The sequence below is a fragment of the Salvelinus namaycush genome, chromosome 22, assembly GCF_016432855.1.
Source record: "Salvelinus namaycush isolate Seneca chromosome 22, SaNama_1.0, whole genome shotgun sequence".
Lineage (NCBI taxonomy): Eukaryota > Metazoa > Chordata > Actinopteri > Salmoniformes > Salmonidae > Salvelinus > Salvelinus namaycush.
Window position 1 is genome coordinate 29,365,236 of NC_052328.1, and position 144,179 is coordinate 29,509,414.

The 144,179-nt window shown below is 43.2% G+C and overlaps 5 protein-coding genes across 6 annotated transcripts; 2 read left to right on the top strand and 3 right to left on the bottom strand.

The window, feature by feature from the left end:
• The first annotated feature begins 3,335 nt into the window (after positions 1–3,335).
• Positions 3,336–9,198, top strand: LOC120017732 (zinc finger protein 883-like). Of its 2 annotated transcripts, none has more exons than XM_038960686.1 (2): positions 3,336–3,445; positions 5,383–9,198. In XM_038960686.1, the coding sequence occupies exon 2, from the start codon at positions 5,528–5,530 to the stop codon at positions 7,172–7,174; it is 1,647 nt and encodes a 548-aa protein (XP_038816614.1). In that variant the 5' UTR covers positions 3,336–3,445; positions 5,383–5,527; the 3' UTR covers positions 7,175–9,198. The 2 variants fall into 2 exon arrangements, with proteins under 2 accessions (XP_038816614.1, XP_038816615.1); XM_038960687.1 differs by lacking the exon at positions 3,336–3,445 and adding an exon at positions 4,293–4,402.
• An 845-nt stretch (positions 9,199–10,043) lies between these two features.
• Positions 10,044–68,035, bottom strand: stox1 (storkhead box 1). Its single transcript, XM_038960688.1, has 4 exons — positions 67,343–68,035; positions 14,812–14,964; positions 11,689–14,557; positions 10,044–10,745 (listed from the first exon to the last, which is right to left on the bottom strand). Exons 1-4 carry the CDS (start codon positions 67,665–67,667, stop codon positions 10,592–10,594), a joined length of 3,501 nt encoding a protein of 1,166 aa, XP_038816616.1. The 5' UTR covers positions 67,668–68,035; the 3' UTR covers positions 10,044–10,591.
• Positions 68,036–80,266: 12,231 nt separating this feature from the next.
• On the bottom strand, positions 80,267–116,153 carry LOC120017734 (cell division cycle and apoptosis regulator protein 1-like). The gene is made up of 27 exons (XM_038960689.1): positions 116,031–116,153; positions 114,849–115,012; positions 114,378–114,556; positions 111,163–111,291; positions 106,935–106,964; positions 106,604–106,636; positions 106,285–106,311; positions 104,821–105,041; positions 104,404–104,530; positions 103,300–103,422; positions 98,713–98,902; positions 98,298–98,589; positions 97,687–97,912; positions 94,407–94,520; positions 94,099–94,265; positions 93,110–93,320; positions 91,777–91,860; positions 90,944–91,132; positions 90,488–90,679; positions 90,254–90,385; positions 89,663–89,885; positions 87,689–87,906; positions 86,648–86,768; positions 86,207–86,404; positions 85,660–85,865; positions 82,029–82,107; positions 80,267–80,423 (listed from the first exon to the last, which is right to left on the bottom strand). Exons 2-27 carry the CDS (start codon positions 114,958–114,960, stop codon positions 80,356–80,358), a joined length of 3,891 nt encoding a protein of 1,296 aa, XP_038816617.1. The 5' UTR covers positions 114,961–115,012; positions 116,031–116,153; the 3' UTR covers positions 80,267–80,355.
• A 718-nt stretch (positions 116,154–116,871) lies between these two features.
• Positions 116,872–126,475, bottom strand: LOC120017735 (NFU1 iron-sulfur cluster scaffold homolog, mitochondrial-like). The gene is made up of 8 exons (XM_038960690.1): positions 126,314–126,475; positions 125,609–125,706; positions 125,305–125,440; positions 123,740–123,806; positions 123,255–123,366; positions 120,803–120,866; positions 118,796–118,970; positions 116,872–118,233 (listed from the first exon to the last, which is right to left on the bottom strand). Exons 1-8 carry the CDS (start codon positions 126,376–126,378, stop codon positions 118,162–118,164), a joined length of 789 nt encoding a protein of 262 aa, XP_038816618.1. The 5' UTR covers positions 126,379–126,475; the 3' UTR covers positions 116,872–118,161.
• Positions 126,476–128,408: 1,933 nt separating this feature from the next.
• On the top strand, positions 128,409–138,976 carry LOC120017736 (transmembrane protein 150A-like). The gene is made up of 7 exons (XM_038960692.1): positions 128,409–128,600; positions 132,759–132,806; positions 133,445–133,507; positions 133,816–133,883; positions 134,288–134,418; positions 136,333–136,510; positions 137,094–138,976. The coding sequence occupies exons 1-7, from the start codon at positions 128,536–128,538 to the stop codon at positions 137,279–137,281; spliced, it is 741 nt and encodes a 246-aa protein (XP_038816620.1). The 5' UTR covers positions 128,409–128,535; the 3' UTR covers positions 137,282–138,976.
• Positions 138,977–144,179: the final 5,203 nt, after the last annotated feature.

The following is a 144,179-nucleotide window of genomic DNA, read 5'->3' on the forward strand; positions in this document are numbered from 1 at the left end:
AAGCATTTTTCTACGGCTGGCCATGCTTTCCACCTGGCTACCCCTACCCCAGTCAACAGTCCTGCTCTCCCCACAGCAACTCGCCCACTTCTCCTTCACCCAAATCCAGATAGCTGATGTTCTGAAAGAGCTGCAAAATCTGGACCCCTACAAATCAGCCAGGCTAGACAATCTGGACCCTCTCTTTCTAAAATGATCTGCCGAAATTGTTGCAACCCCTATTACTAGCCTGTTCAACCTCTCTTTCGTATCGTCTGAGATTCCCATAGATTGGAAAGCTGCCGCGGTCATCCCCCTCTTCAAAGGGGGAGACACTCCAGACCCAAACTGCTACAGACCTATATCTATTCTACCCTGCCTTTCTAAGGTCTTTGAAAGCCAAGTTAACAAACAGATTACCGACCATTTCGAATCTCACCGTACCTTTTCCGCTATGCAATCTTGTTTCAGAGCTGATTATGGGTGCACCTCAGCCACGCTCAAGGTCCTAAACGATATCATAACCACCATCAATAAGAGACATTACTGTGCAGCCGTAGTCATCGACCTGGCTAAGGCTTTCGACTCTGTCAATCACAACATTCTTATTGGCAGACTCAACAGCCTTGGTTTCTCAAATGATTGCCTCGCTTGGTTCACCAACTACTTCTCAGATAGAGTTCAGTGTGTCAAATCGGAGGGCCTGTTATCTGGACCACTGGCAGTCTCTATGGGGGTGCCACAGGGTTCAATTCTTGGGCTGACTCTCTTCTCTGTATACATCAATGATGTCGCTCTCGCTGCTGGTGATTCTTTGATCCACCTCTACGCAGACGACACCATTCTGTATACCTCTGGCCCTTCGTTGGACACTGTGTTAACTAACCTCCAGATGAGCTTCAATGCCATACAACTCTCCTTCCGTGGCCTCCAACTGCTCTTAAATGCAAGTAAAAGTAAATGCGTGCTCTTCAACCGATCGCTGCCCGCACCTGCCCGCCTGTCCAGCATCACTACTCTGGACGGTTCTGACTTAGAATATGTGAACAACTACAAATACCTAGGTGTCTGGTTAGACTGTAAACTCTCCTTCCAGACTCACATTAAGCATCTCCAATCCAAAATTAAATCTAGAATAGGCTTCCTACTTCGCAACAAAGCATCCTCCAATCATACTGCCAAACATACCCTCGTAAAACTGACCATCCTACCGATCCTTGACTTTGGCGATGTCATTTACAAAATAGCCTCCACCACTCTACTCAACAAATTGGATGCAGTCTATCACAGTGCCATCCGTTTTGTCACCAAAGCCTCATATACTACCCACCACTGCGACCTGTATGCTCTCGTTGGCTGGCCCTCGCTTCATACTCGTCGCCAAACTCACTGGCTCCAGGTCATCTACAAGTTTCTGCTAGGTAAAGCCCCACCTTATCTCAGCTCACTGGTCACCATAGCAGCACCCACCCGTAGCATCCGCTCCAGCAGGTATATCTCACTTGTCACCGCCAAAGCCAATTCTTCCTTTGGCCGCCTCTCCTTACAGTTCTCTGCTGCCAATGACTGGAACGAACTGCAAAAATCTCTGAAGCTGGAGACTCTTACCTCCCTCACTAGCTTTAAGCACCAGCTATCAGAGCAGCTCACAGATCACTGCACCTGTACATAGCTCATCTGTAAATAGTCCATCCAATCTACCTCATCCCCATACTGTATTCATTTATTTATTTATCTTGCTCCTTTGCACCCCAGTATCTCAACTTGTACATTCATCCTCTGCACATCCTACCATTCCAGTGTTTAATTGCTATATTGTAATTACTTTGCCACCATGGCCTATTTATTGCCTTACCTCTCTTATTAGCACATGCTGTATATAGATTTTCCTACTGTATTATTGATTGTATGTTTGTTTATTCCATGTGTAACTCTGTGTTGTTGTATGTGTCAAACTGCTTTGCTTTATCTTGGCCAGGTCGCAGTTGCAAATGAGAACTTGTTCTCAACTAGCCTACCTGGTTAAATAAAGGTTAAATAAAATAAAAAATATATGTCTCAAGCTTTGAGGGAGCTATTGGCTATTGCTAACTGCAGGAATGTCCACAAGAGCTGTTGCCAGGGAACTGAATGTTAATTTCTCTACCATAAGCCACCTCCAACGTCGTTTTACAGAATTTGGCAGTACGTCCAACCGACCTTACAACTGCAGACCACCTGTATGGCGTCATGTGGGCGAGCGGTTTGCTGATGTCAACGTTGTGAATAGAGTGCCCCATGATGGCAGTGGGGTTATGGTATGGGCAGGCTTAAGCTACAGACAACGAATACAATTGTATTTTATCGGTGGCAATTTGAATGCACAGAGATACCTTGACGAGATCCTGATGCCCATTTTCATGCCATTCATCTGCAGCCATCACCTCATGTTTCAGCATGATAATGCACATGTCATCCATGTCGCATGGATATGTACCGAATTTCTGGAATGTCCCAGTTCTTCCATGGCCTGCATACTCACCAGACATGTCACCCATTGAGAATGTTTGGGATGCTCTGGATCGACGTGTACGACAGCGTGTTCCATTTCACCTCCAATATCCAGCAACTTCGCAGAGCCATTGAAGAGGAGAGAGACAACATTCCACAGGCCACAATCAACAGCCTGATCAACTCTATGTGAAGAAGATAAATCACATTGCATGAGGCAAATGGTGGGCACAATAGATATAGACTGGTTTTCTGATCCAGGCCCCTACCTTTTTTTGTGACCAACAGATGCATATCTGTATTCCCAGTCATGTGAAATCCATAGATTAGGGCCTAATGAATGTATTTCAATTGACTGATTTCCTTATATGAACTGTAACTCAGTAAAATCTTATAAATGTTTGCATGTTGCATTTATATTTTTGTTCAGTATATTTGCACATCACTTCAACACTGTACATAGCCATAATATGACATGTGAAATGTCTATATTCTTTTGAAACTTTTGTGTGTAATGTTCACTGTTTACTGATTGATTATTTCACTTTTGTTTATTATGTATTTCACTTGCTTTGGCAATGTAAACATTCAGAGGGAGACTTTCACTTGCTTTGGCAATGTAAACATATGTTTCCCATGCCAATAAAACCCTTTGAATTGAATTGAGAGAGATAGAGTGAGAGAATAGGGGGGATAGAAGAGAGGAGGGTAGTGAAGGCGACTTTGTACAGTAGACAATCGGCCTAAACCTTAGTGGCCTGAATCGATGTTTTACTCCGGGGCTATAGAGGGCAGTCTTGAGTGATGTGCCAGTGACAAGCTACAATGCGTTGTTGGCGCCAGAAGATCAGTGGCGCAAGCTCTACAGAAAGCGAGAGAGGAAGACATTGCAGACAGTCGCAAGCAAGCATCCAGGAGAAATCGGTTGTGCAGAGCCCTTAAACTTTTTGTTTCATCATACCCCGAAGACAAAGAGGTGGGTACCTACACTAATTAATATCCCAATCAGCTGTTTATTTTGTCTGTTTAGGTTGACTATTAACAGGCTATAGGATAAATTGATAATTGTGTTCCCGTTTATTTTCTATTCAGATATCTAGTTAAGTTATATATTCCTAAATTCTGCATAAATTGAAAATATTCCACTATCAAATGTTATTTTACTTCTGTGACTCATTTTCACCCAGTGACGGTCCCAAGAAAATGGACCTCGGGCCCCGTATGTACTTGCTGGCTAGGAATATAGCCAGCTAGTTAGCTTGACATCTAGGCTAGGTAGCCTGCTAGCAAAGTACGCTAGCGCAGTAGCTCGCGAGGCTAGGCCATATTGAATGTGGGCTGAAAATATGCTCATGGAATGCTGTCGCATCTCGAGGATATTTGGGTAGCTTGGTGCTCGAACGTTCTCAATCTTGCAATACATTGGTAAATTGAATTAACTAATATTATAAGTCATTCGTCTTGTGTGTATTTTATGATTTCGAAGGCATTTGAGCCGTGCTTTGTTATGCATTGTTATATAAAATGGGGTCGCCTTTCCCGGGCTTTTTAGCGAGGCGAAAACTCCTCGCCCGGATAATGTTAGCCATCTTTGTTTCAGGCTGATTTATCGGATTATGGCGAAAAACTACCCCATCTGCACCTCGGTGTTGTATATTTGGGTTGTATACAAATTTATTTTCTGCCTTTGTGGCTCATCCTACCGCTACTTAAATATGGGTTTTGTAATACTTTTGGAAACCCCCTCGTAGTTCTGAAATGCGCTTTGAAGGGCGGAAGCTAGCGTAGCGGCAGCCATCTTATGTTTCCTGGCTAGCTGGAAAGTGGTGGTGTGGCATAGACAAGATGGCCTGTTAAAACTGCGCACAAGCTGTGTCAGGGTTTCCGCATTCGTTATTGTATTCGTAACCGTGGAAAAATGACTTTGGTGAATGTAAGGTTTGTTGCACATATGAGGGGGAAACTCTTGATTTGTTGTTCAGCCATGCGGCTAACTAACTAGCCAGCTAGTTATCAGCTACAAAGCTAGTTAGCGCGCTAACTCGACAAACATTAGCCGCTAACAATGCTGTGTCGTCAAGTTGTTTTCCCCTCCCCTAGCCAGCTAACTAGCGGGCTAATGTTGGCTATGTAGCCAAGGTGGTTAATGTTATGTTGGTCTACCTAGTTAAAGAATGTGTTTAGACTATTTTCATGCCATTTCACATTTTTCGTGAACTTAAGGCTTATGTGAAACTCTCGTCCATCTTTTATATCGGTTAGTCAGTAATTGCATGATATCCATTCTGCATCTGCCTAGATACCCAGGTAGCCTCAGCTCTTGCGCATAACTTTGGTGCTAAATAACATTTAGCCCGCTAGATAGCAATTTATAGCCAGCTAACGAAGTATTAATGTATTTCAACTGTTTAAAATAATTTCAAAATTCGTGAAATGTTTGCCCTTTGTTAGATTACGGAAAACACCCTTTGTCTCTGCAGAATAAATACAAGTATTTTGTAATTGTATTTTGTTCTGTGTATTGTTGACACTGGTACCCTGGTCACTTGGCTAGTTAGCCTTAAATTATTGCTAGCTGGGGGTCTTGGCTGGCTAGATATCTGGCTAATAACAAGTGTGTCAGTGCAGAAGCTATGGCTCCTTATAAAGTTTCAGATGTTTTCTTGGTTTGTATTGCACAAACTGAACAGCATTCTGCCTACTTTTTTCACCCCTTTTTCTGCGAGGACAAATACCTATAATTTAATCTATTACTGTTACACCAGCAGCTCTGTGCTTTAGTATCAGTAGCATTGAAACTGTTCTACAGTACTACTGTTCACGTCATTAGCATGGAAACACTTAGTTGAGATGTAAATGATAGCTCAATGTCACATCACTTAATCTGTATCTTATATTGCTTCTACCTGACAGGTCTCTGACTGACTGACTGAGAATCTAAGCACTACTACCAACCCTGTTGTGCTAGCCATACTAAGTGGATCTCTTCCTACCCCAAGTCCCTCTAAGCTTCCCGTCCGGCTCTAAAACGGAGGTCGTCGGGCTGGAGTGTGTTCTCATGGCCGATTCAGAGACTGAGTGTGACACACCCGGCCTTGACACGCTGGGGTCGGAGTGTGTCATTGCCCACAGCCAGGTTGACCTGCATTATGCGGCCGAGACAGAGATCATGACGGAGGAGAAACGTGGCCTGGAGCTGGAGATCCACGGGGGCGACCTGGCCAAGATCCAAGGGCTCACTGCCGTGGCCTGTGTGGATGCCATCGTCACAGAGACTGACCACGACTACGTGACCAAGCCGGACCACCACGGGGAGATCCAGTGCTTCACCATGGGGGGCGAGGGCAAGGGGGAGGCGCTGCTGGGAGAGGTGCTGCTAAAAACCGAGACTGAACATGTGGTTAAGGTGGAGTCGGACCACGTGGGCGGTGAGCTGACGGTCGAGTCCGAGAATGGCGTGGTTATCCACGAGGCCCACGGCCTGCAATGCAACGAGTGCGGAGAGATCTTCGGCAGCATGGCCGACCTGCACCAGCACTTCGAGATCCACAAGGCCACCAACCCTTATATCTGCGTGCACTGTGGCGATAGCTTCGCTGTGGAGTCGAGCCTCAAGCAGCACATGAAGATCCACATGAAAGAGAAAGCGTATGCCACCACAGGCGTGGAGATGGTGGGAAAGGGGGTAATCGACGCTTTCAACCTCAAGTCTCACCAGATGATCCACAGCCCGGAGAAGCCCCACCGTTGCTCGGAATGCGGCAAGAGCTTCGCGGCGGCCATCACCCTGCGGGAGCACATGAAAATGCACTCGGAGGATAAGCCGTACAAGTGTACCCAGTGCAGGAAGAGCTTCATCCGCCGGCGCCACCTCAAGAAGCACCAGGAGCTCCACGCCAGGGAGAAGCCCTTCACCTGTTCCCAGTGTGGAAAGGGTTTCACCACGGCCTCTAGCCTGAAGCAGCACCAGAAAACCCACGCAGGGGACAAGCCTCACCGCTGCACACAGTGCGGGAAGTGCTTTGCCGCAGCCGCAACCCTGCGGGAGCACCAGCGCATCCACTCTGGGGAGAAGCCCTACAAGTGCAACCAGTGCAGGAAGAGCTTTGTCCGCAAGCGCCACCTTAAGAAGCACCAACTGGTCCACTCGGGTGGGAAACCCTACTCCTGCGCCCAGTGCGACAAGAGCTTCAACCACTCCTCCTCGCTCTCCCGGCACCACAAGGTCCACCTGGAGGCACGCATCTACTCCTCCCCTCCCCAGGGCAAGGCATTCTCCTACGGGAGCACTATGAAGCAGCAGTCAAGGATGCACCAGGGGGGGGGAGGCGCGGGAGACAAACCGTACACCTGCAACCACTGCGACAAGAGCTTCAATCATTCCTCCTCCCTGTCCCGCCACCAAAGAGTCCACTCGGAGGGGAAGAGCTACACCTGCGGCCACTGTGGGAAGAGGTTCAACCACTCCTCTTCCCTGTCCAGGCACCAGCGTGTTCACCAGGAGGAGAAGCAGCAGCAGCAGCAACAGGTAGTGGTGCAGCAACAGTACAGCGCAGTTCCCTCGACGAAGGGATTCCCCCACACCACCATCCTCAAACAGCGTATCCTGGCCAGCGAGAAGCCATACAGGTGCTCCCAGTGTGGAAAAGGCTTCAACCATTCATCCTCTCTCTCCAGGCATCATAGAATCCACATTGACCAGTGAGATCCCTACACACACCTACTCTGTCTCTCACTCACACACAGCCCTGACCGACACCCACCCCTGTGATGTTTGTTCTACCAATCGGTCCCGAGCTCCAGACGACAAGGACTACAGCCAATAAAACCCGGGCAGCTCTCCCAGTAACAGTGTAGTGGTCAGGGGCAGAGTTTAATTTGTCTCTGTGTGGATCAGTCGATACAAATGGACAATGACACAACCAAAATATCCTTTTCAAAAGGAGAAAAAGAGAAATACAAGTTCTAGCCTGAACTTATAATAACCCTTTACAGACGAGCTGTTGAAGTTGGGTTGCTTGACGAGTTCCTAGGACTTTCAGATCAGTTAGTTTTGAATAAATTGTGAGACATTTTGAATGAGCCTGTATTTCTCCTTTGTGATTGTGACTCGCTCCAGAACCCCCTCTTTTTGATTGATTGCTTTTAAAGAAAAGAAAAATGATTTGATAATCTAGAGATGATAAATGTTACCTGAATAACGGAGAGAAACACTTGTAGTTATTTCACTCTTGCATAATTCTCCCCCTACTAAATGGAGTGCATTTCCGATTTAACCTTCGTTGAGGTCAATCTCCCACTCTTGGCTACTGATACAACTTGCGATCAAGTCATACTGTCTTGATGGCATACATTAGCAATTTTTCAAATGTGCATTTTTTTTAACCCATAATACCACCTGTAAACTCATAGGGGGAGACAAATCCTATGTAAATAATTGTTGATTTATCCTTTTTTATATATCTGTATAGGTGACTACTGTGCAGTTTTGTTCCAGAAATTAGATGTATTTTTCTTTTATAGTAACATCCAGGTAATCTCTCACCTCCCTTCTCCATATTCCTTTTCATTAATTGTTTTTGTTACAGAGCTACCAGGAAATGTTGCTACTGCTCTCGTATGTACATACTGTCATATCTGGGTTTCCATCCAGTGAGATGCAGCTCTATGTGGATGGGTATGTACCCGGTGATGTGGTCTGTACTGTACAGCTAAAGTGTGGAGAGCAATACTGCCTCAAGCCTCTGTATTTTTGGGATGCAATTAACAGTCATGAAAAGGAGAAATGGACAAAATGCATCGTAAAAAAATAAACTATCTGGTAGCATTATCTGAAGTTGACTTGCGTCTGTTTTTAATTGATTCCCTATCCAGTTCTCTCTGTTTCAGCACCAAATGTAACATCATTATTAGATAGACGATGGACTCGGATGTTCAAGAGTTATTTCTTGCTATTTCTTTACTCATTCAATTAGCAGTGTATAGAATTATAGTTGATTTCACTGAATGGTTTTGGGAGTAGAAGTGACCAAATTGGACAGTGTAATAATAGATTGTGTTTACTACCTATCTAGATGACTATAGGTTGCTTTTAGTGACACCACTCTTGATTTTGAACTTCCAGGTTTTCCAAATTCCTTGATTACACTTATTTACTGTTCTGTGTATATATAAAAAATAAAAAAAACTTTATTTTTTTTAATGTGGTTTGAGTCATTTTGAAAGGGAAGAATAGCTATTATACTGTTTTTTTGGAAGGATTTTTAAAAATTGAGCAGCCTTTATTCTTTTACCCCTTTTTGAATAACAGTTGTGCTTCAAACGGTAGCATAGGCTTATTCCTTGTGTTAGATAGGTGCCTTACTGCATGCTGTAGAAATGTATGCCGAACTGTCGTAAAACAAACAACAACTTTTATGTTTTGGCAACTCCTTTATTCTTAATTTACACCCATTATTTTAAGTTGATGTCATTACTTTATTTGTGGGCTTCTATGTACATTGTGTTTGCACACTGTTACATCTTCATTGTCATTTCATTTTCTCTCCTGTCTTTGTTGATTGGCCTTCAATGTAGATTTTCTTCAAGGTTGAATTAAGGAAGTGAGTTAGAATGTTTTTGATCCCTATATGACTCTGCTTACTGTAGAGGTCCCACCCAGCTCCACCTCTCCCCACATTTCTGACTGCTACATATATGGATAAATAAAAGTTGACTGTCAACATTGCATCAATGGTTTCTTGTTTGATTTGTTATTTTGATATAAATCTAAGTCTGGTAATGAAACCCACATGCTTCTTGTTACATGTTGACTCAGTTTGGGATGCCCTAAAAATACAATAGTGGGCAGGGCCAATGTAGAAGTTTAATATTCATTAATCCATGTGATTTGAAAACTTCTATCCACTTAAATATTTGTGAGAATTTCTGAGTTATGTAAGTGAGACGCTTTTGCCTCCCCCACAGACTACTGTAACCATTGGCTCATTTGAGTTTTCAAACATACCTCCATTTCTTTTTTACTGCGTCCAATTGGGGGCAGCCTTGTCTAAGGTTTGCTTACCTCATTACCAACAAAAAGTATAGCCGTCCCTTCTAGTTGTAAAAGTCCCAATGTTTAGCAATGACCTGATTTTAAAAAATGATAAAAAAAAAAAAAAAGTTAAACAACCCACGTCATCTCGCAATCACCCAACACTAAACCACCTCAATTCCTAACCCGAGCTCTCCCAGAGCCATGTTGATGTGGCTGGGATTTCTCTCCATGTACACCTTGTCCCTGGAGCCTCCACCTACACCCAGGACTTAGCTTATCACCTCTGTCTGCCAGGTTCTGGTTTGTATCGGCCGTTACTGAGCGACGTCAATGAACTTGTTTACTTACAAGAGGAAATCCGGTGAAAGGGTAGGTAGGTACTACTATTAAATACAAAAGAGCCTGGCAGATGGAGCTGAAAAGCTAAGCCCTAGATGCTGGTGGAGGAAGGGTTACATGGAGAATGAAAAGGTACTACTTAATTTCTTAAATGTCAACAAAACATTCAGTGAGGCGGTGGCTTGTGTGGTACATAAATATTTATTTGTGTTACACATGGCTACAAGGAAAGGTATGAAAATTCAATTTCAGGCCTAGTGGAAGGACCATGCAAACTCATAGTACTTACCTCCTACATCCACACCACCTATCGATTGATCATGCATTCATTGCAGCAGATTCACTAGTCGTTAGCCGAATACGTCTCAGGATATTCCTGTTAAATGTTATATACAGAAAGGGGAGGAATATAATATACAAGGACATCTACTGGGGCAGGTCTGGGTTGAGCACCCACAAGTTGCTCTTATACACTATCCCGGGAGGACTGGATAACTAACCAGCATAGACAATGAGGAAAAGCTAGATGTTCACAGCAAGTTTATGACAGCAGTGAAACAAACATGCTGGAAGTCCATGAAGATAGGCTGTGAACCCCATATCTGATTGCACATTCTTCTTACTTCCCACGCTTTCTGATGGCGGAACAGACGGAGCTGCATCAGGGGACTCATGGGCCCTCACACAGAGCTGCGTCAGGGAACTCATTGTCCCTCCCTCGGAGATGCATCTTGGGGCCTATGGTTTCTATACGTTCATGACTGGTGTGAGCTGTAGCAAAGAGCTCTGTGGTCTCATGGCGGAGCTCTTGGAGTGCAGTTTCTCCAGGTTCTGTAGGAAACCTCTCCTCTTTAGACCCTCCAGAATCACTGTGTTGTTGGTTGCCAGAGTCACACGGGTGCTGTAGGGAGAAACATAGAAGAACCGAGTGTAAATGCATAGTATAAATTATAAAACGCACACAACAAGCTCCTGTGGGGAGATGAACCATATCAGTAGGATAGAAATACAATATGGAATACACTGATAGACACACATTCACATTCAGGGAAAGGGGATACCTAATCAGGTACTAACTATACTGTGAAATTCAGGGTGAAAAAAAACTACTCTTCACCACAAAAGGGAAAAAGCCAAGTTCTTATAAAGTTCATTCAAAACTTTTCCCCTCTTCAATGTTAAACGTGAGGGTTTACCCATTCATTATTCACAGTAATCATCCCCCTCTGTATAAATACTGCCTGGTCTAATTGGCTACGGGGTGTTTGTTCAGCTTTATATCCATTTACATGAAAAGGGAAGAGAGGGAAGGCACACCGCCTACCAGGGCCATGGGTCATCTAACTACCTCCAGCCTCAGCTTATTTTCACTGCAGCTCCACATTCCTCCACCCTCCCTGGGCCAGCGCTATAGGCAGCTGGCCCTGTAGGCCCTGTTGCCTCTACCTCAGCCACAGAGAGAGGCTAGGTTTACAGCTGGAGAAAGGGGTCTAGGTCACAGGTGAGAAGACAAATAAACAGGGGATTTAAGGGCCAAATGCCTCTATGTGTTTCTGGCAGACTGGGACCTTAGAACAGGAGAGGAGAGTATGGGAGGAGGATAGGTCCTGCTGCCTGGAACAGTTCCATTCCTGGGGCATATTCATTAAGGGAGAAGAGAAGATATAAGAGTATTTTGTCTTTCATAAAAAAGACTAATGCTGGTGAATATCACGGTCAATTAATAATAAATAGGTAGTGCAAATTGTCACAATCCCTTCACAAAATATAATGAGACCTTTTGTTAAAAGTGTTATAACTGCAATCCATTGATGTTCGATGATGATTAATACAAAGAAACTAACCGTGGCGAGTCTATCCCGCTGTCTCCTGTGTTGCTCTGACTCTCCCCTGCCTCCCCCATCATCTTTCCCCCTCCAGCTCCACTGGACATGCCCAGACTGATACTTGAGCTCTGAAGGCCTCCTCTCTCCCTCAGGGTCTCACAGCCCCCCTTTTCCTCCCCGTCTTCCTCTACTCCGCAACCCCAGTGAGCCGACTCCCCGTCCCCCTCGTCTGCTGACTTATGGAGGGTCTCAGCGTCAGACTCCACCTCGCTGGTCTGGCAGTAGTCAAATATGCTGCTGTCTGCCGCCCCAGCATGCTCCAAACCCTCCAGGGAGAGGCTGGCGTCCTGCCGTCGCTCCCCAAGGATCGGGGCTCCTCGCCTGGGGCTGGGATCGCTGTGGGTCCCTGGTGACGGCTGGCTGAGGTGGCTAAGGGTAGAGTGGCTCACTCTGACGCACCTCTCCTCATCCTGTCCGTGGGGGCTGTGAGGGGACAGAGAGGGGTATTGGTGGATGGTAGAAGAGTGCTCCTCCGCATAAGTGCTATCCCAGTCTCCTTGGAGAGAATGGGGGTCGGGGAAGTGGGGTTGGGGCTCGTGGTAAGAGGAGTGAGGTTGGTCCTGGTAGTGAGAGGAGTGAGGTTGGTCCTGGTAGTGAGTAGGGTCTTGGTGGTCGAAGTGAGTGTCTTGGTATATGGTCTGAGGATCATGGTAGAGGGACTGAGAGTCATGATAGTGAGACATTCGTGTTTGATAGATCTCTCTGTTGTCAATGACTCCCTCTTCACTCAGATACAGAGAACTACAGGCATCCTCATCTTCTTCCTCTGCTCTCTGGTAAAGCCTGTGATCATCTTCTATAAACTCATCACTCTCTATCATAAAGCCATTACTCTCCACCATTAACCCATCAATGTCCTCATGCTCATGACCTGGACTCCTGTGCTCTCTACTGCCACCACTGCTGTGTACCAGACCATGCTGGTTGGGGGTGGTACTGCAAGCCTGTTGGTGAGAGGAGAGCAGGTCAGGCCTGTGGGTTAGGTCTCCCTGTGTGTCTGTGTGTTTGAAGGAGTGCCTGCGATGCACAGCAGGCTTTGGCCAGGGCACGGCCGGGTCGCACGGATGGGCAGGGACTGGGTCATAGAGGTGGGTACTAGGGAGGTTGGCATCAGAGTCTAGGGTTTGGCTTGTTACTGCTGGGTGTCTATGGTCCGTTGTACTGCCATATTCTGCTTGCTGTGTCGTTCTATGCTTTCCCTCCTTCTCCTTCCCTCCCTCCCTGCTGTCCCTCCCTCTGTTCTTTCTCTCCCTCTGATATCTAACCTTGTCGTCTATCCTTAGTGTGCTGCTCTGGGGGTATGCCGAGCTGTAGTCTGACGGTAATTCTCTGGGGGGTTTGGTGTCAGAGGGGTGCAGGAGTAGGGGGTCGGTGGTGAACACCCTCGAGTGGAGACGGTCACATGACCTGTCCTCGGTTGTATGAGACTTTCCAGCATGCTCTGTGTCATCAGCGGTCGCTTTGGCTTTGTGCGGGTCCCAGGATTTGGAGCGGTGTCCCACTCGTTCTCTCCTGCCTCCTCCTGAAGTCTTCCTCTCTTTCCCCTCCTTCGCTTCCTTTCCCTCTCTCCTCCTCTGTTCTTTGTGGGTCATGCTAGGGGCCACAGTCTGGGTTGGGGTTGTATCTTTCCCAGGTGGTTGACCCTCAAAGGGGTTGTCAATGCGTTTCTTATAGAGGCTTTTCCCCTCCACCGCTCCTGGATCATCTCTATGGTCTGGTTCATGGATAGGGACCTCAGGTCTGAGGCGAGAGGGGACCAGGTCATCCCTGTCTGGGTCCACATCCACACACACTGGGGCCTTAGTCTTCAACCTGTCTTTCTGTTTCTCCCCGGAGGAATGCGTTCTCTTGCTGCGAGAGACCTTGGAAGTAGATCTCCTTCCCCCAACCCCTGCTCCGAGTACGGGCCGGGAGGAGTGTTGTTGTCTGGGCTTGGAGCTGGTCAGGATCTCAGTGGACATGCCCTTGTCCACCACCTTGTCCCCTCTGTCTACCCTGTCCCCCTTGTCCAAACCTTTATCCCTTTCCACCCCTCTTTCCCCTCGTCTTTCTGTTTCCGTCCCTCTCTCCCCCAGTTTCTTCATAAGTACAGTGTGGCGTGTCAGGTTGTCCACAGTGAGCTCAGGGTTGATGCGTCTGATGATGGCATGCTCCAGGTCTCTGGGCAGATTGTTCAGATCCTCCTCGTCCCTCACCGGCCACTCCTCCGGAGGGAACTGATCCGAGAACAAGGCATATTCTTTCTTCACTTTCTCCTTCTTCCCTCCATTCCTCCTGAAGAGGCTGAGGCCAAACCTCCTCCCCGGTTTGTCCTTGCGGCTGGCGGCAGTAGCCGTAGTGGTCTTGCTGACCTCGCTAGCCTGGTAGTCTGCGGCCGTCGAGGTCGACTGGTGCTGGACTTGAGGCTTGTGGTCCCGGGACCACTTTAGACTCTTCCCTGTGCACTCGCTAATAGAAACAGAAACCGAGTGCTGGTCTGGGAGGGATGGAGGAACCATGGTGGCTGTAGTGGCTGTAGTAGCAGGATTGGTCACGTTCTGGGCAGGGGCAAAGCAGCTGCAGGACTTGCAATGGGCCACCAGAGGGAGCTGTGAATGGCTCTCCAGGGTGTCATTACTGAGCAGGTAGGTGATGGGGGGAGGGGATGGCAGCTCGTTGTCTCCAGACCCTGAGGTCCACCAGCTCTTCTCTCTCACCAGGCTGTTGGTGATAAAGTAGGTCTGAGGAGTGACAATGAAATAGCCCTCTCCTGTGTGGTAGATCTTCCTCTCTTTGATCAACGAACCCAGAGCGTTGTACAGGATGTCCTGAGTAGGGATGGTCATACCTGGCAGGAAGAGAGAGAGAAGATCAGCCTCATTAGTTAATACAGTTTATCTCCTATAAATCTCATAAAAGTTACTGTATATCGGCAGATGAACTCAACTAGTTTACAGTCAGACTTAAAACTGCACGTTAAGCATTAGTACACTAGATATAATTCTCCCCTTTTTGACACCTACAATTACTCTATTGCAGGAGCACCTGTGGTTGAATGTATGTAGGGATATGAAGCTCTCCCTATACATCTGTATAAGTTACCTGGGTGAGCCTTGGTCATGTGACTGATGAGGGCTTCCTGGTTGACGGTGATATTGGAGGAGTTCATGTCTGAGATGACACAGCAGAGGACCTCGGCTAGAGGGAGGAACTGAGACTGGGCCACTGGAGACATCTGCACCGGGGACAGGTCACCTGGAACGCACACATACGCACACACACACATACATTGTTAGACTGGTGTAAAACACACACCTTAATTAGGCAGATCACCAGCAATACACACCTTGAATAGACTGTTGTAACACACACCTGGTTACACCAACATCTGTTGGCAACTTTTACTTTGTAGTCTATATCCTTTTCCCAGTAAAAATATTAATGTCATGCCCAAGATGAATTAGTTGATAATGCGGGTGTTCCAGTGAATATTGTAGACCTGACTTCCATTAATACTGGGATGGACTACATCATTCCATTAATACTGGGATGGACTACATCATTCCATTAATACTGGGATGGACTACATCATTCCATTAATACTGGGATGGACTACAGTAACCATTAATAATGGGATGGACTACAGTATTCCATTAATACTGGGATGGACTATAGTATTCCATGAATACTGGGATGGACTACAGTATTCCATTAATACTGGGATGGACTACAGTATTCCATTAATACTGGTGTGGACTACAGTATTCAATTAATACTGGGATGGACTACAGTATTCCATTAATACTGGGATGGACTACAGTATTCCATTAATAATGGGATGGACTGCAGTATTCCATTAATACTGGGATGGACTACATCATTCCATTAATACTGGGATGGACTACAGTATTCCATTAATACTGGGATGGACTACAGTATTCCATTAATACTGGGATGGACTACAGTATTCCATTAATACTGGGATGGACTACAGTATTCCATTAATACTGGGATGGACTACAGTATTCCATTAATACTGGGATGGACTACATCATTCCATTACTACTGCGATGGACTACAGTATTCCATTAATACTGGGATGGACTACATCATTCCATTAATACTGGGATGGACTACAGTATTCCATTAATACTGGGATGGACTAATACTGGGATGGACTACAGTATTCCATTAATACTGGGATGGACTACATCATTCCATTAATACTGGGATGGACTACAGTATTCCATTAATACTGGGATGGACTAATACTGGGATGGACTACAGTATTCCAATAATACTGGGATGGACTACATCATTCCATTAATACTGGGATGGACTACAGCATTCCATTAATACTGGGATGGACTACATCATTCCATTAATACTGGGATGGACTATAGTATTCCATTAATACTGGGATGGACTACAGTATTCCATTAATACTGGGATGGACTACATCATTCCATTAATACTGGGATGGACTATAGTATTCCATTAATACTGGGATGGACTACAGTATTCCGTTAATACTGGGATGGACTACATCATTCCATTAATACTGGGATGGACTATAGTATTCCATTAATACTGGGATGGACTACATCATTCCATTAATACTGGGATGGACTATAGTATTCAATTAATACTGGGATGGACTACAGTATTCCATTAATACTGGGATGGACTACATCATTCCATTAATACTGGGATGGACAACAGTATTCCATTAATACTGGGATGGACTACAGTATTCCATTAATACTGGGATGGACTACAGTATTCCATTAATACTGGGATGGACTACAGTATTCCATTAATACTGGGATGGACTACAGTATTCCATTAATACTGGGATGGACTACATCATTCCATTACTACTGCGATGGACTACAGTATTCCATTAATACTGGGATGGACTACATCATTCCATTAATACTGGGATGGACTACAGTATTCCATTAATACTGGGATGGACTACATCATTCCATTACTACTGCGATGGACTACAGTATTCCATTAATACTGGGATGGACTACATCATTCCATTAATACTGGGATGGACTACAGTATTCCATTAATACTGGGATGGACTAATACTGGGATGGACTACAGTATTCCATTAATACTGGGATGGACTACATCATTCCATTAATACTGGGATGGACTACAGTATTCCATTAATACTGGGATGGACTAATACTGGGATGGACTACAGTATTCCAATAATACTGGGATGGACTACATCATTCCATTAATACTGGGATGGACTACAGCATTCCATTAATACTGGGATGGACTACATCATTCCATTAATACTGGGATGGACTATAGTATTCCATTAATACTGGGATGGACTACAGTATTCCATTAATACTGGGATGGACTACATCATTCCATTAATACTGGGATGGACTATAGTATTCCATTAATACTGGGATGGACTACAGTATTCCATTAATACTGGGATGGACTACATCATTCCATTAATACTGGGATGGACTATAGTATTTCATTAATACTGGGATGGACTACAGTATTCCATTAATACTGGGATGGACTACATCATTCCATTAATACTGGGATGGACTATAGTATTCCATTAATACTGGGATGGACTACAGTATTCCGTTAATACTGGGATGGACTACATCATTCCATTAATACTGGGATGGACTATAGTATTCCATTAATACTGGGATGGACTACATCATTCCATTAATACTGGGATGGAGTACATCATTACATTAATACTGGGATGGACTACATCATTCCATTAATACTGGGATGGACTACATCATTCCATTAATACTGGGATGGACTAAAGTATTCCATTAATACTGGGATGGACTACAGTATTCCATTAATACTGGGATGGACTACATCATTCCATTAATACTGGGATGGACAACAGTATTCCATTAATACTGGGATGGACTACAGTATTCCATTAATACTGGGATTGTCACGTTCCTGACCTGTTTTCTGTTGTTTTGTATGTGTTTAGTTGGTCAGGACGTGAGCTGGGTGGGAATTCTATGTTGTGTGTCTAGTTTGTCTGTTTCTATGTCCAGCCTAATATGATTCTCAATCAGAGGCAGATGGTAATCGTTGTCCCTGATTGAGAATCATATATAGGAGGCTTGTTTTGTGTTGGGATTTTGTGGGTGTTTGTTTCCTGTCTCTGTGATTGTCTGCACCAGATAGGTCTGTGTCGGTTTTTGCACATTTGTTATTTTGTATTGTTGTTTGTAGTGTTTTACTTGTTCTTTATTAAACATGTTTAACACTAGCCGCGCTGCACTTTGGTCCTCTCCTTCACCCCTGGAAGAAAACCGTTACAGAAACACCCACCAAACCCGGACCAAGCAGCGTGGCAACGGGCAGCAGCAACAGCAGCACCGGTACAAGGAGGAATGGACATGGGAGGAGGTTCTGGACGGAGAAGGACCCTGGGCAGAGCCAGAGGAGTGTCGCCGTCCCAAAGCGGAGCTGGAGGCATCAAAAGCGGAGAGGCGGCATTATGAGGCGCTTGCAAGGCAGAGTGGCTGGAAACCCGAGAGGCTCACCCAAAAATTTCTTGGGGGGGGGGGCTAAAGGGGAGTGTGGCGAAGCCGGGTTGGATACCTGAGCCAACTCCCCGGGCTTACCGTGGAGTGAGAGGGCGTCGTACTGGTCAGACACCGTGTTATGCGGTAAAGCGCACGGTGTCCCCAGTACGCGTGCTTAGCCCAGTGCGGGCTATTCCACCTTGCCGCACTGGGAGGGCTAGGTTGGGCATCGAGCCGGATGTCATGAAGCCGGCCCAACGTATCTGGCCTCCAATACGTCTCCTCGGGCCGGCGTACATGGCACCAGCCTTACAGGTGGTGTCCCCGGTTCGCCTGCATAGCCCAGTGCGGGTTATTCCACCTCGCCGCACTGGCAGGGCTACGGGGACCATTCAACCTGGTAGGGTTGGAGAGGCTCGGTGCTCAAGAGCGCGTGTCCTCCTTCACGGTCCGGTATATCCGGCGCCACCTTCCCGCCCCAGACCAGTACCACCAGTGCCTACACCACGCACCAGGCTTCCAGTGCATCTCCAGAGCCCTGTTCCTCCTCCCCGCACTCGCCCTGAGGTGCGTGCCCTCAGCCCGGTACCTCCAGTTCCGGCACCACGCACCAGGCCTACTGTGCGCCTCAGCAGGTCAGAGTCGGCCGTCTGCTCAACGCCGCCTGCACTGCCTGTCTGCCCAGCGCCGTCTGAGCCATCCGTCTGCCCAGCGCCGTCTGAGCTGCCTGCCTGCCCAGCGCCGTCTGAGCCATCCGTCTGCCCAGCGCCGTCTGAGCCATCTGTCTGCCCAGCGCCGTCTGAGCCATCTGTCTGCCCAGTGCCGTCTGAGCCATCCGTCTGCCCAGCGCCGTCTGAGCCATCCGTCTGCCCAGCGCCGTCTGAGCCATCCGTCTGCCCAGCGCCGTCTGAGCCATCCGTCTGCCCAGCGCCATCTGAGTCATCCGTCTGCCACGAGCCATTAGAGCCGCCCGTCTGTCCCGAGCCATTAGAGCCGTCCGTCAGTCAGGAGCCGCTAGAGCCGTCCGTCAGTCAGGAGCTGCCAGAGACGCCAGCCAGTCAGGAGCTGCCAGAGACGCCAGCCAGTCAGGAGCTGCCAGAGACGCCAGCCAGTCAGGAGCTGCCAGAGACGCCAGCCAGTCAGGAGCTGCCAGAGACGCCAGCCAGTCAGGAGCTGCCAGAGACGCCAGCCAGTTAGGAGCTGCCAGAGACGCCCTACAGTCATGAGCTGCACTACAGTCATGAGCTGCCCTACAGTCATGAGCTGCCCTACAGTCATGAGCTGCCCTACAGTCATGAGCTGCCCTCCAGTCATGAGCTGCCCTCCAGTCATGAGCTGCCCTCCAGTCATGAGCTGCCCTCCAGTCCGGAGCTGCCCTCCAGTCCGGAGCTGCCACTCAGTCCGGAGCTGCCACTCAGTCCGGAGCTGCCATTAGTCCGGAGTTGCCCCTCTGTCCTGAGCTACCTCTCTGTCCTGAGCTACCTCTCTGTCCTGAGCTACCTCTCTGTCCTGAGCTACCTCTCTGTCCTGAGCTACCTCCTAAATCATGTGGGGGCCTTGGGGAGGATTCTTAGGCCAAGGTCGTGGGCGAGGGTCGCCACTCAAAGGACGCTAAGGAGGGGGACAAAGACAGTGGTGGAGTGGTGTCCTCGTCCTGCGCCGGAGCCGCCACCGCGGACAGATGCCCACCCAGACCCTCCCCTTGAGTTTTAGGGGTGCGCCCGGAGTTCGCACCTTGAGGGGGGGGTTCTGTCACGTTCCTGACCTGTTTTCTGTTGTTTTGTATGTGTTTAGTTGGTCAGGACGTGAGCTGGGTGGGAATTCTATGTTGTGTGTCTAGTTTGTCTGTTTCTATGTCCAGCCTAATATGGTTCTCAATCAGAGGCAGATGGTAATCGTTGTCCCTGATTGAGAATCATATATAGGAGGCTTGTTTTGTGTTGGGATTTTGTGGGTGTTTGTTTCCTGTCTCTGTGATTGTCTGCACCAGATAGGTCTGTGTCGGTTTTTGCACATTTGTTATTTTGTATTGTTGTTTGTAGTGTTTTACTTGTTCTTTATTAAACATGTTTAACACTAGCCGCGCTGCACTTTGGTCCTCTCCTTCACCCCTGGAAGAAAACCGTTACAGGGATGGACTACATCATCCCATTAATACTGGGATGGACTACATCATTCCATTAATACTGGGATGGACTACAGTATTCCATTAATACTGGGATGGACTACATCATTCCATTAATACTGGGATGGACTACAGTATTCCATTAATACTGGGATGGACTACATCATTCCATTAATACTGGGATGGACTATAGTATTCCATTAATACTGGGATGGACTACATCATTCCATTAATACTGGGATGGACTATAGTATTCCAATAATACTGGGATGGACTACAGTATTCCATTAATACTGGGATGGACTACATCATTCCATTAATACTGGGATGAACTACAGCATTCCATTAATACTGGGATGGACTAATACTGGGATGGACTACAGTATTCCATTAATACTGGGATGGACTACAGTATTCCATTAATACTGGGATGGACTACAGCATTCCATTAATACTGGGATGGACTACAGTATTCCATTAATACTGGGATGGACTACAGTATTCCATTAATACTGGGATGGACTACAGTATTCCATTAATACTGGGATGGACTACATCATTCCATTAATACTGGGATGGACTACAGTATTCCATTAATACTGGGATGGACTACATCATTCCATTAATACTGGGATGGACTACAGTATTCCATTAATACTGGGATGGACTACATCATTCCATTAATACTGGGATGGACTACAGTATTCCATTAATACTGGGATGGACGACAGCATTCCATTAATACTGGGATGGACTACAGTATTCCATTAATACTGGGATGGACTACATCATTCCATTAATACTGGGATGGACTACAGTATTCCATTAATACTGGGATGGACTACAGTATTCCATTAATACTGGGATGGACTACAGTATTCCATTAATACTGGGATGGACTACAGTATTCCATTAATACTGGGATGGACTACAGCATTCCATTAATACTGGGATGGACTACAGTATTCCATTAATACTGGGATGGACTACAGTATTCCATTAATACTGGGATGGACTACATCATTCCATTAATACTGGGATGGACTACAGTATTCCATTAATACTGGGATGGACTACATCATTCCATTACTACTGTGATGGACTACAGTATTCCATTAATACTGGGATGGACTACAGTATTCCATTAATACTGGGATGGACTACAGTATTCCATTAATACTGGGATGGACTACAGTATTCCATTAATACTGGGATGGACTACAGTATTCCATTAATACTGGGATGGACTACAGTATTCCATTAATACTGGGATGGACTACATCATTCCATTAATACTGGGATGGACTATAGTATTCCATTAATACTGGGATGGACTACAGTATTCCATTAATACTGGGATGGACTACATCATTCCATTAATACTGGGATGGACTACAGTATTCCATTAATACTGGGATGGACTACAGTATTCCATTAATACTGCGATGGACTACATCATTCCATTAATACTGGGATGGACTACATCATTCCATTAATACTGGGATGGACTACAGTATTCCATTAATACTGGGATGGACTACATCATTCCATTAATACTGGGATGGACTACAGTATTCCATTAATACTGGGATGGACTACATCATTCCATTAATACTGGGATGGACTACATCATTCCATTAATACTGGGATGGACTACAGTATTCCATTAATACTGGGATGGACTACAGTATTCCATTAATACTGGGATGGACTACAGTATTCCATTAATACTGGGATGGACTACATCATTCCATTAATACTGGGATGGACTACAGTATTCCATTAATACTGGGATGGACTACATCATTCCATTAATACTGGGATGGACTATAGTATTCCATTAATACTGGGATGGACTACATCATTCCATTAATACTGGGATGGACTATAGTATTCCATTAATACTGGGATGGACTACAGTATTCCATTAATACTGGGATGGACTACATCATTCCATTAATACTTGGATGGACTACAGTATTCCATTAATACTGGGATGGACTACAGTATTCCATTAATACTGGGATGGACTACATCATTCCATTAATACTGGGATGGACTACAGTATTCCATTAATACTGGGATGGACTACATCATTCCATTAATACTGGGATGGACTACAGTATTCCATTAATACTGGGATGGACGACAGCATTCCATTAATACTGGGATGGACTACAGTATTCCATTAATACTGGGATGGACTACATCATTCCATTAATACTGGGATGGACTACAGTATTCCATTAATACTGGGATGGACTACAGTATTCCATTAATACTGGGATGGACTACAGTATTCCATTAATACTGGGATGGACTACAGTATTCCATTAATACTGGGATGGACTACAGCATTCCATTAATACTGGGATGGACTACAGTATTCCATTAATACTGGGATGGACTACAGTATTCCATTAATACTGGGATGGACTACATCATTCCATTAATACTGGGATGGACTACAGTATTCCATTAATACTGGGATGGACTACATCATTCCATTACTACTGTGATGGACTACAGTATTCCATTAATACTGGGATGGACTACAGTATTCCATTAATACTGGGATGGACTACAGTATTCCATTAATACTGGGATGGACTACAGTATTCCATTAATACTGGGATGGACTACAGTATTCCATTAATACTGGGATGGACTACAGTATTCCATTAATACTGGGATGGACTACATCATTCCATTAATACTGGGATGGACTATAGTATTCCATTAATACTGGGATGGACTACAGTATTCCATTAATACTGGGATGGACTACATCATTCCATTAATACTGGGATGGACTACAGTATTCCATTAATACTGGGATGGACTACAGTATTCCATTAATACTGCGATGGACTACATCATTCCATTAATACTGGGATGGACTACATCATTCCATTAATACTGGGATGGACTACAGTATTCCATTAATACTGGGATGGACTACATCATTCCATTAATACTGGGATGGACTACAGTATTCCATTAATACTGGGATGGACTACATCATTCCATTAATACTGGGATGGACTACATCATTCCATTAATACTGGGATGGACTACAGTATTCCATTAATACTGGGATGGACTACAGTATTCCATTAATACTGGGATGGACTACAGTATTCCATTAATACTGGGATGGACTACATCATTCCATTAATACTGGGATGGACTACAGTATTCCATTAATACTGGGATGGACTACATCATTCCATTAATACTGGGATGGACTATAGTATTCCATTAATACTGGGATGGACTACATCATTCCATTAATACTGGGATGGACTATAGTATTCCATTAATACTGGGATGGACTACAGTATTCCATTAATACTGGGATGGACTACATCATTCCATTAATACTTGGATGGACTACAGTATTCCATTAATACTGGGATGGACTACAGTATTCCATTAATACTGGGATGGACTACATCATTCCATTAATACTGGGATGGACTACATCATTCCATTAATACTGGGATGGACTACAGTATTCCATTAATACTGGGATGGACTACAGTATTCCATTAATACTGGGATGGACTACATCATTCCATTAATACTGGGATGGACTATAGTATCCCATTAATACTGGGATGGACTACATCATTCCATTAATACTGGGATGGACTATAGTATTCCAATAATACTGGGATGGACTACAGTATTCCATTAATACTGGGATGGACTACATCATTCCATTAATACTGGGATGGACTACAGTATTCCATTAATACTGAGATGGACTACAGTATTCCATTAATACTGGGATGGACTACATCATTCCATTAATACTGGGATGGACTACAGCATTCCATTAATACTGGGATGGACTAATACTGGGATGGACTACAGTATTGGACTATAGTATTCCATTAATACTGGGATGGACTACAGCATTCCATTAATACTGGGATGGACTACAGTATTCCATTAATACTGGGATGGACTACAGTATTCCATTAAAACTGGGATGGACTACAGTATTCCATTAATACTGGGATGGACTACATCATTCCATTAATACTGGGATGGACTACAGTATTCCATTAATACTGGGATGGACTACATCATTCCATTAATACTGGGATGGACTACAGTATTCCATTAATACTGGGATGGACTACATCATTCCATTAATACTGGGATGGACTACAGTATTCCATTAATACTGGGATGGACTACAGCATTCCATTAATACTGGGATGGACTACAGTATTCCATTAATACTGGGATGGACTACATCATTCCATTAATACTGGGATGGACTACAGTATTCCATTAATACTGGGATGGACTACAGTATTCCATTAATACTGGGATGGACTACAGTATTCCATTAATACTGGGATGGACTACAGCATTCCATTAATACTGGGATGGACTACAGTATTCCATTAATACTGGGATGGACTACAGTATTCCATTAATACTGGGATGGACTACAGCATTCCATTAATACTGGGATGGACTACAGTATTCCATTAATACTGGGATGGACTACATCATTCCATTAGAACTGGGATGGACTACAGTATTCCATTAATACTGGGATGGACTACAGTATTCCATTAATACTGGGATGGACTACAGTATTCCATTAATACTGGGATGGACTACAGTATTCCATTAATACTGGGATGGACTACAGTATTCCATTAATACTGGGATGGACTACAGCATTCCATTAATACTTGGATGGACTACATAATTCCATTAATACTGGGATGGACTATAGTATTCCAATAATACTGGGATGGACTACAATATTCCATTAATACTGGGATGGACTACAGCATTCCATTAATACTGGGATGGACTACATCATTCCATTAATACTGGGATGGACTACAGTATTCCATTAATACTGGGATGGACTACAGTATTCCATTAATACTGGGATGGACTACATCATTCCATTAATACTGGGATGGACTATAGTATTCCATTAATACTGGGATGGACTACAGTATTCCATTAATACTGGGATGGACTACATCATTCCATTAATACTGGGATGGACTACAGTATTCCATTAATACTGGGATGGACTAATACTGGGATGGACTACAGTATTCCATTAATACTGGGATGGACTACATCATTCCATTAATACTGGGATGGACTAATACTGGGATGGACTACAGTATTCCATTAATACTGGGATGGACTACATCATTCCATTAATACTGGGATGGACTAATACTGGGATGGACTACAGTATTCCATTAATACTGGGATGGACTACAGTATTCCATTAATACTGGGATGGACTACATCATTCCATTAATACTGGGATGGACTACAGTATTCCATTAATACTGGGATGGACTAATACTGGGATGGACTACAGTATTCCATTAATACTGGGATGGACTACATCATTCCATTAATACTGGGATGGACTAATACTGGGATGGACTACAGTATTCCATTAATACTGGGATGGACTACATCATTCCATTAATACTGGGATGGACTAATACTGGGATGGACTACAGTATTCCATTAATACTGGGATGGACTACAGTATTCCATTAATACTGGGATGGACTACATCATTCCATTAATACTGGGCTGGACTACATCATTCCATTAATACTGGGATGGACTACAGTATTCCATTAATACTGGGATGGACTACAGTATTCCATTAATACTGGGATGGACTACAGTATTCCATTAATACTGGGATGGACTACAGTATTCCATTAACACTGGGATGGACTACAGTATTCCATTAATACTGGGATGGACTACATCATTCCATTAATACTGGGATGGACTACAGTATTCCATTAATACTGGGATGCAGTGGCGTGCCGTGGGCCTGGGGCCTGGGCCTTCAGTGAGGTACTACACAGTCCCACCCGAATTAATCCACCTCATTATGATGCCATGGCTCTAGACACTATACATTTAGACAGAAACGCAGTATAACCAGGCGTTGCGTCACCTTGAAATTGACAAATTGACATTTTTGGGTAAACAGTGTTTACCCAAAAACATGACACAATCAATGAGTCTTTTCAATATTTCCCTTCACCTTTTCATTGTGCAGCTCCGTTGCCCTGCGCGCTTGTTCTTTGAGCTGTAGATCCACTCCGGTGTCCCCAAAAGTTTTCAAAAGCACCATTGCTTGTTAGTGCCCAGCCGTACTTTGGTGTCTCGTTGCTGCCTTGGTTAGACAACTCAAGTTTGCAAAGCCAGTGTGGCTCCAAACACCAAATCGATCACTTGCAAATAATAGGCATTCCCAGCAGTACAGTTTGCAGTGCTTCTCGGAGCCAAGGAGCCTGTGAGCCATTGACAGCGCTCGTAGTTGAAACTTTGAAAGTGGCGAGCGAACGAAGCCCTTTCCCGCCTGTGACAGGCTTTGTGGCGTCGGGCGACCTCTCCTTACAATGTCTAACTTTTCTTGAAAAGTTCGTCTTGAGAATGGCGTTATAATTATATCCTCGACCAAATCGATATCTTCTCCTCCTTCCGCCATTGTGGGTTGAAAAAACAGCTTAGTAGTACGCGAATTAATTCGTTTATCAAATTCAGTTTCCTAGATCTCCATAGGACCTGCCTCTCAATATTGGTAATCAAATCAAAAGACGTGCACGCACTACGCCTGCTAGCTGGCTCCTGTGTAACACTGGAGCCAGCCAGCAGGCGTACAATAGCCAACTCTAAAGCTGATTGGTTGACACTAAATTTTCATTTCCATTCACTATAAGCTACAAGCGCCCGCACTGTTGATTCTGAAGGCCTGAGGGCAGATTTTAGACCCCTGGCAACACATGATGGCTGAATATGATTGGAAAAAAGATCTAACATAAAGACCAGCCCTCCAAATCTCAACCTGGGGCTGGAAGCAGTGCAACCAAGAGGAAAGCTATGAAATGAAGAGTATAACTCTTACTCTGGGGAATAATTTAATACATATTTGTGGGAAAATATATATTTTTTTAAATTATATTCTGATGATGTTTAGGCCAGCAGAGAAGGCCTTGCAGGCCCTGACGGCCCACCACTGCTGGGATGGACTACATCATTCCATTAATACTGGGATGGACTAATACTGGGAGGGACTACAGTATTCCATTAGAACTGGGATGGACTACATCATTCCAATAATACTGGGATGGACTACAGCATTCCATTAATACTGGGATGGACTACATCATTCCATTAATACTGGGATGGACTACAGTATTCCATTAATACTGGGATGGACTACAGTATTCCATTAATACTGGGATGGACTACAGTATACCATTAATACTGGGATGGACTACAGCATTCCATTAATACTGGGATGGACTACAGTATTCCATTAATACTGGGATGGACTACAGTATTCCATTAATACTGGGATGGACTACAGTATTCCATTAATACTGGGATGGACTACAGTATTCCATTAATACTGGGATGGACTACAGTATTCCATTAATACTGGGATGGACTACAGTATTCCATTAATACTGGGATGGACTACAGTATTCCATTAATACTGGGATGGACTACAGTATTCCATTAATACTGGGATGGACTATAGTATTCCATTAATACTGGGATGGACTACAGTATTCCATTAATACTGGGATGGACTACAGTATTCCATTAATACTGGGATGGAATACTGTATTCCATTAATACTGGGATGGAATACTGTAGTCCATCCCAGTATTAATGGAATACTGTAGTCCATCCCAGTATTAAGCCTGTCAGGCTTTCACATATCACCTCTACTGTGTCTTCAGCTAAGAGAGAGGCTAGAGAGGGGGGGGGGTTAACAAAACCCTAACAACCACCCGGTCCTCCTTTAACAGGGCTTATAATCAATGGACTTTGAGGTGATTTAGGTAAACCTTGATTCAAGTCCACAGTTAATAGTTATTTTTTCTGTTGCTCTTGAATGGTTTTATGTACCACCTACACTGCCTGGTGGAAACTACCACAGTGCTTAATATTTAACTCTAGGTTACATTATAATAGGTTAAGTAATCACAATCTTGGATGGCCACTTTAGTGCTCTCCCACCCTAAGCTGTTAAATGATTAGCCTAACCACAAGCCTGGTAGGCCTAGTCTACTCTCCTTACTATCCAACCCCAGACACAGAACAGTCACTAACTGACATGACCATGACCTCAATAAGACCTGGGATATTGGTTTTCATTCACAACAACACATGCTGTTTCAACAAATTCTTGGTGTTAAACCATATGGTGTGTTTGTGTGATTCTCCCACCGCTCCTTAGGCCAAAAAACAGTGTCTGGCAAACACATCTCTCCCTGCAGAGTAAACATTCACCTCCCTCACACACTGAAACCACTCATGTCAGGGAAAATAAACCACTAATCAGATGGTTGGATGAGACACACACACCCGAGGCAGTCTGCAGAGGAGCTAAACCGCAAATAAAGTGCACTCAATGCATTCTATACATCCTGTAAGAAACAACGTGAAATGTGAAAACAATGACTTCTTCACACTGACATCCCATGCAAAAATGCCATTTATTTTGCCAAGCTTTAAATTCCAAGGAGACCTCAGTCTGAGAAGCTATCTAGATTTATTAAATGACAACAACAAGGCTATTTTGGCCTCACCACAGACAACAGACCGTTAAAACTCAGTCTAATCCCAACCCCCCTACACCATCACCACAGACCGTTAAAACTCAGTCTAATCCCAACCCCCCTACACCATCACCACAGACAACAGACCGTTAAAACTCAGTCTAATCCCAAACCCCCCTACACCATCACCACAGACAACAGACCGTTAAAACTCAGTCTAATCCCAACCCCCCTACACCATCACCACAGACAACAGACTGTTAAAACTCAGTCTAATCCCAAACCCCCTACACCATCACCACAGACAACAGACTGTTAAAACTCAGTCTAATCCCAAACCCCCTACACCATCACCACAGACAACAGACTGTTAAAACTCAGTCTAATCCCAAACCCCCTACACCATCACCACAGACCGTTAAAACTCAGTCTAATCCCAACCCCCCTACACCATCACCACAGACAACAGACCGTTAAAACTCAGTCTAATCCCAACCCCCCTACACCATCACCACAGACAACAGACCGTTAAAACTCAGTCTAATCCCAACCCCCCTACACCATCACCACAGACCATTAAAACTCAGTCTAATCCCAACCCCCCTACACCATCACCACAGACCGTTAAAACTCAGTCTAATCCCAACCCCCCTACACCATCACCACAGACAACAGACCGTTAAAACTCAGTCTAATCCCAACCCCCCTACACCATCACCACAGACAACAGACTGTTAAAACTCAGTCTAATCCCAACCCCCCTACACCATCACCACAGACAACAGACCGTTAAAACTCAGTCTAATCCCAACCCCCCTACACCATCACCACAGACAACAGACCGTTAAAACTCAGTCTAATCCCAAACCCCCTACACCATCACCACAGACAACAGACTGTTAAAACTCAGTCTAATCCCAAACCCCCTACACCATCACCACAGACAACAGACTATTAAAACTCAGTCTAATCCCAAACCCCCTACACCATCACCACAGACCGTTAAAAATCAGTCTAATCCCAACCCCCCTACACCATCACCACAGACAACAGACCGTTAAAACTCAGTCTAATCCCAACCCCCCTACACCATCACCACAGACAACAGACTGTTAAAACTCAGTCTAATCCCAACCCCCCTACACCATCACCACAGACAACAGACCGTTAAAACTCAGTCTAATCCCAACCCCCCTACACCATCACCACAGACAACAGACTGTTAAAACTCAGTCTAATCCCAACCCCCCTACACCATCACCACAGACAACAGACTGTTAAAACCCAGTCTAATCCCAACCCCCCTACACCATCACCACAGACAACAGACTGTTAAAACCCAGTCTAATCCCAACCCCCCTACACCATCACCACAGACAACAGACCGTTAAAACTCAGTCTAATCCCAAACCCCCTACACCATCACCACAGACAACAGACTGTTAAAACCCAGTCTAATCCCAACCCCCCTACACCATCACCACAGACAACAGACCGTTAAAACTCAGTCTAATCCCAAACCCCCTACACCATCACCACAGACAACAGACTGTTAAAACTCAGTCTAATCCCAACCCCCTACACCATCACCACAGACAACAGACTGTTAAAACCCAGTCTAATCCCAACCCCCCTACACCATCACCACAGACAACAGACCGTTAAAACTCAGTCTAATCCCAACCCCCCTACACCATCACCACAGACAACAGACTGTTAAAACTCAGTCTAATCCCAAACCCCCTACACCATCACCACAGACCGTTAAAACTCAGTCTAATCCCAACCCCCCTACACCATCACCACAGACAACAGACTGTTAAAACCCAGTCTAATCCCAACCCCCCTACACCATCACCACAGACAACAGACTGTTAAAACCCAGTCTAATCCCAACCCCCCTACACCATCACCACAGACAACAGACCGTTAAAACTCAGTCTAATCCTCAGAGCTGATGTTTCACAGAGTGGTCCTTCCCTTAGGTCTTAGCTCTCTATTGTGTTCACTTCCTACGGCAATGGCTGCCAGGCTGGCTGCATAGCATCAGCTAATGGCTGGGACTGACACAGTCTTGTGGGGGGAGATGGAGGAAACATTCATGATGAAGAAGGTGTTAGTGTGGCATCTTGAGCAGGGCTGGGTGCACTATCTTCTGCGCCACAAAGGTCCAGACCTCCTGGCAGGTGTTGTAATGTAGCCTACTTAGAAAGGGAGATAAGGATATCCTGTCTGAGACGGTCTCATGGTCGGTCTTCTATAGAGACATCAACAGAGAAAAGGAAGGATTGCCATAGGCTGCAGAAATTAGGTCCCCTAGCAACACAATCCCTTCCCTGGGGAGAGGGAGAGAGAAGAGAGTGAGAGAGAGAGACAGCGAGAGAGAGACAGACAGAGAAAGAGAGAGCGAGAGACAGATAGAGACAGAGAAAGAGAGACAGAGAGAGAGCGAGAGAGAGACACACAGAGTGAGAGAGACACAGATAGAGAGAGAGAGAGAGAGAGAGAGAGAGAGAGAGAGAGAGAGACAGAGAGAGAGACAGAGAGACAGAGAGAGAGACACACAGAGTGAGAGAGACACAGATAGAGAGAGAGACACAGAGAGAGAGAGAGAGAGAGAGAGAGAGAGAGAGAGAGAGAGAGAGAGAGAGAGAGAGAGAGAGAGAGTAAACAGGGGTTAAGGCAGAGGACAAAGGATGAATAGAAGAGTGTCCTTATGCTTCAGGGATATCTTCCTCCTTTATCTCCCTTACTTTCTATTCATTTCTCCCACTCTCCATTTCCTTTCTCCTCTCAGTCTTGAGGCCTATAAACACTGTTGTCTAGAAGATCACACCCTACCTAAAAAGTATATTATTGAGTTGAACATCAACAGGTTGGAAAAATAAAGGATGTCTATAGTACAGTATCAGACTGGACCAGGATGTCTATAGTACAGTATCAGACTGGACCAGGATGTCTATAGTACAGTAACAGACTGGACCAGGATGTCTATAGTACAGTATCAGACTGGACCAGGATGTCTATAGTACAGTAACAGACTGGACCAGGATGTCTATAGTACAGTATCAGACTGGACCAGGATGTCTATAGTACAGTATCAGACTGGACCAGGATGTCTATAGTACAGTAACAGACTGGACCAGGATGTCTATAGTACAGTATCAGACTGGACCAGGATGTCTATAGTACAGTATCAGACTGGACCAGGATGTCTATAGTACAGTATCAGACTGGACCAGGATGTCTATAGTACAGTATCAGACTGGACCAGGATGTCTATAGTACAGTATCTGGCTTGTCTCTTTCTCTGGCTTGTCCCTCTCTCTGGCTTGTCCCTCTCTCTGGCTTGTCTCTCTCTCTGGCTTGTCTCTCTCTCTGGCTTGTCCTCTGGCTTGTCTCTCTCTCTGGCTTGTCCCTCTCTCTGGCTTGTCTCTCTCTCTGGCTTGTCTCTCTCTCTGGCTTGTCCCTCTCTCTGGCTTGTCCCTCTCTCTGGCTTGTCTCTCTCTCTGGCTTGTCCTCTGGCTTGTCTCTCTCTCTGGCTTGTCCCTCTCTCTGGCTTGTCTCTCTCTCCACAGATTCTCTATGTGCATTTATTGTGGAACACCAACAGGTGTGAAACCACCAAGCTGCCTGTACAGTAGCAGATGGACCTGGTTGTTATTATTTAGTCTAACATTAGAAAGTGTGACCAGCCCTCTAATAGAGCTCAGTGCTCTAGCTCTCTTTTCTTCAGGGGAAAGGAAGGGACTCTATGTTCCTGGAACATTACACCGGGACACGGACATTAAACCCTTTGTCAAACGCCACATCAATACCCCTCTGGGTACCATGGCAACAGCACCCCGTGCCACGAGGAGGGGAGACAGTATTCTAGTGAGTAGAACAGGAGATGGAAGCAACAGGAATATTAACATTCTAGACTACCTTAGAATGTTCATTGGTGTTAGTTTTGAACTAGGCCTATGTCAGGTGTACTTGTAATGGTATTAATGTAATTACTGTACGAAATCACTTATCAAAACAAGCAATGTACTGTACGAAATCACTTATCAAAACAAGCCATGTACTGTATGAAATCACTTATCAAAACAAGCCATGTACTGTATGAAATCACTTATCAAAACATGCCATGTACTGTACGAAATCACTTATCAAAACAAGCAATCTACTGTATGAAATCACTTATCAAAACAAGCAATGTACTGTACGAAATCACTTCTCAAAACAAGCAATCTACTGTATGAAATCACTTATCAAAACAAGCAATCTACTGTATGAAATCACTTATCAAAACAAGCCATGTACTGTACGAAATCACTTATCAAAACAAGCCATGTACTGTACGAAATCACTTATCAAAACAAGCAATGTATACAATCTTCTGATCTAGGACATATTTCTTCTCATACATCAAATAGTTTCTCATAGAGGAAAAATGGACAGAAAAATCTAATCTCACACATAACAAGCTATAAATAAGGTTTATTTAAATCATACAGTACTCATACAGTACTCATACAGTACACATGCATATACACACACTCTCATTCAAATAAACACATACAAGAACACACACATACATGTAATAGTGCCAGACATGCACACAAACATATACAGCTGGCATTGCTGTTATGATTTCAGTTGTCCTTGATGTCCTTTGTTTTAAATGTATTATTATTATATTTTTTAATTGCATTGTTGTTTGCTGTTTTCTTCTGTCTTTTCCTTTTTTCTCTTTAGTTCATTCTCTTGGTTGTTGGTGCATTGGGGGGTTCATTCTCTTGGTTGTTGGTGCATTGGGGGGTTCTTGGGGGAATGGAATTAATTGTATTTTTAAAAATGTTTTTCTTCCGGGGGGGACTGTGGGAGTGGTCTCGAATGGTTGAGGGACAGCTATTGGGGAACTGTGGGGGGATCTTGGAGGGTTCGGGCTTCACAAGATTGTGATCATGAAAAAGGAAACTATGACATATATTTTAAATCACTATCATGCACACATAAGGATGGCTCTGTTGCAGAAAGACTGATACATGTTTGATAGTGTATTGATGCTGTATTGTTTGTCCTTCATGTTCTAATACTTTAATGTTACCCCTTCCTTGTGTTTTTTGTAATAAATAATTATTTTAAAAAACAACGACAAAAAAACAACAGATGTAACGAATTTGGACCAAGGGATCAGTGGAATAAGTTTAGAGGGTGTAATACAATAGAATCTAATATTATTAATCTACAATGTATGTTCTTAACCCTGGGCAACATGGGCCTGGGAGGCTCGTAATACTTCTTGTATTCCCCCAAAAGTTTGTATTTAATTTTTTATAAATGCACTGTACATTAAGCTTTAAAACTGCAAACTGTTCTCTCTGTCTCATGGCAAAATGTGTAGAATTGCAGGATATTACCTTTAAAGCTGCAAAATGAGCTCAGATGCCAAGAGGTGGGCCTTTAAAATGTTCCTTCCCAGGGCACAAGACTTGGTTCTTCCGGCCACACACTGCCGGAGTCATAGTGAAACTCCTTGTATGCTATTTTTATCTCACTCAAGTTGTGTTCTGATTACGAGGGGGTCCCTGATGAATTTGCTATCACAAAGGGGATATAGAGAAAACACTGTTCTCTCCTATCTCTTTTCTGCCTGAGAATGAGGTTGATAAATGCCACATGTACTCTATTCACATGGCTGTGCTTCTGCTGCTTTAGCCCCGTCGGGTCAGTCACATGAGTCCCACTAGACTAGACCTGTGATTACATTACAGCCTAAAGGCCTAAAAACATATCTTACAGCCAGGCCCCTTCTGACTGCCTATACAACATCAGAGATAACACGGGGCTAGTCAGTAGTAATTACTACACTACACCAACACCACTAAGGAATGTATACTGGATTAGAGACATCTATTCAAAATGAAGATGTCTGGAGTCAAATCAAATCAAACTATATTTGTCACATGCGCCGAATACAACAGGTGTAGACCTTACAGTGAAATGCTTACTTACAAGCCCTTAACCAACAATGAAGTAAAAAAATATATTTAAAAAAGTTACGAAAATATTTACTAAATAATAACATTTTTTTTTTTTTAAAGAAGTAATATACAGGGTACCGGTACCGAGTCAATGTTCCGGGGTACAGGTTAGTCGAGGTCATTGAGGTAATATGTAAATGTAGGTACTGTAGGGGTAAAGTGACTAGCCCTGTTGCCTGTGTGGGTTTCATACTCAAACCACTGGAACCATTATCTTCCATACGCTCTGTTGATTTCACTCTCTCTTACACACACAGACACGTATGCACACACAAACATGCGCAGTCGTGCACACACATGCATGCTCGCACGCACACACACAGTCCCCCCCCCCCCCCCCCTTCTAATCTCCAGATCCTAACGATGTGGTCCTCATTCCACATTCTCACCAGCTACTGAGGCAGGAGACTCTTCTACAGACACCGTTCCCTCTGGTTCGGCATTGATCGTCCTCTACATGGACCAGCGGTTCCAAACTTGGGGTCGCAACCCCTTGTGGGGTCGACTGATATGAAAATGGGGTCGCGGGAGAATTTGCAAACTCCTGGAAAAAAACTTTACTTTTTTCACATTTTGTTACGTTACAGCCTCATTCTAATATTGATAACATTTTTTCCCCAGCAATCTACACACAATACCCCACAATGACAAAGCGAAAACAGGTTTTTAGACATTTTTGCACATTTATTAAAAATAAAAAACAGAAATACCTTATTTACATAACTATTCAGACCATTTGCTATGAAAGTCGAAATTGAGCTCAGGTGCATCCTGTTTCCATTGATCATCATTGAGATGTTTCTACAACTTGATTGGAGTCCACCTGTGGTAAATTCAATTGATTCAACATGATTTGGAAAGCACACACCTGTCTATATAAGGTCCCACAGTTGACAGTGCATGTCAGAGCAAAAACCAAGCCATGAGGTCGAAGGAATTGTCCGTAGAGCTCCGAGACAAGATTGTGTCGAGGCACAGATCTAGGGAAGGGTACCAAAAAAATGTATGCAGCATTGAAGGTCCCCAACAACACAGTGGCCTCCATCATTCTTAATTTGGAAGAGGTTTGGAGCCACCAAGACTCTTCCCAGAGCTGGCCCCCCGGTCAAATTGAGCAATCGGGGGAGAAGGGCTTTGGTCAGGGAGGTGACCAAGAACCTGATGGTCACTCTGACAGAGCTCCAGAGTTCATCTGTGGAGATGGGAGAAACTTGCAGAAGGACAATCATCTCTGCAGCACTCCACCAATCAAGCCTTTATGGTAAAGTTGCCAGACGGAAGCCACTCCTCAGTTAAAGGCACATGACAGCCCGCTTGGAGTTTTCCAAAAGGCACCTAAAGACTCTCAGACCATGAGATACAAGATTCTCTGGTCTGATGAAACCAAGATTAAAATCTTTGGCCTGAATGCCAAACCACACATCTGGAGGAAACCTGGCACCATCCCTACGGTGAAGCATGGTGGTGGCAGCATCATGCTGTGAGGATGTTTTTCAGCGGCAGGGACTGGGAGACTAGTCAGGAATGAGGCAAAGATGAACGGAGCAAAGTACAGAGAGATCCTTGATGAAATCCTGCTCAGAGCTCTCAGGAACTCAGACTGTGGAAATAGTTCAGCCAGAGCGCTGACTTGAATCCGATCGAACATCTCTGGAGAGACCTGAAAATAGCTGTGCAGCAACACTCGCCATCCAACCTGACAGAGCTTGCGAGGATCTGCAGAGAAGAATGGGAGAAACTCCCCAAATACAAGTCTGCCAAGCTTGTAGAGTCATACCCAAGAAGACTCAATGCTGTAATCCCTGCCCAAGGTGCTTGAACAAAGTACTGAGTAAAGAGTCTGAATACTTCTGTAAATGTTATATTTCAGTTTTTATTTTTAATAACTTAGCAAAAATTTCTACAAACCTGTTTTTGCTTTGCCGTTATGGGGTATTGTGTGTAGATTGATGAGGGAAAAAACTAATTTAATAAATGTTATAATAAGGCTGTAACGTAACTAAATGTGGAAAAAGTCAAGGGGTCTGAATACTTTCCGAAGGCACTGTATATATATATTATATTGTCTTTGTATCTCAAAATCATTATAGTGTGGTTAACCTTAAAAAATTGAATGAAAATTGTTCAAATCTAAAAGATAATATTCAACAAGAGAGCGCCCTTAGATCATGGGAAAAGGCTGCACTTGACCGTTGCACTTGAATCATTCCCACGGTGAATGGCTAAGCCTGCTACGCTATGAAACCACACACTATTGCAGAGACTTTGACATTACCAGCTGCAATTGATATGGTGAAAACAATGTGTGGGGAGGCAGAGGTACAGAAATTCACATCAATACCTTTGTCAGATAACAATGTTAAACAAAGAATTTATGCTCTTAGTGAACGACTCAAAAGGTCCCCAGTTTATGCTCTCCAATTGGATGTTAGCTGTGAGGGCCGACATGACCATGCATTGACTTACATGTCGGAGGATGCTATACACGAGGACATATTGTTCTGTCTCACGATTACCGAGCATGAAACGGCATATTGTGCCGCGTGGCTATATTGACGAAAAACAGATTCCATATGGGATTGAATGGTGGGATTTTGCACAGATGGGGCTCCATCTATGGCGGGACGGCAGGCAGGCCTCTGCACTTAAGTTATGAATGTGTCTCCCTCTGCCATATGGACGCGGCAAAAGAGCGGAGCACAGAACTCATAGATATACTGCAGCAGGTAACTTTGATTGTAGACTACATCAAACCACATCCACTGCGCACACGCCTGTTGGCGAAACTATGTGGAGATATGGGATCAGAGCATGACAATGTTCTATTTCACACCGATGCTTGGTGGTTATCGAGGGGGATTGTTGGAAAGATTTTTGCAATTGAGAGAGTAACTGTTGTCCTTCACAATGGATGTAAAGAAAAACAGTCTTGGATGACTTTCTGTGTAATGACTCCATATCGTTTTCTTTATTTTAACACAACATATCATATAAATACCTGATGCCATTAGAAAACGGACACTCACCGGACAGTTTATTAGGTACACCACCCCGTTCACGAAAATTGATAACTCCTACAGACAGTGAGTCACGTGAAGAAAATAATCTCGGGAACGCACATCTCATTGACCCTTGTCACGGATGGGCTATTGCAGCAGACGACCACACCGGGTTCCACTCCTATCAGCTAAAAACAAGAAGAAGCAGCTCCAGTGGGCACACGATCGCCAACACTGGACAATTGAAGAGTGGAAAAACATTGCCTGGAACATGACAGCTAGTTCAGTTTACTTGAGCGGCCTGCTCAGTCCCCAGACCTCAACCCTATAGAGCATCTTTGGGATGAGACGGAACGGAATGATCACAGCATGAACGTACAACTGTCCAATCTGCAGCAACTGTGTGATGCTATCACGTCAGCATGGACCAAAATCCCTGTGGAATGTTTTCCTGACACCTTGCAGAATGCCCAAAGAATTCAGTTACTACTACTGTTACTACTACTGCTACTACTACTACTACTACAACTACCACTACTACTACTCCTACTACCACTACTACTACCACTACTACTACTACCACTACCACTACTATTACTAATACAACTATTACTACTACTACTATTACTAATACAACTATTACTACTACTACTACTACTAATACTATTACAACTACCACTACTACCACCACTACTACTGCTACTACTACTACCGTTACTACTACTGCTACTACTACTACTGCTACTACTACTACTACAACTACCACTACTACTACTACCACTACTACTACTACTACCACTACCACTACTATTACAACTATTACTACTACTACTACTACTATTACAACTACCACTACTACCACCACTACTACTACTACTACCACTACTATTACTAATACAACTATTACTACTACTACTACTACTATTACAACTACTACTATTATTACTAATACAACTACCACTACTACCACCACTACAACTACTAATAATACTATATTACCACTACTACCACTACTAATACTACTACTACCAATACTACTACTATTACTACCACAACTACTACTACTACTACTACTACTGCTACTACAATCACTAATATTACCACTACTACCACTACTACTAATACTTCTATTACTACTACCACTACGACTACTATTACTACTACTACTACGAATATTACTCTTTTACCACTACTACCACTACTAATACTACTACTACCAATACTAATACTATTACTACTACTACTACTGCTACTACTACTACCACTACTGCTATTACTACTACTACCACTACTACTATTACTAATACTGCTACTACTACTATTATCACTACTACTACTACTACTACTACTATTACTACTACTGCTACTACTACTACTAGTACGATTACTACTACTACTGCTACTACTACTACTACTATTACTACTACTGCTACTACTACTACGATTACCACTACTACTACTATTACTATTGCTGCTACTACTACTACTACTACTGCTACTACTACTATTACTACTGCTACTACTACTATTACTACTACTGCTACTACTATTACTACTATTACCACTACTACTACTATTACTATTGCTACTACTGTTACTACTACTATTACTACTACTACTGCTACTACTACTATTACTACTACTACCACAGTTCCAGTTGGAAAAGCTTCAAAACCAATGCAATGACTGAACACCACTCCCTATAACAAAAACAGTAGGTAACTGTGATACAGTTCCCCAGCATGGTTGACAAGACCCTGTTTATGTTCCCCCTGCATACCTCCATACTATCACATTCTAGATCTAATGGAAACTTAGGCTAAATCCCCCATGATCCTTCACTCTGTGGACTTTGTGATACACACCGAACACACTGAGTACATGCATTGCATTCACGCACACACATATGCATGCACACACACATGCATGCACACACAAGCACTGAACTCACACACATTTCAACCCCCTCCATGTTTGTAAGTGTAGACTCTTTCCTTATCTCGTCTCTAATCTTTTCTGTTCCAATAAGCAAACAGGCTAATCTGTTCCTCGGCTAATTTAGGACAGACAGAGGTGGAGTCACAAATTACACCCTATTTCATATAGTGCACTACTGTTGATCAGAGTACTATGGGCCCTGGCCCAACGTAGTGCTTTACATAGGAAATAGGGTGCCATTTAAGAAAACTGATCTACTGACCAGACTCCCCCTCCCTTTTAGAGAGACCCAGTCAGACAGACCCTCCCTCCCTCTCACAGACATCCTGACATTCCCTCCCTCTCACAGACAACCTGACAGACAGACCCTCCCTCCCTCTCACAGACAACCTGACAGACAGACCCTCCCTCCCTCTCACAGACATCCTGACATTCCCTCCCTCTCACAGACACCCTGAATAGCCTCCCTCCCTCTCACAGACACCCTGACAGACCCTCCCTCTCACAGACACCCTGATAGACAGACCCTCCCTCCCTCTCACAGACATCCTGACAGACCCTCCCTCCCTCTCACAGACACCCTGAATAGCCTCCCTCCCTCTCACAGACACCCTGACAGACCCTCCCTCTCACAGACACCCTGATAGACAGACCCTCCCTCCCTCTCACAGACATCCTGACATTCCCTCCCTCTCACAGACAACCTGACAGACAGACCCTCCCTCCCTCTCACAGACACCCTGACAGACCCTCCCTCTCACAGACACCCTGATAGACAGACCCTCCCTCCCTCTCACAGACATCCTGACATTCCCTCCCTCTCACAGACAACCTGACAGACAGACCCTCCCTCCCTCTCACAGACATCCTGACATTCCCTCCCTCTCACAGACACCCTGAATAGCCTCCCTCCCTCTCACAGACACCCTGACAGACCCTCCCTCTCACAGACACCCTGATAGACAGACCCTCCCTCCCTCTCACAGACACCCTGACAGACCCTCCCTCCCTCTCACAGACACCCTGAATAGCCTCCCTCCCTCTCACAGACACCCTGACAGACCCTCCCTCTCACAGACACCCTGATAGACAGACCCTCCCTCCCTCTCACAGACATCCTGACATTCCCTCCCTCTCACAGACAACCTGACAGACAGACCCTCCCTCCCTCTCACAGACATCCTGACATTCCCTCCCTCTCACAGACACCCTGACAGACCCTCCCTCCCTCTCACAGACACCCTGAATAGCCTCCCTCCCTCTCACAGACACCCTGACAGACCCTCCCTCTCACAGACACCCTGACAGACCCTCCCTCCCTCTCACAGACATCCTGAATACCCTCCCTCCCTCTCACAGACACCCTGACAGACAGACCCTCCCTCCCTCTCACAGACATCCTGACATTCCCTCCCTCTCACAGACACCCTGACAGACAGACCCTCCCTCCCTCTCACAGACATCCTGAATACCCTCCCTCCCTCCCTCTCAGACACCCTGACAGACAGGCCCTCTCAATTCAATTCAATTCAAAGGGCTTTATCAGCATGGGAAACATATGTTTACATTGCTAAAGCAAGTGAAATAGATAATAAACAAAAGTGAAATAAACAATAAAAAATGAACAAAAGTTTCAAAGGAATAGAGACATTTCAAATATCATTCAGTATTATGTCTTTATACAGTGTTGTAATGATGTGCAAATAGTTAAAGTAGAAAAGGGAAAATAAATAAACAGGTCACAAATTTAGCTGCTGCTCACTCCCTCTCTCTCACAGAGACCCAGACAGACAGACCCTCCCTCTCTCTCACAGAGACCCAGACAGACAGACCCTCCCTCTCTCTCACAGAGACCCAGACAGACAGACCCTCCCTCTCTCTCACAGAGACCCAGACAGACAGACCCTCCCTCTCTCTCACAGAGACCCAGACAGACAGACCATCCCTCTCTCTCACAGAGACCCAGACAGACAGACCCTCCCTCTCTCTCACAGAGACCCAGACAGACAGACCCTCCCTCTCTCTCACAGAGACCCAGACAGACAGACCCTCCCTCTCTCTCACAGAGACCCAGACAGACAGACCCTCCCTCTCTCTCACAGAGACCCAGACAGACAGACCCTCCCTCTCTCTCACAGAGACCCAGACAGACAGACCCTCCCTCTCTCTCACAGAGACCCTGACAAACCCTCCCTTCCTCTCACAGAAACCCAGACAGACCGACCCTCCCCCCCTTTCACAGAGACCCAGACAGACCCTCCCTCTCACTGAGACCCAGACAGACCCTCACTCTGTCTCACAGAGATCCAGACAGATCGACTCTAACTCCCTCATTCCCTCCCTATCTTTCACAGAGACCCAGACAGATCCTCCCTCTTACAGAGACCGACAGACCCTCCCTCCCTCTCACAGAGACTCAGACAGACCCTCACTCTGTCTCACAGACACCCAGACAGATCGACTCTCCCTCCCTCCTTCCCTCCCTATCTTTCACAGAGACCCAGACAGACCCTCCCTCTTACAGAGACACAGACCCTCCCTCTCACAGAGACCGACAGACCCTCCCACCCTCTCACAGAGACCCAGACAGATCCTCCCTCCCGCCGTCTCAGAGACCCAGACAGACTCTCCCTCCCTCCATCTCACAGATACCCAGACAGACCCCCCCTCCCTCCCTCCATCTCACAGAGACCCAGACAGACCCTCCCTCCGTCTCACAGAGACCAGACAGAGGTAATGTGTCCCTCTCACAGACACCCAGACAGAGGGACCCTACCCTCTCACAGAGACCCACTGCCTTCAGTGAATCAACAGATTAAACTGTTGACTGAATAAAAATCTACATATAAATCTCTCCAATGTCACCCCTCTCGCTCTCTCTCAATTCAATTCAATTCAATTCAAAGGGTTTTACTGGCATGGGAAACATATGTTTACATTGCCAAAGCAAATGGAATAGACAATAAACAAAAGGGAAGTAAACAAGGGAAATAAACAATCAGTAAATATTACACTCACATTATAAAAGTTTTAAAATAATATAGACATTTCAAATGTTATATTATTGGCTATGTACAGTGTTGTAACACACACACACACACTGTTGTAAATGGTGAAGGATGTCTGTTATTACCACATCCTCCCAGGGCCTCTTCTTCTTTGCCTTTGTGTCGTTGCTGGGCTTACAGGGCTCCCTGCCACACCCTTTAGTGTGTGTGTGTGTGTGTGTGTGTGTGTGTGTGTGTGTGTGTGTGTGTGTGTGTGTGTGTGTGTGTGTGTGTGTGTGTGTGTGTGTGTGTGTGTGTGTGTGTGTGTGTGTGTGTGTGTGTGTGTGTGTGTGTGTGTGTGTGTGTGTCTTTACGAGCAGAGTGTCTGTGTCTGCCATGGAGAACACAGATGTGGAGCCAGCAACAGTAAAAACAGACCCATAAAGACACTGAAAAGAGTCCTTCTACCAGCCCAGAACACACCAATGTCACCCCATCTCAGCCTGGCTCTCTGTGGGGTAGGCCCTTGGGTTCTTCTTTTCTCAAAGACTAAAGGGCGCATCTCAAAAATCTGAGTGACTTCCTCTCCTTTACTTCTTTACTGATGTGAAAGAGCTGGATGGCTGAAAGCAAAATCCCAGTAGACATCATCCACCATACTGTTTTCACTAACCCTGTGTTTTCAGATCACATTGATACAGTATTTCTTATTAAGAGGTTTTAAGTGCAAAAAAAATAGTACATTTTCTTAAGGACTGTGAAACAGTAGGAACCATTGCTGGAATGTCCATCTACAGCAGGGATTAAAAAAATAAAAGTTAATTTAAAAAAATGATTTCACCTTTATTTAACCAGGTAATCTAGTTGAGAACAAGTTCTCATTTACAACTGCGACCTGGCCAAGATAAAGCAAAGCAGTGATGGTGTGTAAGTAGTGATACTGATGTGCAAAAGAGCAGCAAAGTAAATAAAAACAATATGGGGATGAGGTAGGTAGATTGGGTGGGCTATTTACAGATGGACTATGTACAGCTGCAGCGATCGGTTAGCTGCTCAGATAGCTGATGTTTAAAGTTAGTGAGGGAAATGTAAGTCTCCAGCCTAAGCAATTTTTTCAATTTGTTCCAGTCACTGGCAGCAGAGAACTGGAAGGAAAGGCGGCCAAAGCAGGTGTTGGCTTTGGGGATGACCAGTGAGATATACCTGCTGGAGCGCGTGCTACGGGTGGGTGTTGTTATCGTGACCAGTGAGCTGAGATAAGGCGGAGCTTTACTTAGCATAGACTTATAGATGACCTGGAGCCAGTGGGTCTGGCGACGAATATGTAGCGAGGGCCAGCCGACTAGAGCATACAGGTCGCAGTGGTGGGTAGTATATGGGGCTTTGGTGACAAAACAGATGGCACTGTGATAAACTGCATCCAATTTGCTGAGTAGAGTGTTGGAGGCTATTTTGTAGATGACATCGCCGAAGTCGAGGATCGGTAGGATAGTCAGTTTTACGAGGGTATGTTTGGCAGCATGAGTGAAGGAGGCTTTGTTGCGAAATAGAAAGCCGATTCTAGATTTGATTTTGGATTGGAGATGTTTGATATGAGTCTGGAAGGAGAGTTTACAGTCTAGCCAGACACCTAGGTATTTGTAGTTGTCCACATACGGGCAACTGGCGCCTTTTGAAGGCCCGCAGATCAATATATATAATTGATCTGTTGACAGGTAGAATAGTAGAATACACAAGGTCAAATTTTGAAATTTGGTTGTGCACCAACAGTTTCTCTCTTGTTACATTATGTCAGTCACTGACAGTCACTTAATTAGCCCATCGAGAGCTTGGGACTTTAACGTTCGATCTGGATTTTTGTCCATTTGTTACTGACATAGCCTTGTTCTGTTCAGTGTTCTCTACCTTCGGAAAGTAGCTTTATTCAAAAATTGATTGTTTTTAAATCCTCAGCAATCTACACACAATACCCCATAACGACAAAGCGAAAATAAGTTTGTAGATTTTTTTTGCACATTTATTTCAAATAAAAAACAGAAAAACAGCTTATTTACATAAGTATTCAGTATTTGCTATGAGACTCGAAATTGAGCTCAGGTGAATCCTGTTTCCATTGATCATCCTTGAAATGTTTCTACAACTTGATTGGAGTCCACCTGTGGTAAATTCAATTGATTGGACAGGATTTGGAAAGGCACACACCTGTCTATATAAGGTCCCACAGTTGACAGTGCATGTCAGAGCAAAAACCAAGCCATGAGGTCGAAGGAATTGTCCGTAGAGCTCCGAGACAGGATTGTGTCGAGGCACAGATCTGGAGAAGGGTACCAAAACATTTCTTCAGCATTGAAGGTCTCCAAGAACACAGTGGCCTCCATCGTTCTTGGAAGCCAGCTCACCAGCTCACTACCTCTCACCAGCTCACCACCTCTCACCAGCTCACCACCTCTCACCAGCTCACCACCTCTCACCAGCTCACTACCTCTCACCAGCTCACCACCTCTCACCAGCTCACCACCTCTCACCAGCTCACTACCTCTCACCAGCTCACCACCTCTCACCAGCTCACCACCTCTCACCAGCTCACCATCTCTCACCAGCTCACTACCTCTCACCAGCTCACCACCTCTCACCAGCTCACCACCTCTCACCAGCTCACTACCTCTCACAAGCTAACTACCTCTCATCAGCTCACCACCTCTCACCAGCTCACCACCTCTCACCAGCTCACCACCTCTCACCAGCTCACTACCTCTCACCAGCTCACCACCTCTCACCAGCTCACCACCTCTCACCACCTCTCACCAGCTCACTACCTCTCACAAGCTAACTACCTCTCACCAGCTCACCACCTCTCACCAGCTCACCACCTCTCGCCAGCTCACTACCTCTCACCAGCTCACCAGCTCACTACCTCTCACCAACTCACTACCTCTCACCAGCTCACCACCTCTCACCAGCTCACCACCTCTCACCAGCTCACCACCTCTCACCAGCTCATCACCTCTCACCAGCACACCACCTCTCACCAGCACACCACCTCTCACCACCTCTCACCAGCTCATCACCTCTCACCAGCTCACCACCTCTCACCAGCTCACCACCTCTCACCAGCTCACTACCTCTCACCAGCTCACCAGCTCACCAGCTCACTACCTCTCACCAACTCACTACCTCTCACCAGCTCACCACCTCTCACCAGCTCACCACCTCTCACCAGCTCACTACCTCTCACCAGCTCACTACCTCTCACCAACTCACTACCTCTCACCAGCTCACCACCTCTCACCAGCTCACCACCTCTCACCAGCTCACCCCCTCTCACCAGCTCACCCCCTCTCACCAGCTCACCACCTCTCACCAGCTCACCACCTCTCACCAGCTCACCACCTCTCACCAGCTCACCACCTCTCACCAGCTCACCACCTCTCACCAGCTCACTACCTCTCACCAGCTCACCACCTCTCACCAGCTCACTACCTCTCACCAGCTCACCACCTCTCACCAGCTCTCCACCTCTCACCAGCTCACCACCTCTCACCAACTCACCAACTCACTACCTCTGTTAAATAAGATACAGACTACACAGTGAGATCAGATGAACCTTCACCACAGGATGGAAAGGGGAAAGGTCATTAAAACAGCATACAGGGGCACTGGGGAGGGTGAGAGCCACCCAGAGTGAATCCTAAGAAGGCCTTGCTGTCATGGAGAACACCAACAGACAGACAATGGGAGCTTGGGCATAGCCTATCTGTCAAACTGACAGAGACACCCACAGACAGCTTTGGCTATCTGAGAAAATAGTGAATAAACCAGACTAAAATATTAGAAACCAGACTAAAAGATTAGAAACCAGACTATTTCTATGGACACCTGACTCATACACTACATCCCTTTCAGATTCAAAACATCACTGAATCAAAGGAACATTTGAACTTTTGCCAAAAGTTAGGTGATTTTCTTTAGCAGCAACTATTGGCTAGTGGCTAGTGGGAGAGAGCTAAAGAGAAAAATGAGAATTACATTTCCAGGGGAAACCACCATCATTATTTTTCTGAATGTGCCACTATCGGCTGCAATGACATCACAGAAGTTGGTACAGTTCACACAAGAGTTCTGAGTCGGAACAGAGGCACGCTTTGTTAGGAGTTCAATCACCATAGAAACACATATAGAACTACGCCACACACTCTGACTTTAGGTCAGAAATCAGAAGGACCCGGTGGTAGAAATAAAAAATACAAAGTCCCAAAACCAATACATTACTTTCATGTTTTGAAGTTTAAAAGATAGGAGTTATGAGTCTGTGAAGTGAACATCTAACCACGTTTGATGACCAAAGACCCAGACAAACAGACCCACTGTTGTATTGGGATGCCAAGGTTGCTTTACGGAATAAATAAGAACATTGTGTGAGAACTGAAAACAAAATGCATAATCATGACATGGACACTCCCACACCTTCAGGATAAGAGCTGTGAAGATGCTGCCCTTCTAGTTAGACCCCAACACGCTGAGGGATAAGAGCTGTGAAGATGCTGCCCTTCTAGTTAGACACCAACACACTGAGGGATAAGAGCTGTGAAGATGCTGACCTTCTAGTTAGACACCAACACACTGAGGGATAAGAGCTGTGAAGATGCTGCCCTTCTAGTTAGACCCCAACACGCTGAGGGATAAGAGCTGTGAAGATGCTGCCCTTCTAGTTAGACCCCAACACGCTGAGGGATAAGAGCTGTGAAGATGCTGCCCTTCTAGTTAGACACCAACACGCTGAGGGATAAGAGCTGTGAAGATGCTGCCCTTCTAGTTAGACCCCAACACGCTGAGGGATAAGAGCTGTGAAGATGCTGCCCTTCTAGTTAGACACCAACACGCTGAGGGATAAGAGCTGTGAAGATGCTGCCCTTCTAGTTAGACCCCAACACGCTGAGGGATAAGAGCTGTGAAGATGCTGACCTTCTAGTTAGACCCCAACACGCTGAGGGATAAGAGCTGTGAAGATGCTGCCCTTCTAGTTAGACCCCAACACGCTGAGGGATAAGAGCTGTGAAGATGCTGCCCTTCTAGTTAGACACCAACACGCTGAGGGATAAGAGCTGTGAAGATGCTGCCCTTCTAGTTAGACACCAACACGCTGAGGGATAAGAGCTGTGAAGATGCTGCCCTTCTAGTTAGACACCAACACGCTGAGGGATAAGAGCTGTGAAGATGCTGCCCTTCTAGTTAGACACCAACACACTGAGGGATAAGAGCTGTGAAGATGCTGCCCTTCTAGTTAGACACCAACACACTGAGGGATAAGAGCTGTGAAGATGCTGCCCTTCTAGTTAGACCCCAACACGCTGAGGGATAAGAGCTGTGAAGATGCTGCCCTTCTAGTTAGACACCAACACGCTGAGGGATAAGAGCTGTGAAGATGCTGCCCTTCTAGTTAGACACCAACACGCTGAGGGATAAGAGCTGTGAAGATGCTGCCCTTCTAGTTAGACACCAACACGCTGAGGGATAAGAGCTGTGAAGATGCTGCCCTTCTAGTTAGACACCAACACGCTGAGGGATAAGAGCTGTGAAGATGCTGCCCTTCTAGTTAGACACCAACACACTGAGGGATAAGAGCTGTGAAGATGCTGCCCTTCTAGTTAGACACCAACACGCTGAGGGATAAGAGCTGTGAAGATGCTGACCTTCTAGTTAGACACCAACACGCTGAGGGATAAGAGCTGTGAAGATGCTGACCTTCTAGTTAGACCCCAACACGCTGAGGGATAAGAGCTGTGAAGATGCTGCCCTTCTAGTTAGACCCCAACACGCTGAGGGATAAGAGCTGTGAAGATGCTGCCCTTCTAGTTAGACACCAACACGCTGAGGGATAAGAGCTGTGAAGATGCTGACCTTCTAGTTAGACACCAACACACTGAGGGATAAGAGCTGTGAAGATGCTGCCCTTCTAGTTAGACACGAACACGCTGAGGGATAAGAGCTGTGAAGATGCTGCCCTTCTAGTTAGACCCCAACACACTGAGGGATAAGAGCTGTGAAGATGCTGCCCTTCTAGTTAGACACCAACACGCTGAGGGATAAGAGCTGTGAAGATGCTGACCTTCTAGTTAGACACCAACACGCTGAGGGATAAGAGCTGTGAAGATGCTGCCCTTCTAGTTAGACACCAACACGCTGAGGGATAAGAGCTGTGAAGATGCTGCCCTTCTAGTTAGACACCAACACGCTGAGGGATAAGAGCTGTGAAGATGCTGCCCTTCTAGTTAGACCCCAACACGCTGAGGGATAAGAGCTGTGAAGATGCTGCCCTTCTAGTTAGACCCCAACACGCTGAGGGATAAGAGCTGTGAAGATGCTGCCCTTCTAGTTAGACACCAACACACTGAGGGATAAGAGCTGTGAAGATGCTGCCCTTCTAGTTAGACCCCAACACGCTGAGGGATAAGAGCTGTGAAGATGCTGCCCTTCTAGTTAGACCCCAACACGCTGAGGGATAAGAGCTGTGAAGATGCTGCCCTTCTAGTTAGACCCCAACACGCTGAGGGATAAGAGCTGTGAAGATGCTGCCCTTCTAGTTAGACACCAACACGCTGAGGGATAAGAGCTGTGAAGATGCTGACCTTCTAGTTAGACACCAACACACTGAGGGATAAGAGCTGTGAAGATGCTGACCTTCTAGTTAGACACCAACACGCTGAGGGATAAGAGCTGTGAAGATGCTGCCCTTCTAGTTAGACACCAACACACTGAGGGATAAGAGCTGTGAAGATGCTGACCTTCTAGTTAGACACCAACACGCTGAGGGATAAGAGCTGTGAAGATGCTGCCCTTCTAGTTAGACACCAACACACTGAGGGATAAGAGCTGTGAAGATGCTGACCTTCTAGTTAGACACCAACACGCTGAGGGATAAGAGCTGTGAAGATGCTGACCTTCTAGTTAGACACCAACACGCTGAGGGATAAGAGCTGTGAAGATGCTGCCCTTCTAGTTAGACACCAACACGCTGAGGGATAAGAGCTGTGAAGATGCTGACCTTCTAGTTAGACACCAACACGCTGAGGGATAAGAGCTGTGAAGATGCTGCCCTTCTAGTTAGACACCAACACGCTGAGGGATAAGAGCTGTGAAGATGCTGCCCTTCTAGTTAGACACCAACACGCTGAGGGATGGTTTCCTGGGCCTGGATTAAGTTAAGACCTACTGTCCATTCCTTTACTCCAATTAGGGGACGGGTAATAGGGTTAGGGGAAAATAATAAAGGAAAATAAATTAAAATATATACAGTAACAGTCAAAAGTTTGGACACACCTACTCATTCAACATCAACTTTTCAGAGGCGACTGCGTGAATAAGGCCTTCATGGTCGAATTCCTGCAAAGAAACTAATACTAAAGGACACCAATAATAAGAAGAGACTTGCTTGGGCCAAAAAACACAAGCAATAGACATTAGACCGGTGGAAATCTGTCCTTTGGTCTGATGAGTCCAAATGTGAGATTTTTGGTTCCAACCGCCGTATCTTTGTGAGACACAGACTAGGTGAACGGATGATCTCCGCATGTGTGGTTCCCACCGTGATGCATGGATGAGGAGGTGTGATGGTGTGGGGGTGCTTTGCTGCTGACACCGTCTGTGATTTATTTAGAATTCAAGGCACACTTAAACAGCATGGCTACCAAAGCATTCTGCAGCGATACGCCATCCCATCTGGTTTGAGCTTAGTGGGACTATCATTTGTTTTTCAACAGGACAATGACCCAACACTCCTCCAGGCTGTGTAAGGGCTATTTGATCAAGAAGGAGAGTGATGGAGTGCTGCATCAGATGACCTGGTCTCCACAATTACCCAACCTCAACCCAAATGAGATAGTTTGGGATGAGTTGGACCGCAGAGTGAAGGAAAAGCAGCCAACAAGTGCTCAGCATATGTGGGAACTCCTTCAAGACTGTTGGAAAAGCATTCCAAGTGAAGCTGGTTGAGAGAATGCCAAGAGCTGTCATCAAGGCAAAAAGTGGCTACTTTGAAGAATCTAAAATCTCAAATAAATGTAGATTTGTTTAACACTTTTTTGGTTACTACATGATTCCATATGTGCTATTTCATAGTTTTGATGTCTTCACTATTATTGTACAATGTAGAAAATAGTTAAAAATAAAGAAAAACCCTTGAATGAGTAGTGTGTCCAAACTTTTGACTGGTACTGTATATATTTACAAAAAATGTATATAGGGGATTGGAAATGACACAGACATTGATGGAAGCCACGATCTATCTGCAATATTAAAGCTGATCTACCCGCTAAAAAAAGATATACAGTATATAAATATATATATATATATAATTATATATATATATATATATATATATATTTAAAATGTTTAGGCCTACTCCTGCACTAGAACGTATCCTCATTCCTCACTGCATGGAAATGGAAATGCATGAAAATGGGCCAATAGTGACCAAAATCCTGACACTTCATTCCCCAAGCAATGAACCCTGTTATGTTCCTAGGAAGATGGAACCAGACACAGCAACCAGGTGTTAGACTGAAGACTGATTGTAATGTAACAAACATTTTGTCCCAGTTCCCAAAGCGCTCACTATAACCCGATACTCAGACAACGTTTACATACCTCATCACTCTGATCCACTGACCATGGAGGCAGGTAGCAGATAAAAACATTTTGACTACATTCTGACGTTTTCAGAATTAAATAGTGGGAGGAAGGTTGGCATTTGTTTACAAGCTATTATGCGATATGATAAGGGGTGGAGCATGGGTTAGGCCTAGTCGTTAAAATGGCATATTATGGTTCTAAAGCACAGTGCCTCTGTTCTCTCTAGCATGGCCTCCTAGTGACCACCAAGCACTGAGGAATGCACAAGTCTTCCCTTCCCTGGGAAGTGTCGAAGTTCCATGTGTTTCCAGCACGCTCCATCCTAAGAGCCTTAACCCCACTGAGAATGAGTGATGGTTCACACGCACACACACAAACGCATGCACTCACTCACACCACACACGCTTGCGCACACATACACGATCATGCTCGCACAAACAGGCACGCAGACACACACACAAACATAAACGCATGTATGCATGCACACACACACACACACAGTCCTAACCTTACCCCTGGGAGAGATGGATGGTTTACAGTACTCCCACCCCCTCTAATCAAGTGAGCTAGGTTGGCGGATGGGTCATTGAGCCCAGATGAAACCCATTTCCTCTCTAGTCTAACCCAACGTGAGCTACGGCAGATGCCTGGTCTTGTTAATGTGTGTATATGTAGGCTAGCAGACAGCCCTCTAATGCTCCAACCAACTGAGCCATCAGAACCAAAGACAAAAAACGGTATCTTTCAATAAATTCTTAATTCATAATCTGATAATACCAAGCTGTGTTTTTATCTCTGTGATCAGTGTTTTATGAAGCTAAGACTCCCATCAGGAAGTTGACGCTTCAATAATACCAGAAATACTGCAATATTACATCACCTGAGGACCTGTCTTTAGTGCTGATTGATTCGTGCTTTTTGAGGTCGGTTTGGTTTCGGGTCGATTATTAAAAAATAATAACGGTTTCTATTTTGATGGTTTTTTTTACATTAAATGCACAATGCATTATGTGCATCTGCTTATCACTAATCAATACAGATGCACCAATATGACATTTTTGGCCGATACCGATATCCGATATTTTCCTTGACAAAAAACCTGATACAGATAACCAATATTTAACATTTTAGCAGCCTTTTAAGCATTCTAGTACAGTTAAATAGTTGAAACACACACACACTGACCAACAAGTTATTTTGTTGGCATATACGCATTACCAGTAAAACATAATCAAAATCTATTTCTTTCACTTACTTGCTGTCCTGTTTCATTGTTCATTTGTTCAGTCGTTTCATTCTCTACCAGGATTTCATCATACAGTACATGTCAAGCAGTGAAGTTTCAGCTCTGTCTTTCCATGGCCTCTTCTGTCGTGGGTCCTCTTCTTCGGTGCGCACCGTCACTTTGTCCGTTTTCATCTTGTCCAGCTGTGTCTTTAACATTTCATGTAAACCCTGTTTCTTGTCAGCATCGAGTAGCGGTCCTTGTACCTAGCATCAAGCATGGTGGCGACACAGTAAAGATGCTCAGAGAGAATGCCACCGAATCGCTTGTTCACAGCCTCTAGTAGAGTACTTTTGCAAGTTTTAACCCCACGGTCTGTCGGCAGTTTTGTTGAGCAGGCGTTTCAATGCCATGACAGATGGTATCACGTCTGCCTCAGACGCAGTTGATGAGCTTATTTCTCCAGTCAGTTGTTCGAATGGAGCTAGGAGTGTGTTCATGTTTCCAAGTTTAAAACATGTTCTCAAATGCCACTGAAATGACAGCAGCGGTATGAGAACCAGCACATTCTTGAGCATGCAATATGGCTTTCTTCAGTACGAAATCCTCGTCTACCCCCTATGCTGTCAGACTCAGCATGCTCATTGGGCTGACATCGCTGGTCCAAATGTCAGCCGTGAAGCTACAAGCAGTGACGCCCATAGCAAGTAGCTCATGGATGTGCGTTTCAACAATACTGTGTAACTCCGGTAGCACAACATCTGAAAAAGAGTGCCTACTTGGTAGTGTGTACCGGGGCTCGAGGTGCTCGGCCAGTCGGCGAAAGCCAACATCATCCACGACAGAGGACGGTTGATTGTCAAGGGCAATGAATTCCATTATCTTGGCATTAATGGATTTCACCTTTGATTGTCTCACTGAAATGTTCTTACTCTTTCAAATGACTGCTGGACTTGAACTTGTTTAGTTGTTGGAAGTGTGCGCTTAGTTTTTTTCTGCTTTTGTTCTAAGTAGTCGCTGAACGTCTGGGGGTGATGCACTTTCAAATGAGTCATTAGGTTTGTGGTATTGAAAGATTTCACTTTCTCCCCTCCTCGGGAAACAATAGCAACACAAACCTTGCATATGACCTTTTTGTTTTCTTCCTTTGAAACTTCCAAATAGATCCACACAGCAGACATTGTGAGCTAGGTTAGGAATGCTGTGGTGCACGTGTAGCGCAATACTTTTCATGACGTCATTACGTCATCTACCTACGTTATATAGGTATGCACGTCAGCTTTGACATCGGTTTTGTACATTGGGGTTAAACTAGACATCAGGCCGATGCCGATGTTGGCATTATTAGCTAATATTGGTGCGATTCCGATATGCTTACCGACATATTGTGCATCCCTACTTACTAACCATAATTTATTCACATTGCTTTACTTTAATAAAATATTTCAGTTGTTGTGTACATTTAATTTGTTTTTTGACTTTATTATTATTATTATCTCATTCCAAGTCATCATCTCATCTCTATAGAGCTGCTGCCTGACAAAATCAATATTTTAGTAGTTCTTCAAAGTAAATAAGACATACTTTTATGACTGCTGAATACCAACCTCTAATCACTTAGATCATATATTTTCAGGTAGAGATACCTCGCGAAGCAACTGCCCTCTACATCTATTTTCTGTCTCTTCTGTCCCACTCAGTGTCTGCTCCACACTAACTCAACATAGCAGGCGTAATAGAAACACACAGACCGGACAAGTAGGCACGCAATGGATTATGGTCATTGTAGTTAATACCATGTTTGACACTAAACTATGTAGAATATCGGCCTGTTGGAAACAACTCCCTACTACACCGCATAGTTCGGGCTTGATCTGATTTATCTCTAGAGAAACTGCACATTGAGCTCACAGAAAACAACTAAATGGAATTCAAATAATTGAACCGACGTCGGTCAATTAGTTGTTTAAAAAACGAAAAATAAGCGGAATATTGGTTGATAGCAGTACCTGTCCTCCATCTCTGAACAGCAGTGAGAGAATAATGTTAAAATCGAATAAAAGCAGTCGACACACACACGCATTAACACAGGTATGCACAGGCACGCATACACACTCTTACGCACACATGCACACACCCACACACCTGCCAGTGTGAATAAGCTGAGGGGTGCTGGTTGATGTGATATTGTTGGCTGTGATCCAGTGCTGTGGGTAAACTCTACAGGTCAATAAATGGGCCAGTCTGTGTGATTCTCACCTAGGGAGAGTTTCCTGCTGAATGGGGGAGGATGTAGAGGATGTAGCTAACAAACGATCAGGGACAAAGACAGAAGCATGCACACACAGCTAGAGAGTCTCACAGCGAGAGGTCATGTTAGAGAATGGAGGGCGAGGTTGTCTCCTCTCTGGACTAATAACAAGCAACTGAGGAAATAGCTATCAAGACACCACACACACTGTCACGCACACACAGTTTCCTTTCTCCATTTCTCACACTATGGGTCTCCATGACCAGGACTGAGATGAAGTCAGATAGAGAGAGAGAGACAGACACAGACAGACGGACATGTTTACGGACATATTCAATCAATCCCTATCCCAGTCTGCTGTCCCCACATGCTTCAAGATGGTCACCATTGTTCCTGTTCCCAAGAAAGCTAATGTAACTGAAATAAATTACTATCGTCCCATAGCACTCACTTCTGTCATCATGAAGTGCTTTGAGAGACTAGTCAAGGATCATATCACCTCCACCCTACCTGTCACCCTAGACCCACTTCAATTTGCTTACCGCCCCAATAGGTCCACAGACGATGCAATCGCCATCACACTGCACACTGCCCTATCCCATCTGGACAAGAGGAATCTCTTCAACTTCAGGAGGCTGAAAGAATGTGGCTTGTCACCGAAAACCCTCACTAACTTTTACAGGTGCACAATTGAGAGCATCCTGTCGGGCTGTCTCACCGCCTGGTACGGCAACTGCACAGTCCACAACCGCAAGGCTCTCCAGAGGGTGGTGCGGTCTGCACAGCGCATCACCGGGGGCAAACTACCCGCCCTCCAGGACACCTCCAACACACGATTACACAGGAAGGCAAAAAAGATCCTCAAGGACAACAACAAACCGAGCCACTGCCTGTTCACCCCGCTATCATCCAGAAGGAGAGGCCAGTACAGGTGCATCAAAGCGGGGACAGAAAGATTGAAAAACAGCTTCTATCTCAAGGCCATCGGATTGTTAAACAGCCACCACCAGCACAGAGAGGCGGCTGCCTACCTACAGACTTGATATCATTGGCCACTTTAATAAATGGAACACTAGTCACTTTAATAATGCCACTTTAAGAATGTTTAATTAACTTTATCATTACTCATCTCAGGTGTATATAATGTATACTGTATCCTTCACTATCTATTCTTTACTATCTATTGCATTTTAGCCGCTCTGTCACTGCTCATCCATATATTTTATACTTACAGTTGAAGTCGGAAGTTTACATACACTTAGGTTGGAGTCATTAAAACCCGTTTCTCAACCACCACACATTTCTTGTTAACAAACTATAGTTTTAGCAAGTCAGTTAGGACATCTACTTTGTGCATGACAGTAATTTTTCCAACAATTGTTTACAGACAGATTATTTCACTTATAATTCACTGTATCACAATTCCAGTGGGTCAGAAGTTTACATTCACTAAGTTTACTGTGCCTTTAACTTCTTATGGCTGCAGGGGCAGTATTGAGTAGCTTGGATGAAAGGTGCACAGAGGTGCCCATAGTAAACTGCCTGCTCCTCAGTCCCAGTTGCTAATATATGCATATTATTATTCGTATTGGATAGAAAACACTCTGAAGTTTCTAAAACTGTTTGAATGATCATATTGCAGGCAAAAACCTGAGAAAATATCCAAACAGGAAGTGGGAATTCTGAGGTTGATAGATTTTCAACACAGCCCCTATTGAACAAACAGTGGGATATGGATGAGTTTGGACTTCCTACAGCTTCCACTAGATGTCAACAGTCTGTAGAACCTTGTCTGATGCCTCTACTGTGAAGTGGGCCGAAGGAGACAGGAAATAGTCAGGTCTACCATGACCTGGCCATGCTCTGACCATGCGCGTTCACATGAGAGGGAGCTATGTTCCATCGCACATCTGAAGTCAATGTAATTCTCCGGTTGGAACGTTATTCAAGATTTATGTTAAAAACATTCTAAAGATTGATTCAATACATCGTTTGACATGTTTCTACTGACTGTTACGGAATTTTTGGACATTTCGTCTACTTTTAGTGAACGCGCTTCCTGATGTTGGATTTGTTTACCAAACACGCTGACAAAAATAGCTATTTGGACATAAATGATGGACATTACCGAACAAAACAAACATTTCTTGTGGAAGTGGGAGTCCTGGGAGTGCATTCCGACGAAGATCAGCAAAGGTAAGTGAAGATTTATAATGCTTTTTATGAGTTTTGTTGACTGCACAATTTGACGGGTAACTGTATGGCTTGCTTTTGTGGCTGAACGCTGTTCTCAGATTATTGAATATTGTGCTTTTGCGGTTGCATTAAGAACAAGTGTATCTTTAATTCTATGTAAAACATGTATCTTTCATCAAAGTTTATGATGAGTATTTATGTTATTTGGCATGGCTTTCTGCAATTTCTCCGGATATTTTGGAGGCATTTCTGAACATGGCGCCAATGTAAACTGAGCTTTTTGGATATAAATATTAACTTTATCGAACAAAACATATATGTATTGTGTAACATGAAGTCCTATGAGTGTCATCTGATGAAGATCATCAAAGGTTAGTGATTAATTTTATCTCTATTTCTGCTTTTTGTGAGTCCTGTCTTTGGCTGGAAAAATGACTGTGTTTGTCTGTGATTTTGCGGTGACCTAACATAATCGTTTGTGGTGCTTTCGCTGAAAAGCCTATTTAAAATCGGACACTTTGGGGGGGATTAACAACAAGATTACCTTTAAAATGGTATAAGATACATGTATGTTTGAGGAATTTTAATTATGAGATTTCTGTTGTTTGAATTTGGCGCCCTGCACTTTCACTGGCTGTTGTCATATCATCCCGTTAACGGGATTGCAGCCATAAGAAGTTTAAACAGCTTGGAAAATTCCAGAAACTTATGTCATGGCTTTAGAAGCTTCTGATAGGCTAATTGACATAATTTGAGTCACTTGGAGGTGTACCTGTGGATGTATTTCAAGGTCTACCTTCAAACTAAGTGCCTCATTGCTTGACATCACGGGAAAATCAAAAGAAATCAGCCAAGACCTCAGAAAAAAAATTGTTGACCTCCACAAGTCTGGTTCATCCTTGGGAGCAATTTCCAAATGCCTGAAGGTACCACGCTCATCTGTACAAACAATAGTAAGCAAGTATAAACACCTAGAGATGAACGTACTTTGGTGCGAAAAGTGCAAATCAATCCCAGAACAAGAGCAAAGGACCTTGTGAAGGAAACAGGTACAAAAGTATCTATATTCACAGTAAAACGAGTCCTATATCGACATAACCTGAAAGGCCGCTCAGTAAGGAAGAAGCCACTGCTCCAAAACCGCCATAAAAAAAGCCAGACTACGTTTTGCAACTGCACATGAGGACAAATATCATACTTTTTTGAGAAATGTCCTCTGGTCTGATGAAACAAAAATAGAACTGTTTGGTCATAATGACCATCGTTATGTTTGGAGGAAAAATGGGGAGGCTTGCAAGCTGAAGAACACCATCCCAACCGTGAAGAACAGGGGTGGCAGAATCATGTTGTGGGGGTGCATTGCTGCAGGAAGGACTGGTGCACTAAGCAAAATAGATGGCATCATGAGAAAGGAAAATTATGTGGATATATTGAAGCAACATCTCAAGACATCAGTCAGGAAGTTAAAGCTTGGTCGCAAATGGGTCTTCCAAATGGACAATGACCCCAAGCATACTTCCAAAGTTGTGGCAACATGGCCTAAGGACAACAAAGTCAAGGTATTGGAGTGGCCATCACAAAGCCCTTACCTCAATCCTATAGAAAATGTGTGAGCATAACTGAAAAAGTGTGTGCGAACAAGGAGGCCTAAAAAACCTGACTCTGTTACACCAGCTCTGGCAGGAGGAATGGGCCAAAATTCACCCAATTTATTGTGGGAAGCTTGTGGAAGGCTACCCGAAATGTTTGAACCAAGTTAAACAATTTAAAGGCAATGCTACCAAATACTAATTGAGTGTATGTAAACTTCTGACCCACTGGGAATGTGATGAAATAAATAAAAGCTGAAATAAATCATTTTCTCTACTATTATTCTGACATTTCACATTCTTAAAATAAAGTGGTGATCCTAACTGACCTGAGGGAATTTGTACTGGGATTAAATGTCAGGAATTGTGAAAAACTGAGTTTAAATGTATTTGGCTAAGGTGTATGTAAACTTCCGACTTCAACTGTATATATTCTTATCCCATTCCTTTACTAGATTGTGTGTATTAGGTTTTGTTGTGGAATTTGTTAGATATTAGGTTTTGTTGTGAAATTGTTAGATACTGCTGCACTGTCAGATCTAGAAGCATTAGCATTTTGCTACACTCGCAATAACACCTGCTAACCATGTGTATGTGACCAATAAAATTTGATTTGACACAGATAGACAGACAGTGTGTTTGGTTACCTCTAAAAAACATTCCTCTGGTGTTATTGGTGGGAATCAGATCCAGGTCGACTCCATGAGAGACATAGATCCAGTCATACAAACCTCAGGGTGCCTCTGGGTTCAAATGTCAAACAGCATCCATATACGGTCACACTGGACTGGTTATTCAATTATTTCACCCACACTGCTCGCACGCGCCAACAAGCGTCTGCGACGCCAAGGGCTAAAATAGAACTCATTCCTATTTCTGATGCAGATCGCGCTGCAAGTCCTGCCTCTCCCATCTCCTCATTGGTTTATAGAAGCAGGTACCCACGTGCCATCTCCTCATTGGTTATACCCACGTGGGTGATTGAAAGACGAACTGTTTTGCCGGTAGTTGTGGTATGAAAGTTTAGATGCGATCACCATATAAATTAAACGATGAAAAAGCTTGGAAGGAGGAGAGATGACTAGAAACGATTCGGTTGGCCGTTTTATGTGTGGATTAATTGTCGGAGTAGAGGTCCTTGTGCATTTCAGGTAAAAGAACAACTCAATGTGTATATCCCAGGACAAATTAGCTAGCAACAGCAAGCTAGCTAAATAGGTCAAATTAACGTTAGCTAGCAAGTGCAAGCTAACTAGCTAAATTGCCATACATGTTTAATGTTTCTCGATCTGTCCCCAAATTAATGACATCGGTTCAGAGTTTGTTTTGATATTTTAACCTGCGTGTAGTGATCGCTTTTGGTGTGGGGAGGCAAAATAAATGTATGCACGATAGCGCACGCGCGCAGCCGGTTTGGGTTCCGTGTAAGCACGACTGGTCTTATGTTGCATGCTGTGTTGAATGCACAGCCCCTGCCACTTGAAATAACATGTAGTTTGGAGCTCATCACCCCTCATCTCCACTCAGGAACACTCCCTCTGCACTGTACTAATGAGAGAGAGAGTGCTCTGCTACAGGCATTTATGGTGGCTGAACTGGGCCTCCTCTGTGTGCGAAAAACACCTAGAAACAAAGCTTGTGCAGAGACACAGAGCGCTTCTTCAGTATATAAGGAACACCTAGAAACAAAGCTTGTGCAGAGACACAGAGCGCTTCTTCAGTATATAAGGAACACCTAGAAATAAAGCACACACACAGAAGTGTAAGGATGGAACACCTGGAGACGCTGAGATTATGAGAGCCGGTTGCCTTAACAACGACCCCTGTGAAGCCCGGTGATCCCGCGGGGGCTAGTTAGCCCAGAGGTCACAACCTTTGACCTTAGCCAGTTGATCATGACAAGCTGGCCGTTTAACACCCCACCGCACACACACTTTCTTTCTCTCTCTCTCTCTCTCTCTCTCTCTCTCTCTCTCTCTCACACACATCAGAACAACAAGGTGGACAGTTTAACCCCAGTAAGTCCCAGTGAGGGGATGTCATGGCTAATAAGCTAACATCTGGGAGAGTTACGACCACTAGTTGAGCTCTGAGACTCGGACCAAACAACCCAATGAAATCAGACTCCCTATGTCTTAAAGTATACAAACACCTTCATCTCCAAGATGTGAAGGAGGAAAACACGTTGTCTGTATTGAGATCAGGATTCAAGAGGGAAGCATTTGAAAAATGAGCTGGAAGCAATGCATACAGTTGTGTTGCACGTATACACTCTCACCATATCAAGTTATAGGTCTAACACAATATTTCTCCAATTACTTTTTTCTTTATCTATTTTTTATTTTAAAAAGGTATAATAAATTGAGAACACATTCTAATTTGTTGAGAAGAGTTTCATTAAAACAAATGCTTCAATTGAAAGCTCCACATTTAAAATCAATACCACATCACTGACAGTGACAACATCCAGTCTCTTGTTGCCCATGATGGTGGAAGAGGAGGGCTCAATTGTGTAGGAGGACATAGGATACCTCATTGCACCACAGGGCGGCTCAGCATAAATGTTTTACCCTGCGTATCCCTCCGCCTGGCTTAGCCTCATACCAGGAACTATATCCACAGCGAGGGTGCATCCCAAATAGCACCCTATTCCCTACATAGTGCACTACTTTTGACAAGAGACGTATGAGCCCTGAACAAAAGTACTACACTATAGGGAATAGAGTGCCATTTAGGATGAATGTTAGCCTTCTCAATTATGCAAAGGCAGCTAACAGACATTTTGATGGTTGAGGGAAGCCTCCTATTTCACCTGTGGAGAAGAGTGGAACAATAACTATATCCTTCCACAGTGGTGACCCGTCATTCAGACAGAGCCCCACCTGTTTTGAGCCCCACATGTTTGGGGTGGGAGGCTTTCCTGTTTTGCATGTTATTTTGGCATTAATAGGTGTCACATATCAGTTTGCAAACAATGTAAAAAAATATATAATTGAGTTAAGAAAGCCGCACACAAACATGGTCTCTTTTTTGTTTTCTTGAGTAAGGCAGCTCCAAAATGCAGGTGTTTCAGTCTAGCTCAGTGCTTTCTGTGGTCGTAGGGCAAGCCGGCAGAAAATATGGAGCATTGCGCCGTGATTGGCTCAGTGTTCTGTCACTCATGGGGACACTACTTCACCGCCAAGGGTAGAGCTAGAAATTTCAAGCCCCTTGGGTGCTGCCATAGAGTTACATTAGAAGTGCACATCCAAGAAGGCTCAAGGTCATTGGCCACAGATAAAATTATGTCAAATCATGTTATATCTACAGTAGCTTTGATTGGACATCATACTTTCAAAATCTTAGCTATCAGTCATCATCATGAATCAAGTCGACAATCTAATGGCAAATCCTTTTTAATCCTTGTCATATGAAGATAAATAATGGAGAAATTATAGATAAAACGTATCGGTGCTCATCGGCCATTGGACAAACATTACACAACAAGTTGGAAATCGTAAATTCAACAATGAGTGGTTTGGAAGGAATCAGTGGCTAACTGCAAGCATTGAAAAGCAATCATTAGCCTGCTATTCAGTGGACTGTCTGTATGGTCGCAAGTCCAAGATTAAGGGTCTCTTTTCCTAGTTAAAAATTAGAAACATTCAACATGGCCATGCTGTCAATGAAGCATGATTTGTGCCTCGCTCAAAACAACTGTTAACTCGGAAATGAAAAATCTGACTTTAGTGAGTTCAAGACAATTGGGAACTCGAGAAAAACGAGCTACGAGCTACTTTCATCCAACTCGGAATTGTAAATCCGGAACTCTGGCCTTTCTAGAACTACGGCCTGAAGATCACTGACGTCATCATGATTCAGCCTTGATTTTTTCAGAGTGCCCAAATCCAGAGAATGCCAGACTTTGATGACAAAGTTTGATGACACAATTTGCTCACGAAGGACTGCCGCACCCCCTTCCTGTTCAAGTGAGCACAGCACAACAAGGTGAGTCCAAAAATGTCTTGTATGCTGCAACATAGATGATGTAATATGCTAGGGAGATATGTATACTGTAGCTAAGAAAGTAATACTAAGGGTATGTTGTGTAGTAAGCTGTTCGTATCACATGTGCCTCACCCTAATAATTTAGTCTATTTTTACCTCTTAATTTCGTCTACTGTTCTGACTTGGTGGTGCACATGTGGCCTATAACCTGTTTTTGAGAAATGTAATCATCGAATATTGTAAGAGCTTTCATTGTCTGCTTATATGCCCCCTTTATTTATCCTAAAGTTCTGACTTGGTGTACAGGGAGAATATTGTAAGAATGGCCCATGTTCTGAATTCTGTCACTGTACACTTCAAAAGTGCTGAACAAATAGTTATATTGAGTACGTCCGTCCTAGCTCGCTCGTTAATGTCTTAATCGAAATTACGGATTGCCTCTTATCCGCTTGTCGTCCCCTTATGCCATAGTTTGTACATCTCAATTGTCAGTAGAAATCACATTTGTTTAAGCAAGTCAGCCATATCAGCTATGTTTTTTTAAAAGGCAGTAAATGAGGCTGAATTAACTGTTTCTCTGCCAGACAAGGCTCCGCTGATAGCCAGGTGTAGCAGTGGTAAGGTGTCGGGACTGCTGTTAGAACTCTGCTGTTGGGACAGCTTTATGTAGGCAGTTTGTTGGCACAGTTTGTCACCATTATAGTGCAATTAATGTATTGTTTAGTGTTATGTAGTGGCTATGCTGCCATGCATCCCATATATTTTTCTGCCCCACCAAGATGTACATGCTAAAATCGCCCCTGTCCTTCCATGACAAGGCTATTAAGACATAAGACTCTGATTAACAGTATAGTTACACCATATTCTATTTATATGGTGTACTGGCACCATTCTCTCAAAATACCTTCTTCCCTACAACTTCATATCTTAACTTTAATATAGTTTAGGATCCCTGAGGTCTAGCTAACACCAGTCCTAGCCACTCTTCAGCACTCTCAGAAAGTTCTGTTCTGATAAATATAGATTACATCAATCATTCACCAGAATGATCTAGACTAGTGTTGTTCTCTAACGCATCAAACACTGCAGACTAGCCTATATCTCATCCTTATCCAATTTCAAATGTTTTAACAATCTTTCTTCAACAACTCTATTAAAACCCTCTACAGATTTTGTACCCCTTGGAAAGAAAAACCTCATGATTTCATACGCCTCTAGCCTGAATCTATGAAAGAGAGAGAGACAGAGAGTGAGAGACAGAGAGAGACAGAAAGAGAGAGAGAGCGAGAGGGAGAGAGAGAGAGAGGGATAGAGGCAAACAGACAGACAGAGAAAGAGAGAGAGATAAGACATTTGAAATGTATTTCTTCTTTTGGAACTTTTGTGAGTGTAATGTTTACTGTTCCTTTTTTATTGTTTATTTCACTTTTGTTTATTATCTATTTCACTTGCTTTGGCAATGCAAACATATGTTTCACATGCCAATAAAGCCCCATAAATTGAATTGGGTGGGAGAGGGAGCGAGAGATTCCAGTGTGAGAGGTCAACTCCAGTACCAGGGAGGCCCATTCCCAGAAAGGCATAACAACAGAGCCTGTTCATCCTCCTAGTCTCACAATCCACCCCGTCTCCTCATCATTCCTTCACCCAGTGTCTCCCTCACCTCATCCCCTCCAAACACCCCACCTCCTCAATTCCGTTCCACTGTAACCAGCCACCCCAAGCCCCTTATCTCCTCACCCATTCCCGTTCATCGTCCTCCTCCCCCCCTCACTCTCTTCCTCTCCTCCTCTCTCCCCTCATCCAAAGAGTGTCGGCCCCATGAACCATCAGTCTTCTCCCTCCATTAGCACTGACACAGTGATAATCAGACAGACAGAATGAGGAAACTAACCCAGTCTTATAAATGACTGTGCTCATAGTCTCTATCTATCTCTCAATTCAAAAGGCTGTATTGGCATGGGAAACATATGTTTCCATTGCCAAAGCAACTGAAATTAACAATAAACAAAAGGAAAATGAACAGTAAATGAACAGTAAACATTACACTCATAAAAGTTTTAAAAGACATTTCAAATGTTATATTATTGGCTATGTAACAGTGTTGTAACAATGTGAAAGTAGTTGAAGTATGAAAGGGAAATAATAAACAGATGGTGTTTGTGCTCCCTGTTTGGGTTCTCTCTCTCTCTCTCTCTCTCTGACAGTTCGGCATATCAATTTCTACCTCTCCCCTCCTTCCCTTCCCTCTCCACCTCCCCCCTCCCTCCGTCCTTCCCTCTCACCTTCACCTCTCTCCACCTCTGTCCTTTCCTCTCCACCTCTCAGTCACTCCTCCATACCCTTCCCTCTTCCCTTCCCTCTCCCTACCCTACCCTTCTCTCCTTCCTTCTCCACCTTTCCCTCCTTCCCTTCCCTCTCCACTTCTCCCTCATTCCCTTCCCCTCCCTTCTTCCCTCTCTACCCCTCCATCTCCCCTTGTGTGGTTTTCTCTCCCTTTTCCTCTAATTCCTGCCCTCTACCTCTCTCCACACAGTGCACCTTGACATACAGACTGAAATGGGGAACAGCTCTGAAGCACACACACACTGCTGACCTGTGACCTGCCTCCTTACCATGTGTCCAAGGCCAACAAAGCAGGCTGTATTGAAAGTGACTATACTTTTGTGTGTGGGTGTCTGTTTTGGACCTGCATGCTGCATAAACCTTGTTTCAAATCTCTCAATTCAATTCAAGGGCTTTATTGGCATGGGAAACATATGTTTTCTCTCTCTCTCTCTCTCTCTCTCTCTCTCTAGTATCTTCTGAGCTTACCATAATTAGGTGTAAAATCCACACAGAGCTGTCATTTACACCTACTAGAACCAGTCTTCTCTGACATTGTACAAGCCATGAGATCATGTTGTCATAGATACGGTATGGATGTTCAAAACACCATGCACAATATAGCTGCCTGAAAAGGATCAAATGATAGCTTTCTGAAACTCATATAAGGGCTTTTTGAATATTGACAAATTGCAAATAAGTACAAAATTAGATTTCAACACCTGTTGTTCATTTAATTTGGCTACCTAGTTAGTTTTTACACCAATGTGCACACTGTCCACAAAATGAGGTGGAGACTGAGCTGCACTTCCTGATCTCCTGCCAAATGTATGACCATATTAGAGACACATATTTCCCTCAGATCACACAGTCTCACAAAGAATTCGAAAACAAATCCGATTTTGATAAACTCCCATATCTACTGGGTGAAATACCACAGTGTGCCATCACAGCAGCAAGATTTATGACCTGTTGCCACAAGAAAATGTCAACCAGTGAAGAACAAACACCATTGTAAATACAACCCATATTTGTTTATTTATTTTCTATTTTGTACTTATTATTACAACACTGTATATAGCCATAATATGACATTTGAAATGTCTTTATTCTTTTGAAACTTTTGTGAGTAATGTTAACTGTTCATTTCTGAATGTTTATTTCACTTTTGTTTATTATCTATTTCGATTTCTTTGGCAATGTAAACATGTGTTTCCCATGCCAATAAAGCCCCGTTGAAATGAATTGAGCAGAAGAAGAAGAGAGAGGTCTAATTGTGGTTGTATTGAGGTTTGTAAACAGGCTTTGCCAAACAGACAGAATGTGTCAACACAGTCAAAAATATGTGTAAGACCACCAGGCAAATGTTTGAGCAAGCCAATGTTTATTGGACATCGCCTCTGAAGCTTTGTGACAGAGCCAATAGATAGTTTACCAAGGCCTGCATTTCAAAGCTTTGACTTCTACACCAATCACCACATGAATGAAACAGGCAGGGTATAGTAGACCTAGACTTGAACATCCTCTAGCACTGAAGACAACATTCTCTTTTTGTTGGATAATGTTATATCACAAACAAATGATATGGTAGGCCAGGCCTATTTCTTATCATGTTAATAGACCTACTGAGTAATATACATCTAAATACAGTATTGAGGACCAATAGCCTAACTGCATCATATAATATAGAATATAATAAAATGACCTTAGGCTATCTTTTCTACAGGGACTATGAGCAATACATGCTCAATCTCAATGTTGCTCTTCAAGTGTCCAATGCAATAAGCTTTTTTTTTTTAAGTATAAATTCTTCAGGAACATGGCAAGAAAAAAAGGCTGACCCGAAGACAGGATCAGATCACATGTCATTGACATTTTCTCAGGCTTTTATTTTCATTATCTTACACATTTTCTCTCTCGAAGCTGCTAAGTGCTGTGTAAACAAAGCATTTCCCAAAGAGTCCCTAGAAATTCTGGTGAATGGGGACTCAAGTCCATACTTAACAATACTTAAACCCATTATGAGGTTAGATAATTTTCTCATGAAATAAAATCCTAATTTATTGTGCGCCAAGATGGCAATGGGCATTCCATTTTTTATTGTTGCACGGGCAGCATGTTTTCTCAGACATGTCAATAAAAATAAACACATTAAAACAACTATAAATAGTGACGTTAGAATAATCATTCGTGTACATACCTACTGCTTTGATGACAAACCCTTTGGGTGACCTCAGCGCTCGGCGCATCCAAGCTTCCCTCAGCACCTCTAGGTTGTTGGCATTCCCATGGACGAACAACACCAAATTCTCCATCCATCCTTGAAAGTAAACTTCAGCTATAGCTTTCACAAGTCTTTTATTCCAAAAACTGCGCAGATTTTGCGCTTTAAAATCGGCAAAAATCTCCTGCCCGCTTGCAGCCTTGTATTTCTCTCCACCCGTGGCTCTCGAGCTCTCCTCGTCCTTGCCGAAGACGAGCGCGAGCGAGGCGGTCGACAGTTGGACGACCCGTTGTTGTGACATTTTCGTTATGTCGGATTTGCGCGATTCCAGGTGAGAAATATCATGCTACAGACACTATCAAAAATTGAAGCTCTTCTTCCAACTCGTAAAGTGATGCTATTCCCCCATACTCTCATTGGAACGCTAGAATTTGTAAAACATTCCGACAGTGGCTGTGAGCTGTGCCTGTAATTTAGCAGAGCGCAGACTGGGAGTTTCTCCTGCTTCCAAGGTAACCAGTGGTGACACTGGCAGAGGAGGCGGAGGGATGCTGATAATCAGCTAGTTGTGACAGGGCCAGTGGCGACCCGTCATTCAAGGCAGGCCCCACATATTTAGCATTAATATTTTGGCATTAATAGGTGTCACATATCAGTTTGCAAACAATGTAAAAAATATATATATATCACTGAGTTAATAAAGCCGCATACAAACATGGTCTCTTTTTTGTTTTCTTGAGTAAGGCAGCTCCAAAATGCAGGTGTTTCAGTCTAGCTCAGTGCTTTCTGTGGTCGTAGGGCAAGCCAGCAGAAAATACAGAGCGTTGCGCTGTGATTGGCTCAGTGTTCTGTCACTCATGGGGACACTACGTCACCGCCAAGTCTACGGGTAGAGCTAGAAAATTCTAGACCCTTGGTTGCTGCCATAGAGTTACATTAGAAGTGCCCATCCAAGAAGGCTCAAGGTCACTGTCCACAGATAAAATGACTTCAAATCACATATCTACAGTAGCTTTGATTGGACATCATACTTTCAAAATCTTAGCTAGCAGTCATCATCATGAATCATGTGGACAATATACTGGCAAATCCTTTTTAATCCTTGTCATATGAAGATAAATAATGAAGAGAAATTATAGATAAAACGTATCGGTGCTCATCGGCCATTGGACATAAACATTACATAACAAGTTAGAAATCGCAAATTCAACAATGAGTGGTTTGGAAGGAATCAGTGACAGTGGCTAACTGCAAGCAAAGCAATCACTAGCCTGCTATATAGTGGAGTGGCTGTGTGGTCCCAACTCTGGGATTAAGGGGCTATTTTCCAAGTTTAAAATTATAAACATTCAACATTGGCCATGCTGTCAATGAAGCATGATTTGTGCCGTGCTCAAAACATCTTAACTCGGAACTGCAAAATCTGACTTCAGTGAGATCCAGACAACTGGGACATTTTGAACGGTCATCCAACTCGGAATTGTAAATTCGGCCTCTTTCTAGAGCTACGACCTGAAGATCAATGACGTCATCATGATTCAACCTTGTTTTTTTCTGAGTTCCCAGTTGTTTTGAAAGCACCATAAATCCAAAGAATGCCAGACTATGATGACAAAATTTGGCCACGAAGTACCGCAGGGCCACCTTCCTGTTCAAGTGAGCACAGCACAACAAGGTGAGTCCAAAAATGTCTTGTATGCTGCTGCATAAATGATGTAATATGCCAGGGAGATATGTATACCATATCTAAGAAAGTAATACTAAGTGTATGTTGTGTAAGCTGTTAGTAGCCCATGTGCGTCACCCTAATAATATTGTCTATTTACCCCTCTTAATATGGCCTACTGTTCTGACTTGGTGGTGCACATGAAGCCTAGAGAAATGTAATTATCGAATATTGTAAGAGCTTTCATTGTCTGCTTATATGCCCCCTTTATTTATCCTAAAGTTCTGACTTGTGTACAGGGAGAACACTGTAAGAACGGCCCATGTTTTGAGTTCTGTCGCTGTACATTTCAAAAGTGCTGAACAAATAGATATATTGACTAGGTCCGTCCTAGCTTGCTCATTAATGTCTTAATCGAAATTACAGATTTCCTCTTATCCGCCGGTCGGCCCCTTATGCCATAGTTTGTACATCTCAATTGTCAGTAGAAACCACATTAGTTTAAGCAAGTCAGCCATATCAGCTATGTTTTTTTAAAAGGCAGTAAATGACGCTGAATGAACTGTTTCGCTGCCAGACAAGGCTCCGCTGATAGCCAGCTGTAGCAGTGGTAAGATGTTGGGACTCTGCTGTTGGGACAGCTTTATGTAGGCCCTAACAGTTTGTCACCGTTATAGTGCAATTAATGTATTGTTTAGTGTTGTGACATGCATCCCACTTTTTATTTTTCCCCCACCAAGATGTACATGCTAAAATCGCCAATGGACAGGGCCAATAAAATGAGTCTCAGGTTGGCTATTGAATAGGCCCTTGCTATCCAGGATCCTTGGGAGTTGGGACATCCCTACCTCATTGAAGTTAAAATGGTTAAAGTAAGGGTTAGGGTAGGGTTTAGGGGCAAGGATGTCCCAAGGATCGACTATATCACTATCCCTATTGAATAGCCATTCAACTGGAACCTGACAGACAGTTGTGAATCTCAACTGTTACCTATAGGCCTAATACGGTCACATTGCCATTCAAGCATAACAATGTGCGTATAATGCGTGGCTATTCTTATATGCCAACAGCACTCAAACCCAATTAAACTTGCCATGTTGTATATAATAAACCATTTAATTATTTAACACGTATTACATAATAACACATGTAGACTATGTCTATTTAAATAGGGCTGGTATCAAAATTATATTCTGGATGACATTGAAATACACATGGAGTCAATATCCAACAGTTTTTAGTTGGTATGTAGAAATTAGACAGGCCTAGCCATTTCATTCTGTAGGCTCCATAATTATATTGTGAATGTAAGACTTTATGCAAGAAAAAATATGTGCAAATGCCCTTGCTCACAGAAAACACAAGACAGATATTGTTTGTTCAGTATACATCAGTAGTAGCAGGTTAGGGTTTGGAATCAGACCAGCTCCAAAGTTCCTGTTCAAGGTTTTTCTTATAAATGCTTCCTACGTCAGAAAAGTACACGGGATAGCTCATAGAGCCAGGTTTGAAAGCAACTTTTGTTGAGGGCTAGGTCTTTTAAATGAGGGCACCTCTTTCCTCTCTCACTAGACTGCGTTGCTCTCGGTTACTTCTTCGAATAGCCAAATAACTTGATGCCAATAAGAACATTTTAGCAAAAGGGTGCCATAGGTCTCTAGTTGTGGTACATGGAATTGACATGCAATGCCACAGGAAAAACATACACTCGAACACTGGCTTGAAAGAAGGTTTGGTAACCAGTAACAACTGCCCTTTATAGGTAGGTAGCTACAACGAGAACCATTCCCTCCCATATGCTTTTACTACAGACACCTCATTACACCAGGCTTTTCTCCAGCCTTAACAGTCAGAACCACAGACAGACAGACAGACAGACAGCTCATATATCATAGTCTCAGAGAGCCCCTCAGGTCTATAGTTTCAGGGGCACTCAGAGCCCTGTACAAGTCGAGGGGCCACCCTGACTCCTTGTGGTATTAAGCCCAGTGCTTGAACAGGATATTGCGTTTCCTCTGTACATGAAAATAATACATCACCCAGACTACATGATGAATCATGTGCTGTGTTTAACCGGTGGTGGAGGAAGGGGAGAGGGGAGGGGAGAGAAGAGGGGAAGTCTGTTATTCACTTGGTATTGACATGGTTAGATGTAATTACAAAGTAATTACCTAATGAGAAGGGGAGGGGTCTGTTATTCATTTGGTATTGACATGGTTAGATGTAATTACAAAGTAATTACCTAATGAGAAGGGGAGGGGTCTGTTATTCTTTTGGTATTGACATGGTTAGATGTAATTACAAAGTAATTACCTAATGAGAAGGGGAGGGGTCGGTTATTCATTTGGTATTGACATGGTTAGATGTAATTACAAAGTAATTACCTAATGAGAAGGGGAGGGGTCGGTTATTCATTTGGTATTGACATGGTTAGATGTAATTACAAAGTAATTACCTAATGAGAAGGGGAGGGGTCTGTTATTCATTTGGTATTGACATGGTTAGATGTAATTACAAAGTAATTACCTAATGATTACCCTTTTATTTCTAAAATAAAAGGGACTTCTAAAAACAAGTAGAATTACCATTTGGTAACAGATAGTTACCAATTACCCTGAATTATTTGAAGTAACTAATTCACTGCTACCAAATCATTTTAGAAAACAGCATGTAAATACCAGCTGAATAGGAATGTTAATTGAAACCATATTTTCCCCTCAATCATTAACCCATGATTCAGTATCTGAAATGCTTCTCTGGCTGACCCAGTATGAAACATAAACACTTTCTTTGCATTGAACTGACATAATGTGTTTTTCTTAGTTTTTTACAAAAATATCACCAATGTCCATCCAATTCAATAGAATCCCTGATGGACAATTATTGTGTAGCGTGAAAAATATGTTCATGTTGAATTCCCTGATAAAGATAGTTGGCAGAGTGTGGGTAACTTTGTGGGAAGGTAACAATGGTAGTTGGAAGCCCCTCCTGATTCTTATTTAGAAGTACCGGTGGAACTGATTATCAACGCATACTTCAAGTTACTATAATTATATGAAATACTACATGGGTGCGTGCGTCATTATGTGTGCGCGCGTCAGTGTGTGTGCATGTGCGTGCGTCAGTGTGTGTGCATGTGCGTGCGCCAGTGTGTGTGCATGTGCGTGTGTGAATCTGAAACAATTTCGCCTGAGGCAGTGCCAGTTGTCTCTCCAGGTTTGTGCATGTCAGATATCCCAGATTATATTATAGCCTACTGTATGTTTTCAACCAGATATGTCAATGAAGTGAATGTTTAACCACAATGTCTGAATTTCCCCCTGCATGCCAATACGTCGGTTACCACTACAGCGGCTCTGGCTTTGGGAAAGATTCGGACTAAACCCCAGAAAGGCTTTCCCGAATCCCCTAACCCGATTCATTCCAAAACCACAGCAGGACTCAACACATATGGAACTACCTCCCACAAAACCATAGCAATATGGAGACACTCAATTGCGAGTTAAGCTGAAATGGTACCCAGAGCATTGATTTTGGCCAGAGATACTTGAGTCCATAGAAAAGTAGAGCACTACATAGGAAATAGGGAGCCATTTGGCACACTGTCAACCTATTTATTGTTAATTGGACTCCTTCATTCCAAATCTCTTCATTGCTGGTTGGGTTGTCTCAATATGAATCAGGATTGACCCAGCCCTTGTCGTGCGCAGTGACCTGGATAGAAGGGAGCTGTCAGAATCGGAATGTTGGAGTTAATTGGAAGGGGCCATAGAAGAGAGAGGTCAGGCCAGAAGAGGTCAGGGTGAGGATTAGAATGTCTGGTGTGAGCAATCCATTCTCCTGCCTGCCAGAGACCACGATAGACAGCAGGATATGTCTGTCTGTGGGGCTGGAGTTTTTCCTGGTCAGGACACATGGTCAGTGTCCCTTGACTCTGTCTTTCCCTTCACAACCAGTCAGAACAGAGATTCCAAATGCATTTAATACACCTAGATATTTACAGAACATGATTAACATGAGACCACAGGCATATACCTTTGTAATAGTGACCAGATAATAACACCCTATAGTGGCCTATATCCTTCCAGATGGGTCCTATACATGTGTAGACGTACTCCCTGTGGAGAAAATGACCTGGAATTCATGGTCTTTACAGGCTGGACACAACACTGCAAGGCTGGTGGGGTATCAGTAATGTATACAGTTTATTGTTTTAATGTAAGAAACGTTGTTAGTCATCGCCACATACATCAGACAGAGTTGACTGGATTATTACGTAGAATCGTCCCTCAATTAGTATAGAAAAGTCTTTCACATTCACGTCATACTAAAGTCGTTTCATTACGCCTTTGCATTTCCAGTCTTCTTCATATAGAATATTGGATTCCATATTTCAGTGTTTAGACTTTTGTCTGATGTATCAGCATGAGGAGAGGTGGTCTCCCAACCCACAGGCATTCTCTATTCTTATTACTGTTCTATTCTAATTACTGTTCTATTCTTATTACTGTTCTATTCTTATTTCTTATGAAAGGTTACTCCTCCAGCCCACTCCCTCTGCTACCAAGATCAAAGCAGCCTGGACCTGGTTCCTATTCAATCCTAACGGTGTGTATTGATGTTCATAAGACAGAAACAAGAGCATGCCCGAGTGATTTAGCAGGGAAAAAATCTATGCACTTCCTAATTCAAGTCTGGATGAGGCTTTGTTTCATTTTATCACACACACACACACAAGGTGCAGACAGCCACAGACAGGTCGTAAAACTTGATTGCTGAAGTCAGATCCTAAATTGGGTCTTGTTTTAATAACTTGTGGATAGGAGAAGGTTTCCAAAACAGCACTTAACTCTCAGAGCATTATGTTCTCCCTGCTTTTAGATTCTCCAGGGTGGTTTTTACACATCAAAGAAAATACATGGGGATATATGGCCCATTGAGGAAATCAATCTCACTGAAAAATCTATTTCAGCCAAGACTCATTAAGAAAAGGAATGTGATGGTCGCGTCGATGCATGTGTGTTGAGGGATTTGTGTGTTTGTGTATGTGTGTGCGTGAGAAAGGAAGATTCAGGAAGGTCCATACTGAGCAGAAGGCAAGAAGCCAGGAATTCTCTTAGAACTGTTGAGTTGACAACGTTCCCTGAGAAAAGCTACAAACTTCCAGTCAGATTCCCGTCAGTATTCCCAACGATCTGTACAGTCACTCACCTAAAGGGCCATACCATCTCCGACTCCTATGCACACAGCTCACACACAGCTCAGAGCCTAGTGCGAGGTGTCCACAGCTCAGAGCCTAGTGCGAGGTGTCCACAGGTGGGTGGGTCTCCTTTCTCTCATTGCCATGGGCAGTAGTGTGCACTGAAACCATCCACGTGGACAGAAACCAACATTGTGGATCTCACAGCACAGGTGCACTGTCAGGTGGTGCAGTGCATACAATAAAATGTGATTTCACAATGTCTAGTTACTCAGCGTTATCAAGTTGTCCTCTGGTAGTCTGTACTGTGCTACAGTACTCAATCAAATGTATTTCATAACGTACTTTTTACATCAGCAGTTGTCACAAGCTGCTTATACAGAAACACAGCCTAAAACCCCAAACAGCAAGCAATGCAGATAAAGAAGCACAGGGGATAGGAAAAACTCCCTAGAAAGGCAGGAACCTAGGAAGAAACCTAGAGAGGAACCAGGCTCCGACGGGTGGCCAGTCTAGTCGAAAGGGTTTTAACGATACACTGATTCTTTGGATTAGTGACATAAAGCAGAACAGGAGGATTCAATATGTGGAATCACAGTGATATGGTAACATTCACATGTGGTCCTTCTGACAATGTGTACTGGGAAAGAAAACATTTTATACATTTTTTATAAATATACATCTGTCTCAGTATGACTGAAACCTGAAGACATCTGAGTGATTGGCTAACTACACAAACATGAGCTGGGAATCAGCCCTGAGTAGATCTGTTCTCCATTACCTGCCATCTGCATCACCTGTCACCGTGTTAACACAGGGCTGACTGCAGAGCCTTAACTACATTACAGCCCAGGTCTAAATGACTGTTACAGGCTTTTGGTTTTTCCATTTATATTTCAAGGTTGGACTTTTAGCACGTTAGCAGAGTAGGGCGCACCGACTGGTGTCACCTCATTAGTCAGTATGTGTTACACCTCTGCTGGCTTGTCCATCTCGTTAGTCGGAAGGTGTTTTACCTGTGCTGGCCCAGGTGATATTTAAGAGTGGCTGGCCCAGTGCTTCAGTTGTCTTGAGAGATGTGGAGGGCCAACAGTTTTAGTTGGCTCTCCCTATTTGATTTCTAGAAAAACATCCATCTCATCTTCCCGTTTTGCTCTGCCTTTTTGGTTTGCTTCCTGTCTAAGTTTGGTGTGGGTTTTTCTTTTGTTTGCCTCTTAGTAGGCACTCATGGTGGGTGTCTTTCAGGGTACAGTTATTATTGCAAGTCAACTTTCAGTAGACACCCACATGAGTGTCTTTCAGAACCCCTCCTAAAACCCCACCTGTTTCGTTTTAGTTGTTGTCAGTGACTCTTTGTTAGTTCCCCCTTATGTTTGAGCGAAATGTTTCTTGCTGGGGAACGTAACAATGACCAAGGCTTTTAAAACCGGAGCCTGAAAACTGCTGTGGCAGAGCGACATCAAACATCAGCCACATGAGGTTCATTAAGGGACAAATACACACACACGTCCTGACACACACACCATGATCGGCAGAGAAGAGAACCTTCCCACTTTTCCCAGTGACCCCTGCACCAAGGTGAACTGAAGCATACAGGAAATACCTCGCTGCGACTTTCTGGTTCGGGTTTAGAGCCTTACACGTCAATGTCGGAGACGGGGAAGGACAGGGGACGAAGGAGAGAGACAGAGGAGAGAGAGAGCTGTATTTGCATTATTATACCAGCTGATAGAATGATAGAAGACAAGTGAAATCTGAAAAGATGACTGAGCTGCAGGTTGTTTTTAATCTGTAGAGGCTAGTGGCAAGATGATGCGGTTTTAAGATTTGTGAAAGGCTGACCAACAACTGGCGTGAACGGAAATGTGTTTTCCTGCGTTTGTTCTCGTAAATGTTGCTTGCTGTATGTTTTGACCCGTTTTGACCCCACAACTAAGACAAGCCAGCTATGTAGTTTCACAATGGAGATGTTTGTTTTTTCACATTGCAGGCTAGTACTGGCTCACTGTATGATTATGTTATTGACTGAAACGCTTTCCTTCAGGCCAGCTTACTGCAGCGCAATTAAACCAACATCTGATTTTGCCCCAAAGTGTCAAACACAGCTGAATGCTAAGCTTTATGTGCATATTGTCTGTGAAATCTGAAACACGCTATTAAATCCACTACTAGTGCTTTATGTCAGGTTTGACTTGGAGTTCTTTTTGAAGGAGATTATAACATGTGAATTGTGGATAAGAAATGTTTTGTCACCTCACTGTCTATGTTTAGTAAATGGTCAATATCTATAGCAATGCAGGCACACAGAGAATGAAGTCACTCCTGTGTAGACTGCTTGTTATTTAGGTAGAGGTCGCCCAGACGGGGGCGTTCCGACATTCCCAGTGGGATTCTACGCCCCCAGAGGGAATGTTGTCAAAAGCAGCCGTGAAACGTTCTCACACTGTAACCCAGTATTGCCAGGTCCTCCAGGCCAGGAAAGAGCATCATTTCCTCAACAACCACACCACTCTGCCCAGCTCAGGAGAAACCAGGGGTGCCGGATCGGCTACGGAGGCCCTGAACATAAAGCCCTTATACATAAGGGTGTGTGCCTGTGTGCGTGCATGTGTGCAGGGGGCCGTGGGTGTCGATAGGACAGGGAGAGGCCAGGGAGGACTAAATCAATGGGACCACTCATGTATCAATTACCTAAAGTGTCAAACAGCACTGAAGTGGACGGTTCACCTGTTTGACAGGCGTCTTCAGGTGTGTGTGTTTTTGAGTGAGAGAGAGGGTAGAGGGGTAGAGATAGAGAGCAAGAGAGAGAACCCAGAGAATCCCTCCAGTTCCATATGCTCCAACAAAATTATGTGCGAATATGGTTTAGATTTCTTAAAGCAGGCAATATAAGGTGCGGATTTTAACTATACAGGGCTGTTACAAGTGTTCTGAGGAACACCAAACTTCCATTGTCAACCTAATGGAGTCTCATCCCTCCTAATCTTGCATGCCAGCTTTAACATTAAATATTCACACACTTGTTTGGTTCAGCAAGATGACTTCCCCAACACTGTCATGCCATAACTACTGGCAAGAAATCAAGTTGACAACCCAAAGTTAACAGACAGGAAGTTGGGGCGAGTTATGAAAAGCAGACACATCAGGCCACTAACGGCTGTGAGCGAAGCTGGGGGGGCAGACTTTGTCATGATAATCACCACACTAAACTTTTGACAGACAGAGAATGGGATGCTTTGGGAGTCAGCGGGAGAGATAAAGAGTTGAGAGAGGGAAACCTCCTACAACTGTTGCATTATATGTGTGTGTGTGTGTGTATATATATACGCGTGCATTAATACTCTCCCTGAGATGGGGGAGGTGTTGATGGTAGACGGGGGATGTGTTTGACTCCCAGACTGACACAGAGGGGACAATGGACCCCCATCAGGCCATACAACTTTACACAGCATAGCTGGAGGATGACCATCAAGCACTATAGACAATCAGCTAGTTACTATACACATCTATAAGAACTCTGACTGAGCTGAACACAGGAGACAAAAGAAAGGGTAATGTTAGGCAGATCAGATGTCAATACCAGCAAAGTGAGATGTCAAACTTTATAAAGCATGTTCTGACTATATCCAACCATCATTGGAACCAGTGTAGCACCATACCCAGATCAACATGTTTATCCCCTAGAACTCTAAAGTCCTCCATATTCACAACAAACATCAAGGGAGAAGAAATGCAACTTGATCTGTAAAAAAGGCCTGCTCCCCTCCTCTCCCAATTTACCCTCACAACTTGATCTGTAAAAAAGGCCTGCTCCCCTCCTCTCCCAATTTACCCTCACAACTTGATCTGTAAAAAAGGCCTGCTCCCACCCTCCTCTCCCAATTTACCCTCCCAACTTGATCTGTAAAAAAAGGCCTGCTCCCAACTTGATCTGTAAAAAAAGGCCTGCTCCCACCCTCCCCCAATTTACCCTCACAACTTGATCTTTAAAAAGGCCTGCTCCCATCCTCTCCCAATTTACCCTCAGAGTACCCTTACTTCCCCCACAGGTAAAGCCTACGGGGGAGGCAGAGAATTCTAAACTTGACCCTACCAGAAAGGAGGGGAACTCTGACCATACCGGAAGGAAGGGAACTCTGACCCTGCAGGCAGGGAAGAGAACTCTGACCCTACCGCAATGTAAGTTAGGCTTTGTATTGTTGGGGATTTATTATGCTGTTAAGTGGACTAATTACATTGCTACTGGTTGCTATTTTGCTACATTTGTAACTTATTGGTAATGCCATTAGCTTGTAGCCTTGTTGACCTGTTAAATTCAGACATGTCATCTCCTAATTACTGGATTGCCAACCACTGTAACTGTCGCATGTTTGTAGCTATAAACTCTCCCTTTATAAACGCAACCTGGCTCCACCCGAAAAACCTCAACCCCGCATTGAAATGGACTGATTGTCCACAAACTAGCTTGTGTGAGAGGGGCAGAGGCCACAAAGGTACTCTGTCTGGGAGTCCGGGAGTGTGGTTACCTGCATCACTCTGTGGCAGGGGTCTGATTTCACAACACGCACGCATACATGCACGCACAGAAGCTGGATGTGATGGGGGTGTCCCTAGGGGGAATGGGGTTTGTGTGCTACCCATTCAGACCAGGACAGAGGGGACAAAAGCCCTGACAGGCAGTCACATAATATACTGATGGATTTAGGATAGTCATTGTTCCTCTGACTGTTCCCTAGGAAATTACATAGAGCTGTCGAATAAATGGCAACAAAATGTAGAGACATTTCCTGCTAAGTCAAAAGTTCACACAAACAGGTCTATCTTCTTGTTAAAATAAATAAAAATGTCTTCTTGTGACCCACCATGTAAGAAATACAACTGTTCTAGCCAGGATCCAGTCTGTGACTAAAAAGGAGTCAGCTGCAACCCACCACCAGTGGTCTCTTCCCACCATTTGGGAAAAATTGGGTGAAATCCTTCATACAATATGAGTTTATGCAGTAGAGAATTTTCTGAAATCCTGAGCATCTGAAAAGTTTTCTATGCGTAAATATCTGTGAGACGAAACAAAAAGGTCATCGTTTCAGTTAACAGTGGACCCCTGAAATGCTAAATACCTGAGAGGTTTGAGGTGACCTTCGTGAATGGCGGACAGAGAGAAGTTCAGAAATGTCTCACTGGCTTCCCAGAGAGCTGAACGCTGGCCACACCGACAGGAAGACAGGAAACAATCCTACACGTGTCACTGTATTGTCTATTCCCAGAGGTAGACGTTACCATAGACCAGGGTTTCCCAAACTTGGCCCTGGAGTCCCCCCCCCCGGGTGCCCATTTTGGTTTTTGCCCTAGCACTACACAACTGATTCAAATAATCAACCTTATTATTTGAATCAGTGTATTTTTATTTATTTAACTAGGCAACCGTGTAGTGCCTGGGCAAAAACTAAGAAAGTGCACCCCTGGAGTTTGGGGTTACTCTGCCATAAACAATGAAGCTGAAACCAATGTCTTGTTATGTGTTCTCGGTTACACCTGGAGTCCTGACCTCGAACCTCCAGGACACCATTTCTGATTGATTCGTCTAAGGACATGCCTGACACCCAAACCGATATTTCATTTCAGAATGTATTAAAATGAGGTTAAGGTTGGTCTAAACGTCAGCTGTGTCCTTGTAGTCTTTCCTTTCTAAAGCAGTGCTATAGGATGGGTCAGGGTGAGCCACTGCAAACTTGCTCACAGGGTTCAAAAGTGGAAAAACATCTATGATTATCTACTGTTGCCTCCTGGTGGTTTATTCAGTCTATTACATCTTTCTAGATTCTAAATCTCTAACACAGACATCACATGCAGAATTATAGACCTATATAATAATTTTAATACATTTCTAGCCAATTAGCATTTTCCATACGTTTCTACCTTTCATTGCAATATTAATAAGCATTTGTATATCAATGTTAATCAAAATATCTAGTAGACGTTTGTTTTTGTTTTTACACACAAAAGGGCTCTAAAGATACAGGACAAAAAGGCAATAAAACAATAAAATTGACCACTTTAATTCTGCACAGGACAAACATAGTCAATTTTCAATAGAAAAATTAAATGCAGTAGGCTGCTTTGGGCTCATTTCTCAAGTTTTGCTCTCATCCAGGAATTCATCACCATCATCATCCCTGTTGCACAACCTTCATCTGAGAAGAGAGGGACAGAATCATAGCTCCTCACAGTTCTACAATAACCCAATAACAGAAAACACAGCACTTCTAGAACATCCAGAATTTTACAACAGAACTCCAGTAGTATTCTCATATGGTTTTAGTCTAGAATCAGAACCATTATATCTGCGGTCAAAAGGCAGGACCAGACCTGAGGCTGCATTTCTTTTGATGTTAGTGGAGACAGTCAGTTTATGGTTTGGCTATGCATTTACTTCCCTTTACAATAAACAAAAACACTAAACAATCCCAACATGGACATAACACTACCATGGTCTCACAACTCCTGGGATAAAACAAGCTTGTTACTGGAATAGGCCTCAGAGACTGAGGTTTCACATAAGGAGCTGCATGCAAAACTATGGTCGTATTTATTGGGCACCAAACGGAAGCAACCGGGCCGAAACGGGGAGATACTATCTGAACATGTACAATAAGAAACTCATTTTCGTGTTCCGTTTCAAAACGCTTTGCTACGTTGTTCCCTAATGAATACGACTCATGTCTCAGAACAATGGCAGCCAGTCAGTTACAAAGAATAACAGTAGATAATACAGAATAACTAATGAGTTTTATGATCAGCCGTCAGAAGAACAGAGTTAAGAGAGAAGAGGAGGAACATGTGATAAAGCAATTCTGTTGACTCATCAAAAACAGTTTCTTCAAGGTCCTAATCCCTGATTCCTCCCCTTCAAATATCATTGTTTATTTATTTTAAATATATTTTTTATGAATCCACTTTAACATAAATAACACCATTATTGCTAATTAGAAGTACGTACAACCAGGGTTCTCCCCTAAGAATGTAAGAGGGGTGCTGTGCCACCTTGTGGACTGGTTGCGCCATTATGTAAATTATCTTTATTTGTTATAATTTAAGCCAATTTTCTCTCTCTCTTGATTACAGAAAATGGCAGTTCGAGGTGTTAAAAAAAGCACAAATCTGCCCCCCCCCGCCGCCATACTCAGCAGTACAACCTTGTTAAAAAATCCTGGAGAGAACCCTGTACAAGTCACACATACTGGGATCAACGTGATGGTACTATTTGGGCAAGGCAATGAACGGGCAATACAGAATTAAACAAAACATTCAAATGATCATCATCAATTGAGGAAGCTACTGAAATCTAAAACTAATACCGTAAACAAAGAAGCACTTCACAATGCCATGCACACAATTTCTAACAAAAATCTTTTTTTAAATATCACTTTTAGAATGCATTATAATAACAGAGAATCAAACTGTAATTGATAAACCAATTAAACATATTTCTTCTTTTCAGGTGAAAACAGTGAGGTTACATGAAAACATTAGAACCAATTAAGTGAATGCCTGTCCCAAATGGAACTATATCCCCTATATAGTACACTACTTTGACTAGAGCCCTATAGGTTCCAATCAAAAGCAATGAAATACAAAGGGAATAGAGTGCCATTTAGGATTCAAACAATGAGAATCTATATATGGTCCTGGTGGGGGAAAACAACAACCATGGGTCCAAATGAAACTCAATCAAATGATGCTTGTTTTTAGCGCATATTTACAAGGCTCATAAGAAATGTGTCCGATTACTCACTCACTGTCCAACTCCTTCATTACTTCGTCTGAACCATTGGTTGTTTGGGATATTTGGTCAGGGGTGGCTTCTGTGGGAACGTCCTGGAATGAGAGAAACAAGAATTCCTCAGTTCATTTCAACATACAAAAACAGAACAACCTTTGGCGGTATTGGACAAGCTAATGATTTCTTCATGAAAAGTCCACATTATAGCTGTACTGCTTATCAATGCATTACGTAACAGTGAAGCTTCGAACTTGTACAACGAGTACTTTTGTCTCATCACACAGCTGATTATATCACAAATCCTTTATCACAAAAACTTTACCATAGAGGACCACTTTGGAAACTAGTGTTTCTCTGGATATACAAACTACACTGAACAAAAATATTAACGCAACTTGTAGTGCTGGTCCCATGTTTAATGAGCTGGAATAAAAGATCCCAGACATTTTCCACACATAAAAAAGCTTATTTCGCTCAAATTCTGTGTACAAATTTATTTACATCCCTGTTAGTAAGAATTTATCCTTTGCCAAGATTATCCATCCACCTGACAGGTGTGGCATATCATGATCATTACACAGGTGCACCTTTTGCTAGGGACAATAAATGGCCACTAAAATGTGCTATTTTGCACAAACACAATGCCACACAAGTTGAGGGAACGTGCAATTAGAATGCTGACTGCAGGAATGTCCCCCAGAGCTGTTGCCAGAGAATTGAATGTCCATTTCTCTACTATAAGCCACCTCCAACATTGTTTTAGAGTATTTGGCAAAATGTTCAGGCCTCACAACCGTAGACCACATGTATGGCGTCGTGTTAGCAAGCGGTTTGCTGATGTCAATGTTGTGAACAGTGCCCCATGGTAGCGGTGGGGTTATGGTATGAACCGAACAACGAACACAATTTCATTTTATTGATAGCAATTTGAATGCACAGAGATACCGTGATGAGATCCTGAGGCCCATTTTTTTTTTTTAAGAAGGTTTCTGTTACCAACAGATGCATATCTGTATTCCCAGTCATGTGAACTCCATAGATTAGGGCCTAATGAATTCATTTCAATTGACTGATTTCCTTATATGAACTGTAACTCTGTAAAATCTTTGAAATTGTTGTAATTTGCATTCATATTTTTGTTCAGTATATATCTAGCTGTATATGTTTTTACCCAAATTAACGTAAATCAAGATAATCTAACGTAACTCGAAATGTAATGCAAATCTCCCATTAACAACTAACCAAATGCAGCAACAGTAAGGTTCTTTCTTTCTCTCTTTTACGTAACGAATAATTACCATTTAAAACCAAATCAAACTTTATTTGCCACATGCGCCGAATACAACAAGTGTAGACTTTACCGTGAAATGCTTACTTACAAACCCTTAACCAACAGTGCAGTTCAAGAAGAAGAAAATATTTAATAAGTAAGCTAAAATTAAAATAAATAATAAAAAGTAAGAAATAAGAATAACAAGGCTATATACAGGGGGCACCGGTACCGAGTCAGTGTGCAGGGGTACAGGCTAGTTGAGGTAATCTGTACATGTAGTTGGGGGCGAAGTGACTATGCATAGGTAACAAACAAACAGCGAGTTTGAACGGGCAATGCAGAATAACAGTGAGTAGCAGCAGTGTACAAGAGGGGGGGGATCAATGTAAATTGTCCGGTGGCGATTTTTATGAATTGTTCAGCAGTCTAATAGCTTGGGGGTAGAAGCTGTTGAGGATCCTTTTGGTCCTAAATTTAACTTGGGTGACTGGAGTCTGCCAATTTTATGGGCTTTCCTCTGACACCGCCTATTATATAGGTCCTGGATGGCAGGAAGCTTGGCCCCAGTAATGTACTGGGCCGTTCACACTACTCTCTGTAGCACCTTACGGTCACAGATGCCGAGCAGTTGCCATACCAGGCGGTGATGCAACTGGTCAGGATGCTCTCGATGGTGCAGCTGTAGAATCTTTTGAGGATCTGAGGACCCATGCCAAATCTTTTCATTCTCCTGATGGGGAAAAGGTTTTGTCGTGCCCTCTTCACGACTGTCTTGGTATGTTTGGACCATGATAGTTCGTTGGTGATGCGGACTCCAAGGAACTTGAAACTCTCGACCCTGCTCCACTACAGCCCCATCGATGTTAATGGGGGCCTGTTCGGCCCGTAGTCCTGTAGTCCACAATCAGCTCCTTTGTCTTGCTCACATTGAGGGAGAGGTTGTTGTCCTCGCACCACCCTGCCAGTTCTCTGACCTCCTCCCTATAGGCCATATCATCGTTGTCGGTGATCAGGCCTAACACGGTTGTCGTCAGCAAACTTGATGGTGTTGGAGTCGTGTTTGGCCACGCAGTCGTGGGTGAACAGGGAATACAGAAGGGGACTAAGTACACACCCCAGTGTTAAGTATCAGCGTGGCAGACTTGTGGTTGCCTACTCTTACCACCTGGGGGCTGGACCCAGTTGCAGAGGGAGGTGTTTAGTCCCAGAGTCCTTAGCTTAGTGATGAGCTTCGTGGGCAATATGGTGTTGAACGCTGAGCTGTAGTCGATGAACAACATTCTCACATAGGTGTTCCTTTTGTCTAGGTGAGAAAGGGCGGTGTGGAGTGCGATTGAGATTGTGTCATCTGTGGATCTGTTGGGGCAGTATGCAAATTGGAGTGGGTCTAGGGTGTCCGGGAGAATGCTGTTGATGTGAGCAATGACCAGCCTTTCAAAGCACTTCATGGCTACCGACGTGAGTGCCACGGGGCGGTAATCATTTAGGCAGGTTACCTTTGGGCACAGGGACTATGGTGGTCTGCTTGAAACATGTAGGTATTACAGACTCGGTCAGGGAGAGGTTGAAAATGTCAGTGAAGACACTTGACAGTTGGTCCGTGCATGCTTTGAGTACAAGTCCTGGTAATCTGTCTGGCCCAGCGGCTTTGTGAATGTTGACCTGTTTAAAGGTTTTGTTCACATCGGCTATCGAGAGCGTTATCACACAGTTATCCAGGTGCTCTCATGCATGCTTCAGTGTTGCTTGCCTCGAAGCAAGCATAAAAAGGCATTTCGCTCATCTGGTAGGCTCGCGTCACTAGGCAGCTCGCATCTGGGTTTCCGTTTGTAGTCAGTAATAGTTTTTAAGCCCTGTCACATCCGACGAGCGTCAGAGCCGGTGTAGTAGGATTCAATCCTAATCCTATATTGATGCTTTGCTAGTTTGATGGTTCGTCTGAGGGCATAGCAGGATTTCTTATAAGCGTCCGGATTAGTCTCCCGCTCCTTGAAAGCGGCAGCTCTAGCCTTTATCTCGATGTGGATGTTGCCTGTAATCCATGGCTTCTGGTTGGGATGTATCCGCGTCATCTGAACACTTCCGTATTGAGCAAGTCACTGGTACTTCCTGCTTTAGTTTTTGCTTGTAAGCAGGAATCAAGAGGATAGAATTGTGGTCAGATTTGCCAAATGAAGGGCGGGGGAGAGCTTTGTATGCATCTCTGTGTGTGGAGTAAAGGTGGTCTAGGATTTATTTTTCCCAGGTTGCACATGTGACATGCTGGTAAAAATTTGCTAAAACTGATTTAAGTTAGCCTGCATTAAAGTCCCTGGCCACTAGGAGCGCCACTCATGTCTACGAATAAATCAGTCAAACAGTCAATCAATCGTACCTTCTTGAGGACTCCCTGAAGTTCATTCATGGCATTGTCCAGGTTGTTAAGTGTCTTGCTAAGCTGGTTGTGGTAGACCGTGTTCTGTTCCTCTGTGGTCCTGAGGTTGTTCTCTGTCTGGCCCAGGGTTCCCTTCACCTCCTCCAGATCTTTAGACAGGACTCTATTAGCAGATACCAGCTGGAGGATCTGCTTGGTGTCCTCGACTGGAACATACACACAAATTAATGAGAAAATGTATTTAAAATCTCAATGTCTAGGTTTACTTCAAATTCAAGAACCTTATGCATTGTCAATGTTTATTTAAATTTCAAGACATTTCTACAAGAAGTTTTCCGAGAGCGAGCGAGCAAGCGAGAGAAAGGAGTAGTATTGCCACCACCTTGAATAAAGGAACAAAATGCTGTACTTCTAGTTGAACTACTACAAATATTAGGTCTGAATCCTAACTTGAGACACACTATTGACGTCAATAGGGGAGTTGATTAAAGTTTGAATTTGGTGTTTTTAAGTTAGGATTGTGTTGGAGATAAGTGGATTGTCCTACCCATTTTGGAGTCCTGCACCATTAGTTTCTGCTCAATCTCCTCCCTGGCCTTCTCACTCTTGTCCAGTTTCTGCATCATGCTGCCCACATCCACCATGGCTCCATTATACACTATCAGACTGCTGCCTCCTGACTCACTAGCCTCCGCTTGCGCTGCCTGGCCACGAGACACAAACATGGGCAGCAACGCACGGTTACCTGAGGGGGGGAGAAATAGGGAAAACAAGGGGAGAGGTAGAAAGAAAGAGAGAGGTGGAGGGAAAGAATCGAAAGTGTAGGACTCAAAATAAACCACACTACGTCAGTTCTTACTATGTTAGATATTTACCTAGATCACTGGTGAAGGAATAGATTATTCTGTTCAACATTAGTGAAGCTTTAAAATGCTTTGAGACGAGTCAAAGAGAACTATTAACCCACTCCAGTGTCTCCTTCACTCACCTAGCAGGTTGTCCAGCAGGCCTTCACTGAAGGAAGGAGCAGCCTCGTCTTTAGCTGCGTCTGTTAGTTTACGGTAGTAACACGACTCTCTTACCACCGGCTTGTTCAACAACTTCTTTACCTGCAAATTAATCAACATTATAAGGGCTAACTAATTATCACTCACATATATTGTGACAAATATTTTTAAAAGGGGTAACACTGGCGTGTGTAACCTTCAGCTCTAGACAGGTATAAGCCCCTGTGTGTGTGTGTGTGTGTGTGTGTGTGTGTGTGTGTATACCTGGGCTCTGGACAGATGTAACCCCAGTGTGTGTATATACCTGGGCTCTGGACAGATGTAACCCCAGTGTGTGTATATACCTGGGCTCTGGAATGATGTAGCACCAGTGTGTGTGTGTATATACCTGGGCTCTGGAATGATGTAGCACCAGTGTGTGTGTGTATATACCTGGGCTCTGGAACGATGTAACCCCAGTGTGTGTATATACCTGGGCTCTGGACAGATGTAACCCCAGTGTGTGTATATACCTGGGCTCTGGACAGATGTAACCCCAGTGTGTGTATATACACCTGGGCTCTGGAACGATGTAACCCCAGTGTGTGTATATACACCTGGGCTCTGGAACGATGTAACCCCAGTGTGTGTATATACCTGGGCTCTGGACAGATGTAACCCTAGTGTGTGTATATACCTGGGCTCTGGAACGATGTAACCCCAGTGTGTGTATATACCTGGGCTCTGGACAGATGTAACCCTAGTGTGTGTGTGTGTATATACCTGGGCTCTGGACAGATGTAACCCCAGTGTGTGTATATACCTGGGCTCAGGACAGATGTAACCCCAGTGTGTGTATATACCTGGGCTCTGGACAGATGTAACCCCAGTGTGTGTGTGTATATACCTGGGCTCTGGACAGATGTAACCCTAGTGTGTGTGTGTGTGTATATACCTGGGCTCTGGACAAATGTAACCCCAGTGTGTGTGTGTATATACCTGGGCTCTGGACAGATGTAACCCCAGTGTGTGTGTGTATATACCTGGGCTCTGGACAGATGTAACCCCAGTGTGTACATGATGTCCTCCAGGTCTTTCTCCAGCAGGTAGCCACAGTGGCTCTGGTCAAAGTAGACAAAGGCCATGAGCAGGTCCTTGTTGTAGGTCACCATCTGCTTCTTCTCCTTGTCTTTAGAGGACCCCTCTTTGGACTTCCTGTCGTCTCTCCTGTCCCTGCCGTTAGAGTCCTCATCGTCTTTATCTGAGAGAGGTCAGGAGAGGAGCGCGTCAGTGCAGAATGAGAGGACAGGAGAGGCAAGTGTCAGTGGAGAATGAGAGGGCAGGAGAGGAGCGTGTCAGTGGAGAATGAGAGGGCAGGAGAGGAAAGTGCCAGTGCAGAATGAGAGCGCAGGAGAGGAAAGTGCCAGTGCAGAATGAGAGCGCAGGAGAGGAAAGTGCCAGTGCAGAATGAGAGCGCAGGAGAGGGAAGTGCCAGTGCAGAATGAGAGGAAAGGAAAGTGTCAGTGCAGAATGAGAGGACAGGAGAGGAAAGTGTCAGTGCAGAATGAGAGGGCAGGAGAGGAGCGTGTCAGTGCAGAATGAGAGGGCAGGAGAGGAACGTGTCAGTGCAGAATGAGAGGGCAGGAGAGGAGCGTGTCAGTGGAGAATGAGAGGGCAGGAGAGGAGCGTGTCAGTGGAGAATGAGAGGGCAGGAGAGGAGCGTGTCAGTGGAGAATGAGAGGACAGGAGAGGAAAGTGTCAGTGGAGAATGAGAGGGCAGGAGAGGAGCGTGTCAGTGCAGAATGAGAGGACAGGAGAGGAAAGTGTCAGTGCAGAATGAGAGGGCAGGAGAGGAGCGTGTCAGTGGAGAATGAGAGGGCAGGAGAGGAGCGTGTCAGTGCAGAATGAGAGGGCAGGAGAGGAGCGTGTCAGTGGAGAATGAGAGGGCAGGAGAGGAGCGTGTCAGTGCAGAATGAGAGGGCAGGAGAGGAAAGTGTCAGTGGAGAATGAGAGGGCAGGAGAGGAGCGTGTCAGTGCAGAATGAGAGGGCAGGAGAGGAGCGTGTCAGTGCAGAATGAGAGGACAGGAGAGGAAAGTGTCAGTGGAGAATGAGAGGGCAGGAGATGAAAGTGTCAGTGCAGAATGAGAGGGCAGGAGAGGAGCGTGTCAGTGGAGAATGAGAGGGCAGGAGAGGAGCGTGTCAGTGCAGAATGAGAGGGCAGGAGAGGAGCGTGTCAGTGGAGAATGAGAGGGCAGGAGAGGAGCGTGTCAGTGGAGAATGAGAGGACAGGAGAGGAAAGTGTCAGTGGAGAATGAGAGGGCAGGAGAGGAGCGTGTCAGTGGAGAATGAGAGGGCAGGAGAGGAAAGTGTCAGTGGAGAATGAGAGGGCAGGAGAGGAGCGTGTCAGTGCAGAATGAGAGGGCAGGAGAGGAGCGTGTCAGTGCAGAATGAGAGGACAGGAGAGGAAAGTGTCAGTGGAGAATGAGAGGGCAGGAGATGAAAGTGTCAGTGCAGAATGAGAGGGCAGGAGAGGAGCATGTCAGTGGAGAATGAGAGGGCAGGAGAGGAGCGTGTCAGTGGAGAATGAGAGGACAGGAGAGGAAAGTGTCAGTGGAGAATGAGAGGGCAGGAGAGGAGCGTGTCAGTGCAGAATGAGAGGGCAGGAGAGGAAAGTGTCAGTGGAGAATGAGAGGGCAGGAGAGGAGCGTGTCAGTGCAGAATGAGAGGGCAGGAGAGGAGCGTGTCAGTGCAGAATGAGAGGGCAGGAGAGGAAAGTGTCAGTGCAGAATGAGAGGGCAGGAGAGGAAAGTGTCAGTGCAGAATGAGAGGGCAGGAGAGGAAAGTGTCAGTGCAGAATGAGAGGGCAGGAGAGGAAAGTGTCAGTGCAGAATGAGAGGGCAGGAGAGGAAAGTGTCAGTGCAGAATGAGAGGGCAGGAGAGGAAAGTGTCAGTGCAGAATGAGGGCAGGAGAGGAAAGTGTCAGTGCAGAATGAGAGGACAGGATTATCATGTGTACCATCTTCATCGTCGTCGTCTTCGGCCTCCAGAGGGTCGTACTCCTCAGCATTGGTGTTGTTGCTCTCATCCTCCTCCTTCTCCTCTATAGACTCCTCCTTTTTCAGCACCTCCTTCTCACCCCCATCCTTGCCCTCCTTCTCACCCCCATCCTTGCCCTCCTTCTCACCCCCCTCCTCACCCTCCTTCTCACCCCCCTCCTCGCCCTCCTTCTCACCTCCCTCCTCGCCATCCTCCTGGGTTAGGAAAATACATGACAGGCACAAATTGGAACTAGTAGGCCGTTTGAAAATCCAAGCATTTGAATCATGGCGTAAGCTTGTATTTTAAGTAAGCTACAATGTAAACTGCTTCATGATCTAGTAAAACTGTCAATATGAATACAATTCACCTTCAAGAGCTATGAGCCACCCACCTTCCTCTCCTGTTCCTCTTCCTTTGCCTTCTTCATCGCCGGCTCTCCGTTCTCCTCCTCGCCCTTCTTCACTTCCCCCTTCTGCCCCGCCTCTTTCTGCCCCGCCTCTTTCTGCCCCGCCTCTTTCTGCCCCGCCTCTTTCTGCCCCGCCTCTTTCTGCCCCGCCTCTTTCTGCACCGCCTCTTTCTTGGCCTTCACCTTCTTGTCTTTCTTGTCATCCTTGCAGGGCACAGAGGCCAGGGCCTTGAAAATCCTGTAGCCAAAGTCTCTCTGTAGCATCTCATTAAACAGCTCCGCAAACAGAGACACCTGGAGAGAAGAGAAGACAGCAATATTTGATGCAAATCTGTACTTCTAGGCATCTAAATGAGTGTTCAAGTGTGTATGTCCTGAATGTGTGTGTTGTCTCACCTCGAAGGAGTGTTCCTTGTTGTCCTCCAGTCTGTAGTCCAGCAGCACGCTCAGAGACATGACGCTGCAGTCAAACTTTCCGCTCTTGGCCGCCCAGTTGGGGTGAACGATGATGGTGGGCTCGTCTGGCAGGACGTACCGCTTCTCTCTGCGCTGGCGCTCCAACTCCTCCTGCTTCTTCCTCTCCTCCTCCTGATGGACAGACAGACAGACAGACAGGCAGAGGGAAGGGATGGAGAATCAGAAACAAGTAATCAGTGGATCCATTCTAGTAAACCATCCATAGTGATGCTGTTGGTAAGTGTGTTAACTGTAGCTAAGTGCATTAAAAGCACTTAGCTACAGTTAACTGTAGCACTTAGCTACAGTTAACTCTGTCCAGCTTTGGTGCTTCTGTCTATAAGTACATACACTAGCCGTAAGTGTCCTAGTCTTAAGTGCCCTAACCTCCTGTACCTCTCTGTCCTCCTCCATGAGTTGAGGAGCCTCCTCCTCCGGGGCCTGGCTCTCCAGTAACTCGGGCTCCTTGGCCTCCTCCACCTGCTCCTCCACCTTCAACTGCTTGGTGAGACGGGCAATCAGCTGGGACTTTAACCCCTTAGAGCTCAGGGAGCGGGACTCTAACTCCTTACGAAGGTCATTCACCTACAGAGGAGAGAGGTGGTTGGTCAGTTCAACATGACGCATTATGACAAATGTTGAAAAGTTACAAACTTGCCCATTTACAATGTCTCTTGCATATGGATTGGATATACAATGTGATTCAAACTATTTTGTGCTGAACAAACGTTGCAAGTGAGCAGTATGCAGATTGCGGAAGCTGCTTCTTTTGTATCACTTTACGACGCAGCAACACGTCAGTCAACACGTCAGTCAACACATCAACACAGGAATGAGCCACACAATACATAAGTGCATAACAAAAAAAATATGCACACCAGGAAACTTCCTGTGGAGAAGCTAATTATAGACAGGAATGCACTGTCATGACTTGTGATTAGTCTATTGTTAAGATGGTTGTGAAGTTGCGTGGCTAGAGAGATGAGGATGTGGGTCCTGCCTCTGACTCGCTAGCAGTGCCAAAGTTATGGTATATCCTGCAGTGATCATCACCATACACATACAAAAAACATGTAGACTATGTACTCACTGTAATGTAAATCTCTTTGAATAAAAATATCTGCTAGGTGTCTTTGAAAGTCAAAGTAATTCACTTTGTACTGACTGAGTAATATTCAGTCATTTCTCAAGTATAGGCTATTCAACAATCAAATACTTGAGAACCCTACCTTCATTGATTTCGGATCAAGCTTTGCCCAGTGTGTCGGAGTGGTCACCTCCTTCGAATCTTCTTCATCCTTCTCCTCTTCCTCCTTTGAGAAAGAACCATCCAACCGAGACAGAAAGAAAGAAAGAAAGAGGGACAGCAAACCATTAAATCACCACTTCTTCTGTCGTTTTAACTAGTAAAAAAAAAAAAAAAAGTTGATCCGTGCAAGAAGCAAGGTTCACATCCTGTGTCTCTGATAGTTTCTCTGGTCCTAGTGAGTAGCTCTGGGATGATAAAGTAGTCCTCTGCTACTGCAGGGTGGGTAGGTAGGTAACACAGGGATACCACCCTCTAGTTCTATATAATAAAACCTTTATCAAACCCACGGAAAACCAATGCCCCCGCCCCCCAACGGCCAATCAATCACGTTCTGTGGAACACAAAAAGGTAAATCAATGACAGTGGGTTCCAAAGGGGGTGTGGTCTGTGTAGTGGAAGCTTCATCAGGTTCAACTCAAAGCTGGTGCCCCCAAACTCAGTGTGTAGCTTAACTGTCTGTATGGAGTTCCCTAGCTAGCCATCCTAATCTAACATGGATTCTGATTAGGGATAGTTCTGGATTCTGCATTCTTTTGGTTCAGTTTAGGTTCTAGAACATCATAGAAAACCTTATGTCAAACCAACTGCCCTGGAACAAACCAAGCTCTAGATACAGTCCAATCAAAAACAGGGACAGACAAGAGACAGAACTTAGGGGAGGGGCTTTTCTCTCCTTTCGAATTCAGCAGATATTGAAGTAAACAAATTATTATAAAAAGGAAACAAAATCTACAACACACACACGTCAACGCAACTGGCTCTGCAGGTTCCAGTAGAATCCTCAGTGGTTCCAAGCAAAGAATCAAATGTCATTTTATCCACCCCACTTGCAAGTAGACAATTCCAAGCAGGGTCATTTTTTATTAAATGTGATAATAACACAAGCAAATTAAGTAAATTAAAACTTAAGCTATATCCAATTATGAGTCATTTCTAGAGCTGGAAGCTGATTGGCCAGTTGCGGCGGTATCGATCAGATACGACCTAGTCTCCTTCCACTGTGTGTCTGCCGAGTGTGAGGGCAGGTGGGGGTGTAGGGCGGGGGTAGGAGCAGGTAGCAGGACAGTAGGAGAGGAACTGAACCTAAAGGGGGTATGGTAGTTCAGGATTCTGCCTGCATTGTGTGTATTTAGGTGTGTATAACATATGTAGTGTGTGTATCTGGGGTTGTTGTGTCTAGTGAATATCCTGTGCCTGTGTTGGTCCTGTGAGAAGCAGGGGAAATGAGAAGAAAGGGATTAGCGGTTCAGTGCCTGTTCTCCATCAGCCTCCTTCCTCTCGGCGGACAGCTTCTCAGCCAGCTGCTCCCGGAGTCCCCGCGACAGCCCCTCCCACTCTGAGCGGGTAGGAAGACAATGCCAAACATCCGGGAGAAACAAAACCACTGTCTCCACATGTGCGGGCACTGTCCGCCCCTTGTGAGTCTCCTCAGGGCGATGATAGCGAATCTCTGCAAAACGATACCTGTCGCAAAGGAAGAAGGCGCATTGGAAAGAAACATTCCAGTCAGGGACACACATCTCTTAAAAACAGGGCTAGCCTAGGCTATATTCCCCCAAATGACTTTTGAACTTGTTACAGTATTCCCCAAACACACAGAACACACAATTAGCATAACGGAACCCAGTCCGCAGCTCTCCATTGGTTGTCAAGGGTAACGGTGGCCATTTTGGTAAATTTGACAGAAAAACATCACCCCTGGTAACACCCCCAAAACCGCCCCAACCCTCGCCTTCAGCCAATTAAAGCTCAGTATTTCTCTGTTACGACTTCGGAGGGGAGAGTTTTTGAGAGAAGACACAGAATCATAGGACAGGACAGTGAAAGCAAGAAGTTAAATATGTAAGATATTTAACAGAATGAAAGGGGGGAAAAAATCAACACAAAAAGGTTATTGTGGTGTCTTCTGGTCCGGGAGACTGCTCTTTGAGCCACAGAATCAATCACTCATTCATCCGCCCACATAGATATACAAAGATGGAGAAAAGCAGGACGTCATCATACCGTAGCCAACGGGACATATTGCGAAACAAAAAATTATTAAGAGGCAAATCAAATGACAGAATAATAGTCATTAACGTCCAAAAAACAAACCAACAAAAAAAAGCACCCATCCAAAGTGTCAGATAACGATATTAAGCGTTGGAAGGTATTTGTGTTTTTTTGGTAATAATATTGGTAATAATATTACCACAGAGATAGAAAAGAGAGAAGGGAGGTTGAGGAGAAGAGCAGGACTTACCACTGAGTGCAGAGACTCAGGTCTATGCCTGTGAGGGCCTTACAACAGCGTATGGCTGTCTTTATGAGCACAGCCGGGTCCTTCTCAGGGTCCACTCCATCTAGGGAGGGGGACCAGTGGCCCCCGATGGCCATAGCCTCGTCCTTACCCCGCATCCCCACCAGGAACTGAGAGCGAAAGAGAGAGACAGAAGGACAGAGAAATTGGAAAGAGAAACAGAAGTAAAAAAAAAAAAAAAAAGCCTAAGCTATGCAACTTACTCATAACTACTACGTACTGTACGAACCAGTGGTTGACACCTAACTGACCTTGATGAGGCGGGCGGGGTGCTGGAAAGCGTCTCTAAGTTCTTGGGGGTCCTCAGCCAGAGCACAGGACTTATGGTAGAGCTCCTCTAGACTGGGGTTGGCCAGCAACATCACCTATTCAACACAAGACAACAGACAGGACAAGTCAAGGTGTGAACGTTTGTGTGTGTGGACTACCTTATTGCTGTAAGTGGTATTAGGTGTGTGTATCACAACATAGCGCTGAACAGGTGTGCGTGTCGGGGTTTCCGTTAGCCAGTAATAGCCGGCTTTCGTCCGCATAAAAAAAAAAGCTGATAAATAAAATTGCTGCCGGCGAATTGTCTGGGAGAAGAAGACTGCTTTATATCCTCTTCATTGATGGAAATACATTTGACTGGTCATGCTTATCGGTCTATAGATTAATTTGCATCCTTTAGTGGAATTAAATTGACGCTTGTGTACAGTATATTGGTTACGCATCTTATTTATCACACTCGTACAGCAAGAGCTGCTGCTGCATCTTGTGGTGCTTTCAAGACAACTGGGAAATAGATTCAACCTGGCATCAAATGGCAACAGAAGGCAAGCTTCAGCGGGTCACACACCACTTTGCAATGAGCTGGAGGCAGTATGCAATTAGAAAATCTTTAATACATATTATGAGGCATGTCTTACCTTGCTTCAAAGTAGCCTATTAGAGCTCCTCTCTTTCAAATCAAATCTAATTTTATTGGTCACATACACATGGTGAGCAGATGTTAATAGCGAAATTCTTGCGCTTCTAGTTCCGACCGTGCAGTAATATCTAACAAGTAATCTAACAATTTCACAACAACTACTTTACACACACGGGTGTAAAGGAATGAATGAGAATATGTACATATAAATATATGGATGACCGATGGTCGTACGGCATAGGCAAGATGCAGTAGATGGTATAGAGTACAGTATAAACAGTTGAAGTCGGAAGTTTACATGCACTTAGGTTGGAGTCATTAAAACTTGTTTTTCAACCACTCCACAAATGTCTTGTTAACAAACTATAGTTTTGGCAAGTCAGTTAGAACATCTACTTTGTGCATGACACAAGTAATTTTTCCAACAATTGTTTACGGACAGATTATTTCACTTATAATTCACTGTATCACAATTCCAGTGGGTCAGAAGTTTACATATACTAAGTTGACTGTGCCTTTAAGCAGCTTGGAAAATTCCAGAAAATTATGTTATGGCTTTAGAAGCTTCTGATAGGCTAATTGACATAATTTGAGTCAATTGGAAGTGTACCTGTGGATGTATTTCAAGGCCTACCTTCAAACTCAGTGCCTCTTTGCTTGACATCATGGGAAAATCTAAAGAAATCATCCAAGACCTCAGGAAAAAAATTGTAAGCCTCCACAAGTCTGGTTCATCCTTGGGAGCAATTTCCAAATGCCTGAAGGTATCAAGTTCATCTGTACAAACAATAGTAAGCAAGTACAAACACCCTAGGACCACGCAGCCATCATACCGCTCAGGAAGGAGACGCGTTCTGTCTCCTAGAGATGAACGTACTTTGGTGCAAAAAGTGCAAATCAATCCCAGAACAGCAGCAAAGGACCTTGTGAAGATGCTGGAGGAAACAGGTACAAAAGTATCTATATCCACAGTACAACAAGTCCTATATCGACATAACCTGAAAGGCCGCACAGCAAGGAAGAAGCCACTGCTCCAAAACCGCCATAAAAAAGCCAGCCAAAAGCAACTGCACATGGGGACAAAGATCGTACTTTTTGGAGAAATGTCCTCGTCTGATGAGACAAAAATAGAACTGTTTGGCCATAATGACCATTGTTATGTTTGGAGAAAAAAGGGGGAGGCTTGCAAGCCGAAGAACACCATCCCAACACGGGGGTGGCAGCATCATGTTGTGGGGGTGCTTTGCTGCACGAGGGACTGGTGCACTTCCCAAAATAGATGGCATCATGAGGAAGGGACATTATGTGGATATATTGAAGCAACATCTCAAGACATCAGTCAGGAAGTTAAAGATTGGTCGCAAATGGGTCTTCCAAATGGACAATGACCCCAAACATACTTCCAAAGTTGTGGCAAAATGGCTTAGGGACAACAAAGTCAAGGTATTGGAGTGGCCATCACAAAGCCCTGACCTCAATCCTATAGAAAATCTGTGAGCAGAACTGAAAAAACGTGTGCGAGCAAGGAGGGCTACAAACCTGACTCAGTTACACCAGCTCTGTCAGGAGGAACGGGCCAAAATTCACCCAACTTATTGTGAGAAGCTACACGAAATGTTTGACCCAAGTTAAACAATTTAAAGGCAATGCTACCAAATACTAATTGAGTGTATGTAAACTTCTGACCCACTGGGAATGTGATGAAAGAAATAAAAGCTGAAATAAATCATTCTCTCTACTATTATTCTGACATTTCACATTCTTAAAATAAAGTGGTGATCCTAACTGACCTGACAGGGAATTGTTATTGGGATTAAATGTCAGGAATTGTGAAAAACTGAGTTTAAATGTATTTGGCTAAGGTGTATGTAAACTTCCGACATCAACTGTACATATGAGATGAGTAATGTATGGTATAATTTTTTTCTGCCTTTCTAACGGGTATATTTTCATCTTCGTCACATTATATAAAGTGGCATTGTTTAAAGTGACACATTTATTACATCCAATTTTTTATTATTAAAGTGGCTAGAGATTTGAGTCAGTATGTTGGCAGCAGCCACTCAATGTTAGTGATGGCTGTTTAACAGTCTGATTGCCTTGAGATAGAAGCTGTTTTTAATTTTTTTCTGCCTTTCTAACGGGTATATTTTCATCTTCGTCACATGAAACCGCTCACGTGCAGTGCCCTTTTGACATTTTCCTGCTAATTGCATTATTGAATGAACATTCGCGCTTATAGCTTATAATGTGTAGAAATAATAGTGTGAGCTAAACGTTGTGATCTGTTGCACCAGACTCATTGCTTTTTAACGTTTAGTTTTTTAATGTAGCCTAGGCCTACTGGTTGGATGAATTTGGGATTTATCATCCCATAACTGTCCCAGGGTCTGTTTGGAATAGGCTATTTATTTCTCGACAAGCTGACAAATAGAATAGGTAGACTAGACATTTGTACTATAGTAGATTGACATAGGCTAGTGATGCATGTGTGCCCGTTAAATTTCTCAAATGTCCGGTAAATTAAAATGCTGCCGGTCAAATGTCTGGTGCCACATTTTCCTAACGGAAACTCTGGTGTGTGTACACTTGCATGCAGCCCGTCTGTGTGTATACCCCACCTTAGCGCTGTATGTGTGGTTGGCATCGGGTGGGTCCAGCACAGCAGTGTTTTTGACCAGAGAGTCCACCTCCTTGTGCATGATGTGGAAGTTACAGTAGTTGCCGAACTGGAAGGGTCGTTGCAGGGGGAAGCCATCCACCCAGGTGAACACAGCATTAAAGAAGTCACTGGGGATGTACAGGCTCTGGTAGCGTCTCCTCAGCTCCATCATGTCACAGTTAGAACTGGAGGGGAGAGAAATAGTTCTGTCAGAACAGGGAGAGAAAATAGTACCTTCCTCCCTAATGTACAGTCACACAAATGGTTCTAGAATGGACGAAGAGCACCTGTGATCCGCTTCCATGCAGCTACAACGCACTGTTTTTTTGATCAATTACCAAACATATTTTATACAAACTCAATTGACCTCATATGCACTTTCTTTATAACTATCAGAAACAGGGACAGAATGAAAGCTGTATGAACTGTAGGAAAGGCCCAGAGAAGGTTCCAATACCCCATGAATATATACAGTTCACTAGACACAAAGTTCTAAAGTAAACTGACCCCTGACTCAGAGATAGTATCAAATCAAAAGCTGAAAGTGATCAATCATCATGGCTGACCCACCCGTCCAGGCTGAACTTGGAGAACTGGACAGTATAGCGAGGCACCACCCTGCGAGGGCGGCGGGGGGATCGGTCACGTCTCGGAGAACGGTCCCTGGAGCGTTTACGTGTGGGAGAGCGCTCTCTGGACCTCCTGCGCTCACGGTCTCTTTCACGACTGCGTTCATCCTTGGTCCTGAGGATGAGTTCAGGGCGGTCGTTGCGGTTGGGGAAGCGGGGGGAGGGGTCCAGACGCCTGACTGGCTGAGGCATCATCCTCCTTGGGGGCTGGAGCAGACCTCCTGAGAACACATCTAGAGGGAGGAGCAAACACACATTAAAAATCCTAATTTCTTTATTTTCTGCAGAAGTAGCAAGTTAGCAACTCAAAGCAAGCGCATCGGAGAAACACTAATCGCCATCATAGAGCCCCCTACCTTTGGGTGGTAGCTGTGACAGCAGGGGCGGAGGGGGGTTCTGGAGGAGCGGGGCCAGGGAGGCAGCAGAGAGCTGGGCCTGGAGCAGGGGAGGTGGGCCCTGGGCCTGTACACTGAAATTGTTGGGGGGAGGCAGAGACTGGAGCATGTTGGGGCCCAGCTTCATCATGTTGGGGCCTCCAGGCTGACTCTGGAGGGGGGGGGGGGGGGGGGGGGGGGGGAGAGAGGAGAGGTTAGCATTATCCCAGGGCTGTTCCATGACGTATGCTGTTATCAGAGTAAGGTTTTTTTGTTTTGATTTCTTGTCCCATATAGGAGCTTTTAGTTTAAGAAATGTGCTTCCTTATGCATAGAGGACATGCACCAAATGAACCAGAGGTTTGTGCCGCTCCCAACAGGTAACCAGGTTCTAAAGCAAAACAGAACTAGAGGAGTGAGGTTTGGTTAGACGTCTTTCAGCCACATTATTTCGGGGGGCTGGTGCAGTCATGCAACCGTGTGCTAAAGCAAAACAGAACTAGAGGAGTGAGGTTTGGTTAGACGTCAATAAAGTACAATGACTCAATTCTGTCAACAAACGAGAAAATTTCTGCCGAAGTAGCATATATCCGGTCAGCATTATCGACAAGGACAAGTTCCATGAAGAAACAAGGCAAAAGTAAACATGTTGTCCCCCACCAATGATGCAGCGCCCTACCCTCCCTTGGGCAAATTAATGATATTTTCTAAATGGCGGATATCTACGGCAAGACTCATCATTCACGTTTCGTAAAAATCGGGCCAGTGTTGTCAGATATAGCGTGGGTTAGCAACACTCATCTCCCTGAGCATGTGTGTCAAATTTTAGCACTCCGAGTCAAACAGATAAGAGATATAATCATGTGCCCTTTATAGTGCCACCAGGTGGTTGATATGAATATTCTTGCATATGTTGAGTCTTGACAACATGTGTACCAAATTAGAGGTCGACCGATTATGATTTTTCAACGCCGATACCGATTATTGGAGGACCAAAAAAAAGCCGAAACCGATTAATCGGCCGATTTAAAAAAATAAAAATATTTGTAATAATGACAATTACAACAATACTGAATGAACACTTATTTTAACTTAATATAATACATCAATAAAATCAATTCAGCCTCAAATAAAATGAAACATGTTCAATTTGGTTTAAATAATGCAAAAACAAAGTGTTGGAGAAGAAAGTAAAAGTGCAATATGTGCCATTTGAAAAAGATAATGTTTAAGTTCCTTGCTCAGAACATGAGACCATATGAAAGCTGGTGGTTCCTTTTAACAGGAGTCTTCAATATTCCCAGGTAAGAAGTTTTAGGTTGTAGTTATTATAGGAATTATAGGACAATTTCTCTCTATACGATTTGTATTTCATTTACCTTTGACTATTGGATGTTCTTATAGGCACTTTAGTATTGCCAGTGTAACAGTATAGCTTCCGTCCCTCTCCTCGCCCCTACCTGGGCTCGAACCAGGAACACATCGACAACAGCAACCCTCGAAGCAGCGTTACCCATGCAAAGCAAGGGGAATAACTACTCCAAGTCTCAGAGTGAGTGACGTTTGAAACGCTATTAGCGCGCACTCCGCTAACTAGCTAGCCATTTCACATCGGTTACACCAGCCTAATCTCGGGAGTTGATGGGCTTGAAGTCATAAACAGCGCAATGCTTGAAGCACAGCGACGAGCTGCTGGCAAAACGCACAAAAGTGCTGTTTGAATGAATGCTTACGAGCCTGCTGGTGCCTACCATCGCTCAGTCAGACTGCTCTATCAAATCATATACTTAAATATAACATAATAACACACAGAAATACGAGCCTTAGGTCATTAATATGGTCGAATCCGGAAACTATCATCTCGAAAACAAGACGTTTATTCTTTCAGTGAAATACGGAACCGTTCCGTATTTTATCTAACGGGTGGCATCCATAAGTCTAAATATTCCTGTTACATTGCACAACCTTTAATGTTATGTCATAATTACGTAAAATTCTGGCAAATTAGGCAGCCAAAACTGTTGCATATACACTGACTGCGTGCAATGAACGCAAGAGAAGTGACACAATTTCACCTGGTTAATATTGCCTGCTAACCTGGATTTCTTTTAGCTAAATATGCAGGTTTAAAAATATATACTTCTGTGTATTGATTTTAAGAAAGACATTGATGTTTATGGTTAGGTACAGTCGTGCAACGATTGTGCTTTTTTTCTCTCGCAAATGCGCTTTTGTTAAATCATCCCCCGTTTGGCGAAGTTGGCTGTCTTTGTTAGGAAGAAATAGTCTCCACAGAGTTCGCAACGAGCCAGGTTAGCAGGCAATATTAACTAAATATGCAGGTTTAAAAATGTATACTTGTGTATTGATTTTAAGAAAGGCATTGATGTTTATGGTTAGGTACACATTGGAGCAAGACAGTCCTTTTTCGCGAATACGCACCGCATCGTTTATATGCAACGCAGGACACGCTAGATAAACTAGTAATATCATCAACCATGTGTAGTTAACTTCTTATGGCTGCAGGGGCAGTATTGAGTAGCTTGGATGAAAGGTGCCCAGAGTAAACGGCCTGCTCCTCAGTCCCAGTTACTAATATATGCATATTATTATTAATATATGCATATTAAAATGGCTGTGCTTATTGTGGTTTGGTGTGACCTAACAATCGTTTGTAGTGCTTTCGCTGAAAAGCATATTTGAAAATCGGACACTTTGGTGGGATTAACAACAAGATTACCTTTAAAATGGTATAAGAAACATGTATGTCTGAGGAATTTTAATTATGAGATTTCTGTTGTTTTGAATTTGGCACCCTGCACTTTCACTGGCTGTTGTCATATCATCCCGTCACCGGGATTGCAGCCATAAGAATTAACTAGTGATTTTGATTGATTGATTGTTTTTTATAAGATAAGTTTAATGCTAGCTAGCAACTTACCTTGGCTTCTTACTGCATTCGCGTAACAGGCAGTCTCCTCGTGGAGTGCAATGTAATCAGGTGGTTAGAGCGTTGGACTAGTTAACTGTAAGGTTGCAAGATTGAATCCCCGAGCTGACAAGGTAAAAATCTGTCATTCTGCCCCTGAACAAGGCAGTTAACCCACCGTTCCTAGGCCGTCATAAGAATGTGTTCTTAACTGACTTGCCTAGTTAAATAAAGGATAAATAAAGGTGTAATTTTTTAAATATATATATATATATTTTTTATCGGCCAAATCGGTGTCCAAAAATACCGATTTACGATTGTTATGAAAACTTGAAATCGTCCCTAATTAATCGGCCATTCCGATTAATCGGTCGACCTCTATACCAAATTGTGTTACAATACGAATACCCTTGAATGATTTATATGCCAGACCATACTCACGTGAATGTTTATTGGGTAATACCGGCCTTCTTGTTTTAGGTACTAGTCTGAAAAATATTGAGGTGAGAGACCTTTGTCCATAGATGCCACATATCAAGTTTTGTGTAGATCGGTCATTCGGTGTCAAAAGTGTAGCATTTAAAGTGTATTTCGCAAAATACTAAATGGTGGAAAATCCTGAGGCAAGTTTGTTTCTTGTGAGGAAAGGGACCTATGTACCGAATTTCATTGCTTTAGGTCAAAAGGTGTGATGGGGTGTGACCTTTCAAAGTTAGCATTTTCAATCTCTTGTCATAGTGGCACCATCTGGCCACTCAGTATACTTTTTTTATATGCCGGATCTCTATCGCAAGACTCAAGTTTCATCAAAATCTGGCCAGTGCTGTCTAAGATATTGCGTGTGACTAACATACAAACGAATGTATAGACGGAGACAGATCCACTGTCCCCTCCCCGATTTCATGGTCGGGGACAACTACAAAAAGGTCAAGTTATAAAACATCTGTGAGATGTATGGAAAACCTTTCCAATTTTGATAGGTCGTTCCTACCCTGTTCGTATGGTAAAAAAGTGCATATCATTTATGAAAATCATGTATTGATCATAACATTGAAAAGGAAAGGGTTAGAAGTGAAGAAAAAGTGTGTCAAAGTGCATTCTGTAAGAAATCCTAGAAATCTTAGTATTTGTTCCTTTAACTACTGTAAAGTCTCAAAATGTAAGAGAAAAACACAAAAAGCATTACTATCTCAATGGGACTCTCTTATTAGCCTAAATGAACAATGACAGGACATCGTATGGATAGCACCTTTAAAAAAGCACTTTCCCCCGCTGAGAAATTGACGGATGTCACCGTTAGAGAAGCCCAGTGTAAAGAAATGTAGATTGGGATTAATTTGTGTTTCTGAAAAATGTTCTGAAAGACCATAGGCCCGAAGATAAAAAAAGAAAATGTATTTCTAATACTATTCAACGATATGTCATATGCGCTTTAAAAGATCAGGAAGCCATCCTGGTCCAAAACAAAACAAATGAATACTCAGAGTGAAGACGGAAGAGAAGAGAGAGATGAGAGAGAACAGAAGGAGAAAAGAAGAGGATGGAGAAGAACAGGCATCAGAAAGGACTGAAAAGAGAGAGAAGAGAGAGAATAGGAGGAGGCGGCCCATAGAGAGGTGTGTGAGGCGGACGAGGGTTACATTTTGTCTGCTGTCCATGCCAACGGGGTGCATGTCTGAGTAGCGCTGATGCATCCCCGGGTCAGCATAGAAGCTGCTTAGCTGTGGGGGAACTGGAGGCAAGGACTGGGGCTGCTGCTGAAGCTAGGAGAGGAGGGGGGAGAACAAAGTGGTTAATAACAGATACACAGCCATAGGGCTGAGTTCCAATCTGATCACTCTCAAACTTCACTTCTGCACAAATTGAGGCCCCCCTCTAAGATCAGAGGGTGAATACAGCAATGGCGCCATCTATACTGTAGGCTTACATTACATTTACATTTGAGAGATTGAGTCAACCAGGGCAGACGGGAAGACAGACAGGGATGCAAACTGGCGAGGGCCCAAAAAGTTGACATGGAACATGTTTTATTTTTTATTTCACCTTTATTTAACCAGGTAGGCAAGTTGAGAACAAGTTCTCATTTACAATTGCGACCTGGCCAAGATAAAGTAAATGTAAAGGCGCAAGCATGACTGCCACTGCTCTCCGTTCTTCCTTTATGGCGGTGGAAGTCAGAGGCTGCGTGACAGCGAAGTCAGACTGGACTGTGCTCTTACAGGTGGAATTATAAGATCGTGTACCTACTTCCCTCGCACTGCGAGCCACTCCAATAATTAAATGTAACAGAAGTATTTAAATCAATGTCTGCATACTACAGATTGTCATTATGGCTAAAATACATATTAAAACTGATGGATGCGGACGGAGAGAAAGAATATCTGAAATCTGATATTCTCATTGTAGGAAGTGTAGGGAAGCATTCTGTGCTTAGTCAATGATTTCAATATGAGAAACATACAATCCCCACCCACATTCTATTTTCTTCGGATCGTCGCGATTTACGTGGATTACCCATTTTGAAATCAAAACAGTGAATATCGCCAAAAAGTGACGAGTTTGCATCCCTGAGAGAGCTAATGATCAAATTGGAAACAAACCCTGGAAGCACTCAAATTGAGGTGTAAGATGTCACTGGCTAAGGGCCACCAGCATCACGTTCAGTGATATGACAAAAGTTTTCAGTTTCACTTCAAGTCTACTGAATGTGACCCAGGTGGCTGTGGAGGCTAGGTGAGGCTCACCGATTGGTTGGCCAGCTGAGGTAAGGTCTGAATGCGCTGGGCATTCCATTTGAAGGGCATGTTGGGGTTATACACAGCCTCCACTAGGACCCTGTCGCCCACCTGGGGGGTCTTCCCCTTCACCGCACTGTGGAGACAATACCCATTATTCACCCACTTGGAAATGCTTTAGAAACTGCAACATATGGAGGCTTGAAACAAGACATTTCTGCTTTGAATAATGGTACACAAATTAGGGATGCAACCAGCAAAATATAGAAAACCCACCGAAAAAGACAACTGGTCCGATTAATGAGACACTTGATGTGAAACATCTAGCTAAATTTTCTGTGGCCCAATCCTAAATGGACTTCTAGACCCTATGGACTTGTGGAGATCTGAGAGGACTTGGGCTAGAGGCAGAGACTGGACACTTACCTGAGCTGGAAGAAGACGTCCTCGTCCACAAAGCCAAAGGTGTCATGCAGCTTGTTGACCACGCCGGTGAAGACGCGCTGCTTCTGGGGCTGGCTTTGCTGCTGGCTCTGCTGCTGGCTCTGCTGCTGGTGGCTAGAGCGAGGCGTGGGATAGGACACGGTGATCTGGGCTGTCTGCTGGGGGTTGGACAGAGAGAGGCTGGTGGGGAGAGCCACAGGGGGCTAGGGAGGAGGAAAGTTATAGGTCAGAATCAACTTCACCCTACTCCTACTTTCTCTATGGCTGCGGTCCAAACACTTAAGACACACCCTCGTCTACTTACCCTCGCCGTATGCCCTTGGGGGAATCCCCGTCGCCATCTTGGAAGGTGGTCCAAATGATTAGCCAAGCAAGGGAAGTTTGTAACGTAAGCCCCTCAGCCCTCTTTTTTAGCTTTACGAGTGTACAATTATGTTCACGCCGGGGCCTGAAACTCCCCATAATTCAAATCACGACGATTGTGCATCCGCTAAGAAAAGTCGGCGAAAATTTCAAAACAACATCGAAGGAGAAGTCAAAACGAATGTAAATAAGTTAGAAATTGTGCTACTAATGCACATAACGGCACAAACACGTCTCGTAAAAAGTAAATATGTTTTTGTTTGGTTATCTTTTGGAAATTGTAGAAATAAAACATTTCCATTCTTCAGAAGTTCCAGCTAGGCAGACTGACGTTAGCTAATTAATTAGCTAGCTGTCATACAGTAGGCGTATATTAATAATTATATATTTAATATAAGTAGACATGCAATCATAATTGACTGTAGCGCATATAAAGCACCCACAAGCTACCGGTGTCGGAAAACACAATCATTGCGGGATCAAAGAGTGACGAATTTTTGGCCAAGAGTGGTCCATTTAAAAATAATTCCTTCCTCCCTCGCCCCTTGCCCTGCAAGTGTATACTCATCAGACGTCATGATACGTCATCAGAATTGTCCACTTAATTTGAGGGCTGAGGGGATAGGGTGTTTGGACCGCTGCCTATTAGTCCTAAATGTGTGGATTGTATCACGCCTAGGATTGCAAAACTCTTCTAACTTTCCAACATTATCAAGGTTTTCCAGATACCCTGGTTGGAAGATTTGTGGAATCAGGAGGGATTAAGCAGAAAAGCTGGAATCTTCCAGACAGGATTTCTCGTAAAACTGGAATTTTGGGTAAGTAACCAGAATTTTGCAAACCTAATCAAGCCCACTAAATTCAAAACATGTGTGTCTAACAATGGAACTGCTGGAAGTGTCTATATGAAGTCGATCATGTTATTTGGGATTTATTCTATTCAAATGTCCCATAGCGGTTCTTCTCATTTACCAGAGGTGTTAATTATTATTGTGGCCATACACGTCCCATTGTATTTGGCTGTATGCTATGAAGGTCAAAAACTGAAACTTGCATAGGTAAAGTAAAGGCGGGGATGCCTACCGGGAATTTGTTTTCACCACTCCAGTTCTTTCAACATCAGCGGAGGCGTTAGAAAAGGAGGCAAGGAGAGAAGGTGGCGTTAGGATGTTGTCACAATTCTTTCCCCAATAGATTTGGATTGTATTGTACCGCATTATTTCAAAATCACCACCTACGTTTAACAAGAGCTCTTGGAATTTTCATGACAAAATGGCATCTTCTTAGACCTATTATGTTGGACTAAATAATTATCCTCAAGACAAGCTTACTTCAGTGGCATTACTTTAGCTAAAAGGTGCAATAAATGTACCAGAGACTAGCTTGTTCCTAATTATCCTACCTGTGAAATCAGCGCTTGCTGGGGCTGGGGGAGCTGTGGAGAGGGACAGGGAGAGAGAAACAGGAGAGAGGGAGAGAGAAACAGGAGAGAGGGAGAGAGAGACAGGAGAGAGGGACAGGAGAGAGGGACAGGAGAGAGGGACAGGAGAGAGAGGGCGAGACAGAGGCAAAGGAGAGGAGCGCGAGAAAGAGGAAAGAAGAGAGAAAGACAGAGGTTAAGAGAAGTTAATACTGACAGTGTCTGTAGAACAGAGTACATTCCCCACCCTAGCACCAAGCATAAAGGGCATTTTGATTTGACTGTGCTGCGGCTGTGAACTGCTGCTGCTTACCCCGTATAAGTCTGTGTGTTGTTGATGTTGCTAAAGAGATAGGGTACACAAACAAGTCTTTCAATGAGTCAACAGTACAGTGTTGATTGATACACATAATGATTATGGCCTTTCTCAAATCAAGGCGATTCAGAGTTGTCTGTGTGAGTTGCAAACATCAATTTACCCCGTATGAGTCTGTATGTTGTTGATGTTGCTGAAGAGACGGGGTACACAAACAAGTCTTTCAATGAGTCAACAGTACAGTGTTGATTGATACACATGATTATGGCCTTTCTCAAATCAAGGCGATTCAGAGTTGTCTGTGTGAGTTGCAAACATCAATTTACCCCGTATGAGTCTGTATGTTGTTGATGTTGCTGAAGAGACGGGGTACACAAACACGTAGAAATTGCAATAAGTACTTCATCGAGTAAACAGTACAGTTGATTGATACATATGAGTATAGGGCTGGGTGATATGGACACAATATCATATCATTGAATTTCTTATTTTTGACTGTATTTGATGTTTCTGAATAATAAAAGTTATAAATATGCATTATGAATAATAAAGACCTGACAAAGAGGGTAAAATAAACAGATGCGAGACAAAATATTGGCACCATTCACAATTTCTTCTAAAATAAGTAACACTTTAACTGCACAGGACCATTAATTAATTTGGCAAGAAATTCTCGTTTAGGTCTACTGGTAAATTTATCTCACCTGTAGTAAACTGCAGGTGCCTACAGGTAGGGTTGGGCGATATGGCCAAAATATAACGTCACTATATTTTTCTAATTTTTGACACTGATGGTATTTGACATAGTTGATGTTTCTTAATTCTAAGTGGATTTAATGATATTTGCTCCATTCTGATTGCTTTATACTGTTTAACCAAAATGCAACCAATTTGTTTTATTATAGGTTGTCCTGTAACTGTCCAGTCCTGTCCTTTCCTGTCTAGCTGTCCATACCAGTACCTGTTGAATGTATTGTACGTCTGTCTATATGTCTTATTTTGCAGGTTATTGTTTTGTTTTTCTGTTTTTTACTCCAACTCACATCAGGTTAATAGGTTTGAGTAGGTTAAGCCAAGGAAGCAGTTGGCCAGGGATGGAGATTAAGATGGGGGTGTGGGAGGGCTCAGGGGACAACCAAGGGATTTTGGCTAGTCGGAGCAGCTCCACTTCTGTTGCTTTCAAATTTCAATAAAGTTTTGGTAAAAATAATTATACCAAAAATAATAAGACAAAGTTGACAGTGAAGTAGTCCTATTTGTAAAACATTGCATAGGAATATAAATGATATTTTGTAGCCTCAAACTCTGGTACACAACCAACGGTTTCTATTTGATCTACTCCAGCATTTTCAGACATTTCTTATTTTCTTGCACTAACTTGTTTTCATTTACACACTGTCCCACATTTATTTTGTCTTAGCATGCCTATATTTCGTTTTTTTTATCCTTAAATTATTCTCACTCTCCTCTTATACCCTGACAACACCGCTCGCAACGCTGCGTTGCCATGGGCTAAAATAGAAGTCCTTTCCATTTCTGACGCGGATCGCGCTGCAAGTCCTGCCTCTCCCATCTCCTCATTGGTTTATAGAAGCAGGTACCCACGTGCCATTTCCTCATTGGTTATACCCACGTGGGTGACTGAAAGACGAACTGTGTTACCAGTCGTCGTAGTAATACTATGAAAGTTTAGATGCCAATCACCATATAAGTTCAAAGATGAAAAAGCCTGGAAGGAGAGATGACTAGAAACGATTCGGTTGACCGTTTTATGTGTAGATTAATTTGAGGAGTAGAGGACCTTGTGCATTTCAGGTAAAATAACAACTCAATGTTTATATCCCAGGACAAATTAGCTAGCAATAGCAAGCTAGCTAAATAGGACAAATTAGCTAGCAAGTGCAAGCTAACCAGTTAAATTGCCATACATGTTTAATGCTTTTTGACCTGTCCCCAAATTAATGTAATTGGTTCAGAGTTTGTTTTGATATTTTAACCTGCGTGTCGTGATCGCGTTTGGTGTGGGGAGGCAAAATAAATGTATGCACGATGGCGCACGCACGCAGCCGGTTTGGGTTCCGTGTTAGACTGTATTATCAGCTTCAGCTGCAGTTGTTACTTTCACCACTAGAGGTAGTCGGACAATTTCCGAGGGTATATTTGGCACGGTTGCCCTCCCGAAGTTGTTGACTTGTTATGCTAGCAAGTTAGACAGCAGTTCTCAGCTGTCAGAAGTTTCTTACTGGTGCTTAAAACAGATTAACAACAAAAACAAAGTGATTATGTAAAGTAAAAATCCAAAAAGGTCCGTGAATGAATTGGCACAGCGGTCTAAGGCATCTCAGTGCAAGAGGCGTCACTACAGTCCCTGGTTCAAATCAGGGCTGTATCACATCCGGCCGTGATTGGGAGCTCCATAGGGCTGCGCACAATTGGCCCAACGTTGTCCAGGTTTGGCCGGGGTAGGCCGTCATTGTAAATAATAATTTGTTCTTAACTGACTTACCCAGTTAAATAAAGATTACATTTATAAAAAATAAGAATACCGGTATATCTTTTTTTACTGTTTGTCGACCAGCCCTACATGAGTATGACCGTTCTTAAATCAATGCGATTCAGAGCTGCATATCAATAATTTACCCCGTATAAGTCTGTATGTTGTTGCTGAAGAGATGGGGTACACACACACACAGAAATTGCAATAAGTACACTATATGTTCCAAAGTATGTGCACAAATTAGTGGATTTGGCTATTTCAGCCACACCCGCAGCTGACAGGCGTATAAAATCGACCACACAGCCATGCAATCTCCATAGACAAACATTGGCAGTAGAATGGCCTTACTGAAGAGCTCACTGACTTTAAACGTGGCATCGTCATAAGATGCCACCTTTCCAAAAAGTCAGTTAGTCAAATATCTGCCCTGCTAGAGCTACCCCGGTTAACTGTAAGTGCTGTTATTGTGAAGTGGAAACGTCTAGGAGCAACAACGGCTCAGCTTCAAAGTGGTAGGCCACACAAGCTAACGGGACGGCCAGGTAAAAAGGGTCTGTCCTCGGTTGCAACACTCACTACCGAGTTCCAAACTGCCTCTGGAAACAACGTTCGCACAATAACTGTTTGTCGGGAGCATCATGAAATGGGTTTCCATGGCCGAGTAGCCACACACAAGCCTAAGATCACCATGCGCAATGCCAAGCGTCGGCTGGAGTGGTGTAAAGCTAGCCACCATTGGACTCTGGAGCAATGGAAACACGTTCTCTGGAGTGATGAATCACGCTTCACCAGATGCCAGGAGAACGCTACCTGCCCCAATGCATAGTGCCAACTGTAAAGTTTGGTGGAGGAGGAATAATGGTCTGGGGCTGTTTTTCATGGTTCGGACTAGGCTCCTTAGTTCCAGTGAAGGGAAATCTTAACGCTACAGCATACATTGACATTCTAGACAATTCTGTGCTTCTAACTTTGTGGCAAAAGTTTGGGGCTGGCCCTTTCCTGTTTCAGCATGGCAATGCCCCTGTGCACAAAGCGAGGTCCATACAGAAATGGTTTGTCGAGATTGGTGTGGAAGAACTTGACTGGCCTGCAGAGCTCTGACCTCCACCCCATCGAACACCTTTGGGATGAATTGGAACGCTGACTGCAAGCCTGGCCTAATCGCCCAACATCTGTGCAAGGCCCCGCAGCAATGTTCCAACACCTAGTAGAAAGCCTTCCCAGAAGAGTGGAGGCTGTTATAGCAGCAAAGGGGGAGCAACTCCATATTATTGCCCATGATTTTGTAATGAGATGTTCGACGAGCAGGTGTCCACATACTTTTGGTCATGTAGTGTATTTCATTGAGTAAACAATACATTTTTTGATTGATACATATCAAGCGACCAGCATTAGCAAGGTCTTTTTCAAGATAAGTTGGTGATTCAGAGTTGCACATCAATAAATTGCACCTATAAAAATATATAAAACAAATACTACATTGGACGAAGTCAAAGAGAATAAGAGGAAAAACTGTGCTCCAGCCTATAACAAATCAGATTTACAAAAAGTGAGGCAAATTTATTTTACTTAAGTGAAACCCATTGAGTGACGTGATATGAACTGGCTGCTCTGGGTTAGAACATTCAGTGTTCTTAAAGTTCTGACACTGCCAGTTTTGCTGACAAGCTCTAATTAATTTACAATCCAAGCAACAGTATTTCACTTGGTGTATTGGCCATGTCTCACCTGATGGGGTACATTATATAGCTGTTGAGGAGGAGGCTGCTGTGGAGGAGGTTGTTGCTGCTGTTGCTGCTGCTGTTGTTGTTGTTGCTGCTGCTGCTGATACTGCTGCAGGGCCGAGTTCATTTGAGACTGAAACAATAGGAGAGACGAGACAGAGAAAAAGTTCAATGACAGGGGCGGCAGGCAGCCTAGCAGTTAAGAGCGTTGGGCCAGCAACCGAAAGGTCGCTGGTTTGAATTCTACTGTCGACTAGGTGAAAAATCTGTCTGTGCCCTTGAGCAAAGCACTTAACCCTAATTGCTCCTGTAAGTCGCTCTGGATAAGAGCATCTGCTAAATGACTAAAATGTACATGTAAAATGTTGATGCTCTGTCTGGATAGACAGACTCAAGAGCTAAAGGTACGACTCAGATGTGACAGGTGATACGCCGACAAACACACTAGCTAGTCTAAATGTGTCAGCTTTTTCTTTGAATTAAATTTCAGGAAATGGCCCTTGAGTTCTGTTGCGGTTAATATGAGTGATGTCAATTTGAAGGGAAGACTATTTACTGAACAGTTAAGTGACTCCATGCTCAACTATATGTGTTTCCAAGATGGTGTAGCAGTCAGGCGTCTTTGTCTTGTCGTGTCCCGTGTATATATATTTTCATATCTTTTTTCCTCGCAAATATTTTTTCTATTTTTCTTAACATCAACCCGCCTCACCCAATGTGGTATGGATCTGCTATTTTCTTTACTTTAGAACCGGAACCCCTAACAGAAGCTAGCCAGCTAACTAGCTACTAGCTAGTAGTCAGCTAGCCACTGCTAGCGGACATCAGCTAACCTTTAGCGGACAACTCCTGCCAGTCTACTCAGCGCGATTCCACCCAGAACATATCTGACTTCTTTCTCTCCATATCTCCGGATTCCTACCGCAAGCTCTGAACCTTTACTCCTTGCTAACGTCTCTGTCCCGAAGCAAGCACCAATTAGCCTGAAGCTGAAGAGGTCCATCAGCCAGTCCCAAGGGCTACAATACCGATTTTGCCAATTGGCCTGGACCCCTTTTATTGCCGATACGGAGCCCCGCCGACCCATTATGACTGGACTACCGACGTAATCCACCCGAGGGTTTTTTTCAACAGGCTCCTCCGTTGCGACGTCCCCTGAATGCCCATCTGCTAGCCGCGGCCTGCTAGCTGTCTAGAGCATATTTCACTGTAGAGCCTCCAGCCCTGCTCAGTATGCCTTAGCTAACCCCTATGTTCCACCTCCCACACATGCGGTGACCTCACCTGGTTTAAATGATGTCTCTAGAGACAATATTTCTCTCATCATCACTCAATGACTAGGTTTACCGCCACTGTATTCACATCCTACCTTACCTTTGTCTGTACATTATGCCTTGAATCTATTCTACCACGCCCAGAAACCTGCTCCTTTTACTCTGTCCCGAAAGTACTAGACGATCAGTTCTTATAGCCTTTAGCCGAACCCTCATCCTACTCCTCGTCTGGTGATGTAGAGGTTAATCCAGGCCCTGCAGTGCCTAGCTCCCATTCCCCAGGCGCTCTCATTTGTTAACTTCTGTAACCTTAAAAGCCTTGGTTTCATGCATGTTAAGATTAGAAGCCTCCTCCCTAAGTTTGTTTTATTCACTGCTTTAGTACACTCTGCCAACCCAGATGTCCTAGCCGTGTCTGAATCCTGGCTTAGGAAGACCACCAAAAACCCTGAAATTTCCATCCTTAACTATAACATTTTCCGACAAGATAGAACTGCCAAAGAGGGCGGAGTTGCAATCTACTGCAGAGATAGCCTGCAGAGTTCTGTCTTACTATCCAGGTCTGTGCCCAAACAGAAGCTATGTCGCTCTTGCTGCTGGTGATTCTCTGATCCACCTCTACGTAGACGACATCATTCTGTTTATTTCTGGCCCTTCTCTGGACACTGTGTTAACAAACCCCCAGACGAGCTTGAATGCCATACAACTCTCCTTCCGTGGCCTCCAACTGCTCTTAAACGCTAGTAAAACTAAATGCATGCTCTTCAACCGATCGCTGCCCGCACCTGCCCGCCCGTCCAGCATCACTACTCTGGACGGTTCTGACTTACAATATGTGGACAACTACAAATACCTAGGTGTCTGGTTAGACTGTAAACTCTCCTTCCAGACTCACATTAAGCATCTCCAATCCAAAATTAAATCTAGAATCGGCTTCCTATTTCGCAACAAAGCACCCTTCACTCATGCTGCCAAACATACCCTCGTAAAACTGACTATCCCACCGATCCTTGACTTCGACGATGTCATTTACAAAATAGCCTCCAACACTCTAATCAGCAAATTGGATGCAGTCTATCACAGTGCCATCCGTTTTGTCACCAAAGCCCCATATACTACCCACCACTGCGACCTGTATGCTCTCGTTGGCTGGCCCTCGCTACATATTCGTCGCCAAACCCACTGGCTCCAGGTCATCTATAAGTCTTTGCTAGGTAAAGCACCGCCTTATCTCAGCTCACTGGTCACCATAGCAGCACCCACCCATAGCACGTATATAGACTTTTTCTATTGTGTTATTGACTGTACGTTTGTTTATTCCATGTGTAACTGTTGTTGTTTGTGTCGCATTGCTTTGCTTTATATTGGCCAGGTCGCAGTTGTAAATGAGAACTTGTTCTCAACTTGCTTACCTGGTTAAATAAAGGTGGAGGAAAATATATATATATATATATATATATATATATATAAAAAACTAGACAAGTGAAGGAATTTTTTTTTTTGGTCAGACTTTCACTCAGCATCTAAAGTGTTCACACAGGTCTGTCTGATGGTGGGGGATTTTATAAGTTGAATCAGTTCATCACTTCCCTCACAAATCAGAACAGGCTTTACAACAACACCGCTTCTTCAAGTCTAGTGAGGTATGGCCTCTCACCAAGCTCTGTAACTCTGTTTCCCAAACCTGTTTGTCTGACCCAAATTATGTTGATCATTGAGAATGTTTCTTCAGTAAACAAAATCAAAAAAGTTTAAGTGAAATTAGCTGTGACCAACCAGTGGGGTATCTCCCCACCATTTTGGGGACTCTTGGGTTGTGTTCACTTGGCACGAAACCATAGTTACTACCTGAGCTTATTCAATAACAACAAATGTTATCATATTCTGTTTGAGAATGTTTAGCTACGTTGTGCCTAACTGCCCTGCTGATCCTAGTGTAGTTCACCTGTTGCAGTGCTGCAGCGGCGGCGGCTGCGGCTTGCTGCTGCAGAGCTGAAGTCTGCTGGGACAACTGGTAGTTAGCGGCAGCCGACTGGGAGTTAAGGGAGGCTGCAGCCAGGGCTGACTGCTGGGAGTACATAGAGGGAGACGCACCCAAGAGAGATGGCTGCTGCACACCTAGAGCTGCAGGAGAGAGTGGGGTGCGGGAATAGAATAATTCAGAAAGAGGATGGAGTGAGGAGGTAGGGCAAGCGAGAGGAATGGAGTGATAGAAAGACGGGTTGAACGAGAAACGAGAGTACTTTTAACATCGTTGAATGTCCAGTTGACCACTGAATCTCCTCCATCACAAACTTTGCCAAACAGATCCAAGTCTGAGATGCAGTTTCCTTCAAGCACTACACCCTCAACCCCACTTTAATTTTATCCCACCAATGAGCACAGAGTATAGTATTCAGCAAGGTGTCAAACTCACAGTGTATGCTATTGAGGTCCAGGGACTGTCCTGAGTGGCCGGGCTGGGACACCACTGTGGCAGCAAACTGAGCCGCCCACGGAGGGTTCTTCTGTCCCCCAAACTGTGCCATGAGTCAAGGCTCGAGCTTAGGTGTATTGACTGAACCAATTTAAGTTTAAATCCTGTCAATACAACAGGAAATGGGCCTGTTTATATAAGGATTCTTCATTTGACATGTACCTTTGCTTTGAACACAAACATTGACAGCTAGCAACAAAAACAAACTATACCAGGAGAAGATTGTTACAGATTTACTTGCAGCTAATAAAATACTTAACTAGCGACACATAACCACGTAGCCAACGACAACAACGTTAGGCCTCTTGACAGCTGCCTCTACTCAGCGGGATAGTAGTGGGACAAGCAACGGAATGGACAAACGAGCAATTCGTAGCAAGCAAAACGTTATAGTAGCTGTTGGTAACTGTCGCTAGCTACTGTTAGTTGGTTAACTAACCGTAACTAAGTTAGCCCTATAAATAGTACGCCAAATTCATATGAATTTTAAAACAATTACTAGAAGCATTATAATTAAAATTCATTCATGAATTTGGAGTACTATTTATTGGGTTACTAGCGAGGTTAGATCCCTGTAGAGTTAAGTAAACGTACTTGTTGCTAAGTTAGCTATGTTAATGCATTTGCTAGACACTTGCCGATATTAACAAACGTTACCTGGTTAGCAGTTAATAAATAGCTATAGGCTAGCTAACATGCTTACTTTGGCTGGGTTCACTTGCTAACGGAGATATAGTTAGCTAGGTACCCAACTTGCTAACTAGATAGCTAATGTCAGTTAACTATACTGACTACTCATGGGTTTTGTTTTCAAAACAACGACGTTAGTTAGCTAATGCATTTGCCGATATTAGCTACCTGGTTAGCCTTTAGCTATAAATAGCCACAGGCTAGCTAACATGTTGTTGGCTTGTTAACGGAGATAAATAGCTAACTTAGCTAGCTATAATGATGACTCGTGCGTTTTGTTTTCAAAGCAACGTTGACAAACGTCGCTAGCTTGAGGCCTAAGGCAAAACACACATAATGCTGTCTGAATGGTAGCAAACAGCAAGGCTAACGGAGATTCAAATTTTGCGCCAATAATTGCATTCTGCAGTACCAAAACCATCAGAACTGTACCTGTAAAGTTTGAAATACATTAACGTTACAGAAACGAATTGTCCTCACTGCTTTACCACTTTCCTGCTTTGTGAATGCACCGGCGGCGATAGATCCAAAACTGTCACCACGCATGCGTGAGTCAGTGGCGCGCACGCGTATTACATACGGGTGCTTTTTAATAAATATCAGAGAAACTGTATATAATGATGAGATGTTCTTGTCTCCCCCCTAAAAATGTGAGTCGTTGTCCCAAAGGCGGGAAGCCATGCAGTCTGCTTATCATTATTCCCACGTGGAATAACTGACGGGAGTGGACTCTTTCGCTTCGCTTCTTCCTCTCTGGTCATATGTTCAGGTGTAGGGGTCATTTACGGTCACGGTAACAAGGTTCATCATAGACCTGTGGCTAAACATGAACCATGAAAAGCTTGAAATATCACTGCTGCAACTTAGAGAAAATATTAAAGATAGTGTGTGATAATATACCGTGAAAAATAATATATGGAAAATATAGCATAATATACATTGCCTGTGTTCATCACTAGTCGTGTGTCCATCCCTAGCCAGCTACCACCCGGTTACTCAACCCTGCACCTAAGAGGCTGCTGCCCTATATACATAGAGTCACTAGTCACTTTAATAATGTTAACATACTGCTTTACTCAATTCATATGTATATACTTTATTTTAGTCAATGCCACGCCGACATTGCTCATCCTAATATTGATATATTTCTTAACTCCGTTATTTTACTTTTGGAGTCGTGTGTACTGTCGTGAATTGTTAGATACTACTGCAGTTGGATCTAGGAATGAAAGCATTTTGCTACACCCGCAATAACATCTGCTAAATATGTTAATGTGATCAATCAAATTTTATTTGATAAATCGGATTGTTTCCAACATCAACTCAATAAAGACAGCAAAGCTATATCAATAGGGTATTCCCACAAGTGTTGGTTTCTGAAAACAAGAGCAATATAATAATACAACGAGATGATTCCACGAATGGGACAACATAACCATTACATTTTCCTTTGTGATACTAGTATGATTCGGACTTCTCTATCGGCAATATGAGACTGCAGTTGGAACTGTTACAATTGCAATGCATATACAAGTGAATGGGTGATAGTATCCATTCAAAGAACTTGAATCATTGCACAACATTTATCACAGTATTTCACATAAAGCTTTCTTTAAGAGTAGATGTACTGCAATCTATATGATGAATATAAATTAATCTTGATTAACCCAGAACTAAAGTATTGTGGAATTGGTCAGATGCTCGATTAAGTTCTGGGTCAATACGTATTAGGAGAAGATACAGAATGAGAGTCGGAACGAAGAGCTCCACTCTCTCTCTCTTTGCAATTTACGGGCAAGTCAAAATGGGCCGAATGTCCCCTCTCTTTTTCCGAAATTCGAAAGATGCCAACACCTATGAAATCGTGATGTGTCTAAATAACCAGTGAAGAAAAACGCAAGCAACGGAACTAATGCTGCTTGTTATGTCACGCATCCCGTTGACATATCTAGGATACCATTTGTTTACGTAGTCTCTCCACGAGAGATTAAATATAAATGTGCCCATGCCATAAATGTAAATGTGTTAAATGTGTAGACTCCTGAACAATGCATTCACAAACAAACATATACAGCTAAATCATTTTGTTGTTTTTAACTGTGCAATATCTTGTGATCATTTCATATAAACAATTCGTCATGCTTGGCCTAGGGATAGATATAAACCATAAACCATCACAGAATGTCCTTTCATCAGATTTTTTTTTTTTTTTTTAAACATATGAGGTAAATTTGTAAATCAACCTGCAGAGAAATAAATATCAAATATATAACATAACTGCCGTCTTCAGAGTTTTGGGCCTTTACAATGGAAGAGACAAACAGTATAAATGTGTCAGTGTGTGGCCTTTCTTCATTGTAACAGTAATATACAGTATTTGAGTAAATGAAAGACAAAAACAACAGCCTACAGCACACTACAGTTGGTATTTTGAAAGGGCAATGCTGAATATTATTTGAAAACATGAACATTGCACTAAGGTAGCGGAAGCAGTATCTACCTGGTTTGCAAGGCATCTATAAAACAGGCTGTTTATCTATAGGCATGGGGGCTGACAGACGTTTTATATGTCTCCTAACTTGCGTTCCAATTCGGTGAAAACCTTTGCATTCACATGATCCACTTCATCTTCCACCTACAGAAACCAAACAAAAGAACAGCTATAATTGACACTCTTTATACACACTGCATATTTATTTATATACTGGAGTCTTGACATAGCTCACTCTACTGCTGTACATATTCGTAGTATATATTGTATAAATTAATCCGGTGTATATACGTAAATTTTGCATTTGGATTACTGTTAGTGTTATTTGGGTTGTTCATTGGATTCTTATGACATTACTTGATTTCTTTTTTAAATTTATTTGTAATTTTTGTACTTGTTTGACATTTTACTACATTGTTAGGAGTTAGTAATATAAGCATTTTGCTGCACCCGATATAACATCTGCTAATCTGTGTACGTGACCAATACACTTTGATTTGACATCACAAAGCAGATGCTGTTCCAACTTCATGATTTAGTACTCTCTCCATTCCCCTCTAACTCCTACTCCTCTCTCTCTCTCTCCATTCCCCTCCAACTCCTTCTCCTACTCCTCACTCTATCCTATTTCTGCCTCTCTGTGCGTTTCTCTCTCCTCATCTTCTCCTACTCCCTTGTCCCTCCCTCTTTGTATTCACCCTCTCACCTGTTCCACGTCATCCACCTCAGGGATGTAGAACTGCAGCATGTTCTGGATGCCATTCTTCAGGGTGACACTAGAGCTGGGGCAGCCGGTGCATGAGCCAACCAGCTTCAGCTTCACCGTGCCGTTTTCAAAGCCCTTAAAGATGACATCACCGCCATCCTCCATCACCGTGGGCCTGTGTGTGACGGGAGGGCTTATCAGGTTAGTTTGTCATTCAACAACATAACAGGTATTATTACAATTGTTATTAAAAACTAGGAGGGACAGAAGAATGGAGAGGAATATGAGGAGTTTAAGAGGGGATAGGAGAAATCCTTGACAATAACATTATTGTAGTCTATATTTCATATCAACATCACTTCTATTTGTTTGTGGAACAACTTCAAGCAAAATGCAATCTGGCAGATTGTTTGGGCACTGAAGAGCTTCTGAGCCAAAACATCTTTATCAAGACTGTGAACAAAACATTCCTAGGATGCCTCAAGGGCTCAGATTCCACAAATGGGTCATATTGTACCAGATCAGCGTTCTCCAACTCCAGTCCTTCAGTACACATTTTTGTTGTAGCCCTGGACAAGCACACTGGATTCTACTTGTCAACTAATCATCAGGCCCTGAACTGGCGGGTTTGATTTTACTGAGCCGCAGGGCACCGGTCTATGGCCCATGGCGTGAGGAAGAGGTGAGGGAAGGGCACCCTGCTCAAATGGAACAGTAATCTGCACCGCTCGGTCATGTTGTCAACAAGGCAGCACGGTGCATCGTCCAGAAACATACATCTCTTTAATATGTATATATGTTTGAATTTTCTAGTTTTCATTGGGAAGACAGAGTTTTTATCAAAAGCAATCACTTTTGCATTACTCAACATGCTTAATTACTCACAGTGCATTCGGAAAGTATTCAGACCCCTTGACTTTTCCACATTTTGTTATGTTACAGCCTTATTCTAAAACAAATTAAATTAATTTGTAAGACTAACGTAACAACATGTGGAAAACGTCAAGGGGTCTGAATACTTTCCGAATGCACTGTAACTTTTGTTTTGAGCCGACTTCGCCGAGGGCTTTGAACGCTGCACCTGGCTCACGCTGGGAGGCAGCCCGGTTCCAAAATAAATGCAATCAACTTTCACCCGGTGCAAAACACGCCTACCCGGTCGCCCGGTGCAAAACACGCCTACCCGGTCCCCCGGTGCAAAACACGCCTACCCGGTCGCCCGGTGCAAAACACGCCTACCCGGTCGTCCGGGCCAGATTAATAGAATCCCCTCAGTGAGTTGAATCAGCTGTGTCAGGGGCTACAACAAAAATGTCTGCTGTTGGGGGTACTGGACGACCGAAGTTTGAAAACACTGTACTAGATTAACAAAATATTGTCAGTAAAACACATTCATCATACTGAGAGAATGTGGGGATTTTACCTGATCCATGTATCTACAGCAAAACATCATGAGTGACAGACTGATCATACTAATAGTATGTGGGGATTTTACCTGATCCATGTATCTACAGCAAAACATCATGAGTGACAGACTGATCATACTAATAGTATGTGGGGATTTTACCTGATCCATGTATCTACAGCAAAACATCATGAGTGACAGACTGATCATACTAATAGTATGTGGGGATTTTACCTGATCCATGTATCTACAGCAAAACATCATGAGTGACAGACTGATCATACTAATAGTATGTGGGGATTTTACCTGATCCGTGTATCTACAGCAAAACATCATGAGAGTGACAGATTGATCATACTAATAGTATGTGGGGATTTTACCTGATCCATGTATCTACAGCAAAACATCATGAGAGTGACAGATTGGTCATACTAATAGTATGTGGGGATTTTACCTGATCCATGTATCTACAGCAAAACATCATGAGAGTGACAGACTGATCAAACTAATAGTATGTGGGGATTTTACCTGATCCATGTATCTACAGCAAAACATCATGAGAGTGACAGATTGATCATACTAATAGTATGTGGGGATTTTACCTGATCCGTGTATCTAGAAGCTCCTTTATCATTGAAACAATTTCATCATCATCTTCAGAGTGACCTAAGACAGGAACAGCATGTTGAAAAGTTCATAATTCCAAGAAACAAACATGCAAAAAAAATCAGTTGGCGGGTGGAATGAAAACATTCTATCAACCCACGGGTCGGCTCAATTATATTGCGGTCGGAAACTTTTTAAATCAAGATACTATCTTTTTAACAGGGAACTCTCCCCATTAGGGAGCTCTTTTTAACAGAGAACTCTCCCCACTACTAACAGGGAACTCTCCCCATTAGTAGCCTATTTGTGTGGTGTTGAAACAATTTGTCCACGTGCAGAGTTTATATTCCCTTCTGCCACACGACAATACATTGTCAAGTTAATTTTCCCTGACTCATAGCTCATGTGAAAATGGCAAACCTAACAGTAGAAATAATAAGAACGTTTATGATGATGAAATACACCATCGTGGAAAAAGGTGTTGCGAGAGTCAAATCCAGTTTGGAAGGATTTTGTAGTCATTGTGGACAAGGAGGACAACACGGTAGATGGACACAGTCTACAAAAGTGCAAGCAGGCATTTGTTTACGATAATTCTGTTAATCATTACATTCATGCAGGCATCCGTTTAGACCAAACGCAGGCCATATCAAGTTTAATCCAGCGCAGCTTTTAAAAGTTTGAGTAGCCAATAGCCTACCTATTAATAGACGTAAGCTATTTTTGCAGCCTATAGCCTATTCAATTCTGGGAATTGTTTAAGTTTCAATTAAACTATTGGATTATTTAAACAATCTACACACAATACCTCATATGACAAAGCAAAAACAAGTTTTTAGGAATACCTTATTTACCTAAGTATTCAGACCCTTTGCTATGAAAGTCGAAATGGAGCTCAGGTGCATCCTGTTTCCATTGATCATCCTTGAGATGTTTCTACAACTTGATTGGAGGAGTCCACCTGTGGTAAATGTAATTGATTGGACATGATTTGGAAAGGCACACTCCTGTCTATACAAGGTCCCAGTTGACAGTGCTTGTCAGAGCAAAAAACCAAGCTATGAGGTCAAAGTAATTGTCCGTAGAGCTACAAGACAGCATTATGTCGAGGAACAGATCTGGGGAAGGGTACCAAAAAATGTCTGCAGCATTGAGGGTCCCCAAGAACACAGTGGCCTCCATCATTCTTAAATGGAAGAAGTTTGGAACCACTAAGACTCTTCCTAGAGCAGGCCGCCCAGCCAAATTAAGCAATCGGGAGAAGGGCCTTGGTCAGGTAGGTGACCAAGAACCCGATGGTCACTCTGACAGAGTTCTAGAGTTCCTCTGTAGATGGGAGAAACTTCCAGAAGGACAACCATCTCTGCAGCACTCCACCAATCAGGCCTTTATGGTAGAGTGGCCAGACAGAAGCCACTCCTCAGTAAAAGGCACATGACAGCCCACTTGGAGTTTGCCAAAAGGAACCTAAAGACTCTGACCATGAGAAACAAGATTCTCTGGCCTGATGAAACCAAGACTGAACTCTTTGGCCTGAATGCAAAGTGTCACGTCTGGAGGATACCTGGAACCATCCCTACGGTGAAGCATGGTGGTGGCAGCATCTTGCTGTGGGGATGTTTTTCAGCGGCAGGGACTGGGAGACTAGTCAGGATTGAGGCAAAGTACAGAGAAATCCTTGATGAAAACCAGCTCAAGACCTCAAACTGGGGCGAAGGTTCACCTTCCAACAGGACAACGACCCTAAGCACACAGCCAAGACAACACAGGAGTGGCTTCAGGACAAGTCTCTGAATGCCCTTCAGTGGCCAAGCCAGAGCCCGGACTTGAACCCGATCGAACATATCTGGAGAGACCTGGAAATTGCTGTGCAGCAATGCTCCCCATCCAACCTGACAGATTGAGCGGATCTGCAGAGAAGAATGGGAGAAACTCCCAAAATACAGGTATGCCAAGCTTGTAGCGTCATACCCAAGAAGACTCAGTGCTGTAATCGCTGCCAAAGGTGCTTCAACAAAGTACTGAGTAAAGGGTCTGAATACTGAATACTTATGTAAATGTGATATTTCCTTTTTATTTTATACATTTGAAAACATTTCTAAAAACCTGTTTTTGCTTTGTCATTATTGGGTATTGTGTGTAGATTGATGAGGGAAAAAACAATGTAATACATTTTAGAATAAGTCTAACGTAACAAAATATGGAAAAAGTCAACGGGTCTGAATACTTCCTGAAGGCACTGTATTATTGTTTTTTGGCGAGTCACGGATCGGCTTTCGGGAACAATTCTATGCTGGTGGCGGAGAGAAAATCTGTCCTGATGTCAGATATTGGGTGGGACTTGGAATTGATGTGTCCGGAGCGGGTGCGACTCCAAAAAGCTGACCAGTGTAGCACTCCACACTCAAACACTCAAATGAAGAAGAGTTTTGTTCCTGTCATACTCACTGCTCTCATGGTGGGTCACCCCAGTGGTTATGGGGTCTCCACTGTCAAAGAACTTAGTGATAGCATCCATGGCATGGTGCTTGATGTCCGTCCACTCCACATCATCATCTGCCTGGCAAGGGCAACACAAAACATGCAAAGGCCTGGTAAATGAACATGGCTGGGCCCAGATTAACCACCCCTCTCTCAAAATGTACCCTTGCACACTTTCTTGCATGGATTTAGCAATAGTGAAAACTCCCTCCTGCCAATGCTTATACTAATCCTATGCTTTTAAATCCACAACAAGGAGTGTGCAAATGCACACTTCGGGAGAAGGGTGGAGAATTGGGACAGCCCATGTATTGAATCATAAAGTTAAACTTTTATTTGTGACATGATATATTCAGTTATTATGGTCTTATAATGGCACACCATATCCCAGAGTAAATGGATAGGGTTGGTAAAAGGAAAAGGAAGGTAGATGAGGTTTATTTATTATCTACCTTGGTCACTGTGATGAAGTCAGGACCATAGAACACACTTTTCACTCCTTCGATTCCAAACAGATCCCTGTGCAACCAAGAGTGGTCCATGTTAAAAACATTTCATGATGTTAGTATGTACAGTAATATCTATGATCTATAATCCACATGGTGTGCTCAGAACAGAACAAAGTGGAGATGCTCATTGCACTTTTATTTATTTTGACTTGAGGCACGCAAAGACCTAACTTAGGCTAATCAGTACAGTAAACCAATTCAACTAAGAAATACATTCATAAATGGGGTTAATTTCTCAAATTTCATTTTATTCCCTCTCCCTTGTAAAATTAAATTTATTTCCATTCAAATTCCCAGTCAGTATTTGAATTCAGAGATAATTCAATTCCCATGTTAGGTAAATTAGATTTTTTAAATTCACAATTCAATACGCAACAATTCCTCAAATTCCTATTCAAATTAAATTCCCTTGGGCTTTCAGGCTGACCATGTCACTGTTCAGACAGCCTAGTTATACTGGACATGTAGGAATACAAGTCGAAATGATTTAAAACAAATCCTGGAGAATTTAGATTTCTTATACGAAGTGCATTAATTACATTAACTGGGAAATGTAAAATTGAATTTCAATTCCATATATAGATATACACACACACACACTACCATTCAAAGGTTTGGGGTAACTTAGAAATGTCCAAAAAGCTAACTTTTTGCCCATTAAAATAACATCAAATTGATCAGAAATACAGTGTAGACATTGTTAATGTTGTAAATGACTATTGTTGCTGGAAATGGCTGATTTTTAACATAGGCGTACAAAGGCTCATTAACAGCAACCATCACTCCTGTGTTCCAATGGCACATTGTGTTAGCTAATCCAAGTTGATCATTTTAAAAGGCTAATTGATCATTAGAAAACCCTTTTACAATTATGTTAGTACAGCTGAAAACCGTTGTGCTGATTTAAAAGATGCAATAAAACTGGGCTTCTTTAGACTAGTTGAGTATCTGGAACATCAGCATTTGTGGGTTCGATTACAGGCTCAAAATGGCCAGAAACAAATTACTTTCTTCTGAAACTCATCAGTCTATTCTTGTTCTGAGAAATTAAGGCTATTCCATGCGAGAAATTGCCAAGAAACTGAATATCTCGTACAACGCTGTGTACTACTTCCTTAACAGAACAGCGCAAACTGGCACTAACCAGAATAGAAAGAGAAGTGGGAGGCCCAGGTGCACAACTGAGCAAGAGGAAAAGTACATTGGAGTGTCTAGTTTGAGCATCCTGGAATCGCCTCTTCACTGTTGACGTTGAGACTGGTGTTTTGTTGGTACTATTTAATGAAGTTGCCAGTTGAGGACTTGTGAGGCGTCTGTTTCTCAAACTAGACACTAATGTACTTGTCCTCTTGCTCAGTGTACAAGCGTCACTGGTTCTCACACGCTCTGAAAAGTTTATTCACACTGTCTGGTTTCATCATGTTTACAGCTCATTGTTAAGACTCTTGCTACTATCATATTTCAATAGCTCATAAAAAATACAATTCCCGTTATCCAACAGTACTAACCTGGCTAAGGAGGAGCACTCTGCAGAGCTTGGAGAGGGGAAATCCAGGGTCCCCACCCCCAACACGGGCTTACCAGGGATGAACTTCAAGCTCCGTGGGTTTGGCGTGTCCTGTGTCTGAATGGACAAGTGTCGCACTGAAACATAATGGTATGGTCATCCTTCGAGCATATTGTTCCACTAGTAAGCTTATAGGCCTACTCTGAATATACTACAGGAAAAACATGACAATTGTATTCTTTGAATGTGGTTGTTAAATGGTTCTTATGTAGAAAAAAATAATTATGTAAAGGCCAGTTTCTCACCTACGAACTGTGTGGGTCCAGTCAGATGCAGAAGTTGAACATTTCTGTTCGGGCCAATGCATTGTGTGTGGAACTGGTTTCTCGTCTTGATTGGAAACCTATAACAGACAGTACATGTCAGGTCATGTAGTTAGATGGTGGGAGATAAACCCACTCAGTTGAATTAATCTCAGGTTTGTCCTTACAAACCTGTCACTTCGGGATGGCCTTGAAGCGTCATGAATTTGCGACCTTGTCAACATGCAAAGAAAAAACGATAAAGCACCTAACGTTAGCTAGCTAGCTACCTATAGTTTTCTAATGTCACTGATTAGGCTTGGCTATGCCGCAATGGCCAGACTGCAAAACTGGTAACTGAGAAAGGTTTTAGCTAGCTAACGTTAGCTAGGTTCTCAGAAAGTTAGCTAGCTACTTCAAACTTTAAGCAATCGAATTGATAACAGGTTTAGCAAGCTAACGGAACAATAGCCAGGCAAACAGAGTTAAATGCGTTACTTTAATATATATATACAACTTGGGAAATATCGGCTGCGCAACATGATGGCGATTAAGTTTGACAACGATGTCGCAGTTAGCTTGGCTAACTAGCTAGGTCAAGCATAGATTCCTAACGGAAATTGGCAGCCACTCGTGCTGAATTCACAGCAATACCTTCATTACGTTGATATACACAAGTAGGAATGTTGTATTAGTAGAAGCTCAAACCTAAAATGTGATGTATTTCGTGACTGAATCAACCGTTGAAGACTCCATCTTATGCGGGCAGCCATTTCATTTGTTTTGAAAGTGAGGACCCAAGACACAGCTGGCTTCACATATCCTGTTTGAAATAGATTCCAATTGCTCCACAATTTGCTTATTAATCGTTAGTTTGATAAGTAAATGTTCTTATTCATTACAATAAACAAACATCAATTCAAACTATATAGCTTATAGATACTCTCGAAGTACAAATATTGGCTCCCGAGTGGCGCAGCGGTCTAAGGCACTGCCTCTCAGTGCTAGAGGTGTTACTACAGACCCTGGTTTGATTCCAGGCTGTATCACAACGGCCATGATTGGGCGGCGCACAATTGGCCCAGCGTCGTCCAGGTTATGGGTAGGCCGGCATTGTAAATAAGAATTTGTTCTTAACTGACTTGCCTAGTTTAATAAAGGTTAAATAAAAAATCTAAATGGCCAGCCACACCTGAGAACTAATCAATGATCTGTTTGTGCTGTATGCAATGATAAAAGTAAATCAGAGTTCTTGCATGAAAATGTATTGGGATTTTGTTGCTGCTACTAGAGCAAAACATAGCCTATCTCATTATTTTGTAAGTATTTCATGTAAATAATCATTGAAGTTGCAATATGTGTGATATATCATAGAAATAAGAATTTCTAAATTGGGTAAATAGTATTTGGTGCTGTATTTTGGATCATTCAAATTTGCCATTACAGTTCTGGGAATTTGCACCAATATGTTAGACACACACAGGGATGACAAGACATATGCATTCAAGGCATGACTTACACATCCATGTCCTGCAAAGCTGCAGTTCTCTCTCTGTCTCTCTCTCTCAATTCAATTCAAAGGGCTTTATTGGCATGGGAAACATATGTTTACATTGCCAAAGCAAATGAAATAGATAATAAACAAAAGTTAAACATTACACTCACAAACGTTCAAAGGGAATAGAGGCATTTCACCTGTCATTATGTCTAGAAACAGTGTTGTAATGATGTGCAAATAGTTAAAGTACAAAAGGGAAAATAAATAAACATAAATATGGGCTGTATTGACAATGGTGTTTGTTCTTCACTGGTTGCCCTTTTCTTGTGGCAACATGTCACAAATCTTGCTGCTGTGATTGCACACTGTGGTATTTCACCCAGTAGATATGGGAGTTTGTCAAAAATGAATTTGTTTTTGAATTCTTTGTGGGTCTGTGTGATCTGAGGGAAATGTGTCTCTAGTATGGTCATACATAGGAAGTGCAGCTCAGTTTCCACCTCCTTTTGTGGGCAGTGTGCACATAGCCTGTCTTCTCTTGAGAGCCAGGTCTGCCTACGGCAGCCTCTCTCAGTAGCAACGCTATGTTCACTAAGTCTGTACATTGTCAAAGCTTTCCTTAATTTTGTGTCAGTCACAGTGGTCAGGTATTTTGCCACCATGTACTCTCTGTTTAGGGCCAAGTAGCATTCTAGTTTGCTCTGTTTTTTTGTTAATTCTTTCCAATGTGTCAAGTAATATTTTATATATATATATATATATATTTCTCATGATTTGATTGGGGCACTGTGGGATCTGTTTGTGTTCGTGAACAGAGCCCCAGGTCCCGCTTCTCCAGGTTCATCTCTCTTTGTTATGGAAGGTTTGGGAATCGCTTCCTTTTAGGTGGTTGTAGAATTTAACAGCTCTGTTCTGGATTTTGATCATTAGAGTTTATCGGCCTAATTCTGCTCTGCATGCATTATTTGGTGTTTTACATTGTACACGCATATTTTTGCAATAGTCTGCATGCAGAGTCTCAATTTGGTGTTTGTCCCATTTTGTGACTTCTTGGTTGGTAAGCAGACCTCATAACCACAAAGGACAATGGGTTCTGAAAGTTTAAGTTTCCAGTTCAGTAAAGGAATCTAAGCAATATACAGGAGAGCTCTGAACTGCCACTGGGGGAACATGAGTTTGACAGCTATGCAGGGTGTGCTATGTAACTTAAAACAAACAGTGAGATGGCGTCAAGCGGGCCCTCCCTGTGTTTCCTCACCTGCCCTCTGACAGGACAAGGTGGTGCCATTTGTGTGGATGACTGACTCTGCTGAAGGAGGAATCCAGAGGTAGAGACCTTCACAGTGCCAGACTGAGACCGACAGTTTCTGGACCCGGAGCGTCCCCACTGTTCTTCTACTGCTGCTGGTCTCTCTCACCGAACTACCAAGACATGGTTCTCTGGAGTCTGCTCCCCATCTCCCTCTCCTTAGTGTCTCTCATTGGAACCTGGGTGACGTAAGTTAAACAAGAATATATCTAGATTTTCTTTCTAATCTTTTACAAGACCTTAGATAACATGTACTTTAGCTACTTCACTTATATTTCTGTCACATGTAAATACTGTGTAAAAAAAAGAAAGTATAAAGTGCAATGTATATGCCAGTATATTGTTTTTCCATTAATCTCATCATTCACATGGTCTCATGATTACTATAGCTAGGTTGACATCCAATTGACGACAGATTTTCATGCGAATATTCAAAAATGTGCATAAAAACAATTGCGCATTTTCCCACTAGATACAGTTGAAGTCGGAATTTTACATACACCTTAGCCTAATACATTTAAACTCAGTTTTTCACAATTCATGACATTTTATCCTAGTAAAAATTCCCTGTTTTAGGTCAGTTAGGATCACCACTTTATTTTAAGAATGTGAAATGTCAAAATTACAGTAAAGAATTATTGATTTCAGCTTTTATTTCTTTCATCACATTCCCAGTGGGTCAGAAGTTTACATACCCTCAATTAGTATTTGGTAGAATTGCCTTTAAATTGTTTAACTTGGGTCAAACGTTTCGGGTAGCCTTCCACAAGCTTCCCACAATAAATTGGGTGAATTGTCCCATTCCTCCTGACAGAGCTGGTGTAACTGAGTCAGGTTTGTAGGCCTCCTTGCTCACGCACACTTTTTCAGTTCTTCCCACATTTTTTTATAGGATTGAGGTCAGGGCTTTGATGGCCAGTCCAAAACCAATACCTTAATACCTTGTTGTCCTTAAGATATTTTGCCACAACTTTGGAAGTATGCTTGGGGTCATTATCCATTTGGAAGACCCGTTTGCGACTAAGCTTTAACTTCCTGACTGATGTCTTGAGATGTTGCTTCAATATATCCACATAATGTCCCTTCCTCATGATGCCATCTATTTTGTGAAGTGCACCAGTCCCTCCTGCAGCAAAGTACCCCCACAACATGATGCTGCCACCCCCGTGCTTCACGGTTGGGATGGTGTTCTTCGGCTTGCAAGCCTCCCCCTTTTTCCTCCAAACATAACGATGGTCATTATGACCAAACAGTTCTATTTTTGTTTCATCAGACAAGAGGACATTTCTCCAAAAAGTACGATCTTTGTCCCCATGTGCAGTTGCTTTTGGCTGGCTTTTTTTATGGCGGTTTTGGAGCAGTGGCTTCTTCCTTGCTGAGCGGCCTTTCAGGTTATGTCGATATAGGATTTGTTTTACTGTGGATATAGATACTTTTGTACCCGTTTCCTCCAGCATCTTCACAAGGTCTTTTGCTGTTGTTCTGGGATTGATTTGCACTTTTCGCACAAAAGTACGTTCATTTCTAGGAGACAGAACGCATCTCCTTCCTGAGCGGTATGATGGCTGCGTGGTCCCATGGTGTTTACACTTGCATACTATTGTTTGTACAGATGAACGTGGTACCTTCAGGCATTTGGAAATTGCTCCCAAAGATACAGTTTTTTTCCCCCTGAGGTCTTGGCTGATATCTTTAGATTACCCCATGATGTCAAGCAAAGAGGCACTGAGTTTGAAGGTAGGCCTTGAAATACATCCACAGGTACACCTCCAATTGACTCAAATGATGTCAATTAGCCTATCAGAAGCTTCTAAAGCCATGACATAATATTTTGGAATTTTCCAAGCTGTTTAAAGGCACAGTCAACTTAGTGTATGTAAACTTCTGACCCACTAGAATTGTGATACAGTGAAATAATCTGTCTGTAAACAATTGTTGGAAAAATGACTTGTGTCATGCACAAAGTAGATGTCCTAACCGACTTGCTAAAACTATAGTTTTTTAACAAGAAAATTGTGGAGTGGTTGAGAAACGGTTTTTAATATCTCCAACCTAAGTGTATGTAAACTTCCGACTTCAACTGTAAGTTTCCATCAAATTGACTTGTTGCAGATAAATATCTGTGTGTGATGACGTGGTGCACATAAACAACTTTTGCGATTCAATTCCCATGTAGGGCCTACCGAATAAAAAAAGAAATACAAGTTAAATGTGTTTCCATTGCATTTTCAACTCTAATGATGGTATTCTCACAAAAATTGTTGCGTCATATAGCGAGTGTGCCTACTCCGGTATTGGCACCTGTTCTCTAACCAACAGCAAACGTATAGCCTACATTATGAGATTATTATGGATTGAAGAGCAAGATTATTTTTATTTGTCAAATGGCAGCCAAGCCTCGATCATGTCACCAGAATAATACCCCTAGCTATTTATTGGAAAGGATCATCAAGCTCATTACTTTGCACTTTCACCACCCTGTGAAGTTAGGTCATAATTTCTTTAATCTGCGCGCTTTCCTGAGGAGTCTGTGATTTACTTCGATATGATGGTTATTATAACAATATTTGTGTTCTGTTTCCATCAGTCCTGTCATGTTTTATTCCGACATGTACTTCTTATATATTTATACTTAACTCACATACATTTATACTGACTCTACACACACTCACATAGACGCTGCTGCTACTCTATTTTATATCATGTTGCCTAGTCACCTTACCCCTATACATATCTACCTCCAGTATCGCTGCGCATTGTAAATATGGTATTGGAACTGACCCTGTATCATATGCTAGCGTGCTTACTCAGTGTTCTTCATATTTCTGCTTATTTCTCGTATTTTTTAGTAGAATGGTATTGTTATTGATTGCATTGTTGGGTTTTGATTTAGCAAGAAAGGCATTTCACTGCACTTGTGCATGTGACATTAAAACTTGAAGGTTGGATAAAAACCTAGTTAGTGTGGTTAAACTGTGTTTTTTTTTAAATTATATAATCACCTTCATGGTGATACTGCCACCTTAGCACACAGATACTATCATGACACAAGGTGAGACCCAGCTGCAGACACAGGAGGCAGATGGTTGGAGTCTTACCCTATTGGATTATTAAATATTGTAAGGCAAGAGAATGGTTGTGGACAGGCAAAAGGTCAAAACCAGTTCAGAGTTCAAAAGGTACCGAAGATCAGTCAGGCGGGAAAGTAGTCCGGAGTCAGGCAGGGGTCAAAACCAGGAAGACTAGTAAAAGGAGAACGGGGAAAAACACACTGGTTGACTTGACAAACATACAAGACGAACTGGCGCAGAGCAACAGGAAACACAGGGATAAATACACTGGGGAAAATAAGCGACACCTGGAGGGGGTGGAGACAATCACAAGGACAGGTGAAACAGATTAGGGTGTGACAGATACGTGATTATTAAAGCCAGGAAGTGATTGTTCTAGTGATTCCAATATAAATGTCATAACCTCATTAAGATTTGTTGAAGGTGTTGTGAAAATACCCTTATACCACCTGCATGTGACAAACAGAACTTTCCAGAAAGAACATTGAGGATACCTGTAGAGTCAGAGCCACCACCTTAGAGCCCACCTCACAACGTGCAAAACATAAACCAATTGTTTCACTTCCTACATTGTGAGACATGATTTAACCTTCATTATAAACTGGGTGGTTCATTCGAGGCTTGAATGCTGATTGGCTGACACCCATGGTATATCATACCATATACCACGTGTATGACAAAGCATTTATTTTTACTGCTCTAATTACGTTGGTAACCAGTTTATTATAGCAATAAGGCACCTCGGGGTTTGTGGTATATGGCCAATATAGCACAGCCAAGGGCTGTTCTAGGCACTCCGTGTTGCGTTGTGCTTAAGAGCAGCCCTTAGCCGTGGTATATTGGTCATATACCATACCACCTCGGGCCTTATTGCTTAATAGTCATTGCACAGTTCTGTCTATTGTTACTAGATGTGAAGCATGAAGGAAAAGGTTCTATGCGTTCATGTAGAGACATTTGATTCAACCTTTGTTTGTCCTCAGAGGGCAGAGTACAGTCTGGTACTTTCTTATTGACTCTGACTGCCTGTAAAGGCATACACATATATGGATATGAGTGGCTTTGTAACAGGGCTGCTAATAATATTCTAACCACGTCCATCTGTGTACTTTTGCTTAGTCACCCACATCAGTTCCTGGTTACTTATTGAACCTCAAGGTATTCAGTGTTCATTAATGGGAGCGTATTGTGTATTATACATTGAAAAACCATACATGCTAAGAGAATTAGGCACTTTAATCATATCAAATGAGTGTGTTTGTTTTGTTGTTTCAGGTATGGCCTGGCGTACAGCTATGACCATGTGTGTTCCCTCAACAACTGGTGCGTTGTGCTCTGTTTGTGAGATTTCCTACAGACCATTGTGATTGGTTCTTTCAGCCAATTCCATGTCAATGAAATACATCGTTTTAATGTAACACAAGCATACAGATGTAGGATCTTAATTTGATCACCTTGTTGCAGGAGAACTTTCCTGCAGTGCAGGAAATGATTAACTTGTAGTGTATTTGAGGTATAAATAGGCTTCGGAAGTTTGTCATTTCCACTTTTACATTTCCGACTTGATTTTCCCTTACGAAAAATATATCAATCCCTACATAATGTGTCCATTAATTATAATCCACATAATATTTCACATTTACTGTTGCTGCAGGATTATTTTCCTGCTGTAGCAAACTGGCTCAAATTAAGATCCTACATCCGTATTTCTAAAGCAGCGTTGTTCAACCCTAGTCCTGGAGATCCACAGGGTATACAGTCTATTTGTTTTAGCCTAGCACCAACACACCTGATTAAAACTAATCCACTAATCCTCAATTTAATTAGTTGAATCAGGTGTGTTGCTGCTATTGGACTGTAACAAAAGCCTGCACGCCACACCCTGTACCCTCCAGGACCAGGGATGAAGACCACCATAGATAAAGAGAAGGTCTGTAAACATGATTATTTTCTGTTTTCAGGGCCCCTGGGAACCACTGCAGAGACAATACATCAATAGCATGTTGTCAAGTCCCAACCATAAGGTAACCATAGACCACTATATCAAGGTTAGGGTCAACTAACACTATTTCACCTCATTCAGTTCAGAAAATGAAATTAAAATTGGACCTCCATTTTGAAGTTTGTGAATTTACTGAGTTCACATGGAATTTTCAATTGAATTATAATTTGTTCAATTCAACTCTGTTCAATTCACATCAGAACACGTACTCAGCTTTTAACAGACATTCCTAGAATGTTCTCTGTCATCTTAATATTATTGTCACTGGGTAATTTTAGTATGATGTGAAATAATGGTTTCTTACACATGCTTTGGCCTTGTGTTCTGCAGCTCGAGTGGAACAAGCTTACCAGAAAGCTCATTGTTCACAGCCACCTTTAATGCTGGTTCATTTCTGTGTAAGTTTGTAGTTGTACAGTTTGCTCACCCTACAGTATACATCCACAGGTCAAACTGGATCTCAATGCACTCTGCAGATGTCTATACTGATACAAAGATGATAGTATTCGAGTATGTGCTCATAATGTACTTAGATGTTATTTTACCTCAAGGTCACCCTTAAAACGATTTGGTATGTCAGATTTCTTATCGAACGTGTTTGTCCTGCTGAGGAAACCTCTACCAAAACCAAAGTTTTAACGAGTTGATTATAATTAAATGACACAACAATAACAATCATATAGTCACATTGTTTTAGATCAGATGTGATATTGCACCTAATGTATATACATGTAATAATCATCTTATGAACATTTGATCAATTACCCTATGTTATAGATGCATTATAATAACACTTTTTTAGTTATGGTGTTCTGTATCTTCCACCATGCTCACATCTTGGAGAGGAACAGTGTCCACTCCATGCTCAGTAGAATCGCCCTGGTGTTTGGTGGAGTGGCGGCTGTCGGGGCCTTTGTGGCTGGGAACTGCAACGTAAGTACTTTCTGCACATATAGTGTAGTTTCATCCTTACTCAGGGTGTCATGCAATACACTATAAGTATATGTGTTTAAAGAGAAAACAAGGGTGTATAGTACACAATACTGCAAAAATTAATTCTGCTCGTAGACAGCGACATCGAGCAAGTAAAGTAAAGTCTCTGACACAGAGGCTCCTCAGGATGTTTGTCGTCATTGTCGACAGGGAGAGAGTGGGTGAAGTGTAAGGACAAACGTAGTAGTCTGGCACGCAAGGTTAGGCCGAACTTCACATGTATTAAAAAATACCTTAAATCCAGGAGTATACTTAATATCTAGGTTCGAGAAAGACACAAAGGTCTATCAAGTTTAAAGTGTACTTTGAACTGACACTCTACTGACACTGACAAAGCGCGATAAAAATATCTCTTGAGTTGCGGTTCAATTAAATCTTGAATTGTGAACAAAGAAAGGAGTGGCAGCAAAGCAAACAAACATCCATGACACGATTGGTAGGTTTGTTAACGTGTGCAGACATACCTACGGATGGCCGAACATCAGTGGAACAGTACAATAGAAAAATAGACCTGTCAATGTGTACCTTTTGACATTATTTCATAGACGTAGACAGATAATTCACCTCAAAATCAAAGTTTGTCAGATGTTTTCTTCAGAAGATCATGCAGAGAGTCTTTTGTCTCTTCTTTAGCAAAGGTACTGGTAACAGCCCAGCTCGCACATTTGGTTCCTTGGAAGTTGTGGGAACGTATGTTTTTGGTTTCACATTGGTTGTGTGAACGAAGCTATACGTTTCCTGACCTGTAAAATGGAACGTTTTTTAAATGTTCTGAGAACAGAAGTAAAAATGTCGCCTGTCCTGGGAACATTTATTTTTAGGTTGCAGGGAGGTTCTGAGAACGTTTTACTCTGGTTCGTTGAAAGTTTTCCTAGGAGGTTTTGTCAACACTCTGAGAACTGAAATGATAGATTTTGAGTTTTTTTAATAACTTCCTTAAAACATTCACTAAATGTTTTAATAAGACTTTTAATAACACTGCTAGCTTATTTGGGGGTTAACTTTGTTGAACTCCAAGCACAGATAGGACACTTGGAAATTAATTTCCTCTGGAATTAATCATGCAAACACATCTATTTTTGTATTGTGACACGGCATCAGTGAGATTCAAACCTATTGTATTGAAATTCCAACAGAATAACCTTGTTTCTTAACGTTGTCTGAACTATTTGAGAACATTCCCAATGTCAAACCAGTTGGGTAACGTTCCTAGAATATTACCAAAATTGAAATTAAATGGAACTATGTGTGAACTTTTAGGAAACATTCTGTTAGAGTAATAAAATACCAAACCAATAATGTTTTTTTTTGTCAAGTTCCTTAAATGTGTTCCAAAGCCAAGCAACCATCCTGCACCATTCTCAGAAAGTTGTGGTAAGGTTGTATGCAAAATAATCATAGGACAAACACACTCTCACCAAGCTCTAAGAAACATATGGTTCTCAGAACGTTATGTGCTAGCTGGAAGGTATTTTCTCTGGCTCAGACTTAGATTACAGCTAGCTGGAAGGTATTTTCTCTGGCTCAGATTTACAGTGAACTGGACTCTTTTCCTCTAACAGACGTTCCCAGAAAGTTTGCCGTCATTCAAACATGTCCGACTCAGGCACATAATTCCAGTGAACTGTACTCTTCCCCTTTAGCAGAAGTTCCTAGAATGTTCTGTCACCCAAACATATCCACCATTGTAGAATTTGAGTATTGTGTGACAAGTGCTTTGGCTTTGTGTTTTGCAGCTCGACTGGAACAAGTTAACTAGACTAGCTAAACGTTAACTTGTCTTAAGCCTCTCCTCCAGCCAGGGTAACTGATTACCAGATATTAAGTGTAACCTGTCTGTCCTCTCTCCTCCAGCCCGAGTACCTGAAGCTGGCCCATTACCTGGGGGCTGCGGTGAGCTTCCTGTGTATCTGTTTCTATAGTCTGCTCCTCACGGTGCTCACAAGGAAGTGTGTTCTGACCCAGATGGAGTGGTTCCTCTACCCTGCACGGGTCACCTCTACTGTGGTCCAGATTATTGTCACCATTGGCTGTATCCTTTCACCTGCACTTATACTATAACCAAAGCCTTGAACCCAGACTTATAACCAGCAATGTTGTGGTAAAAACAAAAAGGTGGTTAACCACTAAAGTAAAGTAACTCTCCCTATACGTTGGATCAATTTGTCCGGAAAAAGTGGGTACAAAAAGGTTTGTGTGTTTACCCTTCACTACATAACTGCTTATAACCCCTGAACCTGTCAAATTGCTGGGTGTGCATACACTCAGGAAAATAATATGGACAACACAATGCAAGAATAGGAGTGTCCACTTCCATACGTCTTCAACTTTGTAAACACTCACAGGCCATGAAAGGCACAGTTCTAAGTAGTAGGGGATAACAACAAGATACTGACAAGAACTTGACAGTGAGGATGCCTATCTGTGTGTTTATCTGTTTAGTGATGTGTAATGTTTTAATTACTTCGATGTATTTTGCCTTGTAGAGATTGTATTTCCTTGTTCCTTGGAATATATGGGTAGGTTCCTAATAAGCATAAACTCGATGAGGGTATGCCATAACCTGTCACCCAACAACTACTGTTTCCCCCCTCCTTGACCTCTGACCCCTCTAGACACCATCTTGTTTGTACAGGAGGAATACCTATACAAGCACTCAGCTGCTGTGTTTGAGTGGATAATGAGTGTCAACCTGGAGCTGTTTGAGCTCAGCTTTGCTGTGGAGTTCTGTTTTTTCTCCTCCTCCATGTTGTCCACGCTGCTGGTGAAAAGAGATGAGGAGAAGCCTATCCTTCTAGCCTGAGGAGAGAAGATGCTGGGCTGGCTACTGTAAGAGACACTGGTGTCTAGTTCATTAGGCATGAAATGGAAGAAACCGGTCTGAAACAGAGAGAGATTAGCTGGACTTCATTGTCATTTGAAAACATTTTGTTACGGTGTGCCTTAATGACACGACCCAGTAGTTTGCAAAATTTTCTTTGTTGTGACAGATCTAAAGCTTGTGGAATTGGACCAACCAAGTAAAGGGAACAATTGTTTGTAACCAGGACCCAGTCTGGCTGCGATCAAAAACAACTCCGCTGAATTGGCCACGACCCACCGTTTGGGAAACACTGACGTAGGGGCATCATGAGGATAATATATCTGACCTTTGACTTTGCTCCCGGACCAACTCTCATTTTTGAGGATTATTTATTTATTCTATTTTTTTATTAGGGCTGACATTGTTCTTATGCAGCCCCTAAAGAAAAACAGAAAGAGGAGTTCTTCCTGTCACACCAAATCAATGTATTTTGTTTTGGGGAGTATTTCTGGATGCTTTCAAAGGGGAAAACTTGATCCTACAATCTTCATAGCCACTGATGAACCAATACCACAATACCTCAGAATTTGAGTTGTAGTCACTGTAAGCACTAAAGTCACTATTTCTGTTCCTAGGTTCTGAATTAATCAAAGTGACATTTGCCATTTGATGGGCCATGGAGAATGTTCAATGACATTTGTTAGCTCTTTTTTCAATATGTTGTCTATATGTGTAAAACATGACATCTTGGTGGCATTACTGTGCTATTGAAGTATACCAGTTAACATAATTACTTGTTGTATAAAAACGTAATTGTCTGCATAGTAAAGTATTGAAGGGTAATGTTGCGACGGAATCTAAGCCCAGTAATCTCTGACAGCCTTAAAATTAAAAAGATGATCAAGTAGCTGATTTGTTTCTGGGTGGCGAGAAGAGAAGCCAGTGATGATTGTAAACCTGCGATACAACAGGTAGTGTGAAGGAGGCAGGCCTTTAGGTGTGGCGGTTGATTAATGAACAGCCATCTTTGTATTTGTGATCATTCTGAAAAGCTTTCTGATGGCAGAACAGTTGGTTGTACTACTGCATTCCTGTCAGATGGAAAGAACCAGAACATGAGCCATAACTTATCCAGAAACAATGTAACTGAACATTTTATGAACAGAACAAATTTCTTAGCAAGGTGTCATACTTTGTTCCCTTCTTCTTACTTATGTATCGGTCTCCTTTTCTACAGTGTTCCTAATCAGGGCTTTTGTGCAATGATTGACTTTTACAACAACAACATATCATGGACTACATGATTACATTTTAACAACGTGGTACAGCTATATTTTTTTAAGATAAAGAAAAAGTGACAAACTGACTTTCACCAAGATTAAAAATAGACAAAAGCAATCCCCACTGGGCACACACTGGTTGAACCAACGTGGAATAGACGTTGAATTGATGTCTGTGCTCAGTGGATTAATTCAGTATGGGTTAATTCAGTATGAAAATAAGGCTATACATTTCTTGGGACATTTCATTTGCCAAGCATAATTAAATAATAAAACGTGTGTAAGATCAAATTTGTATTTGCAATTCCTCTGCAGTACTGTCCCATGACATTATGCACCTTATGACAAGATCTAGTCGTCACAAGCCACCTCATCTCAGTGCAAGAGGTGTCACACCCTGGAATCGAACCAGGTACTATAGTATCACATCCGGCCGTGATTGGAGTCCCATAGGGCGGTGCACAATTGGCCCAGTGTTGTCTGGGTTTGATCGGAGTAGGCCGTCATTGTAAATAAGTTTTTGTTCTAAACTGACTTGCCTAGTTAAATAAATATAAATCCTTTCAAGGGATACTTTGGGATTTTGCCAATGAGGCACTTTCTCTACTTCCCCAGAGTCAGATGAACTCGTGGATACCATTTTTATGTCTCTGTATCCAGTATGAAGGAAGTCAGAAGTAGTTTTGTGAGCCAACGCTAACTAGCGTTAGAGCAATGGCTGGAAGTCTATGGGTATCATAGACATCCAGCATTAGCGCAACTACCTCTACCTTCATACTGGACACAAAGACATAAAAATGGTATCCACGAGTTCATCTGACTCCGGGGAAGTAGATCTAGGGCATCATTGCCAAATACCAAAGTATCCCTTCCAGCTGACATATCACAACCTGGTCTCAGAGCATTTCGTATTATTCTGTACGAGACACTAAATTTAGTACGATATGTTACATTTCGTATGGTATGTATTACTATGTGAATGTCCATCACCCAATTTGTATGATATGTTATGAATTACAATAGAAAAAAGGGTTAGGGTTAGCTAACAAGCTAAGTAGTTGAAAAGTTCCTAAAATACTAAAGTTGTCCGTGAGGAGATCCCAACTTGCAACCTTTGGGTTGCTAGACATTCGCATAACACGCCTAACCCCCAACCTCCCCCCCCCCCCCCGACCAATGACCCAACTTTAGTTTTTGCCTTAACCTGTTGAGGACAGAGGGCGCTGTTTTCACTTTGGGGGAAAATCGTGCCCAATTTAAACGGCCTCGTACTCAATTCTTGCTCGTACAATATGCATATTATTATTACTATTGGATAGAATACACTCTCTAGTTTCTAAAACAGTTTGAATTATATTTGTGAGTAAAACAGAACTCATTTTGCAGCAAACTTCCTGACAGGAAGTGGAAAATCTGAAATCGATGCTCTGTTCTAGGGCCTGCCTATAAATGTCCTTGATATTTATTAGTATAGATGCACTTCATACGTCTTCCACTAGATGTCGACAGGCAGTGAGAGAAGAAATGGAGTGTATAACTTGATCTGGGGTCGAATAAAAGCTCTTTGTATGACGTGTCACCAGTTTCCTGTTTTCTGGAGAGCGCGTGAAGGGACCTGGTTTTGCCTTCTGGAAAGCTGCCGTTATAGACGACTAATATCTCCGGCTTTGATTTTATTTGATACATGTGACAATATCATCGTAAAGTATGTTTTTTCAATATAGTTTTATTAGATTATTGAAATTTATTCGGGACGTTAGGCGTGTTGCGTTGTGTGCCTTTGTTCAGGAAGGAGAGCTTCGCGCCACTTTGCTAGCTTTCCGTGCTAATTGACTGGAGAAGAGGACATTCTAAATCCAAACAACGATTGTTCTGGACAAAGGACCCCTTGTACAACATTCTGATGAAAGATCATTAAAAGTAGGACCCATTTTATGATGCTATTTCATATATCTGTCGAACATGTGAAATAGTCGTTTGCGCCCAGATTTTGGGTACTCTCTCGCTATAACTAAGCTGTATGTCGTAATGAAGTTATTTTTTAGAATTCTAACACGGCGATTGCATTAAGAACTAGTGTATCTATCATTTCCTATACAACATGTATTTACTAGTAACGTTTATGAATAGTTATTTGGTCAGAATAGTTGAGTCATAAAAATATCCGCACATTCTGGGAAAAAGATGCTACGTTAGCACAATGTATAACCACTGATTTCAGCTCTAAATATGCACATTTTCGAACAAAACATAAGTGTATGTATAACCTGATGTTATAGGACTGTCATCTGATGAAGGTTTATGAAGGTTAGTGAAAATGTATATCTTTTGCTGGTTTATTCCCTATCGCTAACGTGCCTATTGCTATCGCTAACGTGCCTTGATGAATGAATGCGGTAGTGTGGTAGGCTATTGTAGTAAGCTAATATAATGCTATATTGTGTTTTCGCTGTAAAACACTTAAAAAATCGGAAATATTGGCTGGATTCACAAGATGTTTGTCTTTAATTTGCTGTACACCATCGATTTTTCAGAAATGGTGTCTGTAATTACTCTGGCTGCTTCGGTTCTATTTCTGACGGTAGCTGTGATGGTAGCTGCAATGTAAAACTGATTTATACCTCAAATATGCACATTTTTTGAACAAAACATAGATTTATTGTATAACATGTTATAAGACTGTCATCTGATGAAGTTGTTTCTTGGTTAGTTTGGTTGGTTCTTGGTTAGTTAGGTTGGCTTTGTGCATGCTACCTGTGCTGTGAAAAATGTCTGTCCTTTTTTGTATTTGGTGGTGAGCTAACATAAATATGTGGTGTTTTCGCTGTAAAACATTTTAAAAATCGGACATGTTGACTGGATTCACAAGATGTGTATCTTTCATTTGCTGTATTGGACTTGTCAATGTGTGAAAGTTAAATATTTCTAAAAAATATCTTTTGAATTTCGCGCTCTGCCTTTTCAGTGGAATGTGGGAGGAGTTCTGCTAGCGGAACGCCGGTGCCAGACAGGTTAAGTAACTGTCTTATGTAACCATAACTTATCATACAAATATGAGTGTCCCGGATTTATGTTTACTATGTTATGTCTAGTCTGAGACCAGGCTGCATATCAGTGATATGAATGATTTGACAAGTTCAACCCATGGTTTCTACCAAGGTTATTATGGTAAACAAAAACTGAAACAAACTAAAAATAATCAGGAAAATACACTTTAGTAAACTTAAATAAAATAATTAACAAATCTGTTTGAAAAACTAAAACTATAATGATACTATTATCTTTGACTCCAAAACTAACAAAACAAAAAAAACTATAAATTATATTCAGTTTTAGTTTTTTGGGGGGGTTCCAATTGGGTTTTCAAGCTTATGAATCTGGGGGGAGATTGACTTTATCATTTTAAAGGTAGACTCAGCTAGATCAGTACTGCAGATATTGGGCGTGTTTGAGTGGTAAGGCTCAAGCAACCAACTGTAGGCGAAAGTCGAAGAGTGAAGTCGGGGGAGGTGCATATGCGACATCCAAAAGTCAGACATCAAAGTGGTTTTCCAACAGCAAGGTTCAGATCAACATGGCAGTTCAACATGGCAGTGATCATGAATATAATGTTCATGTATCTAACCCCCATATCACATTCTCACAAACTGAAATCATAATATATTTATATTATCTGTGTACACATTGTACATCAATCAGTGAGAGAGAGCCTCAAATATCAAATGTATTTGTATATATCCACTGTAAACATGCATATATCCACTGTAAACAAAACACCCAAATGATTGGTTGACAATAGATCCTCCCACAGTGCAGGCGATGGCTGCGGGATGAAGTTGGTGAAAAGCAACTGCAGAAACTTGCAGTCAAATCATCATGACCTTTGAAAAGTTCCTGCAGTCAACATGTAGGTGCTTGCTTAGAGAGTAACACTTCCTACTGATTCGGCTCACGCCATGGCTAGAACCCAGGACCTTTGCCTTGCAAGCACACGTGACCGCCCTCCGGAATTGTCTTACCAGTTGGCGCCACGTGAAAAGCTAGCTATTGGCTGGTGTAAGTGGGGACACTTCAGGCGTAGGAGTATTTGTAACACATCCCAATGTGATACATACAGTTGAAGTCGGAAGTTTACATACACTTAGGTTGGAGTCATTAAAACTCGTTTTTCAACCACTCCACAAATGTATTGTTAACAAACTATAGTTTTGGCAAGTCGGTTAGGACATCTACTTTGTGCATGACTCAAGTAATTTTTCCAACAATTGTTTACAGGCAGATTATTTCACTTAAAATTCACTGTATCACATTTCCAGTGGGTCAGAAGTTTACATACACTTTGTTGACTGTGCCTTTAAACAGCTTGGAAAATTCCAGAAAATTATGTCATGGCTTTAGAAGCTTCTGATGGGCTAATTGACATAATTTGAGTCAATTGGAGGTGTACCTGTGGATGTATTTCGAGGCCTACCTTCAAACTCAGTGCCTCTTTGCTTGACATCATGGGAAAATCAAAGGAAATCAGCCAAGACCTCAGAAAATAAATTGTAGACCTCCACAAGTCTGGTTCATTCAACGCTTGAAGGTATCAAGTTCATTTGTACAAACAATAGTAAGCAAGTATAAACACCATGGGACCACGCAGCCATCATACTGCTCAGGAAGGAGACGTGTTCGGTCTCCTAGAGATGAACGTACTTTGGTGCGAAAAGTGCAAATCAATCCCAGAACAACAGCAAAGGACCTTGTGAAGATGCTGGAGGAAACAGGTACAAAAGTATCTATATCCACAGTAAAAAGAGTCCTATATTGACATAACCTGAAAGGCCACTCAGCAAGGAAGAAGCCACTGCTCCAAAACCGTCATAAAAAAGCCAGACTACGGTTTGCAACTGCACATGTGGACAAAGATCATACTTTTTGGAGAAATGTCCTCTTGTCTGATGAAACAAAAATAGAACTGTTTGGCCCTAATGACCATCGTTATGTTTGGAGGAAAAAGGGGGAGGCTTGCAAGCTGAAGAACACCATCCCAACCGTGAAGCACAGGGGTGGCAGCATCATGTTGTGGGGGTGCTTTGCTGCAGGAGGGACTGGTGCACTTCGCAAAATAGATGGCATCATGAGGGAGGTAAATTATGTGGATATATTGAAGCAACATCTCAAGACATCAGTCAGGAAGTTAAAGCTTGGTTGCAAATGGGTCTTCCAAATGGACAATGACCCCAAGCATACTTCCAAAGTTGTGGCAAAATGGCTTAAGGACAACAAAGTCAAGGTATTGGAGTGGCCATCACAAAGCCCTGACCTCAAACCTATAGAAAATTTGTGGGCAGAACTGAAAAGGCATGCGCGAGCAAGGAGGCGTACAAACCTGACTCAGTTACACCAGCTCTGTCAGGAGGAATGGGACAAAATTCACCTAACTTATTGTGGGAAGCTTGCGGAAGGCTACCCGAAACATTTGACCCAAGCTAAACAATTTAAAGGCAATTCTACCAAATACTAATTGAGTGTATGTAAACTTCTGACCCACTGGGAATGTGATGAAAGAAATAAAAGCTGAAATAAATCATTCTCTCTATTATTCTGACATTTCACATTCTTAAAATAAGGTG

Coding starts and splice junctions, on each gene's coding strand:
- LOC120017732 (XM_038960686.1), top strand. CDS start 5,528: ATGGCCGATTCAGAGACTGAGTGTGACACACCCGGCCTTGACACGCTG.
- stox1 (XM_038960688.1), bottom strand. CDS start 67,667: ATGTCACAACAACGGGTCGTCCAACTGTCGACCGCCTCGCTCGCGCTC. Junction 14,965..67,342: donor GTTTGTCATCAAAGCAGTAG/GTATGTACACGA, acceptor TGTGCGTTCCAG/GTGACCTGTCCCCGGTGCAG. Junction 14,558..14,811: donor CATGACCAAGGCTCACCCAG/GTAACTTATACA, acceptor TCTTCCTGCCAG/GTATGACCATCCCTACTCAG.
- LOC120017734 (XM_038960689.1), bottom strand. CDS start 114,960: ATGGCACAGTTTGGGGGACAGAAGAACCCTCCGTGGGCGGCTCAGTTT. Junction 104,531..104,820: donor GACGTCTTCTTCCAGCTCAG/GTAAGTGTCCAG, acceptor TTGTCTCCACAG/TGCGGTGAAGGGGAAGACCC. Junction 94,521..97,686: donor ACCACACATACAGCGCTAAG/GTGGGGTATACA, acceptor TGTGTTGAATAG/GTGATGTTGCTGGCCAACCC.
- LOC120017735 (XM_038960690.1), bottom strand. CDS start 126,378: ATGGCTGCCCGCATAAGATGGAGTCTTCAACGGTTGATTCAGTCACGA. Junction 123,367..123,739: donor ACTTCATCACAGTGACCAAG/GTAGATAATAAA, acceptor TGCCCTTGCCAG/GCAGATGATGATGTGGAGTG. Junction 118,971..120,802: donor CTTCTAGATACACGGATCAG/GTAAAATCCCCA, acceptor CGTCACACACAG/GCCCACGGTGATGGAGGATG.
- LOC120017736 (XM_038960692.1), top strand. CDS start 128,536: ATGGTTCTCTGGAGTCTGCTCCCCATCTCCCTCTCCTTAGTGTCTCTC. Junction 128,601..132,758: donor CTCATTGGAACCTGGGTGAC/GTAAGTTAAACA, acceptor TTGTTGTTTCAG/GTATGGCCTGGCGTACAGCT. Junction 133,884..134,287: donor TAATGCTGGTTCATTTCTGT/GTAAGTTTGTAG, acceptor ACACTTTTTTAG/TTATGGTGTTCTGTATCTTC.